At 44.5% G+C, this 131,217-nt stretch overlaps 3 protein-coding genes across 3 annotated transcripts; 1 reads left to right on the forward strand and 2 right to left on the reverse strand.

Annotated features, from left to right (window-relative positions):
• Positions 1-6,986: 6,986 nt before the first annotated feature.
• On the reverse strand, positions 6,987-28,822 carry LOC119178700 (SRA stem-loop-interacting RNA-binding protein, mitochondrial). The gene is made up of 4 exons (XM_037429931.2): positions 28,626-28,822; positions 15,784-15,842; positions 12,145-12,252; positions 6,987-7,088 (listed from the first exon to the last, which is right to left on the reverse strand). Exons 1-4 carry the CDS (start codon positions 28,684-28,686, stop codon positions 7,059-7,061), a joined length of 258 nt encoding a protein of 85 aa, XP_037285828.1. The 5' UTR covers positions 28,687-28,822; the 3' UTR covers positions 6,987-7,058.
• Positions 28,823-34,382: 5,560 nt separating this feature from the next.
• On the forward strand, positions 34,383-40,147 carry eEF1beta (elongation factor 1-beta). The gene is made up of 2 exons (XM_037429929.2): positions 34,383-34,819; positions 39,813-40,147. Exons 1-2 carry the CDS (start codon positions 34,475-34,477, stop codon positions 40,116-40,118), a joined length of 651 nt encoding a protein of 216 aa, XP_037285826.1. The 5' UTR covers positions 34,383-34,474; the 3' UTR covers positions 40,119-40,147.
• Positions 40,148-49,687: 9,540 nt separating this feature from the next.
• Positions 49,688-90,250, reverse strand: LOC119178698 (protein phosphatase 1L). Its single transcript, XM_037429928.2, has 5 exons — positions 89,752-90,250; positions 80,885-81,010; positions 77,798-77,999; positions 73,026-73,156; positions 49,688-56,391 (listed from the first exon to the last, which is right to left on the reverse strand). The coding sequence occupies exons 1-5, from the start codon at positions 90,076-90,078 to the stop codon at positions 55,996-55,998; spliced, it is 1,182 nt and encodes a 393-aa protein (XP_037285825.2). The 5' UTR covers positions 90,079-90,250; the 3' UTR covers positions 49,688-55,995.
• Positions 90,251-131,217: the final 40,967 nt, after the last annotated feature.

Raw genomic sequence — 131,217 nt, forward strand, 5'->3', positions numbered from 1 at the left:
CAAGAACATAGCTGATGGAGTATAAAGCGAGCTGCATTGAACAAGTGCAGCCTTAAAATAACTTTGCTTTTGCTACATTATTAGCAAGTGCAGTTAAACCTTATCACATGCAACTAAGCCTCAATCGACATCATGAGGATAGTTTTGCTCATATCACATTCTCTTGAATGCATTGTCACACTGGAAAACAGCACAATTGTTATTCCATTTACTTTGTTAAATGTTATCATTCATTGTGTTGAGGTTTAATTGCATACTGTGAAGCAGTAACAAGCTATCGAGCCATAGAAGTTGAGTAGTTTCCAGCAGCGCCAACCTTTTTATTGAAGAGCATTTCATTTTGGCAGTGAGCAGCCAACTTTATGCCGCTTATTTAATTTACTTACAGATTATGTGGCCTCATGGCAGATCAACAGCAGGAGTTAGAACAGCATGTTAGCATGAACAAGCAATTAATTTGAAGCAGTCACAGTGATGGCAATGTCAATGCCAGCTGTGATGTTGGATATGTGAGAGCACACACAGTACAGCTGTCAAAACAACAAGTAGTCTCTGAAGAAAGGTGATGAGGAGCTATAGGCCGTCCACTTTTTCCCAAATGTGATGTGATCACAAGAGTGGATTGAAATGGCGAACAACTCTATGAGACTACTACCACGATCAAGACAGTGCAACGATCAATCTCCTTCGTGAATACCATATCAGTGCAAGGTAATCGTGAACCACTTTAGACAGACTTGACAATCGCTTTTGGTTAAAAAAAAATCATCCATAGTCAAGGTTCAAATCACCTTCAGTGGAGGTGTTGGAAGGACTACTTCACTTCTGGAGGATAAAGTAAACTTACTGGCCAACTTTTGCAAGTGCTGACACCACAATATTATCCTTCTCTTAACAATTGCTTTATTGCTTGTCTCCCTGCAGCCATCCTTTATATAGTGAGGTTTGGGTGTACTATGCAGGTAAGCCTAGTACACTCAAACCTTACTATAACAAAGTAGTGTATTATTCGAAAATATGTTCATTATACCTGAATATTCTTTATAATGCTATATTTCTAGCACTAAATATAGTGCAAGACCAGTCTTCGTTTACTTTGTTATAACCAATATTTTGTTATATCTGGGTTTGCTACATTGAGGTTTACAATATGTATAACTTTCCCATCTTTCCACCAAAGCATGATATGTACGTTAACATAGACAGGAATGTTACTTGAGCACATTAATTGACACAGTGCACAAGATCAGAGGCATGCAAAGATTCCCTTAAGGAGAGAGGGATAGAGGTTCACTACAGAAACCACCCTCTAGCTCTTAAGTCAAAGTATGAAGGAGACTTCGCCCTCACCCCCACTTTCTAGATGAGTGGGAGGGCGACAACCCCTACCACCCCAGCCCCCATGTGCACGGCTATACACGAGATGGCATAAGCTATGGATGGAAGCTATGCATTCATGCAACATTGCCTCACAGTGATTTATCTGATTTTATCTCCACTACTACTTGGCTCTCTCTAAACACTTTTAAATAGAAGGCAAGCCTGAATGATGCTTTACAACTGGCTGTTCTAAACTTGCAGTTGCTAAAACTTCAAGTGAAGCTTGTTGAGTGTCCCTCTTAAGGAGCACTATAGGCAGCTTAAGGTACATGAATATTATTGTACCTGCCAACCGAGGAGCATGAAAATTCGGGAGACGCACAGCTACGTTGGTCTAGTGGTTAAGGTACTCAGCTACTGACCCGCAAGTAGTGGGGTCACATCCCGGCTGCGGTGGCTGCATTTTTGATTGAGACGAAAATGCTGTAGGTCTGTGTGCTCAGATTTCGGTGCACGTTAAAGAACCCCAGGTGATCGAAATTGCCAGAGCCCTCCGCTACGGTGTCTCTCATAATCATATGTGGTTTTGGGAAAGCCCACATATCAATTAATCGAAATTCGGGAGACCGCAAAAGGAGAAAGGGAGGAAGGGAGGGGGCTCATATCAGGATTTACTGAGACTGAAATGAGACATTTGCAACTTGCTAATCTTGGTTTCCATCCACTGCGAAGAAAACGAAAAAAAAAAACACTTTTGAAAACACGGCGTTTTCAGAGCCTCCACCATTGTGTTTTCGGCATCTGTAGCCATTTCTCTGACGATGGCAGGTGTTTTCATACGTCTGGACCCGTACCGCTTCACATCCTCGCACTTCGGGGACATTTTCTGAAACAGTCCTGCGCGATCACACGCTTAGCAGCCAGTTGTGTTCCGCAAGAAGCTCGAATCGCACTCTTCGCAGATTTTCTTTTTGGAAGAAACTCTCGATGTTTGCCTGCCCTTCCGCCGCACGAATGTAGTTGTGTTGTTTCTGTGCAGCGATGGGCAAGGTTCTGCTTGGTGTTGCATAAGTAAGTTGCCAGACTGCCACTGAATCTGACGGCGAGCTGTTTGCTCATATAGTTTACACTTCCCTGTAATGTTTTCCCATCAGCTCTCGCTGTTTTAGATAGTGAGCAGCTCTTTGACTAGTTTAGCTGTGTTTAGCTGCCCCGTACGTCCTAACGAACCTTCTCACCACAGTTGTTGGAGCAGTGCCAATTAGATTGAATCGCAGTGGTGCGTTGACGTCACTCTGTCTTTCACCAACAGCAGCTGCTGGCCCCTCTGCCTGCTCGCAACACACTTCTCTCTCACGTCACCCTCTTCACCACCCGCAATGCTCGACCGCACGTCAATTGGAAGCACTCTTTCGTCTCGTTTATCTGCGATGAAACAAACACAAAACCCAACCTGCCTCCCGTGTCTTCGAGTTTAAACAGATGTTTACTTGAGCAAACACTATACTGAGTTCCACTTCAAACTCTTCTCCAGCACTCGTGTCGACGCTTGTTTCAACCGGCCGCAGGTCGTCATTCGCAACGCTGCTGCTTCGCATCTTATCCGGGTTACCTTCAAGGAGATGGTCCATAATTTTCAAGTGTACATGGTGTGCCCGTGCCAGTAACCTACTTGCCGCTTCAGGGTTCTCATTATTTTGGGAGCGTCCGGCCTGTGCTTGCTGTGCCCATGTCACTAGGGTGCCAGTAACCTATAGATATATGCGTGCCGCTTAGGGGTTCTCACTATTGTGCCAGCGTTCGTAATGAGCACGATCAAGTCGCCTGGGTCACAGGAGAGCCAGAAAGGCACACACAGCTACGGAAATATTCATATATACTTACTCGCACACTTCACATGTTAAGGAATACGTGAGAAAATTTTCAACCTGACCTGCCTGTCAGAAGTATAAAAAACATGATGTCTAATCTCAAGAATTAAGTTGCCCACCATTCTATCTGGAATAAAATGCATTTTAGATGTAGAAATGAAAGCTCATCAGAAAAGCATCAGCATCAGCAAAGATACACTTTTTAACACGATTTCTTCCATCATGAAACCTTGGGAATTATGATTATCATGAGCATGTGGCTTTCATGAACTCCTCATGCAAAATGCAATGGCAAGCACCCAGGTGACAGTTTTCTGGGGACTCTACATACACAGTCAGTTCTTCGCAGTAGTCAAAGAGTTTGACAATAGTTCGTCTGGCCATGCATTGAATGAGATGAAACACACTGACCAAGTCTGATGATGATGTTGAAATAAATTAATGATCTAACGTTTTTGAACCACAAATGGGTTTCTTCTTCACCAACCTGGACTAGAAGTTGTCAATGCAGTGATGTTTCGTGCAGGGAATTTTCCTTTTTTTGAAATTTTCGCCTGTCACTTTGAGCCAAAGGGAAAAAGGGAATCGCGATATTGCGGGAAATTTCAGGAATGGTTAAATTCTGTTGCGACGACCGATAATTAGTGTTCGCAGTGCGCCTTCATCTGCTGTAATCGATCCTGGCGCTTGCACAATGCAAGCATAGCCCTTGAGATTTGTTTCTGATATTTAGGCAGAGTGATTTCTATTTCACTATTGGTGTTAGACTTGAAGCCCACAATGTGCAGTGTACTAACAATATGTGAATTAATAAAGTCATGCTTTTGTTGTGCGGTATAGGAGGGGCTAGCCATGATTTTAAAAGTTGCCAATAAGTCAGACACGAGTAACTATAGTATGTGTGTGCGTGGACGGGGGTGGAAATTAGTACTGTTGTGCAGGGAGGTATGCTAGGAATTTCGTCAATGTTCGCAGGGATAAATCGTCGAAACAGGGAATATCCATGTCTCTGAATGAGAATTCTTCGGCATAGTACAGAACATCACTGCATCATTGGGAAACGCAGCGAGCAGGCGTAGATAGCAGGCATAGCCCATGTTGTCCTGTTCATTGTAGCTGGCATGGACTGGATGATTAAAAGATTCAAGGGGCTGGCGAGATGACATGTTCTTTTTCTTGGTGATGACAGCTACGTTGTGCCAGTGAATGATGCAATTACCTATGTTCATGCACATGTTCAGCAGTGGCGTTTGTCGTGGGACTGTTATTAGTCCCATCATGTTGGTGCTCCTTGAGGCATCTAAAAACTTTGCCGTTTCGCCAATATACACTGGACGACAGTCAATGCACGGTATCTTATACACGGCTCTTTATAGTTTTTAATAGCCACCTTGTGCTATTTAAAAGCGTTTTAACCTGCTTTGAGTTTATTTACAACTTCCTTTTTTTCTTTTTGTCATGAATGTAGAGGAACTAAATTTGTGAAAGCAAGTAAAAACAAAACAAGTATGTAATTTTTGGGGAAAAAATGCATTTTATTAGTGGCATCACCACTTCAAGTGAGAGTCCAGCAAGACAATTTAGTACTACCCCAATGACGTAGCATCATGCCAGTATATAATTCTAGTACTCGACTAGTACTTAACCACCTATAATTAGACTATTGGAGTGCATTCTAAAATGGAATAAAATGCTAGCTGTGCTTTTCTATTCAGTTATTTGAGAAAGTACCCTTTTGGACGTTGCACATCCAAACTAGCATCGTAGATGAGTAAAAGCCATAAATATCAAAGGCTAAATGCTTTTTTTCAATTGCAAACACTTCATTCTATAGTAGGAGCAAGAAACGCATCATAGCCTCCATGTTTTAAGAACGATCTCTTGACAACCGTGCAGGCAACGTGGGTAGGTGAAACGTATCGTCACCAATGCACTCTTTTGAAACATGTCATTTTAAAACCATTTCATTCGAAACAAGGCGCTTTGAGGTCTCAAGTATGCTACCTTGGCAATTCATGTACACTTGGTATTTGCCCCAAGTTTGCCTTTTAGTAGAAGCTTGAACCATCTCTCACAATTTAGGCACTTTTTAAAAAAATACATGCATGTAGTTCGGAGGCAATGACCAGTAATCTAACATGGCAGCAGTATGTGCATACTCATAAGCTGAAAATTTTCCTATAAGTTGCACAACGAATTGCAACTGTCATTGGCAATGGCAATAGCATAACATAATAACTAGCGTTGTTCAAATAGCAGAATTCTGGGTGCAAAGTGAATACGAATATTGGAGTAATCAAACCAATTTCAAATATTTCTCGAATATTTTTTGAAAACTTTGAAGCTGAATTGCAGAGAAAAAAAAAGGTTGGAGAAGATTCCCAAGCATTTTCTCATATCATGGAAGATGAAAGTGTTCCACCTCAGTGTGAAATGTATTTATGTAGATAATTCAGTGCAACCAAAGCGTTGGGGACAAAAATTTATACATGGAAGGCAAAGATGCCATTTCCTCAGCCTCTCCTTTTTTTTTCAACTTCTGGGGAAGCCCAACTAACATGGCAGACAAGGGCTCTGTCTGATTTGAGTTCTAAATCTGCCTGGTAGACATTAATATGTAAGAACATCAGAAATTTTCTATGCTAAAAATCTTCAGCATTCAATTTTTCAGATTTCCTGCCCGAATTTCAGGTCAAAACAGCATTAATTAAACTCTTACCTTTGCCACAGCTATTATCTCCATGCTGGAAACAATATTATTCTTTATTCAACACATTTGCGACTGCGGTACCTGAAAGGCAGCTTTGCTGCAGTATTACAGTGTAGTAGCCTACAATACTAGGCGAGTTGGTTTAGGTTCATGATGCAAACAGTGTGATGGGGTGAACGACGGTGTGAAGCATATTCAAAATCTGAAGGTGCCACTGCCAGTTGGACGTTGACTGTATTTTTCGTCAGGCAGTTTGAATTGCAATACTCCAGGGCGAATCAAGTCAATATAGCAAACGCTATTCGAAAAATATTCGAGATTTAAAATATACATACACCCCTAATGATAACTCAATGACAATCTGTCAGTGTAATGTAAAGAAAATGTGCCAATCATTTGAGCATGCTTGCTTGCACGTGTCACATTCCTAAAGGCATCAGTGCTGTACTGGTTAAGGGTGTAGTCTTTCGGCACTACAACGCAATGTCACATGCATTTCTGCGTGACATCTTTGGATGATGTTACATCATCCAAAACATGTCATGTTAGCTAAGAAAATTCTTTTGAATTCTCAAAAGCTATGATTTCCCTTCTTTGGCGTTCTGCACATATCGTAATGCCATCAATTATGCATGCGACCATTGTAACTAGGGTGAATGTTGTCACTTGCTTGGTTGACGAGGTAACAGAACAGCAATGCAAGATGTGGTCATAAATATAGAAAAAGGAGGGATTCACACAATTTCTGGGATCGATGCTCGCTTGACACTTCCACGTGGCCAGTGTCAAGCAAGACAGCAATCAGAAGCACAAGTGAAAGGAGCTTTTCTTCCGGCTTGTCAACACTGTGCTGTAGGTGTGGTGGAAGCATCTCCAGGAAAGGTGTCACAAAGGCTGCATAACCACTCGTCAAACATCTGTAGATAGCATTCAAGTATTCCAGTGACTGTGGGTCCAATGTAGACTGGTGCACTGATGCACAGATGATGATGATGCTGTCAAGTCTTAAAGCTTAGAGTCGTTAAGTTGTTCATGAGGCATCTGGCCCTCACAACAAATAGCTGAATAGCAAGTATCCCATATGGTTGTGTAGCGATTAGAGACAATGTGTTTATTTCAGTTTGTGTATCTACATGAAAGGTTCTCTGATGCAGCGCCTATGAGTTTGTTGCAGGATGGACAGATAGCTGAAAAGAGCAAAACAAATTCTAAAATGAGCAGGAAGTACAGTCAAGTTTAAACACAAGAGTCTTGGACAAAATAAAATAGATAGCTGCATTGTGTGCTTTCAAGTAGCCAGAATACCTTCTTTTAAACCTGCTAAGCTCACAGAAATTACTAGTTTTTATTTTAAAAAAGATCGCTTGAGGCAGAAAGCTCAGGCTGCGCACCATCCGAGAGAAAGGGGCTTGGCTTCTCCCCAGTTGGTCTTGAAAACATGCTCTTCTTGGCTCAACTAAAGCACACAAAAATGTGTAGGACACTGGATACTGTTAGAAAGGCCTTATTATTAAAAAAAAGCAAACAACCAAACATGTCTTTTTTTTCTACACCAGGGTCCCTTTAAGTTGGTTTTCTTTTGTTTACTATGCAGTCATGATGGAGGAGCTGTACAAGCAGATAATATACATATAAGCCACAAACAACATAACGAAAAACATGATGCTCTAGGAATACTGCAAAGTAAATCTTAATGCCTTTTGAATTCAGGAGCATTTTTATGCCAACTGAACAAAGCAATAGTGGTGTCCATTTGTCCTTCTACCAAAGGAAGATGAAACGCTGCAATAAAGATGACCAAATAAAATACATGTCCTTGGTAAAGGTGGGGTTCAAACCTAATACCACGTGCTGACAAGTGCTTTGCCCTTTGAGCTGAACACCCACACCTGTAGAATTTGAGTGCACCTAGACCATGAAAATGAGGTGTACCAATGGTACCAAACAAACACGATAGAAGAGCAGTGTCTATGACATCTTCATTGACATACTTCATGTCGGTGGAGGGTTGCACACGTCAGGCAAATTCTGACAATAAAAGTTCAATGCAGAGCACACATTTTGGTGGTTGTGAGATGCACCTTTGAATGGACACTTGGTGACGCTGACAAACTTTGGAAGCACTGTGAAAGATTTCGTGTCGTCGTCACCTGACAACAACATTCCAGGAAAGGCTGCAACCACAGAATTTACCACAATAGAGCTTTATTTAATACACTTACACATCACTTCAACTTCAGCAACTTCCAAAGGACGCTCTCGATTAACTTTTTTTATGGCTAGTAGGTGTATTCCAAAACACTTATCAGCACAAGCGCTTTTGTCTACAACACCCCCGCCATTGTGTATACTTAAAGAGCCCCTAAACCGCTTTTCGAGCATGGTCATAAAATGCTGCCGATTCGTAGTAGAGGCTCCCGAGAACACTCAAGCCAAACGTTACAGCGCAGCAAGCAGCCTAAAATTCACAATAAATTCACAAAGTCAGCTAAAAATTGCTTTCTTTTCTCTCAACAAATCACAGAATAAGCCTAAATATCACTCGTAGTAAGCCCATCTATCAACCATTGGTTGATTTAAACATAGTGCGCTCGGTCGTAACAGAGATTGCCATGGGAGGCCGTGACTTGTCCAGGCGTGCGAGTGTGATCAGACTGAAAAACCTGTGTATTCGAAGAAAAAAAAAATGAAAAAGTGCTCAAGGTCACGAAGCGCGCATGACATTTTTTGTTTGCTCCTCCCATCCCTTTCTGCTCAGCTTTCATCGGGACGAGAGAAGAGAGAATGCGATTGCAGCGTGCGACAAATCTTTGTAACTCTGCCCGTACTGGACGGATTCTTAAAATTTTTGCGGCGTTGAATTTGTGAGACAATATGATTTTCCAGTGAATTAATTCCATGGTTACTCAAAAAAGTGTTCCGGGGCCCCTTTAAACTGTCAGGTTTAATATATGCTTCTCCTGGAACACCTTTATAACTAATCATGAAGTTACTTTAGTCGTCTCATCTTCTGCTTCACGAATCTCTTGCCACAAGATATTTTGATTAGTCAATTATGAGTGGAGTTATTGGACCAAATACCACTTGTTCTTCTTCCAGAACCTCGAGTGTGCTAAAAATGGCACACGGGGGAGGGCAGGATGTGCTACCCAAAAGTTATGTTGCTACCCAACATGTCCTTGAGCATTTTCTCTCTTTACCTTTATTTCACCGCATGGGCCAGTGCTTCTGATTCAGACGCAACAGCTCTGCAATGGGGCACCTCTAGAAATGTCTGCCAGCAATACAACTTGCTTCGTGTATTTACTAAGCGGAGAGCACGCAATGTGTGTTTTTTTTTATCATGTTGTCTGCCATATGCACCAAACACTTTTTGACCATATTCAAAACACAGTTCTGATCTGCAGTCAGGTACACTGTGAATATGCCTGCCAAATGTTTTCTGAGCACAGCACAAAATTGGCAGTTTCCGGACAACAATAGCTCAAAATTGCTTGCTTTCCTTGTGGTAAACTACATAGTTGAACTGCACGGTCGTTGTAAGGACGCATGGAGCCATATACATGTTTCTCTCTTCTGAAATGCCAAAAAGAATGTAACTTAGCAGTACTTTCGGTCTAAATTAATGCCCCCCCCCCCCCTTGTTTTTTTTCTAACTTCAATTAGGCAACATGTAGCGCACTACAGCTTTGCTATGTTGAACACTACATGCCTTAGTTGGCCACTTGTTTTGAACTGGGCCTACTATGACAGTTCTTGCTTATGCACATTTTTATTTCCAAAACCTCTGGCATGCGCCAGCTAATAGCAGCCAGACTTTCATACAATAGCACTTCTTGTGCTCTAGTTACCGTGGTAGCCACGAGCTGGTGGTGGTGTACTTGTCGTTGTAACTGAAGTGAATAAAGACATTCAAATCAACTAAATATAGAGAAAATACTCCAGGTTGTGACACACACTGACATAGCTTCTCACCCTTCCGTCATCCCCATCCATACCTCGTCTAGCACACTCATTGAGACGAAACAAGAGAAAGGCGCCTGAAGCATGCGACAAATCCCTGTGATTGCACTCATACTTGACAGATTTGAAAAAATATTGCGGCAAGTGTTTCACGACACAATGAACTCTGGTAGTGAGGAAAAGCATTACAGAGCAGAGACCCCCGTTTTTACCCCCCACATGTATTCAAAACAGAGCGCCTAAGTTGCTAGTTTCTCTGCTCCCCCACCCCCAACGAATAAACTAAATTATTATGGGTGCCTCTCTTGCAAAAGCAAAAAAAAGTAAAAACTAGACACCTAGTGCCACCTCTGCTGCAGGGCCCTTGAGAAATGCTGGATGGACATTTTGTGTGTTTAAATTAAGCAGTATTTACATAGAGGTCAAATCCTCAGGGATAATCTAGGGACTTTAGTTTCACCAGCTGCAAAATGAATGCCTGCTGCCGCTACACAATTGGTACTATGTGGCCAAGCACCTGCCCGGAATTCCGCTATGTCCCCCACCATGGGGGGAGTGGGGATAGTCTCACCTGTCAGGGAAAATGTCCCCGTCTTCCCCTGAGGTAGCACATGAGGGTCAAGCTAACTCGCTAATCCATGACATTGTTACTGCATGATCTACAATCCCAGTTTCTCCCCCTGCCCCCCAAGGATTTCTCTGCCATGAAACATCCCTTAAACTGTTCTGATCATTAGAAAGAGGTGAAGTTTACAACAAGGAAACATTTTTACAATGATCCGAGGGCAGGGCTTTACTGTACATCACCGGTGTCATGTGATGCCAACTCAACATCACCCGCACTTGAAGAGGATAAGGTTTCACCGTCTTTATGTTTGCTTTACTCTTCAGTACGAAAAACTTGTAATACAGGTGATGATTCGAATCCAAAATGATCTTCTTTTCTTAATTTTTTAAATTATTATTATTATTATTTTTACACTGTACTGAGCTTGGACTTTACTACATGTCCACCACTTATGCCAAAGGGAAAGTCAAGGTCACTTGCAGTCAAAGAGCTCGAACTGTGAGATTCAATGCATTTTTGTTTTCTTCTCAGCACCACTCGAAAAGAGCACAGGTACAGTCGCAACAACAACAAAAAAGATTACCCCAAGTGACTGGTGGCCAGAGCTGCAAGATTGTGACATCCAGTACTGTTGTTCAAGAGCATGCCAATATCGATATTGCCAAGCACATTTCATTTACTAAAACGGGCGACCGGTGGACTGGAATAGAGCAGCCCTTTTGCTGTTGGTCTATTCGAAAAGCCTATACCTTTAGGAAACACTTGCTTATTGCTTATCGGCAGATGTTTAATAATGATAATAATATTGTTATTAATAACATAATTGTAGGAGTTTAGCGTCTCAAAACTACCATATGATTATGAGTGACGCCGTAGTGGAGGGCTCCGGAAATTTTGACTACCAGGGGTTGCTTAATGTGCACCCAAATCCGAGCACACGGGCCTCAAGCATTTTCGCCTCCATCAAAAATGCAGCTGACACGGCCGGGATTCGATCCCACAACCTGCGGGTCAGCAGCCGAGTGCCTCAGCTACTAGACCACCATGGCGGGTTATCGGAAGATGTGGTAAAGCATGTCACTTTTTTTTTCTTTGCCGGAGTTACGAGCAAGTGTATCTTTATCGCAGTTGCCCCGAAAAAGCTGTTTGTTGGAGTAATTACCGCTGGCCACCACTGCCTTGGAAAATGGAATGCGGGCACTCTCAATATCAGTGTGCTGGGGAGAAGCAGTGCTCATTGTTGCAATCTTGTCGCTCCAGCAACCAGTCACTTGTGCCAATCTTTTCACATGAGACTGTACCACAAATTTTGCCAGTTTGAACCATACTGTTAGCAAAAGAAGTCTTAGCTTCAGACATTACCAACCACTATAGCTTGTTGAGATAATCTGATATCATTTATATGCAAGCACAAGATGAATGGAGACTGCCTGAATCATCAAAGGAGCTACAATCGTCATCATGTCTGCGTAACAAGCAAAAAAAGTGCAACAGCCTTTTGACAGTATCCACTTAATAAGATCAGCTTATTGTTTGTCAGGCTAAGAGCCACTGGCACAGATTCAGGTGTCCGTGCCACTTGTATCCCAACCCTGTGCAAATTGCAAAGTAAGATTTCTTTATTCTTGCTGTCTGCATAAGTAAAAGCAGAAAAAAAAGGCAGTCTAAAAACAACTTTTCCTCCCCTCCCCTTGAAATAGAGAAAATCTTACTGTAAAGTTTTCAAGAACGTGCTGTTGTTGCTTTGTGGCGCTAATGAAGCCATCACGATTGCCAAATGTAACAAATCCAAAGCCCTTCGACATCCCGGTCTTCTTGTCCTATGAGAGATGACAGATGGAGAGCTTTAGCGAGGTTTTCAAGGTCCACACCACCGAGCAATGTGTTCTGACAAATTGCATTTGGCAAGAACACTAGTTTGTGTGCACGAATAACTCGAGCCAATACTAGTCAAAGATCACTTTCTTTAACATTGCTACACAATTGATAAACCGGATTGCAATGATGCACAATCCAGTGTTTTTTGTCATTTAGGGGCTCAGCTATAGTGAACTAGAAAAGATGTAGAGGCACAAATAGCTTCGCATAGAAGGCCAATCTTGGCATGAATGCCACAAGATGGTGCTGCTGAACTTTTCATATGGCTATGGCACGCCAGCCTACGGTTGCCACGGATTTTCATATCGCAATGATTGCAGATTTAGATATTATCGGTGCTGCTACCTACACACACTAACCTTACACATGCAATTATGAATTCAGTGAGAAATCTGACTGAAGTCCTCAATGTCGATAGCTCCTTTGCAGCACAGCTGGCATGTGCATCTTGCAAAATATTGCTGCATCAGACACAAAAGATTTTTTCAGAAGCAGCACCCCTTAAATACTGTACACATTTTCAGTAATTCTATTCCTAACGCTGTGAAACACACTGCATTATCGAGACACATCTCAGGTTCTTCGTTCATTTCAGAGAAATGTCGTAAACACCATGGTCTCGAGACTGCAATTCAATGCTACACTAATCCTGGGAAAGGGGTTTCATGGTTCAGAGGCAGTCGAGAGAAAATGAGTCGCTGTCTGTTGCAGGCGAATTTTCATCTACTGGTGCTCCACCATCATCCCTCGTAGCTGCAGGATCGGCACCTACTTTGTTGGCACGCTTTCTTCCGCTACGATTCAGTTGACAACAGAGCTTTCCCCTTCCCTTCTGGGCTTTGTCACGGCGTTGCAGCGGAGAGATACGATGGGCGGCCTGGAAGCACTGTTGGCACGCCGTCAGGAGCTAGCGACGGCTTCTCTCTCGAAATCCGCACTTCGCTGCCGTTTATGATGTGCACATAGTCATGCAAAAGGAACTGTGCTTCAAAGTCGTACTTGCAGAGAGCTGAATAAATGTTGAAAGCTTCATCTTTCCTGCAATAGTTTCACCACCACTTCTTGCGGAGGTCGTCATCCTTCGGTGCGGAGAACAGCTATGCTTTTGGCCCATTCGAGTAGCCCGCGCAGCAGCCTGGAGTGAAGCAGTGCGAGTGTGTCCGCCTCTTCGCCATGCCGTACGCTGCACGCGGCGAACACGCTCCGGGTTCACGATCAACATGAGAAGGCACTAAAGCGCAGCGGGTGCTCCCAACACTTATGGCACGCAAGCCCAGCCAATATCACTAGCACGTTGGGCCAGAGAACACGTTAGGCCCAGCCATTCGCACCATACTACCGCCATACACAATATGAAACGGAGCAGCAGCGCCCCCAACTACCCCAGTGATCGTCCAGGACATAAAGGGACGTCGGGCAACCTGGCAAGCCCCTCCGATCATGCCACTACGCCTCTTCTAGTTCATTATAGCTCTGCCGACGACCTTGTGCAATTTGCCTTGATGGCTGATACAGCCATGAGAAATGTGAAGTTAGTGCAGACATCCTCAATGTTTTAGCACGTGAATGGGGGCGAGAGCAAGGTTGGCATGATGCCCAGATAAAAGCTATATAATATGCAATGCGAGCAAATAATCATATTCTCTGCATGTAACTCTCTGCAGTATTTTTCAACCAATGCTGTCGACTACATAGTACCTGTTGACCTCATAGTAACTACTGTTGTCGGCATCCAATATTCTCACATTTGCTGCCGCAAAACACCTCAACACCATGATCTGTAATGGCTAACGAGTGGCAACAGCGCATTTTCATGTTAATGACAAGCTGTGGGACATGGAGCTTCATGAAAAATCTAGAGAAAAATCTGGCACCACTATTCAGCGCTTAAACCGCAATGGGAATGATATAGTACAGGCTTCAGATTTGCTTTGAATGGATGGGCGTCATCCTTGCAACTAGCAACTGTTTACTGAAAGTGTTATGAAGCATTTCCAATTGAAATTTGCCCCTGTGCAAAACTTGTAAAAGCACGACTGTGAAATTAAGTGAAGCCTGGACAAGTTAGATCACCGGGCCATGCACAGCTCTGTGTTCAATATGTGGTGTTACCAAGTGATGAATTAATTTTTTACAGTAATGAAAACAAACTCGTGTATGTTTTATTTTGAATACACCCTCTCTACATGTACAGGACTGTTCAGGGTTGTGGGCCACTGGCTACTCATTACTAAGATTTTCGTACAGAGCTTCCTTCAATAACTGACATGAAGAGAGATGGGATGTTTCATCATTGCAGTTCTTCCAACAGTTTCTGCACACATGAACTGACTAAAGTGACTGGACTTGAAAAAAAAAAAAAAAACATTCATTTTAGATTTTGATAGCAGCTATACATTCACTAGAAAAAACTGACTGCCGCCCATTCATTGTTCACCAGGCCTGCTCAAGATGCAATAAAATGTTACCTCACAGATAGAAAGTACGTTTTCACAGATAGAAAGACATACGTTTTCAACATCCTTGCTTAGTCATAAAAAAAAAAGGCTTAGTATGCCATATGTTATTGCTTCCTAGAACTTTATCATTACAAACTTCACTTAAATCGGTAACTAAAAAGCTAGCATTTTTCACAATCAACAATGAACATCACCAACGGCAAGGTATTTCCACCTTGATGTACAGTGCGTGTGCAAAGATAGCAGGTGCCCAGTATTTTTATTAAAAATCCACATTGTCTCAGAAAAGATACCCTGTGTATTAACCTCGCTATGAAGTGCAAATATCGGACCAGCATGTAAACCAGCAAGCTTTACTTTCTGAAAAGTCTATACTGATCTCCTTTTGGCTTAGTGAAAATCGGTGACTGACTGTACTCAACTTTGTCCAACTTGTGAATTTTGGGCGACCGATTTTTCAAAACCTCAAAGGTATCGGTGGCTTTTCAAGAGCTAAATTGATAGTCTCAGCTACAACCACGAGGTAAGCAGTGAAAGAACAACCACTTATCCGATACGGCTTGTGCTAACAAAAAATTGTACTTAGAATAAATAACCTAATGGGCAAACAGTCAAACTGGCCACTCAAAGCGAGAAAAATAAACCTACATGTAAGACAACCAATCACGGTAAACCCTGGGGCTGGTTGAAAAATCTATAGCAATATCAGCAGCAGAGAACATGCAGACTTTGTGCAACCTCAGGAAAAGCAAGGACCTTCGACGAACTCTGATGCTCCATGAATGCTACTCATGCCATATCAGTGTTAGTCATGTGTGTCCACATCCTTTGCTGTTTACGAGGCTTTGTTATTAACATTTTGTTTACAATACCCATGACACTTCCACCTAACACAATCTTCAGAAAACAAATCGCAATGTGAATGAGAACCCTAAAAGAACCAACACATGGGCCGAGAAATGCCGTGTATGTCACTATGCAACAGCTAGCAAAGAAGATGGTGCTTGTACTTACAAAAATGACATTAGAAGACGCCACGTAGCCAAACTGTGAGAAGTGTTCACGTAGTTCCTCTGCAAACACACGAAACATGGAGGAAGAGGTAGCGTAAATCCTTTTATGCCAAAAAAAGCACTCACAGCTGAAGAAAACGATTCAACGAACGAGTATTTATATGAATGTTTTGGTGCGGCATAAAAAACAGTAACTAATACATCGTTACAACCCTCTTTGATAACCACTGCATGATGAATACCCTTCTCAACGATTTCCGATTTAACCCCATCTTGTGTGAACAGTTTCCATGTAATCCCTGCGAACTAGTAAATTTCATCATTCCAGCTGACCTGCAGCCCTTCCCTTGGTGACCATCTCATTGCTCTGGCCACTGGTTTTATGAGGGACTAATCACTATGATCAAGCACTGGCAGGTGTTTCACGGCGTCTCGCTGCTAGAAGTCAGAACTATAAGTTCCACAGCATAAAAACTGAATGCTGTGTGCTTATGGCCGCTACGTATCCTGGTATTAAACGCACACTGCAGCTGCATGCTTGTCACCAAACTAATTTCGCAACGGTGATGATTTTGCTGTAAAGGCATGACAACAAAACTTGTAACTGGAACTGTGCTAATAATGGCACCTGCTGTACGATTTTTCTCATCTTTGTGGTATATGCACATACTAGCTATGCACTTTCCCGTCACTATATCTGAAGCGAAGTTTTTTTAAATGAAGGCAGTGCAGTTCTAGTTTTATCATTAAGGTGTCTGTCGCTCTCAAGAAGTAGTAGTACTGCCTTGGGCATAGCCTTACTGCTTGGAGGACCTAAAAATTGCATCCTGTGTACATTTTCTCGTCTTCGTAGTTTGCATCAAACAATTAGTGATTATCTATTTGATGTACTGGTACTTGCTTCTTGATTGATTGATTTCAATTCTTTCGTGAACGATTTACGCTTTCATAAATTCATTTGCAGTTTATTTTCAGTGTGTAGCGGGAAAAACAGTATTTTATGCATCTGAGAGACTGCGACATATCTGCACAGATAAGTAAATTATACATGCATATTATACTATACATGCATATTATAAAATGAACATGCATGCACTTGACACAAAAAGAAGTTCAGTCACCAGCGTTGCAGCCAGTAGACTGGCCTTGTCCACTCAGGTAAAGGCTGGTCCACCGGCCACATTGGCAATTGTATTTTTTTTAATCATGTGTGCGTTCATCAAATAATACTTTGGGTTTAGCATATACTGCTTTTTGCTGCACTTTCTTTCTTGCCATAAATTGACTTACAGGATCATATAACGTAAGAAAGTAGCGATGGTTGGTAGAAGCTGAGGAGGAAGAAGTCAGAATAGTATAAACATGGTGCATGAGCCAGACCACGCCGAAAATTCAAAACTCAAAGGGAAAGTCTACTAGAAAAACCCCTACGAAAGTTGGGCTAAACTTGACACTTCCGGTGATTGTTTCATTTAACGCAGTCGCATTTGGATTCAGCCACAGGAGCGTTTTTACCACTGTTACAAATTTCTTACGAGAATCTAAAAGAATGGAATGCTAAAAATAAGTAACTTCAGTTGTTTTATGTATATTTTTTGTATGTTTATTATGTTTTCTTTTTTCAAGTTTTTTTTTGTTTAGAAGTTTAACACCTTTTCATTATTACCTATATTACCTAATTAATGCAACCCTCTCTTTCAAGAAGTGAATGAATTTAAAAAACAAGGCACCGTACCATTCATGGCCTATCCCCCTAGGTTGGTTGCGCCAAGGTGTTGAGGAACCAACCAACCAACCAAGTCTCCCATTCATAATAGCATCACACAAGTCGTTGGGATGAAGACCTGCCAGCCCCTTCATCAGTCGCTCATCATCAACACAGTTCCGCACAAGACGCCCTGCCCATACATTGACTATCGAATCATTTTCTAGCAGTACACAGTGACGAGCATCATGACGGAACCATCAGCTGACCTTGACATCCCCAAGTACACTGGAGCAGCGGACGACGGACCCGTACAGAACTGGTTCAACCTATTCGAGCTCCACGCCACCGCTGCATCCTGGTCGGAACAGGAGATGGTCACAAACTTCACCAACTACATCACTGGTGAGGCATTCAAATTTTACTTCAGCTACATAATTGAAAACGATGAATTGTGGCGAAAAAATCAAAGAAGAAATGATCATTCGATTTAAAGATTACGATAAATATTAGCTTATACCCCGTGATCTGAAGGCAATCGATCTCAGCTGTCACAACCACCAGCAGTCTTTAAGCACTAAAGCCTCGCCACGGTGGTCTAGTGGCTAAGATACTCCACTGCTAACCCGCAGGTCGCGGGATCGAATCCCGGCTGTGGCGGCTGCATTTCCGATGGAGGCGGAAATGTTGTAGGCCCGTGTGCTCAGATTTGGGTGCACGTTAAAGAACCCCAGGCGGTCGAAATTTCCGGAGCCCACCACTACGGCGTCTCTCCTAATCATATGGTGGTTTTGAGACATTAAACCCCACATATCAAATCTTCAAGCCCTAAAACACCCAAGTTGAGTCGGCCATTCCCATTCCGACAAGACCAATTCAAACACCCGCTCAGTGAAAGACATCAAGATCTGCTTCCACGAGGAGTTGACCTTCCACCGTGTTTTGCTACGGCACGAAAATTGACCTTTACATCGTTACTGCATCATAGGACTCGTGTTACGGAATCATCCAGTGCTCTGTACTCCCCATGTCGTACAATTGGCCCATTACCTGGTTTTCCGTCACTTGGCTCTTCAGTTACTCACAACGCCCGCCCTACGCCTCACACGCTTGCTACGGTTGGTATAGAGCTTAGGAACTCCGAAGATACTCAGCCAAGCCCAAGGTCTACGGTCCATATTCATGCATCAGAACTGCTGAGCTCCAAAGTTGAGCAGACAGAGAGACATTTCTGAGTAAAATCTGATCAAACCAAGCCTTTCGTGGTGTTGCCGTCGAGTTTCCAGCCACTTGAGAGTCTAACCAACACAGAAGGCTCGAAGGGATCAACTCTCAAGCACTGCCCTGTGCCAAAAGCGACCATTAAAAACGGCGTTGAAAGAGCTTCACCAGATCTTTCTGTAAATTCTGGCACACTACTTTCATTGCCTAACACGCATCGCGACACCCTAACAAGTACCAATTATTTGCTGGTCACGTCAACCTGCAAAGAAAAGCGGGCTCATGTTTCTAAAGGAAGTCCACCTCGTCAGATACTGCAACATCAGCAATGCCAACAAAAGCAACAAGGATAACCTCAAGAGCTAAAACAGCCACACCAACAAAGACAAAGAATAGCTAAAGCTACATCGCAAGCATACTTGCCGCTTAAAGAATGTCGTGAACAACGACCACTGAAAAAAGATCAGTTCCGCATCTGAGCCATTTTCGCAGAAAGAAAAGTGAAGGAACTTTACTGCACCAGTGTTCAATTCAAGATTGCGCCTTCGATCTGAACATCTACGCCGTCGCCATAGAAAACTCCCTAGAAGCCACAAAACAACCACTTATACTCTGCAGGAACACAAGCAGCGCCCAATCAGCCCCGATCAATGGCATGCAAACTGCATGCACGGCGTTTGTATCACTCACAACGAAAAATGCGACGGCCACAAAACTGTTGATCCTGCAAGGCGTTCCAACCTCGTTCATTCCTTGCAAGAATACCGGCTGCATTTCCGTCTGTTTCCAAGCTCAAAGAATGCTTATGTTGTCCAGAGCGTAACAGCCAGCCTCGCCCACCAGAACTGTACTTGATAACACCGGATTACTGCCCTCTCCTGTGAAGTCTTTGTACGACCTTACGGAACTTCAATGTGATGTAAAACGACAGCCCATTTGGACATTTTTTTTTGTAAGTTCTAAGACTGCTTGTTCATCATGCATTGTAATATGCAATGCGCACATTCTTTCGGGGGGAGGGGGAATCCTGTAACGTAAGAAGGTAGCGATGGTTGACAGAAGCTGAGGAGGAAGAAGTCAGAATAGAATAAACATGGCGTATGAGCCAGGCCACGTCTCTTATTCATAATATAGCGTCGCAATCATTACATATAAAGGAAAGACCACACAGAAGGTGATGTTAGCACGATAGCATTAAAGAGCTCGTTTAACAGATATTACAACATCGGCGTTGGTGTCGTTGGTTGTGAGCAGAAAATTATCTTTGCGTGATAGAAAAATCGTGAAAGGTACAAATAAAATAATAAAATTTCTGGGTCTGAGTGGGGATTCAAGTGGTTGTTCTACCAAACAGCCATGCCTCTGCTTGTGAATACAGTGAAAATAACTTTCTCTGTTTTGAAATGCAGGGAAAGTAACTCTCATGCTTTAGAAACACATGCGTCCTATATACATGCTTCACGATACAACATGAAATATTGCGTGGTACAAGCGTACATTGCCATTGGGCATCACAATATGGGATTATCATGATGACTTCATAGCCAGTGCCCCACTACAAAAAGCACACACGCTACTGCACCCTAAAGGCGACGTAATAGGTGCATAGCAAGCTAGAAAATATTTCATACAGGTGACGTCAAGTTACCTCGCGCTCATTATGGACCTAATGAAGTTGTTTCACTCACTCACACTAAATGTTAGGAGTACACACTAGGCAAAGAATATCGCTATTGCATTCAACTCCTGAAGGCGAAGCTTAAGGGTCTCCAAATTTTTCAACAGATAACACAAAAATATAAAGTCTTTATCAAAGCCATCATTATAATTCAGATTACAGACATATTCCTTGTGAAGTAGAATGAGCTTTCTAGTTTTACCAGCTTTTATTCTAATGAATTACCACCTTAGATGCATTCAATTTTGCACCTGCACTATTTGTTAAAGGGGTACTGACACAAAAACTTTGGTCTCACCTTTTTCTGCTGCAATGTGTTGCTGTAGGCCTGTTAGTCATAACACGACACATAGTTTGCTACAGCACTCGACAGATAATCAATTGCACACCCCTCATTGTCGACCAGTTTCAGTTTGAGAGAGCTCCAAAAACGAGAAGTCGCCAGGTACCGCTATCGCCACCTAGCATGTGCAGCTCTTGACCACGTCAGCACACAGGACTGTGACACACTTTTACACGGTCTGCGACAAGCATTAATTTCGAATAGGAAGAAACTAGACTGCAGTGTCTCCAAACACGAAACTTTCAAAGCGTGCACCACGGCCATGCACTCGTGACCAGCTGCCTAGAAGTATAGACTGCGGAGTAAAACATGGCAAAAGAAAAATGGAGGCTATGATGTCGTCATAACTTGTTTCACTGACTACAGCGTGGTGACGTGTAAGAAGTAGAGGGTCTCCAAAGGGTCCCCTTCGAGGATGTCAACGGCCCGACGGAGTCAGGTGCTCACGCAAAGTTCAAAATTAATTTAAAATACCTTCATGCTATATTCCCTGTAGATATATTACAGATGATATCCGAATGTTCGTGGGAATCGATCCCTCAGGCTATCTCAGTCGCGAAATTTTGTGCCAGTACCCCTTTAACAAAAAGTATGTTGAAAGGTGCTTCAACCATTGTGAATACAGTGCAATACTAGTCGTGCAGGTGAACAGGCAGTGAAAAAGGGGCACCATCACAATGACTTTCCTATTTATGCGTAGGTTTATTATACAGCAACTTAGTGGCTGTCACTAATCACAATGTCAGCTCAACTATGAAATACCGATTATCAGGCTACGTAACCTGACCTCAGAATAGAGGAAGATAAAAAAAAAAGAAGAGCTTGTTTCATAGCTTCAGTAATAGCACCTGAAATATCCACTTGAGTGGCAATGTGTACAATTTTACACATCAACTGCAGAGGCTTGTCACACACTACGTGTTACTTCAGCTGCCTTGAAACACAATCTGTACATTTGTGCACACTTTCCGAGTGCGCATCTAGCACTCATCTAGCTTCAGTGTTCTGCATATTGTCACGGGGTCGTGACGTGACCCAAGAGAGCAGACTGCATATAGAAGATGAAACTGTTTTTTGGGGCCAAACTTGTGACCACATAAAAGGAAAGTCGGATTACAAGATACCGACACTGAAAGCGGCGAACAGGGCACCAGCCATCGATCAACTGACAAACGGTGATGCGTGTCGGCATTTATGCATGTGTCGTCGAATGTTCCAGCATAATTGCTAGCGGTCACGTATGGTCCAGAACAATCTCTAATCTTCGCGCTGTGCGCGTAATCACATCAGACCATTCTACAATTATTTCGATGGTTCTTTAATCAATCAGCGTAGTTGCTCAAGGAAGTGCTTATACATGTAATGGGGCGATAACAACACTTGAGAAAGGAGCGTGGCAGTATTGCTGCATAGAATGACTTCGCTAAAGACACTGCAACGTTGAACGAGCTGTTTGATATGCCCAGTTTCAAGAGCCATGCCAAAGTTACAATTTTTCTTTGCTCGGAAGGTACATAAACGTTTGTGCATTAATTTTCAGGCTGAGTCGATTCTCTAAATAATGAAGCACAGCTTGGCTGAGCTGAAAATAAACTTATATTTATTACACAGTAATTAGGATTAATTACTAAAAATGCACAGATCAAGATATTACCACCTCCTCTTTCTTGCATTATAATCATACCAAGGACCTTTCAATTAAGTTGTGTAAAGTTGACTCATTTTAAAATGGTCCATCATTATTTGCAGATGAATGATATACATATAAGCAAGAGCAGTGAACATGTTCTTGATTGCCTTTGTTCCACTACAGCAGTGAATCCGCATACAAATAAAGAATAAATAGTTGTGCGCTGAGCAAGTCACTCACAAACTATATATAGGCAGAAGAAAAAAAAGACAATGATTTATACTTCGGCAGCTTTGTGCACTGGAACGCAACTTGTGCTAAAAAATTTCTGTTTAATCCGTTCATTTCACCTCACGTTTACCAGCAACTACTGTTGTTAAAGCACAAGTTGTAAGTACTATGAAGTCTTGGTTTAGATTACCTTTTATTAGGTCCGAGGAACCGGCAGCCGACAGCTACGATGAATGAGCCAAGATGATGATGCTACGCGACAACGATGAGGATGCATGAGCCACACATGATAATGATGATAATGTACCGGTGAAGAGGATGCGTATACTAAATGCCCACATCAATTCCCCCCACGTGAAAGCGGCCAGCCTGGCCGCGGCAAGTCAAGGGGACAAAGAACGTCGCATGAAGGGCTTCATACGGGAGACATGGACGACCTCTGTAGTTCGATAACGGCGATCTGCTGGGGCTACAAGTGGCGTCACGCGATAATTCACTGGTGAAGTCTCTTCAAGAACTGTGTACGGCCCAATAAACCGAGGCTGAAATTTGTCGCACAAACCAGGTGCGCGAACAGGCGTCAACAGGAGCACTTCGTCTCCAGGTTGGAAGGATACATCACGATGCGATTCATCATAAACTAGCTTTCTGTCTTGCTGGCGGGCTTCAGTGTTTATACGAGCTCGTTGGCGGCACTGTGCGAGTCGTGAAACGTATTCCTCTGATGAGCATGGAGATGAATTCGCTTGGCAGGTAAAGAAGGAGACGTCCAGGAAAGAAGTAGGGGAGCGTCCATAAACTAGGTAAAATGGCGAGTAGCCGGTTGTTCGCTGAATGGCCGTATTGTAGGCGAAAGTGACGAATGGTAGAACAACGTCCCAGTTTTTGTGGTCTGGTTGAATATAGGCGGCGATCATGTCAGCAAGAGTGCGGTGGAATCGCTCAGTGAGGCCGTTAGTCTGGGGATGATAACTAGAGGCAGTCTTGTGAGTTGTGCCGGAGGCCTGAAGAAGTTCGTTCACTAGTTGTGAAAGAAAGGCCCTTCCACGGTCACTGAGCAACACACGTGGAGCACCATGACGCAGTATAATGGCTCGGAGGATGAAATCGGCAATCTCAGAAGCTGAACCTGTAGTAACGGATGCCGTCTCGGCGTAGCGCGTCAAATGGTCAATGGCTGTTACCATCCACCGGTTTCCAGCAGCACTGACTGGGAGGGGGCCATAAAGATTGACGCCTACAACTTCGAATGGTGTGGCTGGGCACGGAAGAGGCTGTAGCTTACCGGCGGGAGCAGATGTTGGTAGTTTTCTACATTGGCAGGTAGTGCAGGACCCGACGTACCGAGCTACACTAGTGGTAATGCCTGGCCAATAAAACCGACTTCGAAGGCGATCGTAGGTTTTATGGTAACCAAGGTGACCAGCAGTCGGATGGTCATGAAGTGCCCTGAGGACTTCGGACCAAAGCGATCGGGGTAGAACGGGAACCCAGCGCTGACCGTCAGGATGGTATATTTTGCGGTACAGCACCGAGTTGTCCAGCTTAAATTGCGAGAGTTGGCGACGGAGCCTTGCATTAGGTGGACGGGAACTGCCAGTGAGGTAGTCTATAATACGTCGACAGTATGGGTCAGCCAACTGTCGAGAAGGAAAATCGTGCGGGTCGTCCGAAGGCAGCTGGTCCATAGAGGCGAGAGAGGAAACCGCCGTAGACGTGGACTCCGAGGGCGTGTTGTGCAAATTGATGGCGGAAACCCCGAGTGGAGTCGCTGGTAGTGGGCAGCGAGAAAGAGCATCGGCGTCACTATGCTTCCTGCCACACTTGTACACGATCTCAAAATCATATTCTTGGAGGCGTAGAATCCAGCGTCCGAGGTGTCCCGACAAGTTCTTGAGTGTCGAAAGCCAACATAAAGCATGGTGGTCGGTCACAATGGTGAAATGGCGGCCATGCAGATATGGACGAAATTTCTGTACTGACCAAACGATGGCGAGGCACTCCTGCTCGGTGATCGTGTAGTTCCTCTCGGCTGCGGAGAGGACGCGGCTGGCGTATGCAACGACTCGCTCTCGCGAAGAGTTGTCGCGTTGCAGGAGCACGGCTCCTAAACCGCGGCCGCTAGTGTCTGTGTGCAGGAAGGTCGGTGCATCATCGTGAAAATGAGCAAGTACAGGGTCGGTCGTGAGGGCACTCTTCAACCTGTTGAAAGCCGATTCACATTCCTGAGACCACTGAAAGGGCATACCGGAAGCAAGTAGCTTATGAAGTGGTGCGGCTATGGAGGCAAAGTTTTGTATGAATCGCCGAAAGTAAGAATGTAAGAAAGTAAGTTTTATTAGGCCCGGTTCCTCGGGCCTAATAAAAGGTAATCTAAACCAAGACTTCATACGTGGTGGAGAGTGCTGTTAGATCCCCCGCCATCCTCTCGACCACTCTACCCCCTGGAGCTACGTTCAGGTCGCCGCTTGGGCCAGGTGTCCGGAAATATGTTGCACCAAGATGAGGCCGGTGCTGCAGCCGTTCCCACTCAACCACCGCATGCCGCGCCTTCTCACGTCATCAACAGCCTCCAGCGTGAGCCCCATCCCTTCGCTGGTATGCGCGGGGAAGATGTGGAAGAATGGCTGGACGATTTCGAACGTGTCGGCGCTGCTAACCGGTGGGATAACACCTACAAACTCGGTCACGTGTCATTCTACCTCACGGGTGTCGCGAAGACGTGGTTTCTCAACCACTTTATCGACATCCCCGACTGGTCAGCCTTCAAAGATCAGCTTCGCCATGTCTTTGGCACACCGGCTGTTCGTTCGGCTCTCGCAAAGAAAGCTCTCGCGACTCGGAAACAGCACATCGGGGAGTCGTACACATCCTACATCGAAGATGTTCTTTCACTTTGCCGCCGGGTTGACACACCAATGACAGAATCAGACAAGGTGCGCCAGCTTCTTAAGGGGATTGCACCCGTCGCATTCAATGCCCTAGCGATCCAGAATCCGGCTACCGTTGCTGACGTTGCGACAACCTGTCAGCGCCTCGAAGAACTTGAGTCTATGCGCCTACAATCAGACAGTGACGCGGCCCGTATTACGACTGATCCAAACCTGCGAGACACGATAAGGGCGATTATACGCGAAGAATTAGAATCAATTGGATTCACACTACCTTCAGTGTGTCCCGTTCAGTCCTCTTCAACGTCATTGCGGGATGTCATCAGGGAAGAGCTCACGTCCATGACCCACATGGCCAACCTGCAGCCCATTGTCTCTCGTACTCTACCATTTCCCGCACACCGCCGCCGCACCACCAGGCACCGTCAGCTCGACGTCCCCGCCACGAACGTACGCGTCGGTTGCTGCCGCACCTCCCACAAGCTTTCCCACGAGCTTTTCATCACCACCGCGTGAGCCGTCACCTGTCCCCCTGACTTCTCTCTCTCCTGGTGCAGTTAGCGCAAGCTACTACCCAGCACCTCCACCACGTATGAAGTCTTGGTTTAGATTACCTTTTATTGGGCCCGAGGAACTGGCAGCCGACAGCTACGATGAATGAGCCAAGATGATGATGCTACGCGACAACGATGAGGATGCATGAGCCACACATGATAATGATGATAATGTACCGGTGAAGAGGATGCGTATACTAAATGCCCACAGTACTCGTACAAAGGGAGACCAGAATATTTATGGAGAGAACATAAGAACAGCACAGCTATCATTTTGTTATATTCTGGGATTTCAAGTGATGAAATGCGAATATAACCATTGAGAGGTGCACTGTAGTGTGCGGACAGTGATTTTAGCAAACCAAGGTTGTATCATGTGCTGCACAGTAGATGTAATTTTTTTATTGTAACTCCGTTGGAATATATTGCATTGCAAATGAGTTCTGCAGAAACCAACATGGTGGCAGAAGGGTTAGAAAAGAGAAAATAGACAACCACGCATTTGTAGCATGAAGCCAGAAGAACATTCCTATGAATTCGTCAGACAGAAAAGCTAGTTAGTTCGTATCAAATTCGTTCTCCTGGTCTGAGGGCAGGGCAAATTTTTTGGCAGCAAAGATTTTCTTTCTGAGAAATCCATACTGATTTCCATGGTTGTCTATTTTCCCTTTCCTAATAAATTGTATTGCACTGCTTTGTGTCGCATTGCATTGGAAGCTGTATTGCAACCACTGGAATACGGCTGCTGTGGCCAGGAATCAAGTCATGCTTTGCAGTGCAATGCAATAGCGATTACAGCACATAGAAAAAAGAGAGACTGCAGGAAAGGCCTCCAAGACGGAGTCAAGGAGTCTTGATTAAATAAATGGCCATGCACCCAAGGAATTTTCCAAGTGGTGTTTTGGTCGCGCGACAAGAAAAGGGACAAGCCCACTGACGGCAGACAAATGCGAGGAAATGGAACCAGCTTCGTGGATGGCAAGACCGCCAACAACTTGCACAGTTCCTCAGGTGGCATGGCACTGAGCACATCCAGGTGAATGCACGTATTTTCGAAAGAGCAGGGAAATATATGCGTAGTTCTAGTAAGAGATATATTTGCAGTAACTGAAGTAGTCGAGGGGGGTAGGAGAACAAAAGTTAGTTTGTCTGCTGCGATTGTTGCCTACAGCGCATGAACGTGACAGAGTGAATAGTAATAATTTGGTAAGCATCAACATATTCCTCGGCTACAACAACCGTCCAACACTACTTCTGCCACACCAAAAGACTAGGCATATACAAACACCTGGGAATGTGAACCGCTGAGCGTTCGTGTACACGGTCTCCGGAACGAATGGAGAAAACAATGCATTGAGAAGAGCAGCAGTGGAGAGAGAAACAAACAGTGGAATGCGCTAGCTTCAGGGCCAACCAGTCACCCCTTGAAGAAGAGGCCGAACAGGTTTCAAGACATAGGGCCAGTTTAAAAATTTGAAAACCAAAAGATACACATGATTGGAGAGTCCCTTAATTCTTATAATCTTGCCCAGCCAGACACACTTGTGTCATATATGTTTACTTTTAAATGCTACTTCTGTATGTCTCTGCCAATTTCAACTGATACTGTTACTTCATGTGTCACAGAAGAAAAAAAAAGATACTTTCAAGAGTTTAGACTTTCACGGCACTTTCTATTTGGAATTTTATTGGACATGTTATGCATCTTCAGTTCGTGCTTTCAATTAGCTTTTTTGTTGTTTCAGTTAAACCTGTAACTGTAGCCTGCTATCTTTTATCTTTAAATTTTCACTAAAGCCTTGAGTGTGCTCTAGTGTACTAATGATTGTTGATACCAAAGCATCTCTAACTCCCATCTCATGTATTTTTGTTGGCTTTTTCCCCTTTGTAATAATAAAGTTGACTGCCCTATCTATTCATTGGCTAATGCAGCTAACAATTAAAACTTGGCTTCTTCTCGCGTAACACGGCCGAGAAATAAGTAGAAGAAAACAGGAGCTTTACAAGTTACTTTTAAAGGCACGTCCGTTATTTGTAACCACGTGAAGTAACCCTTCACATTCCTGTGAATGGCTTGTCTAAGCGGCTATCATAAACTGAAGGTTTCCAGCATGGTGCTACTACTTTCCTCCGGCTACGAACTTGTACGGCCGGGAGCAATTTGCACGGAGCTTCCTTTCACGCAGAGGGAAGGACAAGCACCTTCCAATCCCTGATCATCACGAACGTATGCCGAGGCCTTCGCAAAGAGACCTAACTGTAGTAGTGGAGATAGCGAAGGCTCTAACTACACTCCTGCACGAAAAGACGGTCGCCGCGTGAAAAGGACCCATTCAACAAGCCCGGTATGAAGCACAGTGCAAGCCATGCCAGTATCACTGCAAGGACGCCTTCGTGGTTTAGTCGTAGACGAGATCGGAATGACGCAGGTTCTTGAAATATGTACTGTCGATGCCAATGACGCCGCTGACTACCTATCAACAATGCCAACACGGCTTTGAAGACGAAGGCCGTTCAGCTGCACGTGCTCGCGGACAACGATACCAACCTGTGTCGGAGGTATTGCCGCAAGCAAATTGAGCGTACTTACTTCTGCCGATCGTCCACGGCAAATTGCCCACGAAGATTCGCAGAGCGCTTCGCGATGCCATGACCCGGCCGGCAAGTGGTGTGTGCGCTTCACACGTGCCTCAACTCGACAAACCACGGTGTAAGAATAGTTTACGCCGTGCGACAAACGAAACCCACTGCCGGTGGTAAAATGGATGGATTGATATGGCTGTGGCTGTACTACAGAACCATGACCTACTACACTCCTGACCTGCCCAGAGAGCACCTCTTCCAGCGCCCACGTTCTAGTTCATACCTTCTGCCGCTAGGGCCGTCACCTACGAGCGGCGTGGCGCTAGGCAGCACCTGTTCGCTGTCGTCTGCTTCAGCCATCGCTGTGGCAGTGCAAATCGTTCTTATTGTGCATGAATTGTGTATGAATGTGTAAAATATGGCAAATAAAGCGATATGATTCCTCGTCAGAGTTGGCTGCATTCGTGTGGACGTTTGAAGCAGAAATAGAACCGTAAAAAAAGCACACAAAGGGTCACAGTGGCAAGCAGACGGGAACTTTTCTACAAATGAAGGAAAATTTATTATGAAAATATTTCTTGAATGAAAACGTAGTCCAACGAGATAAAAAAACTATTGTTAGGCATTCATTGTTCACACTGAATCACGATGGTTCCAGACGATACGCATACACAAATTGCAGAAGATACGCAGAAACACAGTAGGTCGTGTGCAGAAACTTGCAGACGGCAGATAGCTGCAGTAGTCAGCTCTAATAGTGGCCGCGTGCAGTTTTTTTTTTTTAGATGAGCTGACACCTCAAATGTAAGTATGGTGTATTGCTGCGTGCCATATTGCAAATCGGAACAAGGCAAACAAAGTAAAGTAAGTTTTCACGAGTTTCCTGCCACAGACATACGGGAAGAATGGATCGAGGCAATTGGAAGAAAAGGTGAGTCTTGTGTTTTTGAGAGTCGTTTCAATTCAGAACGAGTTGCAAGCTAGCAAGAAGCACCAGGGTGCTTTAGTAAACTTTATTTCCGTGTGTTATGCTAATTCACTGAGCTAAAAAACATGAAAGCTTTTTTAAAGTACCGCGGCTAATATGACAAACTCCCGTAGCGAAATTTGACGCACAATTTTTGTTGTGTAGGTCACAGTAAGAGTTAAAGCTTCAATTCCTGTGTCTCTCCTTGATATGCGTCCGTGGGCGTATGTGCATTATTCTCTTCTATCAATTGACTACAAGTGTAACACCTGTCCAGGGCGAGTGTCCAAGGTAAGTGCTCAACAGGGGCACTGCGTTTCACCTGACGCGTCCTAAACAACCTAAAATCAGTTTGATATTCTATTACCAATGAGTACATTATTAGTCAAAAGCTTTATGAATACTAAATTGAAGTTTTTTTAGGCTGGAATGGCAAAAACAACCATGCAGCAAGACATTTCTACGCAAATATACAGCTTTAGAAGTCAATCAACCAGTATAGCCTAACTACTAAAATGTAACACATAGCACACGTTAGCCTTTTCAGCAAAAAACAATCACACGTATAGGCAGTTTGTCACAGAAGCAGACGCATGGTATCAGTCCGTCGCCCTCCTGCCGGCCGCACAGTAGCAGACGAACAGGTTATAGGTAGCGCCACCTACGGCGAGCGATTGAACGAGAGCGGGGACACGCGCTCCCATAGGAACCCCGTTATCTGAACAGGTCAGGAGTGTAGTAGGTCATGTACAGAACACCCACGTCCACTGGATGAAAGAGCGCACGGGCGCTTTCTCATCCAGCGGCCGTAAATCTTTCCCCCATATTCTAGAACGTCCCTTCACCCAATGCTTCACCTTCACTTGAGAAAGCCGATGGAAGCGCCGTCTTTAGGCACAGCAAATGACTGCATATCAGCAATAATTAGCCACAATTCTTGAATAGCGCAGCGTTATTTTTAGCCGAGCGGTGGCGCAGTGCTCAACCCTGTAAAGTGAAGGATGGAAGTCGAGTCGAGGAGCATTTGCGAATACCGGGGTAATTCTAGCCACCATAACCGGGGTTTAGGCTGTACCCGTTAGATCGGGCGGCGGCTAACGACACCTAGCCGTAATACTAGCGTACCAAAACCTAGATGTATGCTTTCCTTCCCTTGAAATAGGAAAATTGAGGACTGGTACTTTGCAGTAAAGGGTTTAATTTTCACTCATGCCTTAATTTTAGCCACCAATCAGACAACCACCTTCTAGGTAATTCTACCCACTTAAAGCCTATTTTGTGCTTCCTGTCTCTAAACCCCAGTGCTTTGAAAAACTCTACGCCATCATCCTCATAGGGTGAAGCCCTTTACAGAACATTATCAAATGTTCGGCAGTTTTCTCCTCCTCTCCACACGCACTGTATACCGTGTCTTCCCCTTTCGTATTGGGCCCGATATGTCTTGGTTCACAATTAATACTGCCGTTCTGGCCTCAAACAGTAGAGAACTACCCCGAGTATTATCATAGATTCTTTTTTTGGCGATTTCCAGCTTAAAAGTTTGATACACCTCTAGTGCGGACTTTTTAACCATGTCTGTTCTCTACATGTCGGTCTCCGTTTCCTTCACCTTCTTATTAACCCATAGTTCTTTAATTTTAGTTTGGCCCCCTAGCTGGTCTTTTGTAAGTATTTACACGTAAATTTTCTGCTTCGCTTCCTCCATTTTGTATCGACATTCCTCATCTACAAGTAGCTGAAAACCTAATTACTAGCCCAACGCTCCTCCCCCATTTCTCTCAATCGCTTCTCAAATTATATCTCAATTGCTGCTAACTTAATTTCCTACCCTGTAATGATGTCCATCCCATATCACCTTGTACTCCCTGGTTTGTTTAGTTTTCAATATCGCGTGAACCTCTGATCTCATGCAGAAGACCGCATTGCCGAGAGTCAGACCAGGAACCATGGCACCTTTCCGAATTCGCCTTACCACATCACACCTACTGTAATTCCACAGTGCCCTATTTTTCATCACCGCTGCATTCCTGTTTCCTTTTGTGTTCTCTTAGGTACTCGGTCCCATATTGCTTATGCACTCGCCCAGACATTTGTATTTATTCGTTATCTTTAGCGTGTCCTCCTGTATCGTAAGCTCACTACCTTCATTATCATTAAAATCATAAACTGCTGATTTTTCATTACTGAATCTAACCTATCTCCCTAATTACCACAGATGTCTATCAATCCCTGCAAATCTTCCTTGTTGTCGGCCATTAGCACTATATAATCTGCGTACATCGATGCTGGTAGTGCCTGTTCAATGAGTTTTTCTTGTTTGACGAAAGAAAGGTTGAAGCCAAGTCCACTTCCTTTTCATTTGGCCTCTAATCCTTGTAGGTACATACGCCATGAATAACAAGGGTTACAGAGGACACCCCTGCCTAAGCCACCGTTTTATCTCTGTTTTTCACATTTTATAACTACTTGTTACTTTTATAGATATCCTTCAAGAGCTTGGTGACTCCATCTTCCACACCTAGTGTGTCCAGTATTCCCGCAAGACCTCTTGAACCACGGGTACGCTCCCTTGATATCCAGAAATGCTAGCCAGAGGGACCTGTGTTCCTTTTCTGCTACTTCGATGCACTGCGTCAGTGGGAACAGCTTATCTTCCAACCTCCTTTGTTTCCGAAACCCATTCTGCAGTTGCCCCAGCACTCCCTCATCCTGAATCCATGCTTGCAGTCTTTCCATTATAACCTGCTTAACCGGCCTATAAACCACTGATGTTTGTTTATGTCAGCTTTGTCCCCTTTCCTCTATAGATCATGCTCATTCTGCTAAGTTTCCATCCATCAGGGACTTCACCATCGATTATTGTTTCGCTCGCTGCATATCTCTCAAAGACTGCTTAGACTTGGGAAATGGGCAAAATTGCTCAGCGGGCCGCCACAGAGACGGCAGCGAAGGTAAAAAAAAAAAAAAGCGAAACCTATATGAAGATGAAACCGCAATAACCTCTATGCTTTAGATCTAGTTTGTGCAATTTTCAGTACTTCAAAATATGCTGCATGAGTTCTCTGCTGTAGCGTGCACGCAGCAATACTTACCGAGTAAAGATTTCTATTGTTCCAACTTCAGTTGTCTAAATAAAACAAAATATTTTAGCTTACAATTGCTTACATTATTAGTTATAAATAGGCGTGAGAGACACTTTAAATATATATGAATCATTTTTGCGGTGTGAAGTATAGCGACCTCTCACAAAGCAGCGCTCTTATGGTATGTGCAACGAGTTGATGTTCTCGCAGGCATGACCTACTACACTCCTGACCTGTTCAGATAGCGGGGTTCCTATGGGAGCGCGTGTCCCCGCTCTCGTTCAATCGCTCGCCGTAGGTGGCGCTACCTATAACCTGTTCGTCTGCTACTGTGCGGCCGGCAGGAGGGCGACGGACTGATACCATGCGTCTGCTTCTGTGACAAACTGCCTATACGTGTGATTGTTTTTTGCTGAAAAGGCTAACGTGTGCTATGTGTTACATTTTAGTAGTTAGGCTATACTGGTTGATTGACTTCTAAAGCTGTATATTTGCGTAGAAATGTCTTGCTGCATGGTTGTTTTTGCCATTCCAGCCTAAAAAAACTTCAATTTAGTATTCATAAAGCTTTTGACTAATAATGTACTCATTGGTAATAGAATATCAAACTGATTTTAGGTTGTTTAGGACGCGTCAGGTGAAACGCAGTGCCCCTGTTGAGCACTTACCTTGGACACTCGCCCTGGACAGGTGTTACACTTGTAGTCAATTGATAGAAGAGAATAATGCACATACGCCCACGGACGCATATCAAGGAGAGACACAGGAATTGAAGCTTTAACTCTTACTGTGACCTACACAACAAAAATTGTGCGTCAAATTTCGCTACGGGAGTTTGTCATATTAGCCGCGGTACTTTAAAAAAGCTTTCATGTTTTTTAGCTCAGTGAATTAGCATAACACACGGAAATAAAGTTTACTAAAGCACCCTGGTGCTTCTTGCTAGCTTGCAACTCGTTCTGAATTGAAACGACTCTCAAAAACACAAGACTCACCTTTTCTTCCAATTGCCTCGATCCATTCTTCCCGTATGTCTGTGGCAGGAAACTCGTGAAAACTTACTTTACTTTGTTTGCCTTGTTCCGATTTGCAATATGGCACGCAGCAATACACCATACTTACATTTGAGGTGTCAGCTCATCTAAAAAAAAAAAACTGCACGCGGCCACTATTAGAGCTGACTACTGCAGCTATCTGCCGTCTGCAAGTTTCTGCACACGACCTACTGTGTTTCTGCGTATCTTCTGCAATTTGTGTATGCGTATCGTCTGGAACCATCGTGATACAGTGTGAACAATGAATGCCTAACAATAGTTTTTTTATCTCGTTGGACTACGTTTTCATTCAAGAAATATTTTCATAATAAATTTTCCTTCATTTGTAGAAAAGTTCCCGTCTGCTTGCCACTGTGACCCTTTGTGTGCTTTTTTTACGGTTCTATTTCTGCTTCAAACGTCCACACGAATGCAGCCAACTCTGACGAGGAATCATATCGCTTTATTTGCCATATTTTACACATTCATACACAATTCATGCACAATAAGAACGATTTGCACTGCCACAGCGATGGCTGAAGCAGACGACAGCGAACAGGTGCTGCCTAGCGCCACGCCGCTCGTAGGTGACGGCCCTAGCGGCAGAAGGTATGAACTAGAACGTGGGCGCTGGAAGAGGTGCTCTCTGGGCAGGTCAGGAGTGTAGTAGGTCATGCTCGCAGGCCTCGTCCTCTTTCGCTGGCGGTGCAGCGGTACCGGCGGTCGCGACAACGTGTAGCGGGGACGTCGCAAACTCGAGTGAACACTAGAAATGGCTTTCGGCGACCTGAAGAGTGACGTTGGTGTGAGCAAGCTGAACGACTACCTGGAGCAGCGGAGCTACGTCGAGGGCTACCAGCCTTCACAGGCCGACGTCAGCACGTACGGTGCCCTGAGTGGTGCCCCGTCGGCCGCCAAGTTCCCGCACGCGGCCCGCTGGTACCGGCACATCGCTTCGTACTCGCAGTCCGAACGGGCCGCATTCCCCGGTCAGAAGGGCACTGCTCCTGCAAAGGCGGCTGCCAAGGTGGCTGACGACGATGACGACGTCGACCTGTTCGGCTCGGACGACGAGGTTGACGAGGAGGCCGAGAAGGCTCGCCAGGAGAGGCTCAAGGTGCGTTGTCAGCGGCGCTCTCGACCGCAGACACAAGGCGTGTGAGACGTGCGTGCTCGCACTAGTCGCTCGGGCGAGGTTCAGCCTGGCGTTGTCAAGCTATTTTGCCAGTGTCAGTATTTGCCCGAGTCACTGGGAGGACCAGTAACTTACACCGTGCCGCTTAGCGGTTCTGTTTTACCAGCTCATACAAACGTGAATTTTTTCTTGAATAACCTACTGACCCCCACGTTTGACTTGTGCGACAGCGGGCAAAGCATTGCCGTGCGATAGAATTTAACACACTTGGCATCTCGGGCGGCATGCATCATTCAGGCCGCACCATTGCTGTAGCACTCCCGCGTAGCATACGCACGCCTTGGGTAGAGTGTACTACCTTAGAGAATGATGTTAAGCAAATGTCTATTCCAGTACCTTCGAACAAAATGCATGGTGTGCTCGAGTGCCCATTTATTCCAAGGGTTGTGTCGCCGCTTACTGCATGATAACCGGTTCCAGTAGTGCAGGCATTCTCAGAATAATTCGGAACGCCGCAGAAGCAGCCGCTCGCCTGCGGAGCGTGCTCGCAGGAAACGTAAAACGATGGCCTGCGCGTGCGTGGTCTCCCAATAGGAGACCAGCGCTGGATAGGTGGCACGCCGAAAAAGAGCACAAAAAAAAAAAAAGATCTTGTTGTTGGTTCACTAAGTATTACGGCTAGGTGGCGTTAATCGCCTCCCGATCTAATGGATACAGCCACAACAATCCATCCATCCATCCTGGCGGAGAGTCGCGATACAACTCAGCTGCTCGCGCAGTGAACTTCGGTGAGAGCACGCGCGTGCGCCGCTGCTGTGCTTTATTTTGGAACGAACAGCCCGGAAAGCCATTGTGCCCTTAATACTGCACTGTGGTTTAAAACAATAACTTTGCCCGACGGCTGCTCTCATCTAAAGAGCACTAAAAAACAGAGAGAAGGCCTGCAATGCGGACTGCGTCCATGCATATGGCATTGAAAGGGCAGTGCTGTGCCGTGATGGCAACTCCATCGTCCCGATTTTCTAATTGCGTGCTGGGTTGTGTTAAAGCTAGTGCAAGCTGACATGCCCCCATTGATAAGTCCATGCTGTGATGATAACATGCTGCCCACATGTGTAGTAAAGCAAAACAAACAAAAACAGAGTAAGTGATAGCTGCGCCAATTTTTTTTCTGGCATCGTATATACGCCCTATCTGCGGTACGTGTGCATGGGGACGTTGATCAAGCAAACCACTGTGGTATCGTAGCACATGTGGTATCCCGCTACTATGCTGAGGGTGTGGGATAGATTTCCAACCACGGCGGCCGCACTTCGATGAGGTTAAATACGAAGAACACCCGCGAACCAAGATATATGTGCGCATTAAAGAATCCCAAGCAGTCCTGATACCCACACTACAGCGTGCCTCAAAATGATATCTTGTTACGTGCATGAAAGCCTAGCAATTATCGATGTTGAACAGACATCTTTATTTTAGGCCGACACACTGCAGGCAAGCTGAAAACTGAAGTTGTCCATTAGGCGAACTAAACGACGAGTAAAAATCAGATATTTGTTAATTCTATAGCAAGGCATAAATTCCTATGTTACTTAGCCACGGCAGCCACTGAAAATTGACAACATATCTGTAAGGTGAATGATAAATAGTGGGGCGAAGCTGGGTCCACATGCTGCTGCCGCGCCGCTTCAGCCTCCCGTTGTCGGCACGTGCGCAAAATGCACTTATGTTTCGCGCGTGCCCCCTCACGTTGAGGTCCCTTCTTCAAGCGCGAGCAGCCGCCGCCCTGCGCGCCCGCCGCTCAGCAGCCTTGTCTATCCTCCATCGCCGAGCCTTTGAATGGAATCCAAAACTGCGCTTTGGATGGATGGATGGATGGATGGATGGATGGATGGATGGATGGATGGATGGATGGATGTGGCTGTACCCTTTAGATCGGGCGGCGGCTAACGCCACCTAGCCGTAATACTTAGTGAACTAACCACTAGATTTATCTTTTTTTTCCCCTTTAAATAGTAAAGTTGGATGGGTACTTTGCAGTGAAGGGCTTAATTTTCAATCATGCCTTGACTTTAGCCACCAATCAGATAACCTCCTTCTAGTTAAGTCTACCCGCTTAAAGTCTATTTTGCCCTCCCGGTCCCTAAACCCCAGTGCTTTGAAAAACTCTGCGCCATCATCCTGAACTATAGGGTGAAGCCCTTTACAGAACATTATCAAGTGTTCGGCAGTTTCTTCTTCCTCTCCACACGCACTGCATACTGTGTCTACCCCTTCGTATTTGGCCCGATATGTGTTGGTTCGCAATACTCCCGTCGTGGCCTCAAACAGTAGAGAACTACCCCGAGTATTATCATAGATCCTTTCTTTGGCGATTTCCTGCTTAAAAGTTCGATAGATCTCTAGTGCGGACTTCTTAATCATGCCAATTCTCCACATGTCAGTCTTCGTTTCCTTCACTTTCTTCTTAACCGATAGGTCTTTTTGGTTTGGCCACCTGCTGTTTTGTAAGTATTTACCAGTCAATTTCCTGGTTCGCTTCCTCCATTTTGTATCGACATTCTTCATGTACAAGTAGCTGAAAACCTTCCTAGCCCAACGCTCCTTCCCCATTTCTCTCAATCGCTTCTCAAATTTCATCTTGCTGCTAGCTTCCCTGCCCTCAAATGATGTCCATCCCATATCACCTTGTACTCCCTGATTTGGTGTATTCCTGTGAGCTCCTAAAGCAAGCCTACCTATTCCACGTTGCTTAATTTCTAATCTTGCTTGAACTTCTGACCTCATGCACAAGACCGCATTGCCGAACGTCAGAGCAGGAACCATGACCCCTTTCCATATTCCTCTCACAACATCATACCTATTGTAATTCCACGGTGCCCTATTTTTCATCACTGCTGCATTCCTGTTACCTTTAGTCGTCACGTATATTTCGTGTTCCCTTAGGTACTCGGCTTTTACTGTACTATAGAGCGCCCCCTGGTGTACGCTGCCACTGAAGAACGCGCAATCGTCTCTCTCTCCTTTCGTACGTGTGACGTCGATTCATCTTTTCTACAAGTAACACCCTCCAGTGTGCTACCATTTCTATTTTTTAGTGTATAGCACAAGTACCGTTCCTATGGCCGGTTCAAGAATTAACGAGGGTTGGGTATGTGCCCCGGGCAGTTACAAGGGGGCGCTCTATTCACCCCTAAAAGAAGCTTACTGCATCGGCTGACTCCAGAAAGCCAAGCTTCGAGTAGTCCGTTGCTTTGTTCGTAACAAAAAGCCTGTCTTCACAAATTCCCTGTTGCAGTGGTCCAGTGGCTAAGGTACTCTGCTGCTGACCTGCAGGTCGTGGGATGCGGGTCAGCAGGCGAAAATGCGGTAGGCCCTTGTACTTAGGTTTGGGTGCACGTCAAAAGAACCCTAGGTAGTCGAAATTTCCGGAGCCCTCCACTGTGGCGTTTCTCATTATCATATGGTGGCTTTCGGATGTTAAACCCCACGTATCAATCATCTTCACAAATTAAGTTAAATAAAGGCATCTCAGCATCAGGTATTCACTGCGAGAGTATCCTTTATAACAACTCGGGGGCATGGGCGAACGTAAACCTGCACAAATCTTGATAAGCCAGCTGTCCTTTACAAATAATGTAAAGACTACCTGTCTATTGCACCAATCACTTCTCCGAGTGGCATCAGATGGAGTTGGGTAATGATGGTGAGACGAATGGATGTATGAAAAACTTCGTTCGTCCTGAGGTACACGACTCAACGCTGAGCAGGTCAGATAAAAAAATAAATATGCAGAAACATTGCTCTCCAAGACCACACCTTCAGTGCAGTGTGAACCGAACCGGAATACACACTCTAAATTGCGAGAACAGTTCAATCTACACTGAGAATTAATGAAGCGGAACATGAACAACGCCACCACATTTTAGATTTATTGCACAAATTTTACCAATGCCATGAACGTGCGGTTGTTCTGCTTTTTATGCATGCGACTTCTTTTGAGCAGCAGCTGCGAATTCGAACTCTGAAAGGTGCGTAAGCTGTCGCATACAATGCTTGATTGTCGAGGTACGTATACAACAACGAACGTCATGGGTGTGCGCGAAACATAGCCACAAGCGAAACGTGACTAAAACGGGATGCCAATTGAGTGCTTTCGACCTGCCAGTCAAGCAGACTGGAAACAGACATTCACTAGTGAGACTGATGCGCACTCCGTCTATCGTTAACTGCAGCAAGCATATAATTTTTGAACTTTGACGGTCGTGACCTCAGTCCAAGAAAGCCGAGACTGCGCGTCGGAGCGTCCGAATTAAAGGTGCTGGTGGCTGTTCTGTATATGTATTCCTTTTGTGGAGGCATGGGTGTGTAGCCTAATGGTAAAGAGACTGGCTTTTGGGGCATAAAGGTTCGGCTTATTCAGACCTCTGGAAAATAGCAAGTATTCATTTTCCTATGGTATCCGTGGCCCCGCCGCGGTGGTCTAGTGGCTAAGGTACTCGGCTGCTGACCCGCAGGTCGCGGGTTCGAATCCCGGCTGCGGCGGCTGCATTTCCAATGGAGGCGGAAATGTTGTAGGCCTGTGTGCTCAGATTTGGGTGCACGTTAAAGAACTCTAGGTGGTCGAAATTTCCGGAGCCCTCCACTACGGCGTCTCTCATAATCATATGGTGGTTTTGGGACATTAAACCCCACATATCAACCTATGGTATCCGTGCTTTAAATGATAGCTTCAGACGCTACAGCTGCAACTCCATTTTCACAGGACTGCGTGGCGCTAAAGCTGTCATTGTGGTACAACTTCATTATTGCAAGACTGAATTACCAAGGTTTGGCTGTTAACATATGAGCACGTTTCGTTTCTGTGCTCATCCCATGTGATTATTTGTTTGTCTCGTCTGTTTTGCACTGTTTTTACCTTTTACAAGTTTAAACATGTCAATTTACATTGCGTTGTTCAATGGTAACTGCTCAGGCATATGCAGAGAAGAAGTCCAAGAAGCCAGGTGTTGTTGCCAAGTCTAGCGTAGTTCTAGACGTGAAGCCCTGGGACGACGAGACTGACATGAAGGAGCTGGAGCGGCTGGTGCGCACAGTTACCTGCGACGGTCACATGTGGGGCACGTCCAAGCTGGTGCCACTGGCATATGGCATCCACAAGCTGCAGATTGTCTGCGTTGTCGAAGATGAAAAGGTCAGCATTGACTGGCTCATCGAAGAGATCGAGAACTTCAAAGATCACGTCCAGTCCGTTGACATTGCTGCCTTCCAGAAAATCTGAATTGCCAATAAATGCTCTTCTTGCAATGATTTGTCACTTGTTGCAAAGGTCTTCCACACACTACACGTTAGGTGCATGTCCTTAAATGTAGCAGTTGTGACAGGCCAATGCACCTACTTTCACAAGGAAATGCATATTTATTAGTGTATAAGAGTAAAAATCTCGTTTAGCTTTTGTAACGAGGTAAACATTCTTTCCTTTTCACTGAAGCATGTTGTTCTCCTTTGTAGTAGTCTTTCAAGGCTCGAAAGAACTTGCTTCCTGAAGTTTGCCATAGTTGAGTAACTCGCAGATAGAGCCCACAAAAATGTTGATTGGCAGTTGTGAAAGAGTGATAGTCAATTCAACTTAATGTGTTAGGAAGTTTAGAGTATTTTTATAAAACCTCATTTGCTGAAAGTATATTTTTCACAATGTCCTTTGTTGTGCAAGTTCTTCATAAGAATTTCAGACTATTATGTTGCAGTTTTTGAATTGCAGAGGTAGAAACTAAACTTAGCCGGGTGGGTGTGAAAAATATAATATATTACTATAGAAAAATTGGAACAATTTGCATGACATCTGGCTACATCATAAAACAAGGAACAAAAATATGTAGTGTTTTTTTACTTTTGTTCTGCAGATCGTGGCAGATCTTCACGAAGTGGCACAGTGATGCCGTAACAGATGTAGCTCAGTTCTTGCTGCCAAGATTGTGCTTATTCTGCAGGGTTCCAAGTGCAGACATTGTGAAGGGGCCGGGCTGGTGTATGCCGTGATCATGCGCTGTTGTCACTTGGTGTAATACAGAAACAAAACCACGTGTAGCACAGCCTTCCGAAGCATTTTGAGTGTGCGCTCACTCCCAAGTCTCCCTCTCGTTTTTCGAGTGATGACAAGTGCCGAGCACTTGGGGGAGGGGCCCTGGCTGTGGTATGCTTCCGTCGCTTTGCGTAACACAGGCAAAACCATATTTAACAAAAATAGAAAAAAAAGAACAGCTATTCGGGCTAGGTGGTTGAATTTCATGTTAACAGGAGTTTCAGTGCAAGCACGACAGTGCTGAAAGAAAAGTGTAACGGAAGGCAGAGGGGGACAACATGAGCGCCGACTACCAATTGAATTTATTTTTCATAGCACACGTTTTGATATATACAAACAGGTAAAATGCTTCAAAAAGCAAACGTGACATAGTTTGGGAGAGTGTCCAATAAAAACTCCAAAAGAGGGAGAAAAGAAAAAAATGAGAAAGATAAATACAGAAAACTTAAAAGAAATGGCTATCGAGCTCTGCACTTCTTTTGGGCGTGACCCCACTAGTGCAAAGGTGCCTTATTTTTTTTTTCTATCAACATCTTTTTTGGATGCTTTCATGTAAGTGCACTCTGTAGAGACAGCTGACAAAAGTGATCAAGCCAGTAGTGCCCATCATAAATTATTGTACCAGGAAGGGTTTTAATGAGACACGGTTGGAAATGTTGGTCGAAAAAATTGTTTAAAAAAATATGTGTCATTAACTACTCTGGTGGAAAATATTCTTTCTAGTATTTCACAATCAGTAAACCAAAGAAAAAGTATGTTTTTTATCAATATTCTACAAAAGTAAAGGGTTACACGATAGCTTGAAAACCTTTAAGTTTCCGCAACATTACAACAAGTCCAATTTTGTAATGTATAACTAGGGCTCTATCTGTTCGGATAAATCCGAAAAAAACCAGTACACAACTGCCACTAAAACATTTAATAATTCAACTTGATCACAGAAACTCCGATTTTAATTATTCGAAGAGAATTTTCAAGCCGAGAATGATCAACCAAAGAAGTGCACCTCCACCAGTGGCAGAAACTTTGTAAAGTATGCTAGCTTCTACTATGACAAGCTTTTAAGGTCGTGATAAAAACGTAGGTAATTTATATTCAATCATTTGTACTTAAACACACACACACACACATATATATAAAACCTTCGAGAAACCAGAAATAGAAAATACACTTAGTGTGCATGTTTCAGAGTTGAAATATTTATATATTTCGAAGAATACTAATAACAGGTCCTTTATTTTTCATTGGCTTATTGAGGTAGGCTGTGAGAAAAAGTCGAGATGGCTCCTGCTCCTTGAAAGATAAGTACACTTTGGCGAGTTAACAGCATTGCAAATTACCATCCTTATTGTTAAATAAACGAGAAGTGAGGGAAAAAAATGAAAGGATGGGGAAATGTGATTATGAGCAACAATACAAGGAACTTTCTGAGAAATAATATTGATAAGAACCCTTTACAGCAACTTACAATGCAAAATTAAACCCCAAACTTGGGAGATTGGTAGACTTGCGAGAAATAAACTCCGATAAGTGCCATACTTTATCAAGAAAAGATTAACTCCCAGAAACACGATTCAAACTAAAAAAAAAAAAAAAACACGAAGCACTGTGTCTAATTAGGGCTCTATGTCTTCATAGACAGACAAAGAACTTTATTTTGGTCCCGAAAGGCGAGGCAGTGGGCCACTTAGGTAGGTCCTCACACAGCCGTTGGCTAGTCGGAACAGGGAAGCCTCTCCGCCCGCTCACTGGCTTTCTGGACAACCTGAAGCAGGACGTCTCGTCTGGGATCTGTGATTGCCATCGTCCTGCCTTATTCCCTTTTAACACACTGCCAGAGCATGTGACTCGGAGAACAATATAATCTGGGCAAAGTGGATCAACTTCCGGATGACGCATGCTCTCAGGAAGTCCCTATAGTTTTGAAATTCAGGGAGGGGAGAGGGGGCTCCAAGAGTTTATTTCTTTTCGAAAAAATTCGCTGTTTATTGGAGTTTATTGCTTCTAAATCTACAATTCTCCTAAATTCAGTATTTAATTTGGTATTATAGGTCGTCACAATATCTTGTCATTAATATTATTTCCAATTATAATGCATTTTATTATAGTGGATAGAGCGCTTTTATCACCCTTTCATTTTTTCTTGCTTTTTGATCAATTAATAAAACTCCTGATGTGCACTGCTGCCAAAGTCTACTTCAGGTGAGAGCACAAGTCTAAGCCTCCCTCGTCTTCTTGATAAGAAATAAAGGACCTATCATTATCATTATTCCCAATACTTCAAAATATCAGACAAAATGATATGTGAACAAAAAAAAAAAACATGTGAACACAGTATGTTTTAGATGTATGAAAGGTTTGAATACAAAACACCCAAGTTTGTACTACAACTTTAAAGCTTCTTGAAATGGATGCAAACACCCTTTACGAAGTAAGTGCTGCTGATACAGGCGCGCTGCTTTTAATTGACAACTGTTAGCGTTTAAAACATACGTCGAACGCTGAAAATGCCCCTATAGTTAGAGCTTATGGAATAGCTTTTAACTATAAAAAATTTTAACGAATAGTGTTTATCAATCTTTTTCAGATTGATCTGATAACACGGACAGCTATGTATAAACCATACAAAATGAATGAAAAATTTATGGTAATACCAGGGCACAGGAATTGTTTGCAAGTTTAAATGCGCTTCTTAACGGTAATGCAAAGAAGGTGGCTGCATGGCAATAAGCAGTGTTTTTTTTTTTTCTTTCTCTAGAATTACCATCTTACCACTAGGAAAAAAAAAATTACATTTCAGGCAGGGGTAATTGTCAAAGTGGTTGAATTTATGCTGGGAAAAAAAAGTAAGGACCCCATGCTCAGTCTTGATTGATTTGTGGGGTTTAACGTCCCAAAACCACCATATGATTATGAGAGACGCCGTAGTGGAGGGCTCCGGAAATTTTGACCACCTGGGGTTCTTTAACGTGCACCCAAATCTGAGCACACGGGCCTCGACATTTCCGCCTCCATCGGAAATGCAGCCGCCGCAGCCGGGATTTGAACCCGCGACCTGCTTGAACCCGCGACCTGCGGGTCAGCAGCCGAGTACCTTAGCCACTAGACCACCGCGGCGGGGCCCATGCTCAGTCTTGGACACACAATGTCATGTATTGTACCATTGTTTACTAGTACAAACAAAAAATAAAAACCTAAACAACTATTATGTTCGCATAAAAGTGTATGCTATCCATTTAAAACGTAAAGCTCCAGCGCTTATTATCAACACACGTCAATCACAGCCAAGCAATAGCTATCATTCTTATGTCGAAATCTACAGTCCTTCGGAACAGAAATAAGAGCAATTTTCGCTGCTTCGAAGGAGTTAACGCTCATGATGCAAGCACGCAACCACTGGTGTTTATTATTCGTTATAGCTAAACGATCGGTATGAGTGATGGGATATGATTTTGAGTTTTTATCAAGTTAAAATTGGTTGAAAATTCATGAGAATGTTGGTGCCTAATGAAAAACATTTAGTACCTTCGAAGCTACTGTATTTATGCTTATAAAATGCAAAAAAAATTAGATACAATGACCAAAATACCGGCCGATGATGGCTGGTCTTAGGTACGCATCAGCAACTGTCCCACTGCCTGAAAAACCGACGGAGCCACTCGCTCTCAAGCAAGGCAGGTGGCAACTCTGCATTTCTCTGCAGTTTGTAGCTTGGGATAAAAGGTTATACATGAAAAAATACGGTAGTTTTCTAAAAGATGTGTGGTTTCCATTGAATGGCGAGTATGTTTCCCAGGATCTATTAAAAAGTCATGGCCTGCAGAATAATTTGTGCAAATGAGTGTGACCATTCAATTGAATTCATTGCTGCCAACTTCCCATTGAATTAGGAAAGAGATTTTCAGGATTGCCAACTTCAGGAACGTTCAGGCTGACTTCTGGCAAAGAGGTATGTAGAGTGAAGCCCCCTGAAGTTTGATCTTCTAATGATGAGAAATTTTTAGCTTCTAGAAGACCCAAAATGATGACTTCGTTATTACAACATTACTAGAAGATGCAGCAGGTGCTTACAGTACTGAGAGTAGCTATTGCCAAAAGAAATGTGGGCTCTACCCACATTTGAGAACTTTAGCAGTCTGTCAAAAATAGTATTTCGAAGCTTGGCTTCATTCTCGTGGCTAGCAAAATCGTTATGTTCTCTGGACTGATTATTTGGTGGCATTTCATGTGCGAGAAATATAAGCTCGTATGACGTAAAGAAAGCACAACGCACTTGCAGTTCACAAGAATTGACTTCAGAGATAGAACCGCTGATGAGTTGACCGTGGTCAGAAATGAAATCGTGGCACTGCTAACGAGTGGCAGGCTTTGCAAACAAACTTGGTTAAGCAATACGCTGTGCCAGTGTCGAGGGTGAATACATTAAAAGAAAAGAGCATGAAAATGAAGGGTTGTTTTAAAACTTATTATTGCATTCACAACTCACAAGCGACAACATGAATGGAATCAGCTTATCCACCTAAAGGTCAGCACTGAACAAACCATGTTAACATATGTCTAGCAACACACACAAGAGAACCAATACTGTTGAATACTTTCACTTCTAACAACTGATTGCCACTGCTGTGAAAAATACTGCATTGCTCAAATGACCACTTCCAGATATATTATTTTTTTTTTAGCAGAACAACTGTTACGCCAACTGTTTAGTGTGGCACATGAGCATTAAGTAGAAGCACCTACACTCTGTCTCGACAAATCGATGCAGTGCAGCGAAGGCTGAGATTCCTGTTGGCCCATTGTGAGCACGTGGTGGTAGCATTTTCCAAGAGGCTTGCTATACCACAGTATGCAGCTGATCCTTACACACGTCCGTACTCAGAAATTCCATGCTGCACAAAGGGTGACCAGAGGCAGACTGTGAAGAAAATCTTGTGCTCCGCTCTTCCTGGTCAGTTGATGCAACCCACAGCTTTATCTGCACTGCACCAAACTGGCAAGATGAAGCATGGATGGTTGCCTAATTATCAATTCCATTCATGCTTGATCAGTTGCAATCATTTGCAGGTGGTAGGAAAAACCGAAACGTGTTCAGACAGCAATGTAGCAACAGGTAGATGGCACCATGCGCTAAAGACGACGTTAGATCTGCCTGATGAAGACTACACAGTACTTTACTGAGTTAATGTATGTCGTACAGGAAATAAAGCCAATTTTCCTCATTTCCAGCAAATAAATCAGAAATTGAGAAGTACAGCTGGAAGACGACTGATCTCTTTAATTCATCATCAATTTCGGTTTGTGTATTTGAATCATACAAATAGATTCCCATCTTCCAGCTTGGCTGCAGTGTTCGTACACATTCGCAGTGAGAGAACACTTCATCCCGATTTGGAATAGACATGACAAGCCAGCTGCAAAAAGCCAGAAATGGTGGATGACCGAACAATACAAGCAGACGCATACCAGAGTTTATAGAAACTGGAGCTGCACATTGGTGAATTCACTGCGTCTTTCAAGATTTCTTCACATACATGGGTTTGCCGACAGTAACATTAACACGACTATAACTATGGAATTTGTCTGAAACAGGTATCTTTAAATGCTAACATACAGTCAGGGCTGCCTTGTTCTTCTCGAAAACATATGCAAACAAAGCATCGCGTGTATGTGGCAACTAATAACGATCAATCAACCACACAAACTACGGGCAAAGTAAGAATGACTAGCAAGCCATCAGCAAAAAAAAAAAAAAAAAAGGCAAGACATGAGAACCACCACAAGCACTGGCATACTGCTCTCACCAACGGAAGAGAAGAGGCAAAATGCAGTTTGCACACTGGTAACATGCAGAGGTACCATGCGAAAACCCACCATGTGCCATTGGTACTTTTCCACTTTGAGGGAGCATACCGCACAAACACAGGTGATAATACAGCCTAGCATATCTATAACCGGAGTGACAAAATGAAAAAAAAAAAAAAAGTCATGGTTGAATGCAGTTAGACCATGCTTGTCGAGCTATAGCAGGAAAGCACGCCGTGGTGGTCTCTTGCATGGCAAGCAGTGGTACGCTGCCTACATTTTTTCTTCGTATTGCTGGCGTAGGAGTCGCGTGATGCAAGTTGAGGTCTCAAGGCGCGCACACCTGCTGCCTTGAATGTAAATGCCCGAAAAAAGTCTGTCTGGTTGTGTATGAAACTGGGAGATGATTTAGACTCCGGCCAAAAGTTTTTGAAGAAAGCCGACGTTTCGAAACAGACTTGGTTCGTTCCTCAGGGGTGACTGCAAGACTACGTAGTAGCAGCGTCTTCAAAGCATTCGCGGGGCGGATAATATTCCCCCCTCTCTATCTTGTTTTGCTGTGGAGCGCAGTCCATGTGTATAACACTGAGGGAAGGGCTCCGAGAGAGCGGTTGATGTTATGGGGTGTCCTCTCTATGTGTCACGACTCGAGTAGTAACCTTCTCCTCCAGTTCAGTTCGCTTTCAAGAATGGTTTTTGAAGCAACAGCCATTCTTGAAAGCGAGCCGAACTGGGGGAGAAGGCTATTACTCGAGTTGTGACACATAGAGAGGACAACCCATAACATCAACCACTCTCTCGGAGCCCTTCCCCCAGTGTTATACACATGGACTGCGCTCCACAGCAAAACAAGATAGAAAGGGGGGGTTATTATCTGCCCCGCGAGTGCTTTGAAGATGCCGCTGCTACGTAGTCCTGCAGTCACCCCTGAGAAAGGAACCAAGTCGGTTTCGAAACGTCGGCTTTCTTTAAAAACTTTTGGTTGGAGTCTAAATCATCTCACACCTGCTGCCTCGCGGCTCTCACTGACCAATGAAAGAGTGTGCATGGGAAAGAAAAATTGATACTGCGCGCCTGCTGCTATGAAAACACACATGCGAGGAGGAGATTGCCCTTGGTTGATCTTCAAGGTCACACCCTTGCAGTCATTTCTCGTGTTTGTACGTACTGGGTATGGTGCCTAAAGTATGTTGCAGGTCTGCCGCCTTCACACTGTCTCCATGAAAGGCCATGTCTGCACCGATGATGCATAATCTGCGGTCACGGAGCTCCAATTGATAGCAGCGTGCCCTGGGGGCTAGGGGGCGCCACGATCGATCGGAGCACCGTGACTGAGGAGTATGCAACACCAAGCGGCCACGGCGGAGACGGCAGACTAAGCAGAGCCAGCGTACTAAAACATAGATTTCACATAGTACTCCCTTTTACTTTGGTTCAGTTTGGTTTGGAGAGAGAAATATCTATAATGCTTTCCTAACTGCCTCACAGCATTAGGTTGGTTTAGAAACTGACCTGGAAGGCTAAACTTTACCTCTGTAATGTTGCACAGTTATGCTGCATGAAGTTCAAGCTAAAAAAGTGGCCAGGCCTGAGCGGGGCGTGTCGCACAGTCACAGAAAAGCTCGAAGAGAGGCCTTTTTTAAACACTCTTGGGGCAACTACTACAAGAACAGTCGCATGGTACCCACTACACCATAAATCATAATTTTTGTGTAGTGGAGAGTCCACTACGCCTTATTCCTCATTCTTCGGAAAAGCATGGTCCCCTCTACACACTTGTAAGGAAGTATGTGACCTGCTTATCCCACTGTCTAGATGCTGTGGTTGACGACGATAAAAAATTATGCCTGAAGCTTTTATAATGGGTTGGAGCATTCGACGACCTTCTGATTATGCAATTCACATAGTGTAACACCTGGTTGTTATTCCTATAATCTTCACTAGATTCCTCAGATGACCCGCATAGGGTCAGTTTGCAATAAAGTTTCAAGCACCGACATTGCTCCGTGGTAGAATACTGGGCTGGCATTTAGGGGACCGGGATTCAAATTCCATTGTTCTGTCCTCTGTATTCTTTTTTTTTTCTTATTTCGTGCAACAGTGGATACAAACACCAGTGGCGGGTAACTACAGCATCGAAATCGGACCTTGCTGTGATCCCATAACAACTTTCGCTGTAAAATGCCACTGCTTGAAAAACTGAAATGAAACAATTGCAACAGTTCCTTAGATGTTGTTCAGAAAGAGAACCCTTCGCTTAATCTGGTGTGTGCACACCACAATCATAGTGAAATTATTGATAAAAAGAAGAGCAATACAAATGTATATGAGCTACTTTAAAGTGCAGAGATCGTTTAGTAAAAGAATACAGCTGCACAACAGTGTCATTTTGAATTAATGCATACTATATTTTCTCACACACAAAACTCGCATTGAAACCACCGAAAAATTGTGTTTAGAAAGTGGGGGCGCGAGTTGTATACATGCATGTTATTTTAAAAGCGAATGCATTTATTAGTTGGGCTATGTCAAGCATCCGTCGGGATCCATCCACCGGCCTCTCCCATAGCAACAGCTGCAGGCGCGTGCGTCCAAAGTAAATGGAGCTCTCATCATGTCACGCTTCAGCATTGGCAGCTGTCAGCAACAGCTGTGGGCGCACGCGCGTATTCTCGCCCCTAGTGACCGGAGCCCCTACCTCCTTGACTTAAACGTGACACGTAAATGTAGTGCGTTAGAAACACATTTGTAGCCTTGGTGCTGCCAGCGTTTATTTTCATAAGACGCTGACAGTATAGCCATCAGGTACAATGACAGGTGCAGTGCTTCGGGGCTCCTCCTCTCGCCATTCGCTCTCTCTCCTCCCGGCGCCCTACTCCCCCATCCGCTCGCTCGTACGCATAAACTGAGTGAAGCGCGCGCCTTACTCTCGACCATTCGCTGGCTGATAAATGAGTAAATGGTTACGGTTGAAATCCTCGCCTAGTCATTAATTTACACCATTAAACTTACTCATTTCCTCATGATTCCCTTCGGGGAGGTGGGGCAATTTTTTTCGCTTTGTAGAGTTGAAGTTAGGGGTGCGGATTACATGCAGTAGAGGTCATATGCAATAAAATACGGCATATGTTGAATTGCTGAAGTAATAAAGTGGTTTGCCTAAACCATAACGGCAAAACTGGTGGGCCACATGAGAACAAGATATGCTTACTCAGTGGTGGGTAGCTGTTAATGCTAAAGCCCTGCCTGCCCCACAAAGCAAAAAAAAAAAAAAAAAAAAAAATCAGATGGGGAGAGAACTCCAGTGATCAAATGATGATGCCATCATGCGATATAGATGTTGATACAGTCGTCACCCCAAGATAGGCCATGATTTCTTCGGTGAATACAATCAGAGACTCAGGTGCCTTCAATTTGACCAACTCTGCATGTTTTTTCTGAAGCTGCACAGCAGTACACAAAAACCACTTAGATGAGTATCTAATTGAATCAGTCTCTGGACACAGCTGAAACAACTGTTACCACTTTTACTAGGAATGACTTTGCTCTCACTTAAAAAGGGATATCAGTTTACAGTTAAGGATTTCTTTGACATCCTAGTTTTAACGAATTAACACCCAACACAAAAATGCCTTCATTTAGAGTATTCATCAAGTATGAACATTGCCGAGACACACCTCACAGTACCTCATTATATACATACAAAATTCATTGCAGCTGTATTCTAGTAAAATGCAATGCTTATGTCCCTGCTTTCTGCAGTGTTTGCACGTAGAAACAGCCTTACACTGCAAGGAGTCACCGAGCAAACTTTTGCATGCTCCTTTCATTGCATATAACCATACTTACCAGCTATAGAATTATGTTGTTAGCAGTCCTGTCTGCAACTCATTGGTCGTAATCCATTATATCTTAGGCAGTTCTCTGCAATTCATGAAATATTTATGCACTCGATAACACTCACTGCAATTTTCGGTCACTCCTTTGCAGAAACCGGTTACAAGTAATCAGTTACTCTTATGATAAATGCTCGACTCTGAGCAACAAGTACATCGTTTGAATAAGACAATTCCTGGCACTCTAGAGCAACGGCTAGAGCAGTGTTTCGGCCTCCCTACCAAAAGAACTATCTTGCAGTTCAAGCAGTCCTAGACCTAGCTGCTGTAAAATTCTGTGCTTCATAACCAACTCGGAATTGATTCCGTGGGGCCGTAATTGTAATAGGTTACTTTTCTTCGGTAACATGTGCAAATCTGGTTGCCACTAAACATGTAAGAGTTAATACAACATGAATGTTTCATCACCCATAACCCTCATTCCAAAAACAAATGGTGGTCAAGCATTTAGCGCCATGTCAGACAGAGGTCAGTGAAATCTGAGAGCCAAGAGTGTAGAAAGCGTTACAGCGGGGCTCCCCTAATGATAGCGCCATTGACAAGAATAAACATGCAGAATGCAATACATTGGCCAGTTGGTTTTTTAACAGACAAAATCGCAGCACGTAAGACAGCACAGAGAAGAGGGCACATAAGATGCCAGACACAGTACTAAACCAAGCTACAGATCTTTTGATTCAAAAGAGGTAAATAATACCGGTGTCACATGGGCATTTTAATCGCGATCAGTGTCAATCCAGATCAGGTGCTACTATAGGGTCATTTTCAATCACGATCAGGTGTGATCGGGATCGAGATTTTGCTGTTGTCTGCGTGACAGCAAAATCGGATCATATCGGGATGTAGTGAGACTGAAATAAGACATTTGCGACCCATTGTCGTTGCTTCCATCCTCAGCGATTGCGAAGGCACGGAATTTCAGAGCCTCCATCATTGCATTTTCAGCATCTGCAGCCAATTCACAGACGATGGAAAGTGTTCTCAGACGTCTGCACCCCGTATCGCTTCACGTCCTCACACTCTGGGGACATTTTCTGAAACAACAGTTCTGCATGATCGTATGCTTCGCATCAAGTTGTGATCTGCAAGAAATCCCGAGAATATATATGCATTCTGTGTGGATTGCATTGTCTTAGCAGCTGTTTTTTAAGGAACTCCCGATGTTTCCCTGCCCTTCTACCGCACGAATGTAGTTGTCATGCTTCTGTGAAGCAATGTGCACTTTTATCTCAGCCTTGCCGCCGTGTGGAATGCTCACACTATAAGCGCACATGGTACAGAATATATACTTGTCACCTTTCTGCGAAGTCACAAAGCACACAAACACCATTGTGTACCAGTGCAAAAACACTTGCAAGTGCTTCTTTGCTTTGACACTGCCATTGATCTCCCAACTAAACTCGTAGGAAACATGCAATCCGCACAACCACGCAACAAACACAAGTAACACCTATAGGCAAGCTGCATAAGCCTAGCGTGTGAAATGTGGGGGCCAAGACAGACAGACAAGTTGCGGTACCTTTTCCCTCGCCTTCGTTTGGTACGATGGTGAGTGCGTCTCGCGGCCGCTGGCCTTGGCTCACATGTGCGGTACTATAGTACCCAGAATATACTTTGTGATACTCTACGGTATGGTTACAATGAACTATAAGTGTAGTGGCGAGTGCAATTCCACAGCACCGCAACTGGCGCAGCAGAAAAAACTTACATATGCACGTGATTAAAAAAACAAAAGACATCTCAGCTGCGGCGGCCACTTTTTGGGAGATTCCAGAACCCAATCGTATAGTCAAAAGATTACGTAAAAATTCAGGAGCCTCCCTGTCAATTCGGGAGAGTAGGCATACCTGTACGTCGCATCGTACGCACACTTCGTGGTCGAATGAAGAGACCTTTACAGGAATTTACCGCTGGCAGGAGCAACTGGAAGACTTGAGATGCCAGAAGCTAAACTCTGGCACGTACGAGATTGACACTTCGCTGTGAATGGACGGCTACGAGCGAGGGCCATCAGAAATAAAAGCGAAGATTAAGAATCTTGATCAGCAGTACAGGAAAGTGCAAAGAAAAATCTATCGAATGATGCATTTAGGAAATCACTTTTGTAGTCATCCGCAAAGTTTTTCACGTTCGAATGGTTCTTGCATGAATAGCATTGCTGATAAAAGGCTCTATAAAAATATTGTACATAGAGTTTTGTCAGTGACATGCCTGGCAGCACGCAAGCACCACCTGGTACATTTGATCTGACCCAAGCTCGAACTGGATTAGCTTGGGCCGTGTAGCAGCGGTCATAAATTTGATCGCGATCAAGAAAACCGATCCGGATCGCCTTTATCGCATTAAAAAAGCCCATATGACACTTGTATACTAAATTTTGTGCAATAAATAAGCATATACATTATAAATGTAGAGAGACTAAGGATGACTAGAAAGATGAGAATAAACAAGCTTTTTCTACTGGTCAATAAGTTAGGCACATGAGTGAGTATAGATGCCTCAAAATATGAAGGCTGAGAACAGAACACATGGTTAACAATGGGAGGCTGGCTGTGCAATGGTGAACAGGATGTCACGAGTCAACGGCACTGGTATATGCCTTAGAAACAGTCCTGTTACAGTGAAGTATATAGATAAAAATGTAGCATAAATAAGGAAAAGAAAGCGATGTCGTAGGAAATTGTACCAGGCTGTACGTTTGCTAGGCACAGAGGTAACTTTTTGTTGACATTCACCGTCATTTAGAAAAGCGGATTAAAATCAACAAATAAATAGATGTGTTACTAAAAGTAACAGAGATGAACGCTCTTGGAAAAATAATAGCACAGAGCATTGGTTGTCATCTCGAGTGAAACATTACTGTACAGTCAAACCTCCTTAGTACGTATTTGCTTTAATTGTACAACAAACAGTTTAAACGTAGTTGCGATGAATCCCCAACTAAGTCTCGTAAAGACTAATGCATACCCTGATCGCTTAAGCCTTAGTGGTTTGTCTTATGCCTACCGCTTAGGGCGTACCAACTGCGTAGCACTATGACATTTAGCAAAAATCGGCCAATCAATTATTCCGACTTACGTGGATTGCAGCGATGTCTTTGCAAGAAATCATAGGAAAAAAGAACGAGAGTGACGCTGTGACCACGAACAAATGCACCGGTACAACATCGCTGACGAAAAGGCTTATCACAGTTAGTATCCCCAGCTATCTGCTACGGCACGACGAGTGTGGCATTGCTTTACTTTAAGCCAACTGCACACTTTTAATAGGAGACTACCTGGACACGCTGTGCTGCCCATTGCTGCCGCCTTGTTGCGCAGGACTGTGTTCAAGTGCGCACCGCATTGCAGAAACACAAACGGCTCGCTGCTGCAGAGTTTAGCGTTGCAAGTCGGGGGCACCAAAAAACCTCACTGTATTGACACTAACATGTGCACGATACAGCAAGCATAGCGCTGTTGTAACCATAGATAATCCAACAGCTTATTTTCCGCATCTGTGCATAGTCTGAACCGCAGCGGGCATATTCTACAGCCATCGGATCGGCAGTCAAAGCGTGCGTAGAGTAGGCAAAGCGCTGCATGCAACTACCGGTGTAGTTTAAAAAAAGCTCAGTTTTCGCTTAGACGCAGACCGCTGAGTGCATGCATCGCGACTACACTGTTTCGAAATACTCCTTGGTGTCACCACCATGTGTTATTGGACAGTTGTGCAAGAGTTACAATTTTTACTTTACCTTGAAAAAAAAAAAAATGGCTTAGTGGTGGGCACGGAAAGCAATCCTGCTGTGGCATTATATCTATTCCTTCGCGGGCGACGATGGTGCACGTCAGAAGACGCAAATTTGTAGCTGGTGCTTAATACGTAGTACTTTAAGTGCATAGCTATGTTGCCGTTCCCGGTAGGTGCATATTAATGACGTTTCACTGTACTCCTATTATTCTAGGATCTTCGTTAAAAATGCATCCATGCTTACCCCTGGAACAGCATGAAAGAACACTTACACACAGGAAAGCAACTTATCCCCTATAGCTCAGAATTATTACAAAATTTTACAATCCCCAACTCGCCCAATGATCAACCCCTGCAATTTTTCACAACAAATTGGGCCATTCTATTTTGTTCGCGCATGACAAATAATTTTAGGTGTATGGTAATAGTTTCTGTAGTTTGAGAAGCACTTGCTTCAAAATAATCCTGAAACAGTTTTGTCAATTGGAATAAAAGCACCAAGCTGGTGGATCAACTCTTTCGCATTGTCAGATGACTTATTTAAACTCAATGTGAAGCATGAGATTTATTAAATGGCTTAAAAATCTGTGAATTTTTGCAGATAGCAGTGCCCCAGCCAAGAGAGTTTGTCCGTAATAATTGAAACATATTATATTTGTTTTGCTAAACAAAACAATAAAGAAAGAGAATATGCTATCACGATTCAATACTAGACTCTGAGACTTGCAGTAGACAACAAATGGAGTCTGCTAGCATTGCAAAAGGTGGAGTCTTTTTGGAGCACATGGTGGCACAGAGCTCTAGCAAACACAGGGAGACTTCTCTTATCTGCCTCATAATCATATCAAGGTTTTAGTAAATAAAACCCCAGAAATTGTTGTTTGCCAGTTCAATTTAAAGAATTAATTTCAACGACACTTACAGGGTGCAGAAAAATACCGAAAATAAAAGCCCAGAAATGACCAGTGCACTGGCTGCCAAGGCCTAAAATAGTTTGCAAAAGTGAGGGTAAGGTTTTTCTCTTCCAACAATCCAACGACAAAAACGACATGGGGTAAACAGTACAGCCTTTTTAAAGCTTTATCAGCTTTAGACATAAACAATCTTGCAAGCATTGAATTGTGCAGGTTTAGCAGCCAACAGAGTTGACAGCGAGATGCATAAGCTCATGAAATCATTGTCGTGCATTAATGTGCTTACAAACATGCCGTACAGACATATTAAAGCACCCAGAATTATGTACAGAAAGGATAAACACTATGTACAACACTCCTGCAGTCTTAAACAGCAGGAAAATGCTCGGCTACTAGTCACTAATAGCCAACAACTCTCACTGCAAACCATGAACAGCGAACAGGTATGCAGAGGTGTGCTTTAGTACGCTTCAAGCAGACTTTCTTAAATAAAAAAAATCAAGTAGAAGAAGTAACACACTACAGAGTCGATGCAAAGCCGAGTACCAGCTGCTTGTATAGATTGCTCATGTGAGTCCTTGCAGATGACTCATGCATTGTCCGAACAAAAATGACTCCAACTATAAAAATGCTTGGAGCTGAAAAACTAGATAATGCCAATGTAGGAGGCCTCTTGAGAACTCAGCACGCCAGTTGTGTGGCAGATGGTGCATGGTGAATTTAGACGCATCATTCGCTGACCGTAGCGTTTCGTGCCGACCGGCCACGCAAGTCGATGATGAGGGCCGTGATGTTGTCCAGGGAGCCCGCGTTGAATGCCCGCACGACCAGCTCACGGGCCCCGCAGAGCGGTTCGTCAAGGTACTGCAATGCCAACGAAGCTGCCTGCTCGTTGCTCAACGCATCCCACAGGCCATCCGAGGCGAGCACGGCGCAAGCTGCACCTCCGCCGTTGACTCCGGACAAGTCGAAAGTGAGCACGTCAGGCTGCGCTACCAACAGACGACGCTCCTTGAGTGGGTAGTCGCCCAGTGCACGGGACGTTGCCAGCACACCGGCCACTCGCCAGACGCCGTTGAAGGTGATGAAGCCACCAGCTTCACGAATGCGCTTGTGCTCCTTCAACTGTGAGAAAATAGTATCAAATTAGGAGAAACGCTCAACAATGTATCAAAATATTGTTAAACAACTAAGCCATGCCATACCTCGAATCTTCTCTCACCAAGCCATACAAGCACAAAATAAGTGCCAGATTTAAAACAGAGGTTACGTGTCTCTTATATGTAAGTAATCTTCGCATGCCAGTGGCCACTGCTGCTGAACGTATAAAGAAGTCTGTTTTGTCAAACCAAGCAGACAGCCAAGCATGTAGTACGTATTGCTTACATTCATTGCATATCTCGCGTCCATAAAAAAGTGGAAGCAGTGTTGCCAAATTAGCGGTTTCTTCGCTAAACCTAAGAGGATTTTGTTATCTTTAGCGGGCGAAATTGTTGCATCGTGGAAGGCAGAACTTTTGCAGTTACAAAGCCTTGCTAGCTTTTCTTTCAGTGGCCTTATTTTTCTGCAAAAAAATACGCCTGCACTGGCATGACTTCAGTGAAGTGAATGTGACCGAAGACAAACAAGTAAAGAAGTTTTGACCAAGCTCCAACGGAAGGGCAATCTGCATTACATGCAGGTTACTTGCAAAAAAATCCCTGCGGCAACTAAAAAAATTATATTTGTAGATATGATCCTGAGTATAGATGTGCCAATGGTTTCAGAAACAAATATTTCGATCTTCTCTGCCAGAGAACCCACCAGCATGATATTAAAGAAGGCCATCTCTTACAAACCAACAAATGCTAGACCAACCAACCCACCCACCTACCTAGCTACCTATCTCTAACATCATATACAACAAACATGGATATAACGATGTAACTGAAAATAGTCTTGCATTAGATAACAGCGTTGGGAATAACCTTTATAAGAAATTTGCAGATATAAAAACTTTTCTCCTTGCAAGATAAAACTTTGTTATAATGAGTTCCGAGTGCGTACATACAGGGTGTTTCAAGAAGGTGTCCAATATTTTTTTAAAATTGCCGAAAGGAGGTATCTGCCTATTACTTGTGGCGTTGCCTTCATGTGGCAGAAGGCATCTTCAGATGGGTACAAACATCTATTACAGCAGTAACTATAAAAATTAACACAATAAACTTTTTAACCAGTGGTAATAGCCAGTCGAGTCGAATGGGCAAATTCAAGCCCCCTTTGAAATTTGGGAAGTGCAGCCACTGGTAACCACCACAGAGCGATGCAATGTGGCCAATTTGGGTAGCAAAATCGAAACTGACGCACAAAAGAGCGCATCCACCATTAACAGTGTCATCATTAAGGGGAGAAGCGGGTCTTTGAGACCGAAAATCGCTAAAAAATACGATTCTTTGAAAATGCTATATTTCGATTCTCCAACTATTGCAGCATAATCTCGCCAATTTTCACACATTTTAGATAGGTAATTTAGCCATGAGAGTAGTTTATGCGACGTTAGTGAGCTGGATTTTTGGCGATGGACGCGTGAAAAATGGGCTTTTTCAGCGCCACGATGTTGCCATTCTACGCTTGCTACAGCAGCCGTCTCGGTCCCATTCGAAAGAGCCGCCCTTTTTCTTTCATATCCTGCCGCGCTTCTTTTCGTCCACTCAGTATGCACGCCGTGAATCCGCGTAAAAAAAGGCCCCGTCGCGTGAGCCTATTGATGCGGTGAGCACACGTGACTCAATTGCGCCTTCTCATTCGCCGGGACTCCCGGGCTGTCTGCTGCGTGCGGCAGCGGAGCGCACGCGTAATGGCGAGTGTATGTCACTTTGTACTCGTCGGCTTCCTGAACTCGCGAGAGCTAGCGAGAAATTAGAGCAAGCATCTCTGTATAGTCTCTGCGTTCGACGGTGTACTGGTACGGCGCTGAACGAGCCCTACGAAGCCGCCGGGACAGTGCGGTAGGCCTACGCTCTCAGCCGCGTTTTCCCAAGCTGTCTCTACTGCGTGCGGCAGTAGAGCGCACGTGAAGCGGCGAGTGCATCTCGCTCACATGTCATTGTTCTCGTCGGCTTCCTGAACCCGCGTGAGCTAGCGAGAAATTGGAGCATGTGTTTCTCAAGTCTGCACATGCAGGCACGCCCTCGAACCAGCACGACGAAGCGCGCCGCAGCCACCAAGCCAGTGCGTTAGGCCTACGCTCTCGGCCACGTTTTGAATCTGGCTTGAATCTTTCATCATGCCGAAGCCGTATTGCAAGTTCCGCACCGCTCACAAGTTTAGAAAAAATCGCAAGAAATCTACGGCAAAAAGAAATAATGGCGCGGGTATATCCGATGCACACCTAGTACAGGACGGCGCGGCGACAGAACACGATCAGTCGGATGAAACGCGGACATCTTCGCCTGTTTCCCTGGCCGCCTCAGACGACGTTGGCGATAGGCAGCGCATAAGGAACGACACAACCTTTTTGATGAGCACCGATCGTGCGCAGCAGGAGGAAGTGAGTGCTGATAAGATCAGCAGCTTATCGGCAACTTCAGCGAGCGAGCGCAAGCTGCGAACGCTCGCAACAGCGCGTGAGGACTCGAACCCGTCGGCGGCTACCTACAGGATCGTCGACTTATCTGCAATAAACACGCTTCTTGGAAGAATGGCTAAATGCCGGACATGCAGTGAGACCATTTCTATTGAAAAATGTGAGCGTGAATATGGACTTGCGATGAAGCTGATTTCAGAGTGCCGCAACTCTGGACTTGCTGACAGTGAATGGAGCTCCGGGAGGGTACCCAGTCAAACTAAATTCGCTGCATTTGAAAATGTCCGAAGTCAATATCTGGAATGAAAGAAGCCTCCACACGTATCCTCAAAGAACTTCAGCTAGAGCAAAACTCCATGAGCGAGCGACGGGCAGAAGAGAAGGATTCTCGTCGGATCATGAGTGCCGAGCGAAAGCGTTCAGCATGTTCCAGGTTCCTGCAACAAGCAAAGGGGCAGCAATGACAAAAGTGTGACAAAGACTACTGCCCTAATGCTTTCTGAGGCATTTAAATGCAAAGAGAAGCATTTTTGTTTGTGTAGAATTCCTTGAATATACAGAGCTTTCTTTTGCCATTTTCTCAGTTTCAGTTTTTTTGGCCTCCTTTCATTCTTTTTACAAGCGCTTCTCAACTTTGGTACACTGGAATTTGATAATGTTTGTCTTGCTGAAAAGCTGGATGCTTAGTGAGTGCAAGAAAGTGTCATATGCATCTATAGGACATTATAAATTTTTATAAAAAATAAAATACAAAAATTATCGTTCCTTGATAATGGAAGAATGAACTTCTAAACTTCATAACTTTTGTTGTAGAAAAGCTAGAGCCATGAAACTTTTTGCACTTTTTGCTAGTTGTAGAATACAATGACATTTAATTCAGCAAGACCTGTGGAGCCAATTTACTAAAAAGGTGACCAAAAGAACTTTTAATTAATGACTAATTAAAAGCAACATTGTAGGAGGTACATAAAAACTGAGTTTATATTTGACATCTGCACATGTAAATACACCATCTCATAAGTTTTCATCACCCTAGCTTAAATAATAAGATGCCTGATGGCTAAGTGCCTCTTCCCACCTTAAGGGTGTTGTCGAAGTGAATGGTAGATGCACTGTTTGGTGCGTTGGTTTCAGTTTTGCCTGCTAAATTGGCCAGTCACCTGCTAAATTGGCCAGACGATGTCAAAGTATGGCTGAAAGAGTATGACTTTACGAGTGAGTATAACCAATGGGACGCACACCAAAAACTTCCCCGCGTCGCTTTCTATCTATCGGACGTCCCAAAAACGTATTTTAACCACGAGGGCAGCTTCCCTGAGTGGTCTGTCTTCGCTCAATAAATCCGGGGGATTTTGGGACGCCAGACGTCCATGCTGAAGTCTCGAAGAAGAAGCCTGACGGCCGTGTACAACACTCAGGTGAGACGTACACCTCGTACATCAAAGACGTCCTTTCCCTTTGCCCCCGCGTGGACTCAGATATGATCGAAGCTGACTGCGTTTGACACATCCTCAGAAGAATCAAACACGTCACATTCAACACTCTGGCCGTCAAAAAACCTAGCACCGTAGAGGATGTCGTCACGATCTGCCAACATCATACATACATATATGTGTGTATGTGTGTCCATCTGAAGAAGGCTTTTCCCAGGGCCGAAACATAAAGAAACCATTTTGTTTCTCGACATAAATCTTCTTTTTATTCGTATTATTTACCGGCATTCAAGATGTCATTCCCGCGTATGCGTGTGTGTGCGCGTGTGTGGGTGTGGGCACACGCATCTGACAGGCCCGTGACCAGGAATTTTTTCCTGGGGGAGGGGGGGCACTTGTTGAAGGCTTTAAAAAAATATCCATATTTGGGCAGTGGACCAAAGAAAACACACAAGAGAATGAAACAAGACAAGTTAAAAAAAAAACACCAGCACTTGTTTTGTTTCCTTCTCTTGCGTTTCCTTTTGTGCGCTGCCCAATTATGAATAAGTTCCAACTCACCCACCTTTCAGTTGAAAAAAATATATTTTTATTAGACTCAAACCTATTTACAATGAACATGAATATAACAGAACACTGGTTATAACAAAGTAAACAAAAAATAGTCTTGCGGTTGATACCGTGTTAGTAATAACCTTCATATATCCGAATTCATTTTTTTGTAAGTCGAAACTTTGTTATAATAAAGTTTGAGTCAGTGAAACACTCTCCTCTGCCCAAGTTTTCACGGAGGGGTGGGGGTAGAGTACCCTCCCATCTGGCTAGGCCTGTGTGGGTACATATAGTAGAATCTTAATAGAAATTTCAAGAAAGCTTTACAAAATACAGTGGACTCCCATTAAACGAAATTCTAGGCACATTTGGTTGCTCTCCTATATATTTAATGATAAAGAGTTTCGGGTAAGAGGAACATTTTTTTTTTCAACCTACGTCAGTTAAGTGAAACTAAAACGGGCAAAATCCATTATTGACTGAGGTGGCCACGGCAGTCTAGCAACCATGAAACAAATGCCAAAGTTAGCCTAGTCTAACCAGGCCAATCCAGCGATTGCACATGTCCGTGCACGCCGAGCAGCAATAGACGTCTCGTCGTGAACTTGAGGACAGCCTTGAGGAACCTATAGCTGAAGTTTAAGATGAGGACCTGTGCTCAGGTAGTGATGAGATGGTGTGTGATCCCGAGCTTATTTCAGTGGCTGACAGTGCAGCAAGAGATGCTGTCATCCTGTTGCAGTGCTACTTTGAACACAATGGTGGCACAGAGTTCCTGCCCAGCCTTTCAGCAATGCACTCCTACTATGTGAGAAAGTGCTTGAACAAGACCGAGCAAGTTTTTATCTGCCCTTTTTTTCCGAGTCAGCAATATTAGCAACATTTCTCTTTCTAATCAACTATAGTAGCGTTGTATACTTCAAAGTATTTTTGTTCAGTCAGCGACAGTTGGTGCTTTTGAAAGTCATATTTCATTCATTTTGTAAGCTTTGCTTAAATGAAACTTTTCATAAATGAAACAAATTTTCTTGTCCCTTCAAGTTCAGTTTAGGAGGAATCCACTGTATTCGTATCATCCCGAATTCGTATGAACCAAAAACAAGCTGACCATGAAGATGAACAGGAACAATAGTGCTGTTAACTATTTCTTGCTGAAAAAAGTCCATGATGTTCTTTTGAAGTTTCCTGCCTTCACCGCCTCTCAATAAAGTTTCGCGGTTTCCTCACTCAAGCTGCTGGAGCAATATGGCACCTTCAAGCTCGACATCAACGGCAGCAAGAGCGGCAAAGCTAATTGGAAATTCACTCGCTTCGCCACTAAAGCAGCCGGAAAACTGCACTGTGAATCAATAAAAAAAAATATCAGCCCTGGAGAATTCAAGCAAAAACACCAGAGCGTCCGAAAAACTACGACCGACCCCGTCGGAGATGTTCACATTCGATGTGCCCCTAGTACATGCCACCACTGCCTCCGCCATCGCCACTTGAGAATTCATTCCATTTAGCTACTTTCCTGAGCATTAAAGTTCATACAGAGTTTTAGTTATGCATGCAAAGCACTGAAAAGGAACAATTCACACCTTTAAAAACGTTGTTTCCGGAAATACGCCAGCAGAAAACAACATGAGCGGATGCACCGGCAATGGCGGCTACAGACTCGGCCGGCAGGGCAAAAGCGAGACACGTTAGGGCATGCCGACTTGTTGCTGCTGCGCCTTCTACTTCCAGTGTTCTCAGCGATTGCAATCCAAACCAGGCTCTCGATGAACACATCCTTGTCAAGGCCGTGAGCTATGACGTGCTGCACAGGTAGTTCGTGATAGTGCCGACACAAGCCATCGCCGACGATTTGTCATCCATGTTGAATTTGCGGCTGGTTTTTTCAGCGGGGTCGTTCACATAAGGTGGTTTGAGAACTCGTGCAGCTGGTGTAGCCAAAGCAGTGAAGCAAAAAAAATGATCTGCTATCGTTTGGGGGGAAAATTGGTCTTGGACTGATTTTTTCGCGTCAGCCTCCCAGCGCATTTTTCCAGCCACTTAGGCGGTGAAGTGAGGGAAATCGCAGCGAGTTTCACTCCGTTCACTCTCTTTGAGGCGAAGTGTAAACGGGCCTTCCTCTTACAGACAAGCTGCGTTGTACTACTTGCGTAAAGCGGTCAGTCGCACGTTCCTATCTTTTGTGCTGGCTGGAAGAACAATTTGTATAGCACCAAAAAACTTCGTATTTTGTATAATGTCATTCCAAAACAACCTTGAAATTCATATGATCGTGAAATTCGCATCAATCGTAATCGTATCATTGAGATTGTACTCCAACATACCCTAAAAACTAAGGACCTTGTGCCACAAGAGAAGGAATCCAAGGTGCCTTGTCTTGCTCTTATTCACTGTGGTTTATACTGATGTCGAAGATTTGGCCAAAATGTGAGTGGTTTTAATAATGTACGGGTTTGTTAACAACCTTGATTTCAGTTTTTTTTTACTCGTTGTACGGTGTATCTTCTTGACCTATTTTTCAGCTGTTGCTCTCTCTAGCTTAAAAGAACTTCTGTAATAATTCAGTTATATTAGGGCAGACAACTTTGAATCAATATTTGGAGAGGAGGGGCTTACTGAAATTTTTTGTCAACTTCTGGGTGAGTGAGGCAGAAATGTTGCATCCAGTGGTTTTTAGCGCTTTTAAGGGCTAATGTTACGTAATTGTTGTTTTTTACTTGGCAACACAGAGTGGGAGGTAGACGCAACATTATTGTAGGTTTTATGGCCGCCAATAAGCTAAGTAACTGTGATGAGTGGAGTGCGCGTTTAAAGTGCGTGCCTTGAAAAGTGAGCAACAGAAAAATAATGAAAATAATGATATATAATGGAAAATGTGAAAATAACGGTAGCCGGGGCAGAAGACGGCGATTGTGAAGATGTAAAGAGCGAGAGCACGAGCACGCGCGACGAGATGTCAGTAAAACAATAGAGAAGACATCCAATGATAAAGAAACATGCAGATTTTAAGAGCCAATCAGTGGTTAACGCGACAACCTCGCCATCTCCAATGGGAAGCTGACGAATGGATTTCGGGAACAAAAGATTCTGAGTCAGAGGAGAGCAGGGGAGTTCAAAGAGGATGTTGGCATGGGAAGGTCATCACCGGACCAGGCGCTGAAGATGGGCCATCGGGTGTCGAACCCATACCTCCAAGACTTCAACTGGCCAGGGCCCCCAGCCGTCGCATTCCCGCTCGAGAGGACCGTAGCCATCCAGTCCTGAACTCCTGCCTAGGGCCTGTGGACTAAGGTGCTGACAAGCGAGCCACAGCCATCTGGCAAGGGACCCGAGCTGTGCGCCCAGCTGCCTGGCCAAGTTAACCCTGGTTTCTCGACGCGTTGCCAGCAGCCAGCGTTTCCTCTTCACCATTAGCATTTGCTTGTCCTCACAAGCCAGCGTTGCTTCGTCGCAACCAACTGACCGCCATCGGCTCTAAAAGTCAAGCACTTCAGTTTGGCGAGATTGAACTGCCATCTTTCACCATTCTGCCGCTCACCCGCATTCGGACTGTGTAGCTAAGCTGCATTAACTAAATTGGTGTTTTGTTTCTAATTAGAAAGGTTTCACCATGTCCAGTCAACTTTTCATTAAGTGTTTCGGTATTGTGGGGCATTTTTGTCTTTTTACTTTTCAATTGAACATCTTGTTTGGGTTTTGTTGTAAGCAAAGGCTTTGTTCTTCATGAAGACTCTCGAAGGCTCAAACCTAGAGAGCTCTTACGAACATTAGAAAAAGAACATTGCATCACAGTAACATATGTGCCACCGTGCGGAGAAAGAAATGAGTGGGCAATAGTCATGAAGTGGAGCAATACTTGTTTGTACAGCACACCAACGAATTCACTAATTGCCATATGGATGTGGCATATCAGATTCCATTTAGCTGTGGCCACGTCTACATGAGATAGATGGGTCACTGTGCAGAGTTCATACTCGTTTACAAGACAAAAATTCAAGGGTCTTCAAGGACTTTCATGGCTTTGTGTGCACATGTTCAAGGACGACACTGTCTGAGAGAAACCCTGTTAACACACATTCAGGGAAAGATGGAGGCTTTATATAAATAGAATTCATCGAAAAAAAGTACTGGAGCAGATGTCAATAACATGGCTCCAATGACATTTCCATACCAGCCAACTTTCAATCATAGTTTCTTAAAGTTGCAAGACACAAGTTGCAAACTATTATTGAGATAGGAAAAACTAAGGAGCAGTTATTACACACTGCCTTCTTGCTTTTTATGAATTTTCATATCAATACTAGGCACAATCCCCTGCACGGTCTTGGCAGTATCCCCAAGGCTCTTGAAACCCACGCTACAGTCGAACGTCGATATATTGAACGGCACGGCGATCGCGAAATAGTTCGATATATCCAGAATTCGATATGAAAAAATTATGAAAAAAATGCGTCAACAGCTTGCTGAAAATATAGTCCAGGCGATCCATAAGTGATAGGCCAGTGCCTTCAATCGCGCCACAGTGGCGGCGCACAAGAGCCAAGGCAGCTACGACCTCAGCTGATGTCGGGAGTGGGGCACCATCAGCGCTTGCGGGATCCACCTCGGCAGAGTCTTCATTTGGCTGCTCAGCATTAGCTTCGGCGACAATCTCCACATCCGTGAGCTCCGCCGTTCGGAGTTAGGCCTGTCCCGCACGACTGCGTTCTCAATATAGTCCAGGCGACCCATAAGTGATAGGCCAGTGCCTTCAATCGCGCCACAGTGGCGGCGCACAAGAGCCAAGGCAGCTACGACCTCAGCTGATGTCGGGAGCGGGGCACCAGCAGCGCTTGGGGGATCCACCTCGGCAGAGTCTTCATTTGGCTGCTCAGCAGTAGCTTCGGCAACAATCTCCACATTCGTGAGCTCCACCGTGAGCTCTGCCATTCGAAGTTAGGCCTGTCACGCACCACAGCGCGCGACAGGCCTAACTCCAAACGCACGAACACTGCGAGCACAACGACCGCTGCCTGCCGATGCTACGGGGGAGGAGCTTGCAACAAGTGCGCAGTGTGCCGTTGACACCATAAAGACTGCAACGACTGCAAGCTGCAAGGCTGCGGCGCACGTACGCCGCTACGTTAAAGTGGCGCTCTTGGAGCCATCGATGTGTGCAGCATTCGTAAACGCCCGTTGCTCTACCGCTACTTTCGAAAGTTGCGGGAAAGCTCGCCGCCTGTCAATGGAGCGCGGGCGGTTTGGGGTGGCTGAGTTCGATATATCCATTATATGTCAAACTTTGTTCGAAATAAAAAATCAATAATGCATGCGATTTCCCGTGTGATATAGGAACCGTTCGATATAGGCAATAATTCGATATATCCGTGATCGATATATTGAGGTTTGACTGTATTGAACAAGATTGATCCCAAAGTACAGCCAACTAATACATGTTCCTTCTGCGATGTTATAGCTAACTTGAAGCATGTGCTCTGGAGGTGCCCCGCTTTACGCTGTGGGAAAGTTATCCCGCTGTCCCAATGAGAGGGTGCTATTACAAGCTCTGGACTCGAAGAACAGTTGTGGGCAGTCCAACTGGCCTACGATGCAGCAGAGAGACTTGGTCTTTCTGTTCCGACCTGGGAATGGCCTGCAACATGCTAAAGCACGCTTCGAAAGAACAAATCATGTGCATCTATACCCCTTTTTTCTTTATTGCTACTGAGCGCTTTTCTCAGTTGTTGGTCGGCCTTTGCGGTGTCAGTTTTTGCAAGCTATCTCTTTAACCCCTTAACTGCCCCTTTCTTTTTTTTGAAAACTTCTGGTTAAAAAGTGCTCATTTTTCCACATGCCTGATTTCAATTCTGATTGAACTAAAAAAATAGATAATGGGAGGTAATCTAGGTAGGACAATGGGAGAACATAATGGGAGGTAATTTAGGTAGATGAAAAATAAAATAGCCACAGGTAGGAACTGAACCTACAATGTGTGGATCCAAAGGTTGTATTTTCTTCTCATTTTGGTTCCAATTACAATGCTAATGCTAAAACACATTGATTGATTTGTGGGGTTTAACGCCCAAAAACTACCATATGATTATGAGAGACGCCGTAGTAGAGGGCTCCGGAAATTTCGATCACCTGGGGTTCTTTAACAAGCACTCAAATTTGAGCACACGGTCCTACAACATTTCCGCCTCCATCGGAAATGCAGCTGCCGCTTCGATCCCGCGACCTGCGGGTCAGCAGCCAAGTACCTTAGGCACTAGACCACCGCGGGGGGGCAATGCTAAATCATAAAGTAAACTTTTAGCAAACCATGAAACGAAGTTGCTGCACAAGTGGAACAACTGCCTCCAGCACGATTGGTTTCATACGTAGATTTCCCACCATTGTTCATCTCTCAGTAAATTAAACACCTGTTAAGGGAGGAAGAGGCACTTAGCCATCAGGCCTGTTATTATTTAAGTTAGGGTGATGAAAACTTATGAGATGGTGTATTTACATGTGCAGATGTCAAATAAGAGCTCAGTTTTTATGTACCTCCTACAATGTTGCTTTTAATTAGTCATTAATTAAAAGTTCTTTTGGTCACCTTTTTAGTAAATTGGCTCCACAGGTCTTGCTGAATTAAATGTCATTGTATTCTACAACTAGCAAAAAGTGCAAAAAGTTTCATGGCTCTAGCTTTTCTACAACAAAAGTTATGAAGTTTAGAAGTTCATTCTTCCATTACCAAGGAACGATAATTTTTGTATTTTATTTTTTATAAAAATTTATAATGTCCTATAGTTGCATATGGCACTTTCTTGCACTCACTAAGCATCCAGCTTTTCAGGAAGACAAACATTATCAAATTCCAGTGTACCAAAGCTGAGAAGCGCTTGTCAGAAGAATGAAAGGAGGCCAAAAACTGAAACTGAGAAAATGGCAAAAAACAAAGCTCTGTATATTCAAGGAATTCTACACAAACAAAAATGCCTCTCTTTGCATATAAATGTCTCAGAAAGCATTAGGGCAGTAGTCTTTGTCACACTCTTGTCATTGCTGCCCCTTTGCATGTTGCAGGAACCTGGAACATGCTGAACGCTTTCGCTCGGCACTCATGATCCGACGAGAATCCTTCTCTTCTGCCCGTCGCTCGCTCATGGAGTTTTGCTCTAGCTGAAGTTCTTTGAGGGTACGTGTGGAGGCTTTTTTGATTCCTGAATTGAAGCGCATCACGGCCTCAGCAACTACAGTCTCAACAGCTATGAGTGAAGCATGCTTCTCTTTAGGCATTAGAGACCATATGACAGAATGGAGTGCCTAATTAGCATTTTGTGTCTTGCCTCTCTGGCAGAGTTTTAGCTGCTCCTTGTCACAAAGTCGCTCGTAGACTGGAAGTAGTGCATCACGGACATTTTGTGGGAAGTTGTAGGTGTGTCTTGTCAGCGGTTCTTCCATTGCAGCAGCAGCATTCTGCTTGCACCATGAGTCACTGCCACTTGGGCACAACGTTTGGTCGGACCTTTCATCAGTCGATGTCACATGATAATATGTGGCCATGGCTGCCCAGTGCATTGCATCTACGTCAACAACATTAGACTTCAGAGCCCAGCCATAGTATCTCGACAATTGCTCTATGACATCACCTGTCAAGCGGCCTTTCTACTTAGTGTTTCGCCAGAACCTTTAAGCTTTTGAACAAGATTGCGTAGTGCGGTACTCTTTTTTTTTTTTTTTTGAAATGGTTTATACAGTCCTCTTTTTGAACCTGTATAAAACCATAAACCGTCGAGTTTTTAACAGCACGAAATGATCTACTGTCCCCATCACACAGCATCACTGTCTACCGCAAGCCGCGACGGGAAATTGAGCGCTTAAAGAGAGTGACAGCTGCCTCCACTTTCATGTGCACTGATTTGCACTGTGTATTTTTACGGCAGATGTGCGATGACTCCGAAACCAAGTAATTTGGGTGCTCCTTTGGAGGTGAGCGCTTGCAGCCGGCACAAAAATTTGACAGGACAACATAATCTGAAACATAGCCAGAAAACAGCTCTATAACAACACTCACACCAATGTGTGACAGGTGGCCTCTGGTCATCCATGTGCCATCATAACAGATGGCCACATTACCTAGGTTGTCAAAGCACAGATCTTGGTATAATGTTTTCACTGACATAACACAATTAGAGAGGACCTTGTCTGCAGCTCTTGTTGCTGCAGGATTTTTTATTTTTCAAATGGCTCTGATAGCTTTTGTGGTGAAGTCCCCTGTGAGAAATTCCCATTACAGAGAAGATGTCTTTTAGGGCTGCCTGGCCATTCCCTGTGCTTTGCACGGCATAGAATGCGCGGACATTGATTTCAAATGCAGTGCATTTAGCCTGACTGGGTACCCTCCCAGAGCTCCACTCACTGTCAACAAGTCCACAGCTGCGGCACTCTGAAATCAGCTTCATCGCAAGTCCATATTCACGCTCACCTTTTGCAGCAGAAATGGTCCCGCTGCATGTCCGGCATTTAGCCGTTCTTTCAAGAAGCTTGTTTATCGCAGATAAGTCGACGATCCCGTAGGTAGCCGCCAACAGGTCCGAGTACTAGCGCGCTGTTGCGAGTGTTCGCAGCTTGCACTCGCTCGCTGAAGTTGCCGATAAGCTGCTGATCTTATCAGCACTCACTTCCTCCTGCTGCGCACGATCGGCGCTCGTCAAAAAGGTTGTGTCGTTCCTTACGCGCTGCCTATCGCGGACGTCGTCCGAGGTGGCCGGGGAAACAGGCGGAGATGTCAGCGTTTCATCCGACAGATCGTGTTCCATCGCCGCGCGGTCCTGTACTAGGTGCGCGCCGGATATACCCCCGCCATTATCTCTTTTTGCCGTAAATTTCTTGCGCTTTTTTTCAAACTTGTGAGCGGTGCGGAACTTGCGATACAACTTCGGCATGATGAAAGGTTCTAGCCAGGTTCAAAACATGGCCGAGAGCGTAGGCTTAACGCACTGGCCCGGTGGCTGCGGCGCGCTTCGTTGTGCTGGTTCGAAGGCGTGCCTGAATGTGCAGACTTGAGAAACACTTGCTCCAATTTCTCGCTAGCTCACGCGCGCTCTACTGCCGCACGCAGTAAACAGCTTGAGAATACACGGCTGACAGCGTAGGCCTAACGCACTGGCACGGTGGCTGCGGCACGCTTCGCCGTGCTGGTTCGACGGCGTGCCTGAATGTGCAGACTTGAGAAACACTTGCTCCAATTTCTCGCTAGCTTGCGAGGGTTGTGGGGGTGCTGACACCCCCTGTAAAGTTGTTTTGCGCCGTGTGGAGCACGTGTCTCGCTCCAAGGCCGCATTTCGGGTGACGACCGCCGAGCGATAGATGCCGTTGTGTTCGCGTTGAGTACCACTGTTGGTAGAGTGGTAGCGCCGGCGGGGACCCCTGGCGGAAGGCAGGCCTTGGTGGCTGGCGAGAGTTGAGCGAGCCTCTTCTGTGCGTGGCAGCTGCTGCGAACGGTTGTCTCTAGCATGGGTCCTCGGCGCGGGGCACCGTGGGCCTGCGCGTCGGGGGCCCTCGTGGTAAGTCAAGCGTTGGCGACGCCGCCTTGGGTGTATTAGCGTGTTTGTCGTGTTATTGTGTACTGATGTCCTAGCGTATTACATAACGAGTTATGTATCATTCGGCGGACGATATCGTTGTTGTAAATTAGTTAAATAAATGTGTGTGTTTGTTAGGTTTGTAACGACCGTGTCTGCTGTGTCCGTTCACTCCAAGAGCATGGCGAGGAGCTCGTTTTGCCGAGACCCCACACTGGCTGCCCAACGTGGAGCTCTTAGAGTATCGGACGACAGTTCTTGAAGTTCGGTACAAGCTTTTGTTAGAGTCGTAGCAGAGTAGGTCTAGGGGGGAGTTCCCATTGCTAGCGTCGGCGGTGTTCTTTGTTGAGAGCGAAGAGATCGGTGTTTGTGACGTGTGAATTTGTCAGCAGGTTGAATTTTTATTTTATTTTTTGCTCGCAAGTGTTGCTCTTTTTGTTGTTGTTAGTTTGTTTTCAAAAACGTTGAATTGGGATGAGAGCCATGCGGTCTGCATACTGGGGTGAGCAAGGCCTAGAGCACGTGGTTTGTAGGCCAGGCCCGAAGCGAGCGAGTATGGAAGCCTCGTGGGTGGTCCAGTTTTTCGTAAATAGCCTCTCCTATCTCTTTGGGCTCAGGGAGCCGGGTGTCGTTGCTGACTTGTATTGCGGCTCGACGCAGGGGCGTCGTGACACCGCCCGGGGCGGTGGACGCCGATTGCTCGGTAAGCTGCTGTGTACGGCGAGCGATAGGGCCACCTCACAGAGTGGACGTCTCCTCGTGGCTGCCTCTTCTGCCCCTAGGCTGGGTGCTGGGTGGATGCCGGTGGTTGCCGAGCGACTCAATAGACCTGATTCACATAAAAAACAGCGCCAATAACGAGAGACTAGAAAAAGAAGGAGACAGACAGCGGCACTGAACTTACAACAAGATTTATTTGCCAGAACCGCACAATATATACTTGGTCATTCGCTTGGTTCGATTGCGCTATCATTAAAAGAAATAGATTTCCTTCGGCACGTTAGCACACGTGCTGCTCATGGTGCGTTGTGAAGATGACTATGTGGTTGTTAGGTGGATTCTGTTTTGTTTGTTTTGTATTTTTTTTTTTGTTAGATACTGACCAAGTATATATTGTGCGGTTCTGGCAAATAAATCTTGTTGTAAGTTCAGTGCCGCTGTCTGTCTCCTTCTTTTTCTAGTCTCTCGTTATTGGCGCTGTTTTTTATGTGAATCATGTCGTACCAACTCGCCCAAGCAACCACGTTAGCTACTTTCAATAGACCTAAGGCTCTGCGCAGCCGCCTGTCGCATGTGGCACAGCTAGGTGGATTGTAGCATTGAGGTGTTGCGCTCTGCTTCCCTCACTTTTTTTTTATCTTGCGATGCACGAGTAAGAAAAAGTGATTCTCCCCTTAAATGGAACATATTTTCCAGTTCCTTTAAGGTTCTGTTTAATGAGAGTCTGCTGCAGTGTCCCCTATAATTTCCTAGGCTTTACTGTCTCTGTTGGTTTCGTTTAGATTATAGCCAACTACCGTAATTACTCGAATCTAACGCGCACCTTTGTTCTGGTTAAGCGAGTTCATAAATCGCATGCACATTAGAATCGAGTACGAAAAAAAAAAATGAATACGGTCATTCTATTGCCATCGGCATTTCCAAAATGGCCACCCCCTACGTGCGTAGGCCATTTCTGCCTATGTGTTTTCCATGTGCGGCACTTCGTACGTGTGCTGAGGAATTCGTCATCTTGTAGTGCATTAGCGTCGACGGCATGGAAGGGCCGACTCCAAAAACTCGAGTGCACCATGATGCCGCTTTTAAAAGAAAAGTCCTCGCGTGTGCAGAAACTGACGGGAATCGGGCCGCATCGCGGTCGTTCGGAGTTCCCGAAACGTGCGTGCAGGACTGGCGGAAACAAAAGCAGAAGATTGTCGACAGCAAAGCTTCATGCAAAGGCTTCAGTGGACCACAGCAGGGTCGGTTTCCGCAAATTGAAGAGCTGCTCGTGGAGTATGTGCTTGAGCAGCGAGCGGCACAGCGGCCTGTGACGACAGAACTGCTCCAAGTGCGGGCTATACAGTTAGCCTTAGAAAAAGGGCTAATGCGGAGCCAGTTAAAAGCGCTTTATGAAGATTAAAGTCTTTTCCCTCCGAAGGCGAACGATGAAAAGCCTCACAGTTGTCAGAGGTTCCTCCTAAACTTGCGGCACAACAGCAGCTACCTGCTTGGGCAAATCGGGAATGTCAATCAGACGCCTCTTTACTTCGACATGCCTGGCACCACAACCAACGAGAAGAAGGGGGCGAAGCAAGTTCGCGTGCTGACATCGGTCCACGATAAAACTAGTGACGGCAATGCTCTGTTACACATCAGATAGGCACAAGCTTTCTCCGTACCTCATATTTAAATGGAAGACGCTCCCGAAAGGAGTCGTTTATTCGAGTGGTGTGCTCGTGCGGGCCAACGAGAAAAATGGGTGAGCGTAGCAATCGATGTCTTACTTTTTTTTTTTTTTTTTTCATCGTGGAAACCGGGTGCGCGTTACAATCGAGGGCGCGGTAGAATCGAGTAAATACGGTAAGTACAGAGGCCTTCAATCAATTTTCCCTCTTGCAAGCGGACAACTGTGACCACTCTTTGTGAGGACAATCACGAATGGATGTTGGGCCAGCTCACCTGTTGTGGCTTATGGTCAAAAGAAAGAGGCAGCGCCTGCCCCCGTCGATCGGCCAGCACCCCTCGAGAGTCGCCCACGTTGGCCACCAGCAAGTGGTGGACATGCACCAGTGCCACCAGCAGTGTGGAGCCTGGAAGAGGGAGGGGGGAACATGTATAGGATCAAAATAAAGTACAACACATGTTTAGTTGCCGACTTGGCAGAACATACAGTGTGCAAATACAAAGACTTCTACACTCACGAGCCGCCAAATTTTCTATCAGTGGAGAAATCATACAGACAAAATAAAAATTGAGAACAAACAAAAAATATGTATACACACATTAATATGCAAGTTACACCAACACAGCAATGTAGCCAAAACAGCTAAATCAAATTGAAAAAAAAAAAAAAAGACCGTACTTGCCAAGAATTTGGATGGTACGAACCAAAAAATGATTTCCCTAGATGCTGAAATTCTGACAATGAACGCCAACTAACGAAAACATTGGTTGTTGGAGTCATGGTAGATCCTAAAAGACCAAAGGTAAGCTAAACCAACCACTCTAGAGAAAGTCTTATTTATGGTTGAGGCACAGCCAGGAAAAAAAAAAAGTGAGAGTGGTGGCTTTGGTGCTCAGCACGGTAAAGCACCATAGTGTTCTGATCATCTCATGGCTCAAGCGCACCGAGCCATGTGGCACTGTCCTTATGGCCCGGTCAAAACTGTTGTGCTTCAACAGAACACAGGACAAGAAGCTCTTGGGAGGACAAATGTTCCTATACTCGGCGACAGCTTTTCTTGACATTGGAGCGAAGGCTACGGAGCCGGGGCCTGCGCACATTTGTGTTACTACGCAAGTAGTCCGGCAGCTGGCAGCCGATTTCGGTTCCAGTTTCAGTTTTCACTTGCTCGCTGCGCTAGTGTGTTTATTATAGCAAAATGTATGCATGCAAAATGGGAACGTCAGAGTTAAACTTTGATGAGAGTGCATACATGCAGCTAGTTACTGCGCTGTTTATATACTGGTACATATAAAATTTTCCGTTGTTCAGAACGTTTTCCCAGCATTATTCAGCCTTTATAACAGTGAAGTTTAAGGTTCCGTGTTCAGCCCAGTATATACGGGTACGCGCCACACGTGATCGAAGGTTAACGTTTACGGTATTGAGCCCTGGTACAGGCGAAATGGAAGGCCGGTTGCGGCACGATCCGGCCACGGGTCTGTCTTGTTTCAGTTTTGCTGTATTTGGTTTACGCCCTCAAAGGCTGTCAGCAATGATCGGCGCAGACTGCGCCTCAGTGTTCGAGAAGCCTCACAATTGTTGTAGATCGTTGTTAAGATTGCGCGCAAGACGCGAACAGTGAAGCTTATTTCAGAGATTGCGCGGCCACCAGTGATAAGGCTGAAAAGTTCGATGCGTGATGTATAAAAGACGGCGCGTCCCAACGATGAGCAGCTTTTCCACGGCCGATGCTGTGCTCGCCGCTGCAAGAGCAAGCAGCAGACGCAGCCGGCGTGCGGAAAACGTGGTGCCGTCCAAGAAATAAAAAAGAAAAAAACTAGGGCGCACGATAACTTCTTTTCCATGAACAGCGTCCCATACTTGTTCTATCCTTATAATGAAGAAAGTTTTATTTATTCGGGCCAAGTAGCTATTAGAATCAGAAAATAAAATAGGTACTATTTCCTGGCGCGCGCGCATGCAGGCAGTTCGGCTCTATAGCTTCCACAGTGCTGTCAAGAAAAGCTGTCGCCAAGTATAATGCGTGTATTTTCAAGGTGCAAAAAAAGGTCACCCAAGGTTGTATCCTTTCACTGCATGTAGACCCATGCCACTGCTTTATGCAAAAAAACGGGGGGGGGGGGGGGGGATGACGACACTGTTTTCAAGAGTTTAGCTTCATGTAGTAGGTATCTACTGCCACGCCTACCACTTTTGCTGCCGTGCTTTCGCACAAGGGCACAAGACAGGAGGAATGATGAAGGAAGGTGAAGCTGTGGTTTAAAAGACACAAAAGAAGGTGGAACATGCTCTCGTCAGTTTTCAAGTCCATTGTATTAAAGAGGGTCGCATCTGTAAATTTTGAGAACTATAGACTCTAACTCAAGCTTGTTGGCTATACACAATGAGTTGAGCAGTTGGCACAGCCTGTTGTAGGCTATAAATTTGTCGCTGTAATGCCCTACAACTAAGCTGCTTTGAATATTGAAATGTTCTAATGAATATTACTATATTAAAATTCACTTCAATTTGAATTTGTTGAAAATTTGGGAGTATTCAAAATGTACAAATAGATGTATATTCATTAGTGTGTTACCCCCGGTAAAGATGGTTTCACTTCAGTGCAGGAGTGCTAAGCAATGAAAACACCTATTTAAATGTATATTAGTTTGCATGTAACCTCCTGTAAAATGGTTTGACTGCAGTAAAGAAATACTACGCCATGAAAACACCTCACCAGGAGAAATCCACAATGCAATGAAGCATCACTTTAAAGGGCTACTCACTAGGCCTCATACCAAATTTTAGTTAGATCATGGAAGTTGTTGGGTATGCGATGAGGAACATTTTGCCACAAAAATGTTTTGAATCGGTTCATTACGAGTCGAGAAAACTTCCTTTTTGAAGTGGCGCAAAACGAGCATGAGAGGAGGCAAGCTCAAAACCCTTGCCTCTCTTACGCGTAGCCTTCCCAAGCCAAATCTCTTCCCTACCCTCTCCAGACCGACCAAGAGGTCACGTGTGCATGACATGCCTGAAAAAGCCTAACCACCGCGCACACGAACCATTTTTTTTTTTTTGTTGACCAGCGTTCTTTAGAGGTGTACTGCCTGTTTCTGCGGGATTGTTTGGAAACGCTGGCTTAGACGTGGTTATAGTGAACTGTCACTATATGCGCAGTAGAATAGATGAGCACAATGAGTGCCTGAACGCTTAGGAGCGTTCCATGGCTGTTGTCTGCTTGATGCGCTGATCGCAATCTAGTACACTGTAACCGCGGGGACACACAAACGCATGCACAATGCCGGCACATTAGCCCTCCATTTCGTTGCAACTCAGGGGGAAAAAATTTTTTTAGAGAAGTAACGCTCACATTCCCTTATTGCGTCTCATGATTTATCTAGAGATTTATTAGTCTTTTCAAACAACAAATACAGAAACTACGTATGTCGTGTTAAATAATTTTCGCCACATCACATGCTACTGTTCGCAACATCAGAACAGAGTCATTACGTAGAGGAACAATGTCACTGCACTGCCGTGTACGTAGGACCATTAATACGCGCACGTCATGCCCTCATTCAGCAGCGTTCATCTTGAAACTTGACCTATTTTCACGGTGCGTAGCGTTGCGAATTTTGGCAAACGTGATCATGAACGCATCATCTACGCATTGCGCTTCTCAGCTCAAAATCGTCAAACCTGGTGAGTGGCCCTTTAAGGTTAAATGAACATATTATCCTCACACGGATTAATAATTTTTTTTTTTTTAAGTTTACAAGCTTGTTATACCAGCTTATGTGCTCTTAGTAAATTTTAAAACCTAGCATATTTTACAGGTTATCCCCTGCATTCTACCAAGAGGCAAATCTTGCTACTATTAAACGCAGTTTCCACTTCCTTTGCATCAAAAAGAGTGTCATTTGCACAAGCCTTGTTTAACATTTTACAAATATCGTTCAAGTTAGTTTATTCATTACAAATATGCCCTTTTTTCTTTATAATAAGCAATTTATAATATTCGAATTCGCTTCGAAATCGTTCTTCGAAAAACACTACTCGCTTCGAGCCTAAATTTCACTATTTACACAAGCCTAGTACCTACATCACATCTCTTGGTAGTGGCTTTGTATGAAGCTATTATTTCCATTTAACTCACAGCATAGTGATATTATTAGCATAAGTAACAAGCCATTTATCCCTTACATTACCCTCTGTGCAAAGGTGCTTGCTGGAATCATGCATCGACATGCTAGGTAGTGAAGGCGAAGCAAAGGAAAACTTCACACAGCCTTGAGGTAGTCCCGCTCTCAAACTTTTCTTTCGCTTAGAACAGAAATTACTCTTTTCAAACTTTCTGCATATATTACCAGCGAAGAATGCTACAGAAAGATGTGCAAGTCATATTTTTATTTGGTCGGCAGCATTGCAAAATGCGTCAGAATTTAATTTTTTCAAACTTTGTCCTCGAAGTCATTTTAGAGGTACACTACTGTGAAACAATTAATCAGCTTACAATTACAAATTATTGTTTAAACATTTAAAATGTCCTTAATTACACTACCACAAGTAAAAATCTAAGTCAAGGATTCTTATTTTTAAACTCTGTGATGAAATTGTCGCACATAAATATCAGTCTGATGTCGTAAATTTGATGTCTGTTTGTTCTTATGACGCATTTTGGCCAAACGTGCTCAATAAATTCACTGAAACTTGGCTGACTCAGATGACAGTGGACTTTTTTTACCAACTCAGCACCTAAGCAGGCCCTACTAAACATGTATATCAGGATGATTGGTGCTGGAATTTGAAGATGCACTGCTACCAGCACTTTCATTTCTGCAACGTTTCCTCACTTGCTAAGGCTTGAGGCAACAGCAGTAATCCTGGCATTTTCGAAGGGTGGCCCAGCAATGCATTAAAAGAATAGTTTTTCTCTTTAGTATCTACTTAAACTGATTGATAAACACAGCCAAACTGATCCTCTTTTTCGGGAAAGAAACCTTGATTCCAGGGCATACGCATGCGATGATGAATGCCAACGGGTGATAAAAGATATACACACCCGATAGATCGTTTCGACTCTTCAGAATGGACAGGAGATTTGTGTCCAGCTGCAGAATCTCGTCGGTGAGTAGCTGTGAGAATTCCAACAGTAGCTGTGGCACTGCCTCAGCACCAGCTGAGTGCCATTGTCGCTGCACGGCCCCCGCCAATTTGGGCATGAGCGATGAGAACAGGTGCTGCTCAGCGAACTCTGATGCCACCTGCAGCATGACTACCAGCGTCACTGCTCCACTCGTCGGGTCGGTACGTCACCACATAGACCTTGGGCCACAGTCTCACACTAACGGTGCATTTGACTGCTTCCTACCACACTAAGACTCACTGGCGATGCGAACTGAAAGAGTGAATCCGGCAAAGCTGTGTTCATGCTGAACCAATGCCTCCTCCATTACTAAATGCCTGTCACGTGCTCCGTTAACCAGGTTGCGCACCCTCTCGCTCTTTTTTTTTTCCGCAAGAGGCAATGAGCGCTGCGTAGATGTGAACGCCTGCAACAATGATCATGTGATGCTGCTTCCAAGAGTGCCATCACATTTGTTACCGCCTCGAAGGTGCTAGCAGCACCACGCTGGCAGATGCTCCGTATTTCCGCTTCCACCGGAAGTCGGTAAGGCAATGAATGCCACCTCACAAATTTGTAGAAAACTGAATCGAGCCGTCGCCGCCACAAGGGGAAAGTGAGCGACCCGGCGGGCTTCTAGTCAAGGAGGCATTGGCTGTACCGATAGCTGTATGGAAATCAGTCTGGTCAGGAACAGACACAAAGACAGTTAAAAACATACACACTGACCATCATTGAAAGCAGATAAAAGCATATTTTGGCCCCCATACGGGAGCCTTGTTCACAAGTGAAAAATGACTGGATAAGCGGTCTGGTTATGCATTTTATAAAATGTGACATAGGCAACGTGTATAGACATATGGAAAGTTTCCGTCATTTAAATTGAGTGTGTGCACCATTGTCCGAGCCCTGATAGATCGACATGAAGCAGAGATAACCAGTTCTTTTCTCTTTCTGTTATTCAGCTCATCTAATCATTTTTCACATGTGAGCAAGGCTCCCGTACGAAAGCCGAAATTTTGTGCTTTTATTTGCTTTTAATCATGATCAGTGTGCTGTTTTTAATTGTCTTCGTTTCTCCCAAACAATTGAACAAGCCCTATGACGATGATTATGTTGTAAATTTCAGTCATGCCCTCTTATTGATTACCCCAGTGCCTTAAAACACCATATTTGCTGGATGCCTTCAGATGGCTTTTTTGGTAGCGGTAGACATCTTCAGATGGTTGAAGACATGATTCACGGCAGCAATGAAAAAAGTTAAACCAAGTAACTGTTTAGTTAAACACTAAAAATGAGAGAATGGCCCAGTAGAAACTTGTTAATTTGAATCCCAAGACACCATCAACTTTTTTATTTTAGGAGGCAGGTGCTAGGATGACAAACATTATACTACACTGCACAGGTAGAACCCAAAGGAGCCGCCTCCAAACTTGTTATCATGCGTTATGTGCTACTACATGCTTGTGGCAGGTGTAAGTTCATGGGGCTCTAGCAGGAAACAGAGTTCATCACTGAGTAACACACCTGAAACAAGCTGAAACAAGCATCTACATAAATTCATATGAGCAGCGAGCCATAAAGGGGCCCTAAAACACTATTTAAAGTAATCGTGGTATGAATTCACTGGAAGAGCTTATTGCCTCACGAATTCAACGGCGCAGAAATATTAAGAATCTTTCCAGTGCGAGTGGAGATTTGTCGCATGCTGCAATTGCATTCTCTCTTCTCTCGTCCAACGAAAGCACTGGAAGTTAAGCAGGGAGGGATGGCAGGGGCAAAGAAAATACGTCACGTGCGGCTCGTGACCTTGAGATTCTTTATTTTATTTTCTTCAAATTCACAACCTTTTCAGTGTGATCGCGTGCGCACACGGGGACAAGTCGTGGTCTCCCGCAGTGACCATTGTAACGACCGAGCGGGCCATGTTCAAATCAGTCAATGGCTGATAGATGGCTTCCTACGAGTGATTTTCGAGCGTCTTCCGTCATTTGTCGAGAGAAGAGAAAGCAATTTTTAGCTGACTCTGACAATTTATTGTAAATTCCAGGTTGCGTGCTGCACTATAATATCTGCATTTAGTGTTGTCGGGAGCCTCTACTACTGATCGGCACTGTTTTCTGACCACGCTCAAAAAGTGTTGCAGGGCTCCTTCAAGTTTAAATACAAGACACTATTTATGTTCCAAAACACATTGATTTGCACGGGAGAGTTAACAATGAAAATTAAAGGTGATCAGGAATTTGCATTTACATGCATTTTTTCAGTCGCAGATCTATGAGCCCTGTGTGCAGCTTGCCCAAGAGGTCCAGCGCGTCTAAATCCTCATCTCATACGAGAGATCCTACTGTTACGTTGCTTTGCATGTGTAGTAAATCTGGTTTGATGTGGTTTCACAACACGTCGTGATCCCTCTGGCCTGACTTCCGTAAAGAGCGATGCAAACCAGAGGCTCCCTGTTTGAATTGGCCGTTGTGGATACTGACGAGTTCAGATTAACGGGTGTTCTTCCCCATAGAAATACACAGGTCTATAGAGACCAGGGCATCAATTCGAATAAAGCGCAAGTTTGAATGAACTAAGTTTGAATTAGCAAGGTTTCACTCTATGTTCTAAGCCTACAATATAAACCAATCAAAAGCTCCACTAGAACGCACTACAGAACTCTAAGGTGACCAGGTGAACTCGCTACAGGATTAACAGAAGACTTCACACAAGTTGCTCAAACAGTGCAACAATCATTAGGAGAACATAGGTTAATTATAATGCAGCCTCTTTTGTTGCTCCTTGCAACTGAGATTCACAGCAGGACAGCCACACCATCTTTCCTAGGTCACTCAATACTACTGCAGTGATGTGGCTGAATGAGTGCTGATGGTTGCATAATGTCTCCTTGCCAAATTACTCTGCAGCATTCATTATGTTATTATCAGGACTATTACTCAAAGCATTAAGAAGCTTGATATGCGCATTCATTTACAGTCTATCAAATTTTGAGTGGGACTACCAGAGTACAAAACTCACCTCTCCGCCATGGCCATCGAATACTCCATAAAGATGAAGATCATGCCGCTCATCACTCAGAATGCAGAAGCGGTCCTCCATGCGGGGCCTGCGCCCCTGCAGTGCAAACACGCCTGCGTGCTTGGCCTGCATTGCAATGAAGTGGAATAACTTTATTGAATAATGTCCTGAAAGGCTTGCGTGAATGCGTTCAGGGCTCCCACGTTGGGACTGAAAAGTTTAGCACTGCAAAGAAGGACTTTTCTGTCAACTTACAGGCAATTGGGCCCAATGTTCCACCCATGCTTTTTGTAACGAACACGTAAGAGTAGGCAACTAAAAGACAAGAACTTGGTAAGAATGTGAGCAGTGCTCTACATTAGATGTGGTCGTAGCTGTAAATATTCCGAAAAATACTGACCAGCATAGGTCGGCAAACTCGCTCATGAGTTGACTCACTCGGACTTACTCAGACTCAGATCAAGCCACGAGTCCGAGTTTGAGCGAGTCCGGGTGAACAAAATTTTCATGAATCTGAGTCCAAGTGAGTTCGCTTGAAGAAAATTTTTATGTGTGTGAGTTCGAGTGAGTTCCCCTCGGAAAAAGTTTGGCGAGTCTGAGTGAGTTCAAACTGCCATATATATTTCTTGAGCGAGTTCCACTTTATTTTCCCGACCTGATTGATTGATTGATATGTGGGGTTTAACGTCCCAAAACCACTTCATGATTATGAGAGACGCCGTAGTGGAGGGCTCCGGAAATTTCGACCACCCGGGGTTCTTTAACGTGCACCCAAATCTGAGCACACGGGCCTACAACATTTCCGCCTCCATCGGAAATGCAGCCGCCGCAGCCGGGATTCGAACCCGCGCCATGCGGGTCAGCAGCCGAGTGCCTTAGCCACTAGACCACCGCGGCGGGGCTATTTTCCCGACCTAAGGTACTATCTAGTCATCATTAGCATTACTATCAGCCTTACTTGGATTCCTGTTCATATTCGCATCTACTCACAAGTATTCCAAAGCAATGTCATGCATACACCATTTCAATATGTTTTGATGACAGGTGCAAAATACGTAGGGGGGAGCCTTGACCTCTTGCCCACCAGCTTTTCAAGGGATGTTCTGGATAAATATTTTTTATTCTGTCATCTATTCCAAGAGAAATGGCCTCACTGATTTGCAAGTACCCAAAACTCGTTTTCAAAAATACAATGACAGAAGGCGCCAAGAAAAGCACCGATTACATGAGATGTTGGTGTTAAGGAGCACAGACACTATGGTTGAAAAAGCCGATTCTAGGCCAACAGACTCACTCAGACTCAGATCAGGCCATGAGTCTGAGTGAGTCCGGGTGAGTAATGTTTTGGCGAGTATGAGTCCGAGTGAGTCCGGTTGAAAATAATTATCGTGAGTGCAAGTCCAAGAGAGTCGAGCTCCACCAGTTTTTCTGACCTATGCTGACCAGTCTGTAAGGACGCTTGAGAAGAAAAAGTATGTGCGCACAGAAGGAGTTGCGATAGCGTAGAAACAAAAAAAATGGGATATTTGTTGAAACAGGAACGCCTACCATGCATTTTTTCTCTGTCAATGCAGATTTTTACAGACACCATGCAAGGCCATAGTGCCATGCAGGCTCGTCGATAGTTTTATCTTCACTGCTGCCTTACTTTGCCAGAATTTCCTGGTAGCACAAGCATTGCTGTAGGGGTAGTGCCGACCCCCACCACATTATGGCACACCTACAAGTTTCTAAATATGTATAAATACAAGCAAGGAACCATAACTAAAGCATTTATGTATACGCTGCATTTAGAAGTTCAATTATGTGCCATTTTTATTGACATACACAAAAAACATGGAGGAGGCTTGAACAAAGAGCGAGACTGTTTGCTTGACAGGAATTCGGGCCCACCTTTCCAAGGCATACAGCCTGACAGGTGATGCCGTGCAAAGCAGAAAAACACCGAATATGTAGATTTGTGGCAATAAGTGCCCCAAGGCAGTATACTTTGCATTTTTTCTGATAAAAGTAAACACACTTAATGTGCAGAAAAATTTTTTAAGAAACACACGAATTCCCGCATTATACTTTTGAAGAATGAGAAACTCATTGACTACACATGATTACAGCTTGGAAACACTGCCAAAAGAAGCAAGAACACTACAGAAATGCATGCTAACTGAATAAATAGGAAACAAAAAAAATTTAAGTGTTTTCTTACTGGTTGATAACTGTCGTAAAAACATTTGTAGATCCTTGGGTTTTCAAGTGGTTTAGGCCCTGCTGCTTCCTACCTTTTCTTTTCGCTCCCTGCACCTTGGCCACCAGTACAGCTGCGAATGCATCTCAAAGTAGCCCAAATTTCGCATCATTTAGTTGTTAGTGAGCGCTCGAGACTCTTACGATGCTCGCACATGTGCCTGAAGCTGAGCGCCTTCTACAAAAGCAATTGTTTCATCAGTGGATCCTTTGTTTCGGTGCTGGCACTGCATCGCTTCTACGCCATAAAAACCCGACATAATAGACTCCTGTTACAGCTAGCGTGCCGTAGTAGGTTTAGGGGTAGGTAAAGCCATAGGCCGGTGAACTCAATCATGTGTCGACTCTCTCAAACTCGGATCGAGCCACGAGTCTTAGTGAGTCCAGCTGAGTAATACTTTCCCGAGTCTGAGTGAGTCTGGTTGAAGGAATCTTTCGAGAGTATGAGTGATTTTGGCTAAGGAAAATTTTGAGTCTGAGTGAGTCCAAAGTGCAACATGTATTTCTTGAGTGTGTTATATGTTCTTTTGCCAACCTAAGGTCCTATCCAGTCATCCTCAGCATTACTATCAGCCTTACCTGGATCCACGTTTATACTGACGTTTACTCACAGGCGCTCCAAAACGGGGTCGTTCATACACTGTTTCAATATTTATTGATCAGAAACATGAATTACATAGGGTATTGTCTTGACCCCTTCTCACCAACTCTTCCAGAGAAGTTATTGATAAATATATCTTATGCTGTCATCTTTTCCAAGAAAAATAACTTTACTGGTTTTTTGCAAGTACTTTGCTTTGTTATAGGTACACACTAGAACCCTAGTTGTTTTTGTTTTATTATTTTTTTACCCTTTTCTGTGGCTGCTGATTCCCCACTGTTGTACTTTGCCTTACACTCCTGGTCTCTTGTGTCATGGGGGTTGACATTGCAACCTACAGGGTTCGTATCGGAAGCTTTAGAAACTGCTGCAGAAAAAAGATAGCGGATGCTGAACGCCCTTATGCAGAGTCCCGCCTTCTGTGTGTCTTGTGCCCCAAACCCTCTCTAGCACTTTTAATCTGCCTAACGTTGCTTTTGCTCTGTGCTGGGGATATTGAAGCCAATCCAGGCCCCAGAGTAGATGATGTGTATGCTCTACTGAAAGAATGCATTGAAACTAACAAAAAGAACTTTGACGCCATTACAGCAACCTTAAACGAAATTCAACGGGATGTTGCTGACATCAGGTCCCGAGTTTGCGCAGTTGAACAAAATTTACCTATAGTACCTGAAATAGGCACGGGCGTCAAAGCAGTGAATGACACACTTGAGGAATTTAAAATGACTTTGTCGCGGACTAATGGTGACCTTGAAGGTGTTGTCGATGACTTAAATAATCGTTCACGAAGAAATAACTTGCTAATTAAAGGTTTAGTGGAAGAGGAGAAAGAGGACTATGAGGCTAGCAAAAAATTAGTCAGGGATTTCTGTTCCACGAAACTAAAAATAAACTTGCAACCCGGTGACATTGAACGGGCGCATCGAATTGGGCAGCCTCGTCCTGATTTTACGCGCCCACTGATAATAAAGTTCTTGAATTTCAAGACGAAGGATTCCCTTCTTCGAAATGCGCATAAACTCAAAAACACTGAACCTAAAGTCTGGCTCGAGGAAGATTTCTCCCCTAAAATACAGTTCGCAAGGAAAATGCTCCGCGATTTCGCTAAACAGAATAAAGGGAAGGATGAACGCTACAGCATACGGTATAACAAACTGAAGCTCAAAGGACACATATACCACTATGACGCAGTTTCCGCAAGAGTAGTTCAGGCAGACCCTCCGAAAATTCCCATCACGGATTGACAAGCTGTCCGATTCAAGCCTAGAAAAACAAAAACAAAAACTAATACTAAAGTTCAAAACCTATCTAAAGTTGACTTGTTGCTTTCAGTAGGTCACGCATGCTCCGCTGATATAATTCTAGGCACTGAAACATGGCTCCGTGAAGACATACGCAATTGTGAACTATCACTTCCAGATTATTTCACGGTCTTCCGTAAAGATAGAACTTTGTCTCGGGGCAGTGGCGTCTTAATAGCTGTAAGAAACTCTTATCAACCCTCCCTTGTTACTATTGATACAACTCTCGAGCTACTCTGCGTAAAAACCCAATTTGAAGGCTGCACTTGTGTTATCGGGGTCTGCTATCGGCCGCCTGACAGCAAACCAGATTTTGTTGATCGCCTAACCCATGTACTAGAATTAATTTTTAACAAATTTCCTCAGTGTGTCTTGCTGCTTGGCGGTGATTTCAATTACCCCTCCATTAACTGGGTCACACCATCATCGCTATCAATATCTGTCGGACTTGAAATACCTCGCTTCCTTCGTACCTTAAAACTATTTCACCTAACTCAAATGGTAACTGCCCCGACGCGCGGCCATCACATCCTCGACTTAATTTTTACAAACAAACCGACAAACGTTGTAGTCCAAGTCCTTGATGAAATTAGTGACCACAGAGTAGTACACTGTTCCCACCCTCTGCCTCTCCATAACAAGAAAATAAAGCCTAAACGCATACTAAATTACAAAAAAGCAGATATTGAAAAAATTAATTGCATGTTAACCGAGTTTTTGTATTCTTTTCTGAACAAATTTAGCAATCGTACAACAAATGAAAACTGGATAATATATCGGGACTTCCTTAAAAAAATTGAAAATACGTGCATTCCTGTGGTTTCCTTCACATCACATACAAGTGCTCCCTGGTTTTCAAAGAAGGTTAAAAGTTGCCTAAACAAAAAGAAAAGAGTGTACAAAAAGGCTTCGCAAATTAACAGTCACCGCACTTGGAATAGGTATAAAGAACTAGCTCGGGTGTCAGAAAAAGCTATTAAAGAAGCTAAGGATTATTATTTTAATGATACGCTGCCGAATCTGTTAAACTCTGATCCGAAAAAGTTTTGGCGAGTTCTTAACCCTAAAGATACGGACACTATAATAACATTAAAAGACGCAAATGGGTCGATTGTACCCACCTCTGAATGTGCTGAGGTTTTAAACAATGTCTTTAGCGAAGTTTTTGCAGACGAACCACCTCTTGACGAGTCCTGTTCCGTCACTCCTACTTCAATTACTTGCCCAAGCGAGCCCATTATCGTAACGGAAGTAGGTGTATCACGTGCAATTGCTAGACTTCCGCTTCGGTCCAGCCCTGGACCTGACGGCATCAGCTCAAAACTTCTTAAATTAACTAGTCACGTATCATCGTTTTTATTGTCCTTAATTTTTCAGCAATCGCTTGATTCTGGGTGCGTCCCTGACGATTGGAAATCTGGTCACGTTATACCCATTTATAAATCTGGTGATCCCTCAAGTCCAAAAAACTACCGCCCGATTTCACTCACATCAGTTTGTTGTAAACTCCTCGAACATATAATTTACTCCCACATAATGAGACATCTTAATACTAATAAAGTGTTATTCGAAAATCAACATGAGTTCAGGTACAGGCGGTCTTGCCAGACACAGTTATTTGAATTATCTACGGATTTACATGACTCTTTGCACAAATCGGTTTACACAGATGCTGTATTTATCGACTTTTCTAAAGCCTTCGACCGTGTTCCCCACATACGGCTCATCCAAAAAATAAACTGCCTAAAGTTAGACATAAAAACTACCCGCTGGATTCAGGAATTTCTATCTGGTCGCTCTCAAAAAGTAAATATAAATAATAATCTCTCCAGTTCCTGTGTCGTTGGGTCAGGAGTACCTCAGGGATCAGTTTTAGGGCCTTTATTATTCCTGATATATATTAATGACATTGCGAACAATATAACTTCAACAATTCGACTGTTTGCCGATGACTGTATAATTTATAGACAGATCACATGCACTGATGACGTAGCTATCTTGCAAAGCGATCTAAACACCCTGGCTAAATGGTGCCACACGTGGAAAATGGAAATTAATACAGATAAAACAAAGGTCATGTCATTTTCTTCGAATCCAAATACTCCATTAAATCGATACATGTTATGCAGTTTGGATATTAAACGAACCTTTTCTTTCAAGTATCTTGGCGTGATATTTACTCCTGATTTAAACTGGGCCATGCATATTGAACACGTAACAAACAAGGCACTAAAAAAACTTGGCTTTCTTAAGCGTTTATATCTCGCAAACCATGAAACTAGACTTCGCGCTTACACTTCCCTCATCCGTGCAACCCTCGATTATGCTTCAATTATTTGGAACCCTCACACAGCTATACTGTCCGACTGTATTGAATCTATTCAAAACAAGGCTGCCCGCTTCATTTTGCACTCGTACTCGCCATACCAAAGTGTCTCAGCATTAAAACAGATTCTTAATCTTCCAGAACTTAACACTCGTCGTAAATTCTTCCGCTTGACCTTTTTTCACTCTCTGTATCATGGTATTACACCTTTTTCATGCGCTCATATTTTTCCGGCCCATTATGTGTCCAATCGCACTGACCATGCTCGTAAAGTGTCCATATTTGCAAGGACCAAAAAGTACCAAAATTCCCCTTTTGTGTTATCTGTAACCGAGTGGAACGAGCTTCCCAGCGAGATTGCGATGATAAATGATCCGTCTGCATTCCAATCAGTGCTGCGTACATTTCTTGATGTGTAATATGTCTACTGCTACTATATCTTACCCTGTTGTTATATCTCGTGTACCAGCGAAACGATGAAGAACTAGTGCCATGCAGATTCTGGAATTGAAATGTATTGGAGATGTGAAATGAGCCATGTGTTACATCCATGTCGTAAAAATGTACCTTTTACCTAGTTATGTCTGATCGCTGTGTGCGTTCCTTTTATATGAATTGATGTATACCTTGTTTTTAACAGTATCCCCCCCCTATGTAATGCCTCTCGAGGCCTTTAGGGAATTTAAATAAATAAATAAATAAAATACTCAGAACTCACTTTCGGATGTGTCAAACAGAGCTAAGAAGAACACCGATTACTTGCGGCACTGGTGCAAAGAGCATTGACACCATTGTCCAAGAATCTAATTCCAGGCTAACCGACTCATGAGTCGACTTACTCGGATTCACTCAGGCTCGGATCGATTGGTGAGTCAGAGTGAGTTCTTGTGAGTAATGTTTTGATAGGTTAGCTTGAGTCTGAGCGAGTCTGGTTGAGGAAAACTTTCTTGACTGTGAGTCCAGCTTCGAGGAAATTTTCGTGAATCAAAGTCCGAGTGAGTCCGAAGCTGTAAATATATTTCATGAGTGAGACTGAGTGAGCTCCACAAGTTTTGCCGACCTATGGATGGAGCTTCTACACATGCCTCTCCAGGACAGACCAGTGCGACAGAACTGATCATCAGCACCGGCTGCTTCCCGTCTACACCCACATGTACCTAAAAAGTGCCTGCCTGTCTCAACCGTGCCAGCCTTCACTAATGTTCCCATATTTTTTTTTTCTTTACTGTGTTTGTGTGCATACCAGCTCCTCTATGCCTCAAGTAATGCAAAGGTTGTAAGTTTAGCATCCACTGCCAGCAAGTTGTCTTCCTTATCCACCACCCTTTCTTCTCTGTTGGCGGGGAATGAGGCCTAAGGCAAGTTCTAAAAAAAATGACCCGGGTCCATGTCAGATGAGGCAGCCCGAATCCCCCAGCAACACCGTACTCTACGCCCATGCATACCCGTAGCAAGAAAATAACTACAAACAATCCTTTAGTTCGTGTATATGGTCTAGGTAGCGATGTGAAAGGTTGCCTGTATGGCTAAGGCTGCACAAGAAAATATGTGCATATCTGCTACTGAGCTATTTGCAAATGGCTGCTTTGTCTATTGTTGCGTGTGATTTATTTTTTTAGTACTACCTTAATTCAGCGTGTATTGCAAAAGGGTGTCTACTTGGTATGGCATTTCTTAGTGTATCTCTAAAGTGTTTCTGGTGTCACATTAAAAACACTGCATTTGCTGCCTTGAAAATTACAAAGATTAGGTCTTTTAATACTAACAATGTTTAACAATGTTAGAAGATTTCGAACGCGATTTACCCAATCACTAGATGAACATATCCTGCGTTTGCCGCATAAACTGTGGCATCCCTGGCATTGTCAAGCCTGCGCTTCTAGATCGCTCGCAATCAGCACAAGGACGAGATGCTCAATGAATACCGCCTACTCTCCTCTGCTTTCCCGTTTCTCGCTCATGGTTCAGGCATATATGTGGCGAACGCAGGAAATGAACGGTTTTTATTCAGCGCTCGTGTCGTCGCATGTGTCTCCCATTAATCACGTGGTTCACGTTTGCGCCGTTCCTACCATCGATCACCCGGGCATATTACTGATGGGCCGTAAAGACATCCGACAACCTTATGTGCCCGATTGAGCGAATCAAGAATGCGTGGCCTATCAATATAAAATAAACCAATGTGCGTCATACAGGATCTTTCTATGTGTAGGAGCTGACACAGGAAGGCAGCTCCGATTACGTGCCGTTCGTCACAGCTGATCAAAGGTGCGTACAACAGTCGCCGGGCAACGCTTGCCACGAATGACAACCGGGGGTGGCGGTCAGAGCAGATGCCGAAGGAGGCCGACAAGCGAGCTTTACTAAGTGTGCACCGCGTTTAGCGTGCGAGACTGACCTGCAGTTCCCAGGAGCGCCTCTCGGATGCCGAGCCGACCGGCTGACTGCGCATCAGCAGCTTCTTGACGGCGTCGGGCCGGCCCAGCAGTTCGAGACGTCGCATGAGCAGCCGGAGCCAGGCGTCGCCCGGCGACTGGCACAGGAGGACGGCGGCCAACAGGGCCACGAACACGGCCAGAGTTCCGGGCCTCAAGACATACAGGCGGACGTAGAAGGCGGCCGCGTCCGCCATCGGCAGCAGCTCTGTGCGCGCTGCTCGCGACACGAGGCTCACATGAGCCCAGAAGATCTCCTGCACCACTTCGCCCTCCAGCTCGTCGTCCATCCCCACTCGCTGTTGTCAGCGCGAAGGTGCCACGACGTGGACCGAGATGAAAGTGGAACTCCTTCCGATGATTCGAGATGGTTGCTCGGCTGCTGCTAGATGCAGCTATCTGCGCGTGCATACAGACACACTAGACAAATGAATGGCCAGAATTCACATCAACCCACGGAGGAAGGACATGATGATGATGGTCCTTGGATCACTATCCACTCTGGGGGATCGGCCAAGAGTCTGGCGAATCATACTGTCATACATACTGGATTTATAATGAATATTTATTAAAAGCTAAAATAATTTTAAGATATCTTTTATTGTAACGTTAATTATGAATAATTGTAAATTTAAGTGGCACTATTTTGTGTAATCTCCCAAAGACTTAAGATCTTTTGACTAGGAAGGCTGAACAAAGAATCTTTAGCCATTGATAAACCTACCAAATCTATTCGAGTCGCATATAAACTTTTCGACAGCTTTGAAAATATTATGAGACCACGTCCGGTACGGCAGTAACCAAGTTATCTTTTTAATCCAGACGCACGAGCCAGAGAGCCAGTCCTGGTAGGTGTTCTGTGGCCAGCCCGCGTGACATACGAAGATGATCACTACAATGGTTTGGTCATACAGATGAAGATGAAGTACATAGTCAGCGCTCACACTAATTTCCCCCCTTCGTGAAAGAGGGCAGCAAGTTAGAAAGGGTTGGGACGCCGGATATATCGTTTCAGTCTAGAGACGTGGGCGATCTCGGTGTGGCGGCGACAACGATCAGGAGCCGCGTTGACAGGAGCAACGCGATAGTTGACTTCAGATGTTCGTTCCAGGACGGTGTATGGACCGAGATATCGGTGAAGGAATTTTTCGCAGAGCCCAGGTACACGAACAGGTGTCCACAAAACGACTTCGTCGCCTGGGCAGAGCACAACAACTCGACGCTTCGCATCAATGTCGATTTTTCTCTTGTCCTGAATGGTAGCAGTGTTGGCGCGGGCGATTTCACGGCAGCGGGCGACGCGAGCAGCGAACTCTTCCGGGAGAGATGAAGATGGATTGGAAGATGTGGACAAAAAAGTAGTGTCCAGAACAAAAGTCGGTACACGGCCATACACGAGAAAAAAAGGGCTGAAATTCGTCGTACGCTGTATGGCAGTATCATATGCGAACGTGATGAAAGGAAGTATTGTGTCCCAGTTTTTGTGATCCGGTTGCACGTACATAGAGATCATGTCGGACAAAGTTCGGTGAAAACGCTCAGTCAGACCATTAGTTTCTGGGTGAATCGCTGATGTGGTCTTGTGGATGGTGTTAGAGGCCTGTAAGACTTCAGCAAGGACATGTGAAAGAAATGTCTTGCCACGGTCACTAAGGAGCACAGGCGGTGCGCCATGTCGTAAAATAATGGCGCGAAGGAAAAAATCGGCTACTTCAGAGGTAGCACCAGATGAAAGAGCTGCCGTCTCCGCGTAGCGAGCAAGGTGGTCTACGGCAGTAACAATCCAACGGTGACTGGCTGGCGTGAGCGGAAGGGGTCCGTATAAGTCTATGCCCACAAATTCAAAGGGAGTGGACGGGCACGGCAGTGGTTGCAATGGAAGAGACGCAAGAAGAGGCGTGGTACGTTTTCGGTGCTCGTATGACGTGCAGGAAGCGACGTACTTGGCGACAGAAGTGGAGAGGCCAGGCCAAAAGCAGCGAGTCTTGAGGCGGTCGTAGGTCTTGTGGAACCCTAAGTTGCGAGCTGTCGCATCGTCATGAAACACTTGTAGAACTTCTAGACGAAGTGAGCGAGGAATGACGGGAACCCATTGGTTACCGAGAGGATGGTAAATTTGCCGACATAATGTTCCATCTTGAAGCTTGAAACGGGCAAGTTGTCGTCTTAGGCGGCTGTTTGGAGCACGCGATAAGCCAGTGAGCTGATCAATGACTGTGCGGCAGTAGGTATCGGCATGTTGGAGCGAGGCGAGATCTGTGGACGAAAGAAGGTCCGCCGAGGCAACTAACTCTTTCGAAACAGCAGCCGTCTGTTCGGTCCCTTTGGTGGGCGGTGACGAACAGATGGAAGGTGACACTTCGGTGCTTTGCGAGAGCACCAACGTGACAAAGCGTCGGCATCTTGGTGCTCTCGACCCGACCTATATGTGACGCTGTAGTCACACTCTTGCAATCGTAGTACGGCCAAGGCGTCCCGACAAATTTTTGAGAGACGATAACCAACACAGAGCATGATGGTCAATCACTATTGTGAAATGCCGGCCGTATAAATAAGGGCGAAACTTTTGTACGGACCACACGATGGCGAGACATTCTTGCTCAGTGATGCTGTAGTTTCGCTCAGCAGTCGACAGAGTACGGCTCGCGTAGGCCACGACTTGTTCTTCGGAAGTTTGGTTCCGCTGAAGAAGGACAGCACCGATGCCAAGTCCACTTGTGTCAGTGTGTAGCACAGTAGGTGCTTCATGGTCGAAATGTCGAAGCACTGGCCATGATGTGAGGCATCGCTTGAGGGTGTAAAAAGCGGCTTCGCAGTCATCCGACCAGACAAAGGGTGCGCAATAGTGGCGAAATCACGTACAAAGCGGCGGAAATACGATGCCAAGCCAAGGAAGCTGCGAATGTCTTTCTGTGTGGTTGGTGTAGGAAAGTGCAGTACCGCGACAACCTTGTCGGGATCGGGCTCAACGCCATGTTTACTGACGACGTGACCTAATACTTTGATGCTGTGACTGGCAAGCTGACACGTCTTAGTGTTGAGCTGGAGACCGGCCTTAGCTAAACACGTGAGGACGTTCGTCTAGCCGTTCCAGGTGCTGTGAGAAGCTGGACGAAAAGATGACGATGTCGTCCAGGTAGCAAAGGCAAGTCTTCCATTTTAATCTCCGCAGTACCGTGTCTATCATCCGTTCAAATGTGGCTGGGGCATTGCACAGGCTGAAAGGCATCACATTGAATTCAAAGAGCCCATCTGGCGTAGCAAACGCAGTCTTCTCTTCATCAGACTCGTGCATTGGAATCTGCCAATAACCGGAGCGCAAGTCGAGACTTGAAAAGTACTCGGCACCTTGTAAAGTATCAAGAGCGTCATCTATGCGAGGCATTGGGTAGACGTCCTTACGAGTGATTTTATTGAGTGATCTGTAATAAATGCAAAACCGTACCAAGCCATCCTTTCTTTCAACTAGTACGGCAGGAGAAGACCATGCGCTTGTCGAAGGCCTGATGACGTTGCGCGCGAGCATGTCGTTGACTTGTTTTTCTATAAGCTTGCGTTCAGAAGCCGACACACGGTAAGGGCGGCGGCAAATGACACGGGATCCGTCGGTGTCAATACGATGGGCGGTCACTGTTGTTTGACCCAGACCTTCGGAACAAACGTCAAAGCAAGTTTTGTGCTTCATTAATAACGCTACCAAGGCATCAGTTTGCGTTGGGTTGAGATGTTCACACAAAGTGGCCTTGAGAGCAGGAAATGCATCTTCCGCTGGCATACACTTTGAGAATGACGAAGCAGATGAACCAGTGACGACACAAAGCGGTGCTTCTTTGGTAATGCTGGCAACAGTGGTCCCCTCTGGCAAAAGAAGTGGTTCTGGCGTCGTGTTGCAGGCCGTGATGCTTGCATAACCACGGGAGAACCGCACTAAACAAAATGCGATGGTGATCCCTCGAAAAATGCAGCGCTGCGAAGGAACAGCCTCAGCGTCACCATCTAGAATGTCTCGTGACTTGATCGTAAGGACACGTTCTTGTCCGGGAGGCAGGAGGAAATCCGCAGCTGTCACAAGGTTGGGCGACGAAAGGTCGGCAGCAGAAGAAAGCTCAGTGTCCGTAATACGAATGAGGGGCCGACCACACGAAATTACAGCAGGCACCGCTGACAAGAAGTCCCAGCCTAAGATTATCTGATGAGCGCACGAAGACAGCACAGGCAATTATATGTGATGACGGATTCCATCGATGATAACACGAGCAGTGCACAACCCGGTCGGGCAAATTGGACTGTCATTAGCGCCGCATAACATGGGACCGGCATAAGGAGTTTGCACTTTACGCAGGCGAAAACACAATTCACGATCAATTACCGAAATTGCGACTCCAGTGTCTATAAGGGCGTCAACAAAAACACCTTCCACACAAACAGGCAGTAAATTAGCTGGACGAGATGGAGGAGTAGTAACGTTTCGACAACAAGCAGTTTCCCCTCCAAAAACTGCACCTTCTAGTTTTCCAAGTCCAGAGAGATCGGCGCGGGTCACAGGGGTGATGACGTACACCGAAACGGTGACGGAGAACGGCGGTGAGATGAACGAGAAGGATGAGGCCCAGCATGAGAGCGTGGAGGGGAGGGCGACCGACGGGAGATGGATGGATACAGTGCGGGATCGTATTCATTGGGTCTCGGGGCAAAGTCTCTCTCGTAAGCTGGGTAACCACGTCGTTCATTTTGCTGACGGCGGCGGCAGAAACGGGATATATGACCCCTTAATTATGCCACAGTAAAAGCAGATGGGGCGCGAAGGACGCCATGTATAATAGTGGCGTGGCCTTGGCACTTGCATTGTCATCGCAGCCACATGGTCGCATCCGACCATGTGGTTGGAACGGCACGGTTGGAACTGGTGCAAGGGCCCGCGATGCAACTTCTGCGTACGAAGACACTGGGAAGCGCACAGGAGACGGGGCATGTGCAGCGCTTGTCATTGATGCCAGTTCATCCTTGATTATCTCACGCAGGTTGGGAGGAGGTGTGCGGACAGACGCAATGGTTGGGTTGCCTGGAATAAGGCCGTGAAGTTCTTCTCTGACAATTGTGCGGATAAGGGCCCGCAATTCATGCTCTCTGGTAAAGCGAGCGTCGCATGAGGCGTGTGGAAAGCGCATGAAATGAAGAGCGTCCAGGCGTTGGCATGTAGTGATGACGTCTCGGACGGTAGTTGGATTCTGGATTACGAGAGCATTGAAGGCCACAGAGTTGATACCTTTCAGTAGATGTCGGATGTGATCGGCCTCCGTCATGCCATTTTGTGCTCGGCGACAAAGAGCCAGAATATCTTCAGTGTAGGATGTATACGATTCGTCGTCCCCCTGGATGCGGGTTGCGAGCTTCTGTTTCGCTACTGCAGAGCATCCTGCAGACGTGCCAAATACCTGACGGAGATGCCCCGTGAAGGCCGACCAATTGGAGAAGTCGCTCTCGTGGTTGTAATACCAGGTTTTAGCGACGCCATCGAGGTAAAAAGGAACGTAGCGCAGTTTGTGTGCCTCATCCGAATAATTACAAATGCTGGTTCGATCATAACTGTCCCTGCAGCCATTCTTCGACGTCTTCGTTGCGAAGGCCGGAAAATACCGGAGGGTCTCGAAGAGAGGTACTCACGGTGTAGTGAAGCCTAAGTGGCTGAGAAGGAGTGGTTGCAGCAGCGGACGCTGTTGCGAACGACGAACCGATCCCGCCGAAGCCACCACTGTTGCGCAAGACGGCGACGCCAACACGGTCCCGAAGGCGCCACCGCTTTCAACTCCGCCGGGAAGGTCACCAGCCGTTTGGTAGCGTATGTTTCTCAGCTCGCGACTGCTTCTGCGCAGAGCTGATAAGACGAGCGGACGAGACGACGGTGAGTTAAATAAGGTTTATGTACAGCATATATACAGAGGCGTTACAATTTCGGCACTGGGGCCGACAGAGACTCGAAGAGCCGAGCTCTCCTCTCTAACACATAGATCAGCCTTTCGCCTAAGACCGCTGACTCACACACATGTCGGCTCTCCGACATGGGGACTCCTCTCTCATAGGACCTCCGATCGCGACGCGCCGCAGGGCTTCTTTTATTTACACCGGGTCCAACCAAAATGTCCAATCAGAAGCGCCGCTGGTCGTCAGGGCGGACTCCTCCAATGGGGTTGCCGCGCCATGCGTCAGACCACCAGACACGAGGACGCCGGCTCGCTGTCACGTGCGCAGCTGACTCAATGCACGTGGGCCAGAGGGGCGCCGCGCGTGTTCACGCCGTCGAGGTGATCGCGCCAGGCGGACTGCGGGCTGGCCTTGACCCAGATTGCCTTTTTCAGAGGCACGGACGTTTGACGAGGACTCGCTGGCATAACAGCACCCCCGCCGCCAGACAATGCACCGGAAAGACGAGCTGCTTCCACGGGGCTCGGATGTCAGGTGCGCCCGTTCGCCAGGTCCCTCCAGGTTCGCCTCCAGGGCCATGGGGAGAATACAGCTCCAGACTGTTCCGGGAACACATCCCATTTTTGACGACGGATCCCAGCTCCACTGGCTTGTCGCCACAACTTGTCGACCAGCTTCACTCGTCTCTTCTGACCATCTTCGGTTTCAGCACTTGTCGATGGTTCTGCAACTTGCTAAGAACGGTTCGACAACAGACAACACACGACACACGCAAGTGCCTTCGGTCACCCGACAGAACACCAGACAAAGTATATTACAACATATACCTATCTACGTGTCTATCGGAATTTTGTTCCCTCTACATCAAGAGGCACATGTGGGACACAAGACTCTTAAAATGACAACTCAATTTTTTTTCCCACGTACAACAACGTAACGAATTAGAATACCACAAAGTTGGCCCCTTGAGATCACTCTAAACGAGAGCGCTCAGCCCAGGTCGTGATGAGGTCAAAATTTTGCCCCGAATCGCCAGCCAGAAACCGAAAGGTTGAGAAGGTACTAACTAAACGCACTGCTCAATGCACCTGCATTAACGTTTACCTTTCCTTTTTTTTTCTTTAGCGAACGTCAAAGTTGCGCTGTGGAGCAACATGCTCCACCTCAGTAACCGGCCACTTTTAGGCGACGATACCTATGCGGCACCAAGAGTGGCTCACACTTTCGACGTTGCACAGGGGAACAACGATACGGCTTGCTACGGATTGACCCCTCACCGCTTAGCTCGATATCGTGTTCGATCACCCTTGTGTTTCCGGGGCGGTCCGAAAACACGTCTCCAAACTCGGAAGCAATCTTTCTCAGGTCCTCCTTCCGGACTTCACTTAACCTAGGCTCTAGGTTTAACGGCTCGAAGATTACCTCCGATTTCCTTTCGATTACCTCACTAGAGCTAAAAATTTCTGCTTCCTCTTCCTCTGAAGCACTTAAAAGTAAATTTACGACTGCTTTCAAGTTACTGTGATAAATTTTGTTCGGCCGCCTTCCTAATTTCTCTTCACAATTGGTATCAGAAAGCTTCGATACTACTTTTGCGGGCCCTTCCCAATCAACCTCAAGCTTGTTCCTTTTGGACGGCTGCAGCAGCATTACCTGATTATCAACTTCAAAAGCACGCTTCTTCACCGATTTCTCGTAGTGCTCCTTCGACAGCACTTGTGCCGCGTTTTTGTGGCTTTCCACTAGCGCTTCAATCGAGAGGTCCTCACGCTGCTCTCGAATGAGCGTCTCTCGATCAACTCTCGGCAGCTCGCTCCAACTTTCCGCTGCAGGCGAGAGCGTTGCAACCCTCTCGCTCTGATTCAATGGCGCCACGTCGTCTCCCCCAGCGCATACCGCGCCGGCCGCTCCCGCGACGGGCCGCTCGCGTGACTGCTCACATGACTCATGCGGAAAATTTTCTTTCTGGGGTTCCGTCGACCCGCCGACAAGGTCACTTGAGAGTTCACCGCATTGAACCAGATCAAGCTGCCGCGATAGCTTCCGCGCTTGCGATCGCGTGAGAGCCATGCACGCTAAGTTGGGGAAGAACGATTTGCCCTGCTCTTTGAGAAGCTGCTCCGAGTTGTTGGAGAAAAGATAAGGAAAACGATCATTTAGCGCGGCAGACACAGCCGCTTCGGTGCGAAGCTCACCGAACGGGCCTTCAATGACAACCGTGGCGATTGGTAAGCGAACACTCTGCTCCTCGGCGACTTGCCTGATCCACGCGCATTCTCCTGTAAAGTCATCCGGAGACACCAATGAAGGATGGACAACGTCCATGGTTGCCGCTGAGTCTCTAAGTGCTCGGCACGTTTTCTCATTCACCCTAATTTCTTGGAGATACGGCTCCAACAACCGCATGTTTTTTTCTGATTCTCGGATTGTTGCGAAGGCAAATTTTTCCTGACAGTTTCTCGCGATGTGTCCTTCCTTTTTGCAGTTGTAGCAGATTAGTGGCTTCCGTGATTCAAACGCCCGTGTGGTATCAGTGCGTTGTTTAGAAACCTCACTCGAGTTTTCCGCTTCTGTTTTCCCTTCCTCTACAGTGTCCTTCGTAAGAGACGGGTCCTTTTTGAAATTACGGTGCGGAGCGGGTTTCCGTTGATCAGGTTTCTTTGAAAAGCCCTCTTTGCTTTCATCCTTTTCAACGCGCACTGCCCTGCTATGCAACTTTCGGCGAGTATAATACTCCTCAGCTAACTCTGCTGCCTTGTTTAGCTGTACTTCACCAAGTTTGTCCTGCAGCCAAAGTTTGACATCCTCCTCGATGCAGCGGTAGAATTGCTCCAATGCAACGCATTCCACCACTTTATCGCGGTCGTCATAAACACCTTCGCCCTTGAGCCATTCAATCAAATCGGCTTTAAGACGAAACGCGAAGTCAACGTGTGACTCATTCCCCTTTTTAGCATACCGGAACCTTTGCCTGAAAGCCTCGGGTGACAACTTATAACGTCTCAAGAGCACTTCCTTAACCTCGTCATAGCTCTCAAACGCTTCCCTCGACAAGCAAGTTATCGCGTCGGACACTTCGCCGGGAAGAAGAGCTAGCAGGTTCCGCGCCCAAAGAGACTGCTCCAAAGCATTTCGTTCACAGACGTGTTCAAACTTGACGAGATACTTCGCCATGTCCTCGCCTACTACGAACGGTGGCAGTTGATCCCGAATTCTAATACCGCTGACCTGAATCGTCGAAGAAGCTGCGCTAGGCGCCTGCGAACACTGTAGGATTGCCAATTCTATTCGTTTCATCTCGAGGCGCTCCTGTCTCTCGGCCTCCTCGCGCTCGCGACGTTCTCGCCTTTCAGCTTCTTCACGTTCGCGAGCTTCTCGCCTTTCTTCACGTTCGCGAGCTTCTCGCCTTTCAGCCTCTTCACGTTCGCGAGCTTCTCGCCTTTCAGCCTCTTCACGTTCGCGAGCTTCTCGCCTTTCAGCTTCTTCACGTTCGCGAGCTTCTCGCTTTTCAGCCTCCTCGCGGCGTGCTTTGATATCCACCCAGGCCTCATCGACTTCCTCAGCCGACACTCCCCCATCCTTCATGATCTCAAGGATCGCTTGCTTTCGTTTCGCACGGCCCAAAGTAATGCCGAGTTCCTCACAAATTTCGATGAGTTCCTTCACTTTAAGGTTCTCCATCGTTCACACTAGCCTCTTGCTGTTTGCCCCTGTTAAGAATCTACTTGCCGTACCCACTATAAGCCTACTAGCAAGACGCGCAAGCAATTTTGCACACTCCCGTGTTTACCCCCTCCGCATTAACTTTGGTTTCAAAGCGCTTCGACTTGGCTTGAAACGATCAAAGCTCCCTTCAATGCTTCACACAGCCCTTCTCTAAACTACTACAACCTGAGCTAGAGTAGTCTGGTGAACTGAGGGGAAAACATCAGGCACTCACCGCATCGATGTCGCTGACGCCGGTCGATCCCGCAGCTGCCAACCACTGTTGCGAACGACGGACCGATCCCACCGCTGCCACCACTGTTGCGAACGACGAACCGATCCCGCCGAAGCCACCACTGTTGCGCAAGACGGCGACGCCAACACGGTCCCGAAGGCGCCACCGCTTTCAACTCCGCCGGGAAGGTCACCAGCCGTTTGGTAGCGTATGTTTCTCAGCTCGCGACTGCTTCTGCGCAGAGCTGATAAGACGAGCGGACGAGACGACGGTGAGTTAAATAAGGTTTATGTACAGCATATATACAGAGGCGTTACAATTTCGGCACTGGGGCCGACAGAGACTCGAAGAGCCGAGCTCTCCTCTCTAACACATAGATCAGCCTTTCGCCTAAGACCGCTGACTCACACACATGTCGGCTCTCCGACATGGGGACTCCTCTCTCATAGGACCTCCGATCGCGACGCGCCGCAGGGCTTCTTTTATTTACACCGGGTCCAACCAAAATGTCCAATCAGAAGCGCCGCTGGTCGTCAGGGCGGACTCCTCCAATGGGGTTGCCGCGCCATGCGTCAGACCACCAGACACGAGGACGCCGGCTCGCTGTCACGTGCGCAGCTGACTCAATGCACGTGGGCCAGAGGGGCGCCGCGCGTGTTCACGCCGTCGAGGTGATCGCGCCAGGCGGACTGCGGGCTGGCCTTGACCCAGATTGCCTTTTTCAGAGGCACGGACGTTTGACGAGGACTCGCTGGCATAACAACGCGTTGGGTTCTGCCATCGCTGTTGCTTGAGGGCACAACCGTCGACCAGACCGGAGCTCCAGGGGTGACGGGTAGAGCAGGAGGACGTGGGAACCAAAGCATGCTCCACCACTTATGAGAACACGTCCGGTACGGCAGTAACCAGGTTATCTTTTTAATCCAGACACACGAGCCAGAGAGCCAGCCCGCGTGACATACGATGATGATCACTACAATGGTTTGGTCATACAGATGAAGATGAAGTACATAGTCAGCGCTCACAATAGTCCTGTCCGAGTGTCCCAGTACGTGCAGAGGCCCCAAATGATGACAGCACGGCCGACGTAACCGATAGACTAGATGTTATGTGGATAGACCACATTGCCGCAGTATAATTTCGATACTATGTTTTTTTTGTGTAAGGAAAAACGTCAGCAGCTCAACATGAAGTGTTCGATAGTTTCGAGTTCGTTGCAATAGAAGCGAAAAAGGGAAACCCGCTATGTGCATGTCAAAATTTAGATTTGGAATTCTACATCGCCTTCTGATTATTACTACTTCAGCTCGTCTTGCTGCACACCATTTCCTGCTCCAAGGGAACAGTAGGTGCCGAAAGTGCGCTGACGAATCTAGACTTGGAGTAAACACAGACAACGCATGATTGATGATTGATTGATATGTGGGGTTTAACGTCCCGAAACCACCATATGATTATGAGAGACGCCGTAGTGGAGGGCTCCGGAAATTTCGACCACCCGGAGTTCCTTAATGTGCACCCAAATCTGAGCACACAAGCCCACAACATTTCCGCCTCCATCGGAAATGCACAGCCGCCGCAGCCCGGGTTCGAGCCCGCGACCTGCGGGTCAGCAGCCGAGTACCTTAGCCACTAGACCACCGCGGTGGGGCCACAGACAATGCATACTTTCTGAACCTTGCCGCGACAACAAACGCCGTAACAGGAAGGAGAGAGAGAGAGCTGGACCTGTCAGAGAAGCTTTCGCCAGAGTCCGCAACTTCATTGAGTACAATTTCTTTGTGTCCTGGCACCCAAATTAATCGCAGGTTTTGCAAATTATGAGGAACAAGTGATTGCAATAATCTTAGAATACCCGAATCTGTTGAAGCAGTTAGTGCCGAACACAACGACAATGAATCTGTAACTACAGCCCAAGAAGTTATAGTTAAAAAAATATGTAGGGCTAATATAACGGCTAAGAACTCGGCCAAAATATTTGGGTGTAATCAGGAAGCCTAACAGAAAACGACCAGTCTAGTTGTGTAAAAAAAATTCCCACCCCCGGCCTTTTTTTCACACTGCGAAGCATCAGTTGCTATCACAACCGTAGAATCAATTTGATTTAAGAACTCTTGAAAAATGCCATTCAAAAGATTACTAGGTAGTAATTTCGCATTGTTAGGGAATATATTGTCATAAAATATGGCTAATTCACTGAACTTGCCTAAGCCTTATCTACAATGATTCCAACAGCTCCTGGGTAACGATCACCTGAGGGGTATAAAAGCGAGGCCATGTTATATTAAAAAACAGAGCTGGATCACTGATAAATATATATTCTTCTTGTCTTATCGGCGAGTAATAGCCTCTTAAGGATGTTTGAATTGTTAATAATTTGAATCTAACAGGTAAAGAAGAAATTCGTGATCTCTTATTTAGAACAGAGTTTGCTACAAATTTGGGTAACCCCAGGCACCAGCGAAGTACTTGGCGCTCAATTAGAACTAATGGACGTATCTTCCGTGCTGGTACGCCAGAAAATAAGGCACACCGAAACTCCAGTATAGGGCGTATGTACATCCGGTAAATCATTATTAAGGCGTCTGTCCGCATGCCCCATCAACTGTTACTAATCCTTCTAAGTAGGCCTAACGCACGTGATGCTTTGGTCACTGTATGTTCAATATGTATCCGCCAGTGGAGCTTCCCATCATATATGATTTCGAGGTATTTGAGTGTTTGCACATAGGGAATGTCTGCTTGGTGGAATGAGAGTGATATATTTGTCTTGCGGGGAGAACGCTAGAACTTCACATTTCTGTACATTAAGTGTTAAAATGCGGTCTAGCCAAGCTTCCAATGTAGATAAGTATCCTTGTAAGTATAAAGTGATTGAATGTACTGCGCAGATGCAAAAAAAATCTATGTCATCTGCATAAACATACGTGTTCACTCTTTGATGATGAGGAATGGAGCTAAGCAAGATATAAATAGTGGCGGGGCCAAAACCGCTACTTGGGGAACACCTCGTGTCTGTCTGAATTTCTCTGTTGATATCCCACCCTGTACACAGTAAAACTCCCTGTCCAGCAAGAACTCAGTTGTCCACGCAATAAAAAAGTCAGACAAGCCAATCTCTTTCATCCTTCTTAGTAAAATTGGGTATTGGACACAATTGTAGGCTTTAGAGATATCTAGTTTAACTAATTCTGCATACCGTTTCTATCGCCATACTAGCTGGATTCTACTCTCCAAATCAACGTGAGCACACCAGACAGACATTCCTGATTTAAAACCAATTTGACAGGGACTAATTCATTAACCATAACAAATATAGTTAACTGAGCACGTAATAGTCTGTCAATCAAGTTTACAAAGTTGTATGTTAACGATATCGGTTGAATGTTGTCTAGAGTACGTGAGTCCCTTCTTTTCATCTTTAAGCAGGGGTATCACTTTAGCTACCTTCCACACAGAAGGAATCCAAGAGTGTTTTATAGAATAATTTACGGTATCCAATAACACATTCGGAGCAACATCTAAGAAGATTTTCAGCATCTTCGTAGTGATACCATCAGGGCCTGGTGCTCCTGCTGGTAAACGTGCTACAACTGACGAGAGAACCGACAATAATATATCTTCATTATTTTCTAAAGTGTCTTTTGCCTCACAAAAGATGAACGAATGCAAGTAGAAAATCTAGCCTCCAAACCATTGGCAATTGCTCCTAGTGAATCTTCTATTTCTTGGGTAGTATGCACTATTGATTCTGCACTTAAGGCACGTGGAATTATTATGATAGACCTGAAATACCGGAAGAGTGTGTTTTTGTTGTTTGATTTTGAAAGAAACTCAAAATGGCGAATGTTATAGTATTTATCTTTTGCTTTTGCGACAGTAAGCTTGAAACTCGCTGCAATAAACTTGTAGTTGTTCCAGTTACTAGGAGACTGATTATGCATGAGTTGCTTTCACACTGATTTCTGGCATTTGTAGCCCCTCGAGCAGTCGTCATTCCACTAAATATTAGCTGTAAGGTCTTTCCTTCCTTGTATCTTGAACTCCGACCTCTTACGAGCAGAGTCAAGAATATTGTAAACATTACCTGCGCTGCTTGGATTTTCAGCCAAAGATGTAAAAATTGCCCGCAAATTTATTTTAAACCTATAGTGAACAATAAACGAACAAACAAGACACTGTGCATAATACTGTGACCCGTGGATCTCAAGTATTAGGGGAATGTGGTCGCTAATCGAACCAGTGTCAACTGTCTCCCAGGACAACACCGAAAGTCCTGGACCTGAAAACATAAGACCTAGCACCGATCGGGACTGGCCCAGTAAATATGTTCATGATCCAGTGTTGTGACAGGTGAGATTGTTCAATGCTGCCCAGTCCCCTAAGCATTTCGCATTCTGATCCGTTCTAAAACCCCATAGAGCACAATCTTTGTTCCACAGTTAAAAAAAAAACTGAATCTAGTGACTGACTATTTTGACCACCCAAAGAAAAATATGCATTAACCAGAGAAAATTTTAGACCTCCTCAAAGAGTTAGTTCTACTGCTAGTATTTCGCTTTCTGTAGACATTAGCTGAAAGGATAGCCTTGCTTTATGGCAGAATTTATTAGACAGAAGAGTGAGTAAACCACCTCCACTGGATGGACCATCTAACCAAAATGGTTGGTAATTACACAGACTAAAGAATTTATCTGTAAAAGTTACTTGTAATATGATAACATCTGAATGAATCTGAGAAATGAAAACGTGTAGATCAGTAGAAGCAGAAAATACAGATCGACAGTTTCACTGGAGCACTCTTATCTATCTTCCGGTGACAAAATCACCGTAGAGGCTACAGCATCCTCCAAACTGTTAGCTGTACCCTTGACCTGAGGCAGAACTTTCTTTAATTGTTGGTGCTGGTATCGGAAACCTTTAGCGGAGGCCCCCTTTGTTTCTGTGCACGCTGGTCAACATCCATGCTTGCACATTCCTGTAAATCTGCATGGTACATTTGTGAGTTTGAAGAGCTACCACTCTTTGCAGACAAGCTGGAACTAGGACCCTCATACGAGGGTATCGTCTGAAGACCGTCTGCTTGTGAGGGAACATTTCCTTGGCTGTGACCCACTGTTGGAACACTACCCCCTTGTGGCAATAGCCCCATTTGTGAAGGCACTCAGACACAGTCTCTACGACACATTCTATCAGTTTCGCCATAGCTTTCTCGACCGATTCTGTGATCACTTGCGAAATATTCGCCTCAATCATTGCCTGATGACATGCAGTTACGCTAGCATAACCATGTTCTCTTTCTTTTATCGCTGAAATAGCCTCCCTGCGTGAGCATCACCTTTTGTTCATTATCTTTAAGACTTGTATCTCTTGGTTTCTAGCTGGGCATGTAAGGTTATTAGCCTTGTGTGTACCTCCACACAGGCAGCACTTGAGGACTTCAGCAGAGCAGTCGTCCGGGGAGTGACCCTCATCACAAGAACAACAACGAAAAGCAGATTAGGAACCTCCCATACTATGGCCATAGCGCTAGCAGTTGTGACATTGTAAAGGACGTGAGGCAACTATGTCTACTCTAAAAATCAAAGGCCACACTTTGATTTCCGAAAGGCATGAAATACCGGCAAATGTGGCTATCACCGACTCAGTGGAGACCCGTTGTTTATCGACTGTTCATCGACTGTTCTGTTGCACTGGTATATAGCTATCGCACCAGTGCCGGGAACCATCTCGAGTGTCTCTTCTGGGCTTAAGCTATTATCTACTCCACGAACAATCTCCTTGGTGCATGCAAAGTGTGGTGGGATGAAAGCATTCACTTTCATCGATCCAAATGTCGAGCATTTCAGAAGATAATGCACGCAAGCTTGGTCAGGCGATCTACAAATTATCCTACCTTTGCCGAACATCAGTAATGTGAAGGTAGTAGCTCGTGGCCGACTGAAGCTCAGCTTGTATCGCTTTCGGATTGGTAAGCCAAATGGATCCTCCATGCAGGGGCACTAGAGCTACAGGAATACTGTTTACACCACCACGAAAGAACGCTTCAAGTGGCATTTGATCAGGTGGAAGAGATGCCAACCAAGGCGGAGGCAGCCACTAGCCACCTCCTGGAAAATTTGTCGACATCAGCTCAGCTAGTAGAACAAGCTATAATTGGTCTAACAACCTCTATTATTTAGATCCGCCCGACCCTTAGACGAAACCCCCGAGTGCCCACTCTGCTTTCACAGAAGGCCGCTCACCAGGATGTGAAGGAACCAGGATGCAAGAGAGATGACGTTCCTATATGTAGATGCAGATCCTAAACTCGTGGCTCACACCCACCCTGGGGGATCGACCAAGAATCGGATAGCTTAACAAAAAAAGCGAATGTATATATTTAAATACTGGCGAAAAGAAAATAACAGAAAAAGTGTTTTTTTTTGTAAATTATTTTTGAGAAAAAAATTTGATGAATTAGGTTTTTCTGAATGAGCAATAAATGATTGATATCAAAGAAAATTTTTCTATAGCCTACATGGGTTAACTGAGAACTTTTTGATATTGAAGTTTTTAAGTAAATCTCTTAGAGTACAATGAATTCTTGCATGGCCGCGCACACTTTCCCGTTGCTATGCCCTAGAGTATATGCACCTAGGGATAGTAAATTTGACGTTGTCAAAGCTGAGCCAAGGATTCGTAATGGTATTTCTAGTGATACCTTTCTTAATGTTGAAAACTTTCTACAAGAGATCAAAAAGTGCTTCACAGTTTCCTCTTCTCCACAAAAAGAACAATGTGGGGAGAGAGTCAAGCCTGCTCTAAACAAATAAAAATTTAATGGAGGAATACGACAGCATAATCGAGTGATTAAAACTTCCAGGCATCGGTAATGAGAAGACGAGATTTTCCACGGTGTCATTAGATTATCAAAATGCAGAGAATTTTTTAAAGATGGTGTAGAGAATTCTCGCATCATCATTTGCCTCCGAAATCTAGAAGCTACTATAAAGGCTGTTGTAGGGGTAATATATTGATAGCTGGTCTGTCTAATGCCGCTTTTGCTAGTGCATCAGCTGTTTCATTTAGAGTTATGCCTCTATGCTCCGGCACCCATACTAATCGCACCTGGGTTAAGTGATTCGGTACTGGGGAGTTGAATTCTCCTAATGCTTTCAAATCACCGGATGCCGTGAGTGCACTGCAGACCGGCGAGAAGTCTGTTATTATTATGGCGAAAATCATTGATGTTGGCAGTTTTTGAAGGGCCAATACTACGACTAAAAATTCTGCAATAAAGATAGGTGTGAAATCTGGAATTCGGAGGGAAAAGGACCCGTCGAGAACAGGGCAGAATATACCGATGCCATTCTTTTCATCTCGCTGCGAAGCGTACGTCGCAATGATGACATGTGCTTGCATTCCTAGCAGGTAGTCCTGTAATGTAGCGCTTAACAAATTACTCAGCAAGTGTTTAGCACTATTAGAGAAAATGTCATCAAAGTATATTTGGAGAGAACTTGTCGAGCTAAATTGGCAGGACCTTTGTAGTTTGCGCGGACAGTGGGTCGAGAAGAGACTGTACAAACTTTACTTGACGTGTGTGAAATCTCGATCAATGACAATAAAAAAAATAAACCAGGTTGAGCAATCAAAACAGTTTCTTTACGCCTCAAAGGAGATTCAAATGCCCTTAAGTATGTTTGTTCAGTCTATAATTTGAATCTGGTGAGCAGTGAGGGAATTCTAGCTTCTATATATAAAACGTTATTCGCTACAAATTTAGGCAGCCCTAAGCACATGTGCAGTGCCTGCTTTTCCAGAACAACTAGGAGACGTAGCCTATAGGCAGGTGCCCCGGAGTATAAGACACATCCAAATTCTAGAATTGGCCTCACATACATGCGTTCTTGTAGGGCAAGCTGTTCGAGCCGCAACCCGTGTTTTCTTCTTCATTTAAATCTTTTATTTAAATCATTCCTATTCACGTGGTGGCGGTGTATGCATCTTGATTAAGGAAGCATTTACTTGTGAATTACTATCTGAACTTTCTGTCAGTACACATGACTATGAAACGCTGTCAATTTTAAGTGCAAAACATGGTAATAACTGTTTGCTACCGTCCTCCCGGTGGTGCTATGGCTTCGTTTTTTAGTTATCTTAAAATAATTGCAGAGTTCAGTAACAAAAATCACTTTGATCTTGTGTTTGGTGGTGACATTAATATAATTATGATGAAGAATGACTCTTTCAAGGAATACCTAGATTTTTTTATTTTATTTATTTTATTATTTATTTATTTACTTTAGTACATACTGCAAACCATAAATGGTCCAAGCAGGAAGGGCACATCACATAACAAAACAGGTATAACATGCCCCACACATAATGAAATTCTCTCTACTTAATTCACAATGAATGGGATCACATAATTTATTCCAATCAGACACTGTCTGTGGAAAGAAAGAATACATAAAGACAACAGTTCTCGCGAAATATGGTGTAAGCAAATTGGGATGGTGATGTCGGGTCTGCCTAGTTGATAGGAAAGATAGATACGGTGATGGATCAATGGCGAGTTTATTGTTAAGTAGCAAGAAAACAAAATCAAGCCGTTGTTTGAGTGTGCGAGAAGGAAGTGGCTGAATGCCATTTGCAGTCATTAGTGCAGAGGGTGAATCATATGGTGAGTATTTGTTGTATATAAAACGAACTGCCTTCCTTTAAACCCGCTCAATTTTATCAATATTAAACTCAGTGTAAGGATCCCATACTGAGCTGGCGTATTCTAATTTAGGCCTTACGAAATAAAAATAACTAAGAAGCTTTATATTCGGAGGGCAGTTATGCAGTTTATGTCTTAAAAAGCCAAGTTTTGAGAGGGCAGCTGAACATACGTTGTCTATGTGGCCGTTCCAAGATAAATTGTTAGTTATAGTCAAGCCCAAATATTTATAGCAAGTGACCTCTCTCAGGTTTGACGGCTCTAGTTGGTAGATATAGTCTAGCTGATTTTTTCACGTGTCAGACGCATACAGACACTTTTGTCTACATTGAGGGTCATTCCCCATTCATTACATCACTGATCTATATCGGAAAAATTTGTGTTAAGTTCGTTTTGATCATGAACAGAGTAAATATCACGAAACAAAACACAATCATTGGCAAATAATCTAATTTGTACTATAGGTGGTATGACATTGACAATATCCTTGATATAAATGAGAAAAAGCAATGGCCCCAGTACACTTCCCTGGGGCACACCTGATGAGACATGAAGAGATGGTGAATTGTGGTCATTAATGGCAACAAACTGTGACCGGTTAGTAAGATATTCGGCAATCCAGTTTACGAGAATGTATGGAAGGCTAATCTGCTTAAGTTTTTGAATCAGTTTATCGTGAGATACTCTGTGAAACGCTTTACTGAAATCTAAGAAAATTATGTCAGTTTGCTTATTGTTATCAAGATTTAGTGCAAATGAGTGGATTACTGTAACCAATTGCGTTACTGTTGAATATCCCTTTCTAACCCCGTGTTGAAATTGTGTCAAAATAGAATGTTGGTCCAAAAAATTTACTATTTGGGTGGCAATTATATGGTCAATTAATTTACAGCAGGATGACGTTAGAGATATAGGACGATAATTTTGAGGAGAAAGACGGTCCCCTTTTTTGAATACAAGACTAATGCGAGCGGCCTTCCAGTCACCTGGAAGCTTTGATGACAACAATGAAACACAAAAGATTTTATACAGTAATTTTACGACATGTTCAGCATACTTTTTTAGAAACATATTTGGCAGATCATCCGGTCCACACTATGTTTTGGACTTAAGGTTTAAAAGCATTGTGAATATGCCAGAGTAAGACACAAAAGATACTTCAGATGGATCGAACACTTTACTGCTTGGTACGTATTGTAAAGGTCTGAAGGAGGAAGTTCGCTGATGGCATCCCACCGCCGCCACCAGTTGTTGCGAATGGGGGTTCACCCGTTCTCTTGTGGTAGCGTGGTGTAACCGGGGGGAGGAAACGAACACTGACAAGAAGAGGATACGAAAACAAACAGGTTTATGGCGCTATTTACACTTACTTACAGCAAAGAAAGGTTAGTGGTTTCACAAACCACGAGCGTGGTGGTTGAACCATTACATGGTTCAGAGCGACGTCCAGCACTCTGCGACGTCGTTTTAAGCCCTGTTGGGCTCCTCCTCTTTGAGTGGAACACCAATCACACACACACAACAGGTGAGGGGGACGAGCATGCACGGCCCACGTGCACGTCCAATATTGAGTCGTGATCACTGCACTGCAAAGTGGCGCCAGCAGGGCTCTTCCTCGTCGTGTGTGTGCTGCTAGTCGAGAGGTCTCAAGATCGTGACAGCATACATCAAAGGGTCCGCCAATCGGTTCGCTCAATTAGCAGGGCAATTTGCGGCGGCCGCCACGGTCTCCTCCAAGGAAGATGCTGTGTTTGTTGTCCTCACTCGAACGGTTTACGGCGTCGTGGCGACACGACGTTTCATTCTCCGGCTAGCAGGGACAATGCCTGACGAGCATAGGCAGCCGGCCGGTCGGCTACTTAATTGAGGATTAAAAGAGCGCCGCTCCCCCGTGAGCTCTGGCGCCGGTCACAACAGCTTCCCCGTCGCCAGATGAGTCGCCGAGGTCATCAGGCACCACTGCTGCTCGAAGGGACGACGAAAGGGTTCGCATTTGAAAGTCGGGAACTCGCCTTTGCTTGCCACATGGTCTGAGTAATTGCCGAAATCTTCGACAGCGTCTGGCAGACTAGGCGCCGAAGGGGCTGAGAGCCTCCGCAGTAGACCGGCTTATACGCACAATGACGTCTGCCTAGACGAATCGCCGGGCCATACGTAACAGTATGTACTAGAACCAGAAAACACACTTTGGAAATACGTATTAAAATGCTCAGCCACCGCTTTCTGGTCAGTAACAATCACGCCCTCGATTGCTATTTCGGTCACGGGTTTATTTTTGTCGGCAATATAATTCCAGAATTTACTTGGGTCATTTTTTATAAAATTGGGCAGCAGTGTCATAAAGTAGCGATCTTTGGAGGAGCGTACGGCCCGTGCAAGGCTGAACTTGAGGGTTGAAAGAGCACTAGTCTGTGCTTGCTTTTTCCGTAATCACTTTATTTTTCGCTTTAAATGAATAATATTGCGCGTAATCCCAGGAGTTTATTTGTGAACCTTCTTTTGTTTATTCGAAATAAAGATGTTTATGCAATGGTGACACATTTCTTTAAATCGGTTCCGCATTGTTCCGACATCTTCAGCATCAAATACAGCAAAAAACGATTCCATGTAGTCTATGCATGTAGTCTATGCAGATTACTCATGAGCAGATGCATCATCTGCTCGTGAGTAATCTTTGAAACAACGAACCGATGATTTTTTATCGCTCGGGCATCTGGTAAGGGGAACGGATACACTAACCAAGTAGTGATTGGACAGGCCCATTTCCACGGAAACAGTGTGCTGCTCTAGTTCATGGCTTATAAATACCAAATCAAGAATGGAACTACAGAACCCATGCACACGGGTTGGCTCTTTCACAACTTGCATCAGGTTATGAGTAAGCATGACGTCGAACAAAGCTTCCGTCTTTTTTTTTGTTCAAAGGCCCCATCGCAATGCGTTCCCAGTCAACAGAAGGTAGGTTAAAATCACCAGCTAATAAAATTTTCTGGTTACGAAACTGGGACATATGTTCACGTAATTTTGCCATGCATTCAAACGTAGCCTCATGGGGTCTGTATATGGCATATGAAATGAAGCTGTGGCTCCAACATGACAGTATGATGTATATACACACTCTAGTTCATCGAAACTCGCGATAATTGTAGCCTATATTGTGTCTTTCACAAGGATGGCTATTCCACCATCCCTTGTAGCTCTGTCTTTCCTAAACACTTTATATGAGGGTGGAAACATGTCATCGTCAGCTATTTCAGGGCGCAACCATGTTTCAGACACAATCGCTACGTGAGGGTCGTATTCAAGTAAAGCAATTTTCATGAGTTCAGTCTTATTGCTTACGCTTCGGGCATTCACATTAATCAATCAGAGACACTTTTGTACTGAGCGCTTCACGCGAATATCGGAGCGCTCACTTTTTGTTGACCGAACCAACGAAGAAACTGTAGAATGTCCTCTTAGGTCTTGATAAGTGACTGGGCATATGGTCTGGTTATCGGACGATTGCTGCTTCCGTGTTTTTTTCGAGCGGTATTCTTTCTCCCTTTTCACAGTCTCAGACGTATGCTCGGTTATCTATGTACAGCTTGTCAAAGGCCAAGTTTACTTTTTCGTTATTATCTCGGTTTGCTTTGGCACTTGTCCAAAGCTTTTTTCTAATGTCTTGTATTCTTGGGGAAAAGTCTTCACCGATAGCCAATGTTGTGTTTTTAAGTTTAGATCCTTTCTTTATTATTTTAGCTTTGTCTCACCAATCAAGTAACTTAAAAATTACAGGCCTAACTTTGCCGGCTTCCGGTCTACCTATGCGATGAATGTGGTCTATGTTGACAGGTTCTAGCTCCATGATGTCACCTGAAATGCCTTTGTTGACGGCGTTTTCAAGAGTTTCGTTGTTTTCATTTACCGTCTTAGGAAGACCGTAAACAATTAAGTTGGATCGCCGACTATGATTTTCTAGGTGCTCAATTTCTGTTTCCAGAACAGTAATTGTTTGTGTCAAAGTCGACAACTGGTTCTGACAGGCATTTCCCTTTCTTTCGAGCCCAGATAAAGTATCTAGCTTCTTCTCAATCTCTGACAGTCGCTTCTCCTTAATTTCTTTAACATCGACCGCAATAGCTTCCAGCATTTTAACAATTTGCTCCAGGTCAGGGCCCGGGTTCATCTCAATATCGCCACAGAGTGACAATAACTTCCTAAGTAGAATTTCAGTGTGGCACAACAAACAGCACAACAATGGGCACGGCAGCACCAGCAAAAATGGATCGTCAAAGCGGACACATTTACCATATTGTTTTCTCACCTGGAGAAGAAACACGAATGGGTTATGGACGGTCCTCATGCTGGTACAGCCGCCATGCCCAATGGTCGAGATGGCCACTGGACGTGAACTTATAGTTGAGCTGCATGGTGCTGCTGCCTGCCAGTCATCCACGGCGCAAGCAGTCGCTGGGCCACGATGCAGGCTGTCCTGGGGCTTTGATACTCGCAGATCAGGCACGCGCCAGATAGGAGCATCGCAGGCGTGCGCAGATGTCGTTTTGCAGCTTACTGAGCACCCGGCACGAACTGGCGGCAGAAGGTAGATGATCTGGAGAAGAAACACAAATAGATTACGGACGGTCCTCATGCTGGTACAGCCGCCATGCCCAGTCCTTATGGATTGGGCATATACTCGGTATATGGCCTAGTTAATGTAATTTACCCCCTAGAATAACTCGACATTCCTCACCTTCAATCGATATCTTCTTAACAAATATAAATTATAAATTATGCAATTGTGAAAGCAGGTGTTTTCGCTTATGATATAAGTGATCAGCTACCTATATTTCTTTGTTGCAACATACATATACGTAGTAAAATGCCGAAATTAAAACATTTTGTCTAAAGAAATACAGAAGAAACTTTATCTTGATTTCGTAGTTAAATAGAACATACTTCTTGGGAGGTGTTGTGACGCAAATAGGGCCTATGGAATCTTTCTTCGTATTCTTAAACCTACATATATGAAACTTGTTTTCCGGCCATTTGCATGAAGCAAGGCGGAAAATTCGAAAGCCCTGGATAACCTCCGAGATTCTTTCTAGAATCGAGGAGAACAAATTATACCACAGACCTATTCAAACTAAAGACTGTGAGCTATTTTGCCAATTCAAATCATGTCGTAATCGCTTGCATAAGGATATAAAGAAAGCCAGGCATAGCTACTTTGTAAACTATTTCACCGTCGCAGCTGGATGCTCAGAGCTTATGTGGAAAAGGCTAAACACTGTCTTAAAAGTAAATGCAACTGCTGAAAAGATTACGAAATTAGAGATAAATGGTGAAGAGCTGTAAGGTACACTGCTTGCAAACGCTTTCAATAAGCATTTGGTAGCGTCTCAAACATTCCCGTTGGGCAAAATAATGTAAATAGCCTTCCTTGCATTGCAAACACATTTTTTTTAACCCTGTAAATGAGATTTAAGTAATTTATATAACTCATCACCTAAATGCCAGTAAAGCAAAAGACATAGATGGCTTCGAGATTAAAACTATGAAGCATGTAATTGATCTATTAGCCTCTCCTCTTTCTTATATTTTCAACCTTTGTCTAAACTAGGCTGCTTTTCCCTGCATAATGCAAGCTGCACATGTGACGGTGTTATTTAAAGAAGGTAATAAAAATGACATAGGTAACGATCGCCTTATGTCTATTCTTCCAGTATATTCAAAAGTACCCGAAAAAATGATTTTGAATCGATTTATTGAATTTGAAGAAAAACATAACTTTATAATACCGTTTGAATTTGTTTTCCGCAAAAGTCTGAGCACTGAACTGGCGTTTTGGCTCAAAAAGACTTAATAATAACAGCACCTAACGAAAGTAAATTAGTTTTAGGAACTGTAGTTGACTTCACTAAAGCATTTGATCTTATAAATCATACGATTTTATTAGAGACACTGTTAACCTATTGCTACCGTGGCAAAGCGGCACAACTCATAAAATCCTACCTACAACATCGTATTCAGTGAGTCGACATAAACCAGGATCTCTTTACTCCCTTCGCCGTGTCTTCAGGTGTGCCACAAGGCGGTATCTCAGGCCCATTTTTTTTATCTCTATATTAATGATATTTTTAGCATAAACCTTCACGCAAAATTTATAATTTATGCTGATGATACTAGCATCTTTTAAATATGAAATTCGGTTATTGAATTAATAGATGAAGCCAATTTAACCTTACAAAAGTTAGACGAATAGGCACGTCAAAACAGTTTCAAATTAAATACAAATAAAACAAAAGCAATGTTATTTTGCAGTAAAAATAAAAAGATTACGGTTAATAAAAATATAACACTAAGCTCCTCACCCATTGCCCTCGCATCCAGTTTTAAAACATTAGGCATCGTCTTTAAGGAAACATTCTGGGATGCACATGTTCATTGCCTGGTACAAAGCTCTCTCAAGTGATTAGTATTGTTTACCACAATCATCATATGCTGTCACAGAATATTATGATTCTGATTTTCAACAATTTGTTCCAGTCAAAACTTAATTACTGTCATTTAGTTTGGGATACCACTACTAAAGGAAATCTACACAGAACACATGTCCTACAAAAAAAAGTTCTTACGCACCATCGAAAATGTCCCAAGTCATTTCCACACATGCGAGTGTTTCTTAAAATATAGGATACTTCCAGCCACAACACTATATGATTACCGTTTGTGTAAGCTGTATAAACAAGAGTTAAAAACCAGATCACATTTTCTTAGGCAGTTTTCCAGGTTACAAGAAAACACCTCTGTATATGCAACACCCCAGTAAAAGGGAATACTGGAAAATACCAACAGTGAGAACAACATATGGAAAACAAGCACTTGGAAATAACTCACCAAGACTATTAAACAGATTAATTTGCGAAGGGTTACAATTACAGAACATGTCTTTTAAAGCCATACACAGTTATTTTGAACTCAAGACAGATAATTTTTGAAAAACATTCTTCTGATGCCTCTCACTTCTAATTCTTGCACACGTGTATGTTTGTTTATTTCTTTCGACAATAATTAAAGTCACTTGTGAGTAACATTATTATAATGTGGTCTTTTTTTGTCTCTGCAAAGGGTTGCAATTTTGTAAAGTCAGACATTATTCTTTTTCTATATATGTATCTTGTATTATATGTTGCTGAATTATGTTGGTTTATTATTACTGCATCCCTGCTGTTGAGCGCCAATGAGGGGGCCAGCGTCCTCATCAAGCTGTCTGAACAACAGCTTTTTCCGCCCGTCCTTATCATTCACTGTATTGATGCGAACATAAAGTCATTGTCATATATTTACGCGGAGCGATGTCTAGTTCACTAGTGCTGTTAGACTTGAAGCCCGCGCACAGTGCAGTGTACTAACAGTATATAAATAAAGTCGTCGGTTTGTTGCGCGGCGGTGCAGGGGCTAGCCATGAATTCAAAACTCACCAGTACGTAAGACACGTGTAGTAATAAATGTGTGTGCGTGTATGGGGGCGGGAATAATTATTGTTGTGTAGGGAATTCTGCTGGGAGTTTCGTCATTTGCCGAGAAAAACAACCGAAACAGGGAACCTTCCTGTTTCTAAATGGGAATTTTTCGGCGTAGTACGGGACATGACTGAATAAATCAGCTTTTCTGCTCTGGTTGTTATACTTGCCCCCAACATTGTAATAACAACGAGCAACCGCAATCAGTGTCACTTGCACCATGCCCATAGTCACCACAGTCGCAGAATGCTGACGCCGGTGAGTTTCACGCGGAACACGGGCACAGTGGCCAGGCGTCGCTTCGGCCGCGTGGCGGATTGTAATCGTAGAAGAAGGTGCACGACTGATCAAGTTGTCTGTACAGTTGCTGAATTAATGACGTGAAAACACTTGCCGTTGTCAGTGCATCTAGCGCATGTTCTCTTGCTTTGTTGTCAGCGAGCTGTTACTCGCTGTTAATACTCGGACGAAATTATTTCGTCGAAGGTGTCGCGCTGGCCCACTGTGTTGAGCCCCGTTCCATTGGTTTCGGATCGTCACGACACGCGCGCTGCCCAGCCCATATGCTTCTGGGAGAGTGAGGGTGGAGGCCCAGTTAGGGAAGGGCATGGTGGATGCACTGACCAAAGCTCAGGAGGTTGTAGAGGACAGCACGGAGGGCGAAAATCTCGTAATTATTCATGCTGGGCTCAATGATGTGTAGAAGGGCAAGAATCAGAACCTTCAGAGACAGTTAAAGGACGGGATGCGTAAGCTCCGAGAAGCCTCTGGGAGTGTGCATGTGACCATATGCACAGTCCTAGAGGTCTGGGGGCAGCTCGTGAGATTGAAAGGAGGGTAGCGGAGGCCAACTGTGTGATCAACGGTATGAGCCGGCAACTCGGATACAGCGTAATGGAGGTGAACCAAGACGTGTACGCGCCCGGCGCTCTCCCTTTTGCACTAGATGGCATTCACTACAGTGGTGTGACGGGCAGGAGGGTTGGTAATAGGATAGGTCGTCAAGCCACAACTTTTTTAGAGGGGCCCAGAGCTTTGAGGCCAACAGTGTAGCCGAAGACGGTTTTAAAGGGGCACAAATATTCGAGCCACACGGAGTCCATGGGAGAAAAAATCGACGTAAGCACAAGGGCCGAGCTAAGTCAGACATCATCATCATCATCAGCCTGACTACGTCCACTGCAGGACAAAGGCCTATCCCATGTTCTGCCAGTTAACCCGGTTCTGTGCTTGCTGCTGCCAATTTATACCCGCAAACTTCTTAATTTCATCTGCCCACCTAACCTTCTGTCTCCCCCTAACCCGCTTGCCTTTTCTGGGAATCCAGTCAGTTATCCTTAATGACCAGCGGTTATCCTGTCTACGCGCTACATGCCCGGTCCATGTTTATTTCCTCTTCTTGATTTCAGCTATGATATCCTTAACCCCCGTTTGTTCCCTAATCCACTCTGCTCTCTTCTTGTCTCTTAAGGTTACACCTACCATTTTCTTTCTATTGCTCGCTGCGTCATCCTCAATTTAAGCTGAACCCTCGTTGTAAGCCTCCAGGTTTCTACAACGTAGCTAAGTACCGGCAAGATACAGCTGTTATATACCTTCCTCTTGAGGGATAGTGGCAATCTACCTGTAATGATTTGAAAGTGCTTGCCAAATGTGCTCCACCCCAATCTTATTCTTCTAGTTACTTCAATCTCGTGGTTCGGCTCCGCGGTTATTACCTGCCCTAAGTAGACATAGTCTTCTACAACTTGAAGTGCACTATTACCTATCCGAAGCGCTGCTCTTTTCCGAGGATGTTGTACACTACTTTTGTTTTCTGCAGGTTAATTTTAAGATCCACCTTTCTGATCTCCTTGTCTAACTCCGTAATCATGAGTTGCAGTTCATCCCCTGAGTTACTCAGCAATACAATGTCATCGGCGAAGCGCAGGTTACAAAGGTACTCTCCATTAACTCTTATCCCTAGCTGTTCCAATTCTAGGCTTCTGAAAACCTCCTGTAAGCACGCGGTAAATAGCATTGGGGAGATTGTGTCCCCCTGCCTTACACCCTTCCTGATTGGTATTCTGTTGCTTTCTTTATGAAGCACTATGGTAGCAGTTGATCCCCTGTAGATTTCTTCCAGGATGTTTATATATACTTCATAGACGTTCTGATTCCGCAGTGTCTGCATGACGGCTGATATTTCTACTGAATCAAACGCCTTCTCGTAATCTTTTGAAGGCTATGTATAGTGGTTGGTTATATTCTGAGCATTTCTCTATTACCTGAATGATAGTATGAATGTGGTCGATTGTTGAGTAGCCTGTTCGAAATCCTGCTTGTTCCTTCGGTTGATTGAATTCTAATGGTTTCTTTACTCTGTTAGCAATTACCTTTGTAAATAGTTTGTATACTACAGAGAGCAAGCTGATCGGCCTGTAATTCTTCAAGTCCTTGTGATCTCCTTTCTTATGTATTAAGATGATGTTAGCGTTCTTCCAAGACTCTCGTACTCATCCCGTCAGGAGACATCTCGTAAACAGAGTGGCTAGTTTTTCTAACACAATCTGTCCTCCATCTTTTAGCAGATCTGATGTTACCTGATCCTCACCAGCAGCTTTGCCTCTTTGCATGCTCTTCAAAGCTTTTCTGACTTCTTCTATCATTACTGGTGGGGTATCATCTGGGTTGCTGCTAGTTCTTATAGTATTAAAGTCGCGGTTATCCCGGCTACTATACAGATCTCTGTAAAACTCCTCCGATATTTTAACTATCCTATCCATATTAGTAGTTATTTTGCCTTCTTTGTCCCTTAGTGCATACATCCGATTTTTGCCTATTTCAAGTTTCCTCTTCCCTGCTTTGACGTTTCTTCCGTTTTCATAGCGTGCGTAATTCTCTCCATGTTATACCTTCTTACATCGCATACCTTACGCCTATTAATCAACTTTGAAAGCTCTGCCAGTTCTATTTTGTCTGCTGTACTTGAGACTTTCATTATTTGACGCTTCTTAATGAGATTCTTCGTTTCCTGGGAAAGCTTGCCAGTGTCTTGTCTAACTACCCTGCTGCTAACTTCCACTGCACACTCCGTAATGATACTCGTCAGATTATTATTCATTGTATCTACGCTAAGGTTGGTTTCCTCACTAAGAGCCGAGTACCTGTTATAAAGCGAGACTCTGAATTCCTGTACTTTCTTTCTCAGTGTTATCTCATTGATTGGCTTTTTGCGTATCAGTGTCTGTCGTTCCTTCTTCAAGTCTAGGCGAATTCGAGACCGCACCGTTCCATGGTCACTGCATCTTACCTTGCCAACCACTTTCACATCCTGCACGATGCCTGGGTGTGCACCCATTATAAAGTCTATTTGGTTCTCAATTTCGCCATTAGGGCTCCTCCGTGTCCACTTGCGGTTTCCTCGTTTTCGGTAGAAGGTATTCAAAATTAGTAAATTATTGCGCTCTGCGAATTCTACTAGTAGCTCTCCTCTGGCGTTTCTAGTACCAATGCCATAGTCTCCTACTGCCTGGTCTCCAGCCCACTTTTTCCCTACCTTTGCATTAAAGTCTCCCGTCAGTATAGCATACTGTGTTTTTACCTTACTCATTGCTGATTCTACGTCTTCATAGAAGCTTTCAACTGAAGCGTCATCATGGCTGGATGTAGGCGCGTAAGCCTGTACCACCTTCATCTTGTATTTTTTATAGAGTTTGGTTACGATACCTACCACCCTTTCATTATTGCTATAAAATTCCTCTATGTTGCCAGCTATGTTTCTGTGAATTAGGAACCCCACTCCCAGTTCTCTTCTGTCAGCGAAGCCCCTATAGCAAAGGACGTGACCATTCTGTAGCACCGTGTATAAGCCTCATCTGTCCTTCTAACCTCACTGAGCCCTATTATATCCCATTAAACACCTTCTAGCTCCTCGAATAGTACAGCTAGACTTCCCTCACTAGATAAGGTTCTAGCATTAAACGTTGCCAAGTTCAGGTTCCAAGTCAGACATAGGCTATATCAACATGCAGGGTGGCAGGAATAGGTTAAAGTGGGAAGAGATAGAAGAACAGTTCAGGCAGGAGGAATTGATGGTATATGGTGTTGTGGAGACACATCTTTGGGGCATGGAGCAACCACCTTGCGATCCGGACTACGTATGGGAATATTGTAATAGAACAGAAGGCAGCAGAAAGGGGAGTGGTATTGGGGCATTCATTCATAAAAGTACAGACTGGCAAAGGGTCAAGTAGGAGTGCAAGGAACATTTACGGCTAAAAAGGAAAATGGCAGGGCAAATGACACTCCTTGGTTTGGTGTACTTGTGGACGAGAGCAAAGGCCAAAGAGGAAAACCAGGCAATGGTCTAGTGTATATCAAAGGACGTTGAGGAATTAGGAGGAGAGTGCGAGATAATTATACTAGGAGATATGAATGCGCACATAGAAGCTTGATATAGATGGGTATACTGACTCAACAGGCAAAATGATCATGGATATGTGTGAAAGGCATGATTTGATCATTTGCAACAGTACTGAGAAGTGTGAAGGGCAAATAACATGGGAGGTAGGAAGGCTGCAGTTGATAATAGATTACGCACTGATGTCACATAGGATGTATGATAAGCTCAGGGGAATGCACATAGGTAAAGGTGGCTCCAGAATTCTGGGTAGTGATCACAAACGTATCAAGCTAACTTTTGCAAGAGCAGTGAAAGTGGGAAGGAGAGAAGATGAGCAACTACAGGAAAATTTTCATTCAGAAAGGCGAATAGCAATTTCTACTAAACGAATTGAGAAAATGATCACTGAGGATAATACAACAGTGTGGACATACGCAAATCTAATTAGAGTGTTTGAGCTAGAGCTTCCTAAGGCGCGTGACAAGTCACCCCGGAAAAGAAGACACAAGCCCAAGAGTTGATGGGATGAGGAAGTTAAGAGAGCCATAGCAAAGCGTCAGGAAGCCTCTAGGGAACACAGACATGCTAAGCAGCGGGGTGAACCGACAGACGATGTTGAAAGAAAATGAGACATCTTTCTAAGCTGTAGAAGGGATGCATCCCTTCTGATAAATGAAAAGATTAGAAGAAAGGGAGCCCAGTGGCTGGCAGAAGTACATAAAAAGGACAGAAAGGCAGTTGCGAAATTTTGGAACCATCTAAACTCCCTAAATAATGAAACAAGCCTAGAGCAGAGGTTTATAACTACAGTTCAAGGTGCTAGGCTAGAAGGGGACAAAGCTATTGAACATATAAGAACAAGGGTGACAGAAAAATTTGAACAAAAAAGTGGTGCTTTATGCACCACAATAGAAAAGGATGAATCAAGTGGTGCAATGGCTCAATTTTCACAGCGAGAGTGGGAAAGGGCTGAGAAAAGGTCTCCAAGTAGTACATCAACAGGCCCAGATGGCATTCCAATTACGCTGATAAAGGCATGGGGTCAGAAGTCTAAACAGACTATCAGAGAGGCAGTAAGCAGAACAATAATCGATGGTGAAGTCCCCAATGGATGGAAGCTTAGCAGGATGCGCATGATCTATAAAAGAAAGGGGGACAAGGCTGACATAAGCAACTACCATACTATAACAGTGACATCAGTGGCCTACAGGTTGGCGATGCAGATTGTAAAGGAAAGACTGCAGGCATGAATAGAGGATGAGGGGGTGCTGGGGGAACTGCAGAATGGGTTTCGGAAACACAGGAGGTTGGAAGACAATCTGTTCTCACTGACGCAGTGCATCGAAATAGCAGAAAAACAACTAAATCCCCTGTGGCTGGCATTTTTGGATATCAAGGGAGCGTACGATAGCGTGGTTCAAGAGGACTTGTGGGGTATACTGGACACACTAGGTGTGGAAGTAGGAGTCACTAATTTTTTAAAGGAAATCTATAAAAGTAACAAGGTAGTTATAAAGTGGGAAAAACAGGTATCCAAGCCCACAGAGGTGAAACGGGGGCTTAGACAGGGGTGTCCTTTGTCACCCTTGTTATTCATGACGTACCTACAAGGATTAGAGGCCAAATTAGAGGGAAGTGTACTTGGCTTCAACCTCTCTTTTGTCAAACAAGAAAAACTCATTGATCAGGTGCTACTAACATTAATGTACGCAGATGATATAGTGCTAATGGCCGACAACAAGGAAGATTTGCAGAGATTGATGGATATCTGCGGTAATGAGAGAGATAGGTTGGTTTCAGATTCAGTAAAGAAAAATCAGCAGTCATGATTTTTAATGATAATGAAGGTTGTGAGCTTAGGATACAGGAAGTCACGCTAGAGATAACACATAAATACAAATATCTGGGCGTATGTATAAGCAATGGGACTGAGTACCTAAGGGAACACGAAATATACGTGAACACTAAAGGTAACAGAAATGCAGCAGTGATGAAAAATAGGGCACTGTGGAATTACTATAGGTATGGTGTTGTGAGAGAAATATGGAAAGGCGTCATATGGTTCCTGGTCTAACGTTCGGCAACGCGGTCTTGTGCATGAGATCAGAAGTTCAAGCAACATTAGAAATTAAGCAACGTGGAATAGGTAGGCTTGCTTTAGGAGCTCATGAGAATACACCAAATCTGGGAGTACAAGGTGATATGGGATGGACATTACTTGAGGGCAGGGAAGCTAGCAGCAAGATAAAATTTGAGAAGCGATTGAGAGAAATGGGGGAGGAGCGTTGGGCTAGGAAGGTTTTCAGCTACTTGTACATGAAGGATGTCGATACTAAATGGAGGAAGCAAACTAGAAAATTGACTGGTAAATACTTAGAAAACAACAGGTGGCCAAACCAAAAAGAACTATCGGTTAAGAAGAAAGTGAAGGAAACGGAGACTGACATGTGGAGAGTAGGCATGATTAAGAAGTCCGAACTAGAGATCTATCGATTTTTTAAGCAGGAAATTGCCAAGAAAAGAATCTATGATATTACTCAGGGTAGTTCTCTACTGTTTGAGGCCAGGACGGGAGTATTGCGAACCAAGACATATCAGGCCAAATACGAAGGGGTAGACACGGTATGTAGTGCATGTGGATTGGAGGAGCAAACTGCCGAACACTTGATAATGTTTTGTAAAGGGCTTCACCCTATAGTTCAGGATGATGGCGCAGAGTTTTTCAAAACACTGTGGTTTAGGGACAGGGAGGGCAAAATAGACATTAAGCAGGTAGAATTACCTAGAAGAAGGTTATCTGACTGGTGGCTAAAGTCAATGCACGAGTGAAAATTAAATCCTTCACTTCAAAGTACCAGTCCTCAACTTCACTACTTAGAGGGAAAAAAACGATAAATCTAGACTTAACTAAGTATTACGGCTAAGTGACGTTAGCCGCCACCCGATCTAACGGGTAGAGCCACATCCATCTACCCACCCTTCCATCCTTTCCGCGCCGGAGAGTCGTGCCTTCTGCTTTACATTCGGATGTAAACAAGAGAGGAGAATTTGCCCAGTCAATACGGCCGATTTCTGGCTTCACCATGGTACAGCGTACTATGTGACGTCAGGGCTTCCACTCACATTGCCTTGCTCTTCGACATCAACCGTGGATAACCGCCGGAAGTGTTCCCCACAAGCTAAAGTAACAGCAAGCGGCTCTAAATATATTTAGAAAAATGTAGAGTTTTTTTTTCATGAAGAAATTTACATGTCTAAAAAAGTAATTTACTTCTTCATTGCAATTTTACGTAGTTTTTAGTGAAACAGTCAGAATGTCATTTTCTAGCACTCCTAAAAGCTTAACCCAGAGAACATCTATACATAACCCCTCTACCTACCTCTACTGTCAAATGCGTTGACAGCACTCGCAGTACAGCTTGCTTTCTTGTACGACATTTCTTTCCATTATCAAAATTTTGTCTTCATGTTTCCTCCGTAATATGTGTGTTCGTAGACAGCGAAGGGTATGACTTCATTGAGCATCGGAACACTACGTGTATCAGCACTAAGCATAAATATAATGTTTTTTTTTTTACCCACGTTTCTCTGCCTGTTGAAGAACCAATCGGTTTAGCTCTCCACAGTTAAAGCTATGCTAAAGCGGTCGTGCAAATTTTCACATCTCTGCACAGACCTCTGAAAAGTGGCACAGTAAGGAGCATAAAATCTGGTATTATATGTACTATGTAACAAAAATCTGGGTCTCTTTTCAGGAGCATAAAATTTCCTTATGTTCAGGAGGGTTTTCTCCACGAGTCTAGGCGAAGGTTCGTCGCAGCTTCCTCCATGGTCGCAGCAACTCCCCTTCTTCCCACCTTCTAGACGCCTGCATCACAGCATAGAGTTTCCTAAAAACTCTATGCATCACAGAACACCTACCAGCTTTGACTGCATGTTCGCCTCGTCGTCATCAGCATCGATCCCATTGGTCGTTCGCTAGTCTGTGTAGAAGTGTGCGCCGAGGCGATTTTGACCGGCGGCGGCGTGGGGGTCGTCCAGAGTCGGCGGCGGCAGCGTTGTCGGCGCACGCCAGTTTTTTCATAGGCGGCGGCGTGCGGCCAATTTTCGTCGGCGGCGGCGGCGTCGGCGGCGCAGAAACCGAAACTGAAAATTCAAAAGGCTCTTCCGCCACATGTTACTGAATTAGTTGAAATTCAGGAATTTTAATCCAAATAGCATAAATGACACTACACAGATGTGTCGACATCCCGATGAATGCAAAGCGTTTTGTAAAATAGCTTTTATTTCGCTTTCATGAAAAAATAACGCGTATTTCAATCTATGTCCATGTTCTACGGTAAATGTGCAGCACTTTGCTTTTTTTAATTTAAGATGCATCAGTTTGTTGTTGTTGTTGTTGGCAACGTCATACTTCATGAAACCTTTTTTCATTGAACAATGAGCAAGCAGTGACGCACGTCACTCATTTCGTTTTTCCGGATCTGATCTTACTTTTACATTGTACGCTGCACAAAAGAAGAAGCACCTCTGCTTCGAGTTTTCTTATTACGATTGCATGAAACCGCTTTTTTGAGTATCTGTCATGCTTTGAATGTAACTTTCCTTCAAACGAATCAAAATACCTATTTTTCACAATGTGAGAATCTTTTATGCAGCGGTATAGGATGCGGAAGGAGACAAATCTGCGCATCATTTTTTATTCTAGTTCTCAGCGCGGTGTTCAATAAATGAAGTGTAGACATGGGCGAGGCGGGTGGTGCAAAAAGGACACTTGAACCCTTCAAGCTCCACCAGCACTTGCTACCCACTCTAGCGACACCAACACGACCTACTCCCTCAGTCGTGATGCAAGTTGAAAGAAGGCTTTGCATCCCCCCAAGACAAAAAACCTGTCGATGGTCATATGTGCAAATGAGAGCAAATGCAATATTTGCTCAGATACACAGCCCATACTGGTCACGAGCTGAGCGTCCGTTGACCACGCCTGCAGAGAACGTTGACTCCCCGACCCCTTGGTGTTTGGTTAGGGCAGGGGGACACCCCTTCCAAGTGGGCCCCATTAAAATTTCTCTTAAAAACGTCACAAATAAGAATGCTTGATAAGTATGTCTAAAACATTCAACTTTTCAATGCTTTTTTGTAGCGTGTTCACGTGCTCAATACCCATAAGATGTGTAAGAAATCGAAATAGATACTGCCACTCTCGACTTGTTCCGGAAAAGACACAATAGAACAATGCAATTACGAGTGCTGGGAACCTTTGTTCTTTTGTATATTTGATTTCTAGGCATGATTTGAATTCTTATATAAACAAAAATAAAACCTGCAACATATTAAAAAAAGGCTGCTATTGCAAGATGTGTGTTGCAAGACGTGATTTTTATAGACTTCAGTCTCTGCAAGGCACATCTGGTGTCACAAACTTGTAAGTGTCCCCCCCTTTTCCCCACGACATCTCCCGATTCCCCCCCTCTAATAAAAAGGCACAAATGTAGGCCTCCGTAGGCCTCCGTGATTGCCTACTGGCGCGCGGCGGGCCATTCCGGTGGCTAGATCCAACAGTGGCGATTTTGACTTGCTTTATCGGAGGTGCTGAAGGATCAAGAAAAGGCCGATATTTGTAAATTTCTTGAGAGTTCAGTGATAGTTTCTTCATGAATACCGTAAATTATTGGACCTCACTTTGTGTATATAATGCTCCAATGAAAAAAAAATGGTTTCATCCTGTGTCACTGCAGAGTCAGAAGCCATCACATGTGCAGGCATCATTAAGCTTCTATATGACATTGCTAAGGTTCAGTACATTTGTACAAATAATTCTCGTTAATTGAACATTTTGAGTATAATCCTTGCTTGGGTTAGTATGTGTGAAACATAAATTTGAGATTTAAAATTATCATTGTGGGTTTCTGCAGCAAAGACATATTGATTAAAACTGATGACTCTGGAGCTACGGTAGAGGTAACATTCGTTCTCTTTTTTTCGGTTACGGTAACGGTAATGCGTTACCTTTTTTATGTATCTATATAACGTGGAGCCGTGAAACGTTCCCCTTTTTCTTATTTGAGTAACTAGTGAGGTATTTAGTTACTTTTTACTCTAACGGATACATCACTAAATAGACTTACAGGAGTGATGTCGGCCCACACCGTTAGTTGTTGCGTTCTATAGGCTGGCTGTAAACATTACTTGAATATATTCCTTTCACCCAGCACGTGATAGGGAAGGGTTGCTTGACCATTGAGGATCTCGACCTTTGAGAAATACACAACAGCTTCTTAATGATATGCATATCATCCAACCGAAGCGTGCGCTTCGTTTCGTTAAAGTTCACAGTCAACGTGAGTGCTGTCATCCCGCCGTATGTTTTAGGTAGAAATTTAGCCTACTCAAAATACCCAAAGATGTCGATCCACCTTGCAACGCGTGGCTACCCGCTGACGGTTCTGTATGAAAATGGCATCCACAGTGAAACATGTTGCATCTGCTGAAATTTTATCGCAACATTATTATACTGCCACGCTCGCTTGTATTTCTATGTCAGTGTCTTGCGCAAAGGCACTGTCATAGTGGTTCAGTAGCTAAGGTACTCGGCTGTTGACCCGCAGGTCGCGGGATCAAGTCCCACCTGCGGCTGCTTTATTTTCGATAGAGGCGAAAATGCTGTAGCTACATGTGCTGCAATTTGGGTGCATGTTTAAGAACCCCAGGTTGTCAAAATTCTTGGAGTCCTCCACTACGGCATCTCTCATAATCACGTGGTGGTTTTGAAACGTTAAACACCACATATAATCAGTTGCCTTGCGCAAAGGACGCTTGGCTGTCTGCGGAAACTCTAGATTATTTTAGAATCTTCTGATAAGCTTGAGACACCTACGATATGGATGCTACGTGTATAAATGGCGACGTACCTTCGCGCAGATCATATTACCAACGACCAATGCTCTTATTACCGCTATCTGTGTAAAGCACGAATTTCGAGCACTTTGCACTTTCCTATGCACATGTTCACTCAATAAAAAGTGTCGTCTTGAGCAACCCACGTACCATCTTCTTTGACGTCGCAACCACGCGGCAATACCGTAAGTGAAATGAGAACGCTGAAATGATTGATACAAAACAGTGAGATGGGGCGTAAGTGCGTGACCAAGTTTTCTTTAAAATGCGTATACCACAAGCTATTGTCTTCAATAGAACCAATATGATGCGGATTTGTTAAAATACTGTGAAGTTGAATGTCAAGAAAGGAAGAACATGAACTTAGAAAGAGACAGTGGAGACGAAAAGTGATAGGTATCGACGTAAAGTTTGATCGGTCGTTCCCCGCAAAACGTCCTAAACGTTTTGTCGACTATCTCAAATGTATTCGAAAAAAAAAAAGTCGGGCTGATTTACTCCATTGAAATCAGTCTATCGCGAAAATTCTTTCGAGAGAAAAATATTTTTGGTGACCTATATGTGACTGAAATTTCAGCTATAGGCTGGGCCCTATATTGAGTCCTAAGATAAAAGCCTATTTACTGAGAGAGTCTATGTATAGGCTCTATTTATTTTGCCGACCTATGGGTTCGAATATTTAAAACCTCCCACTATGGCGTGCATTGGTGTCGTATTGACGTTCTGGCTTGTAAAGCCGAAAATTTTATTTTTCAAATTATAAACTGTTCATATCTCCCCCCCCCCGTCCCCTCCCCGGCACTCGTTCTAGGGTTGGTCCTTTGATAAACACCAGTCACATATCTTTAAAGAAATGCTTGGATATCAACTATTCATAACTCTCATTTAAACATGTGGAAATGAAATGACGTCACTAAATTACCGATTAGGTGAAATATTAACTTTAAAAGCACAGTAAACGTGACTAAAAAGCTAATTCAACGCTAAAACAGTGTAACCTTAACTAATAATGTCACCACACTTCTAAAACCTCATGCAATGTATATTGCATACCTGCAATGTGCAGTTATTCGAGCGCTTTTTGCAGTGAAATTTGGCCATAGAGTTAATCTTGTTCATGGCAGTGCTATTTCTAAAATTAACATTTGAATATCTAACGAGGCTTACGAGTTTTTTTCGGTGAAATCCGCGTTTTTTTTTTTGGCGATGTAATTCAGCATTTTATGCATTGTGCTGGCACGAAGTTTATTGTAGATGATGCGTTTATAGAGTACACCGTTCAACGACTGTGGTGAAATAGAAACAGCAATTTATGTTCATTCATGCTACACAACTCTCGTGATATGCTCCCAGAGAACAGAAAAACGCATAACGAAGTACATTACTAACGAACGGAAGAATTAAATATTTCTCGGTCTTTTCATGTTGTTTCTGTAGTCCAATCTACAGACGTTCGTAGTAAACGAGCATGACGGTACGAAGGCATGGAATTGGGTTCTGCAGCATGTTGTGACACATGTGCCACTCCAGGTCACCTTTATTACATGACATCGGAATCCACACTGAGCTTGATCTATGATTATGTACCTAATCAACGGAGAATAAGAGCTAAGCTCCGGATTCATTATTAATGTGGCTTCAAAGACGAGAAAGCAGCACGATTCGCGAGCAATCGAGCACCCGTTCTGTTTTTCTATTTCGTTGAACTGCTTGTGCCCTGAGATGCCACTTCAATTTCTTTTTGAATAAATGTGGCGATCTGGAAAGTTGTGAGCGCCAAACAAGGCGCTAACAAGAATGAGAGAGACAGGACGGCTGCTTGTGAACGTCGCGTGGACGCATTAGTTAGCGCTCGAAATTTCCCGATAGCAATGCGCCATCTGGCAGGATTTCAAGTTTTGTTAAAATGTAGCGATGACACAGATCATGGGTTTTGTCATGTCATTTGCTACCAATTAAACAGTGGCTGCGTAATTTAGGTTACCATGAAAATTGTCGCGGCCATATTTCAATAAGGAAGGAGGCAGAAACTCACCGTTCATGCCATACGTGATCCTTCATCACCCGTGGAAATCAATTTATTCAAGCTGTAACGTAATTGAAGAATTCTGTTACTTCTCGGCAATCAGAGAGGCTTTTAATTCTCCAGTCTCTTTATGAGATATTGCTGCCATCTTTTTCCAACAGGCTTGCAGTTCTGTTGCACCGACATAGCAACACCCATGTTTTTGATGATTTTTTCATTCCCATTCAAAAACTTTTCCATTCATAGTCATTTTTGAAGCGCATAAGAACTGAATTCCTGTCGTTCGTCACCCGTCACTGCGTTCGTCCAGTCCACACTGCAAAAGGCTTGATGGCAAAGTCGTTTTCTATGTTCAAGTTCCTTGTACCTAACCTTTCGCGCTCTTTGTGCACTTCAAGGAATTCAGAAAGACTACAATACAACCCAACGAGCTGTACACCGTGCCGTCGGGACTGGTATGCATGACGCAAATATGTTGCGAGTGGTCTCGCAGTGTTCTGCCATTGTGCTTCGTTCCCTGTTCCGTGAGCTCAAGTTTGGTCGACACGTGGCGTCGTTGCGGCGCCATTGGTGTTGTGTTTCCCGTGTCTTTTCTTATACACAGTGTTCTACGAAGAAATGCCTCTGTGTAGCCGCTGGTGCCGAGGTCACGGATTACGTTTTTGCTTCTTTCTTTCCGCAGCTGTGGTGACAATTGGTGGTTAGATTATCGGTTATTTCTTTACTTATTTTAGCTTTCTCGTTTAGCTAGTTTTCTGTATTCTTGCCCAAGAAAGGTGATCCAGATTTTTTTTTTTTCGTGGGAATGACCATAGGTATCTGCGTACATGGTTGCAGCTCCACATTTCCAAGTTGTACGACTCGGACTGCCCTGCCGACGGCCCCTATTCTCTTTCTGCTCTAGCAGCCATGACCGTCACGTTCTTCCAAACCTTCTCCTCCTACCTACTTCTAAACTATTTTCTCCACTCTCCCCTTTCCCTTCAAGGGACTGAGCCGTGGTCTCGCAAGGAAAGATAGTGTCTTTTTCTTTTTCTTCAACCACACATTCATCCATTCAGGGGAAGCTTGCATGCAGTAACTGGTTTGGAAAGCAGGTAAGGTTCGCGGAAAGTCACCTCACCTACCCTGATTTGTTCTGGGTCAACGCTCTCGAGGCGCGCCAAAAGAGGCGACAACACGAAAGTCATACTTCGAATTCTTTAGGGCTGTTGGCTCCTCTCGTCAAAATCTCTTTGGACACGCCTGACTGACTGACGGCTTAGGAAGAGCTGTCGGAAATCGAGGCAGCTTGATTTGTTCCACGTGCCACGATACGCGCCGAATAATTAGCCGAGAGGTTGGGATTCGTTGTCAGGTATGTTTCCCACACTCTGTGGTGCTTTCAAGTATTTCACTCCCCCACGCCCTAGCCTGCCTAGCGCTGCAGGCCCTATTCTGCACGTGCGATGCAACGTTATCGCGCTGTGCTGTGTTGTGCGTATTATTGCATTATGACCTACGTTGTGTTTCTCTCTCGCCGTGTGATGAACTGAACGTGCATCCTTTCTATTTCCTGGGTAGAAAAGAAGGCAGTGTTTGACTTTCTCTCTCTTTCTCCTTCTCTTTTTTTTTATCTTTATTCGCTGCGCTGTGCTCCCAGCTGGGCTGCAGAAATTAGGCGCCTTCTTCTAACCACTATCCCCAACATTTGGGGGACGGAGATGAAGACGACAATTTCTTTGGACTGCCCTGATGAGCCAAGATCTCCTAGGAGACAAGACAAGACAAGACTGCCCTGGACTGAATGGACATGCAGTCTGTCCATTTACAGTGATCTGCAAGACGGCTTTCCTGTAAGGTTTATTTTCTAGCCAAAAACTATCGTTCACAGACTGCTTTTCTCCCTCAATGTGCCTTTACCTCTTCGAATTCCAGCGAATGCACGCGAATGTCACCTCTCCAAATTCCAGCAAAGGCACGCGAGCACAAGATCTCAAAAAGGTGAATGGCAAAAACAAAATGAGCGAGAAAAGCAGTCTGTGAACGAGAGTTTATGGTTG

Source organism: Rhipicephalus microplus, chromosome 1 (genome assembly GCF_043290135.1).
Source record: "Rhipicephalus microplus isolate Deutch F79 chromosome 1, USDA_Rmic, whole genome shotgun sequence".
Taxonomy (NCBI): domain Eukaryota; kingdom Metazoa; phylum Arthropoda; class Arachnida; order Ixodida; family Ixodidae; genus Rhipicephalus; species Rhipicephalus microplus.

What these genes read in the sequence shown, in the direction of transcription:
- eEF1beta (XM_037429929.2), top strand. Translation starts at nt 34,475, where the DNA reads ATGGCTTTCGGCGACCTGAAGAGTGACGTTGGTGTGAGCAAGCTGAAC. An exon ending in CTCGCCAGGAGAGGCTCAAG is followed by an intron (nt 34,820 to 39,812) that starts GTGCGTTGTCAG and finishes GTAACTGCTCAG; the next exon opens with GCATATGCAGAGAAGAAGTC.
- LOC119178698 (XM_037429928.2), bottom strand. Translation starts at nt 90,078, where the DNA reads ATGGACGACGAGCTGGAGGGCGAAGTGGTGCAGGAGATCTTCTGGGCT. An exon ending in TCGATGGCCATGGCGGAGAG is followed by an intron (nt 78,000 to 80,884) that starts GTGAGTTTTGTA and finishes GTCATGCTGCAG; the next exon opens with GTGGCATCAGAGTTCGCTGA. An exon ending in TTGACCATAAGCCACAACAG is followed by an intron (nt 56,392 to 73,025) that starts GTGAGCTGGCCC and finishes ATTTTCTCACAG; the next exon opens with TTGAAGGAGCACAAGCGCAT.
- LOC119178700 (XM_037429931.2), bottom strand. Translation starts at nt 28,686, where the DNA reads ATGGCATCGCGAAGCGCTCTGCGAATCTTCGTGGGCAATTTGCCGTGG. An exon ending in GCCGTGGACGATCGGCAGAA is followed by an intron (nt 15,843 to 28,625) that starts GTAAGTACGCTC and finishes GTGTGTTTGCAG; the next exon opens with AGGAACTACGTGAACACTTC. An exon ending in ACGTTCTTGAAAACTTTACA is followed by an intron (nt 7,089 to 12,144) that starts GTAAGATTTTCT and finishes TGCTCTTTTCAG; the next exon opens with CTATCTGTCCATCCTGCAAC.